A 144,179-nucleotide genomic window follows, 5' to 3' on the forward strand; every position below is an offset into this window, starting at 1 on the left:
TCAAAACCAAATCATATTGTATTGGTCAAATACACATGGTTAGCAGACGTTAATGCGAGTGTAGCGAAATGCTTGTGCTTCTAGTTCCGACAGTGCAGTATTATCTAACAAATACTCTAACAATTCCGGAAACAACTACCTAATATACACAAATCTAAAGGGATAGAATAAGAATATATACATATAAATATATGGCTGAGCGATGACCGAGCGGCATAGGCAAGATGCAATAGATAATATAAAATATAGTATAGACATATGAGATGAGTATGTAAGATATGTAAACATTATTAAAGTGACTAGTGATCCATTTATTAAAGTGGCCAATGATTTCGAGTCTGTATGTAGTCAGCAGCCTCTCTGTGTTAGTGATGGCTGTTTGACAGTTTGATGGCCTTGAGATAGAAGCTGTTTTTCAGTCTCTCGGTCCCAGCTTTGATGCACCTGTACTGACCTTGCCTTCTGGATTGTAGCGGGGTGAACAGGCAATGGCTCGGTTGGTTTTTGTCCTTGATTGTCTTTTTGGCCTTCCTGTGACATCGGGTGCTGTAGATGTCCTGGAGGTCAGGTAGTTTGCCCCCGGTGATGCATTGTGCAGACCGCACCACCCTCTGGAGATCCTTGTGGTTGTGGGCAGTGCAGTTGCCATACCAGGCGGTGATACAGCCCGACAGCATGCTCTCAATTGTGCATCTGTAAAAGTTTGTGAAGGTTTTAGGTGACAAGACACATTTCTTCAGCCTCCTGAGGTTGAAGAGGTGCTGTTGCGCCTTCTTCACCACACTGTCTGTTTGGGTAGACCATTTCAGTTTGTCTGTGATGTGTACCCAGAGGAACTTAAAACTTTCCACCTTCTCCACTGCTGTCCCATCGATGCAGATAGGGGGATGCTCCCTCTGCTGTTTCCTACTATATTATATATAGTAAAAAGCAATGGGTTAGAAGAAGCCTTCACAACCAACCAATAAAGTAAAATTTTACATCCATATATGGCTAGCTATGTAAACTTTAACATTGATTTATCCTGCAATAGGTGTCGTTCAATTGGTAACATATATTTTTGTCTTCTTCTAATGCCTCTTAAACTTGTTATGGCTGGGGGCAGTATTGAGTAGCTTGGATGAATAAGGTGCCCAGAGTAGAACTGTCTGCTACTCAGGCCCAGTTGCTAATATATGCATATTATTAGTAGATTTGGATAGAAAACACACCGAAGTTTCTAAAACTGTTTGAATGATGTCTGTGAGTATAACATAACTCATATGGCAGGCAAAAACCTGAGAAGAAATCCAACCAGGAAGTGGGAAATCTAAGGTATGAGCTGACCACGCATATTCACGTGATAGTTAGCTTGCGTTCCATTGCAATTCTACAGACATAGGAATTCTCCGGTTGGAAAATTATTGAAGATTTATGTTAAAAACATTCTAAAGATTGATTCTATACATCGTTTGACATGTTTCTACGGACTGTAACGGAACTTTTTGACTTTTCGTCTGCACCTAGTGATCGAGTGTCATGAATTTGGATTACTGGACTAAACACAACATGGCAGATAACTGTTTGGGTTGTTTTGGTCTCTGAGCGCTGTACTCAGATTATTGCATGGGGTGCTTTTGGGGTAAAACTTTTTTGAAATCTCACACAGCGGTTGCATTAAGGAGAAGTGGATCTATAATTTCATGCATAATAGTTGTATCTTTCATCAATGTTTATTATGAGTATTTCTGTAAATTGATGTGGCTCTCTGCAAAATCACCGGATGTTTTGGAACTACTGAACATAACACGCCAATGTATACTGAGATTTATATATAAATATATAAATACAAACTTTATCGAACAAAACATACATGTATTGTGTAACATGAAGTCCTATGAGTGTCATCTGATGAAGATCATCAAAGGTTAGTGATTAATTTATCTCTATTTCTGCTTTTTGTGACTCCTCTCTTTGGCTGGAAAAATGGCTGTGTTTTTCTGTGACGAGGCACTCACCTAGTACTTACCCTAGTAAAACTGACTATCCTACCGATCCTCGACTTCGGCGATGTCATCTACAAAATTGCTTCCAACACTCTACTCAGCAAACTGGATGCAGTTTATCACAGTGCCATCCGTTTTGTCACTAAAGCACCTTATACCACCCACCACTGCGACTTGTATGCTCTAGTCGGCTGGCCCTCGCTACATATTCGTCGCCAGACCCACTGGCTCCAGGTCATCTACAAGTCCATGCTAGGTAAAGCTCCGCCTTATCTCAGTTCACTGGTTACGATGGCAACACCCATCCGTAGCACGCGCTCCAGCAGGTGTATCTCACTGATCATCCCTAAAGCCAACACCTCATTTGGCCGCCTTTCGTTCCAGTTCTCTGCTGCCTGTGACTGGAACGAATTGCAAAAATCGCTGAAGTTGGAGACTTTTATCTCCCTCACCAACTTCAAACATCTGCTATCTGAGCAGCTAACCGATCGCTGCAGCTGTACATAGTCTATTGGTAAATAGCCCACCCATTTTCACCTACCTCATCCCCATACTGTTTTTATTTATTTATTTTTCTGCTCTTTTGCACACCAATATCTCTCTACCTGTACATAACCATCTGATCATTTATCACTCCAGTGTTAATCTGCATAATTGTAATTATTTGCCTACCTTCTCATGCCTTTTGCACACAATGTATATATAGACTCCCCTTTTTTCTACTGTGTTATTGACTTGTTAATTGTTTACTCCATGTGTAACTCTGTGTTGTCTGTTCACACTGCTATGCCTTATCTTGGCCAGGTCGCAGTTGCAAATGAGAACTTGTTCTCAACTAGCCTACCTGGTTAAATAAAGGTGAAATAAAAAAAATTTAAAAAAATAAACCTAACATAATCATTTGATTTGCTTTCGTCGTAAAGCCTTTTTGAAATCAGACACTGTGGTGGGATTAACAAGAAGTGTGTCTTTAAAATAGTGTTAAATACTTGTATGTTTGAGCAATTTCAATTTTGGGATTTCTGTTGTTTTGAATTTGGCACCCTGCACTTTCACTGGCTGTTGTCATATCGATCCCGTTAGCGGGACATCAGCCCAAAGAGGTTTTAAGGAGAAAGTAATCTAAAAGTAACGGAATGTAATCAGATTACGTTACTGAGTTTGGGTAATCCAAAAGTTATGTTACTGATTACAATTTTGGACAGGTAATTGTAGTGGATTACATTTTGAAAGTAACCTACCCAACCCTGGCTGTGTGTGAAAGTTAATGCAGCCCTTGTATTCCGATCATGGAATTCCAAATGCACCAGCGTGTATACACTTTTTTTATGTGCCAGTGAGCATTCTGGAAACCGTGGCAAAGCTAATATTACGATGACTCAAGAACTTATTGCAGTAGCTAACTACTGTAACTAGTTGGCTAACTAGTGTAGCTAGCCAGCAAGGCTGCTAGAAAAGCTAAATGCAATGGATTAGCAGAACCATCTGCATCCTTTTAACCCCCAAAAATGTTGTTCTTCAAAAATTAGCTGGCCAGCATTTTTGAGGCCATGCAAACACTTTCCTCACGTTAGGACGTATGTCTTTAACTCATGGAAAGGCGTCTCTCGCTCCCAAAGCACAGGTGGGTGGAATGGTGATGACGTCAGCCACTGTATATGCTTTTGGTAGCTACAATGTCATTTAAAAGCGAACTCTGTGCTCAGATGTCTCAGCACACGTAACTGTCAAGGGTAGATAGGGTCTATGAATCTCAGTGACCGTGTGGCTAGTGTCTGCCCTGAGATTGGAAGGTTGAGGGTTCAATCCCCAGTTGAGAAATACCAATGACTTCCTCTCTGCTTGGCTACTGCCAGAGTTTTTTGTAAAACAATTTGATATTGAGACAATGGTTTTGGAAATAATTGTCCATTGGCCTTTGTGTGCATGCAACTCATCCAAAAAAGTTTACTATAGTTCAACTTTTGACAGACAATGATGAATATGTATCTGTTTTCATGAGTCTCTGTATTGCCACAGACTAATGCCCTGCGACAAGCTAGCATCCTGTCTAGGGTGTGTAATTGTACAACAAGCTGCCTCATACTACAGAAACAGGAGATCCTGCCCTATGGACCATACTGGCTTGGACAAGGTTTAGTTAGGCCATACAAATGCAATAAAAAAAAATTATCTGAAAAAGTTTTACTGGAAAAATGTCACGATTATAGCAAAAATAATGTCCTTAGGTTTCCAGTAAAGAGATACACAACTTCCTCTATGCCTCTTTTAGCCTCCCGAGAGGCTAACATCTCTTGATTTGGTCGCTAGATGTTGAACTAAGGTTGCTACAGTATTTAAACAAAAGGGTCAACTATTTTATTTTTTATTTGCTTGCTTGCCTCACTTTCAAAAATTACATCTGGGTCCAATTTATTTGTATATTCCATGGCCTGTGACCTCAAAAGAAAATTCTGGATGGATTTTCCTCTGGTTTTTGCCTGTCGTATCGGATGGGGCCACATATCGAATGGGGCCACAGTGTCTCCTGACCCCTCCTGTCTCAGCCTCCAGTATTTATGCTGCAGTAGTTTATGTGTCGGGGGGCTAGGGTCAGTTTGTTATATCTGGAGTACTTCTCCTGTCCTATCCGGTGTCCTGTGTGAATTTAAGTATGCTCTCTCTAATTCTCTCTTTCTCTCTTTCTTTCTCTCTCTCGGAGGACCTAAGCCCTAGGACCATGCCTCAGGACTACCTGACATGATGACTCCTTGCTGTCCCCAGTCCACCTCCAGTTTCAACTGTTCTGACTGTGATTATTATTATTTGACCATGCTGGTCATTTATGAACATTTGAACATCTTGGCCATGTTCTGTTATAATCTCCACCTGGCACAGCCAGAAGAGGACTGGCAACCCCACGTAGCCTGGTTCCTCTCTAGGTTTCTTCCTAGGTTTTGGCCTTTCTAGGGAGTTTTTCCTAGCCACCGTGCTTCTACACCTGCATTGCTTGCTGTTTGGGGTTTTAGGCTGGGTTTCTGTACAGCACTTTGAGATATCAGCTGATGTATGAAGGGCTATATAAATAAAATTGATTTGATTTGATTTGATATCTGTTCTGTTATACTCAAAGACATTATTTTAACAGTTTTAGAAACTTCAGAGTGTTTTCTATCCAATGCTATTATATACATATCCTAGCTTCTGGGCCTGAGTAACAGTCAGTTTACTTTGGGCACGTCAGTCATCTGAACTTTCGAACACTGTCCCCTAGCCTTAAGAGGTTTAAATAAAATATGTTTGGCCCTACATACTTTATTGCCAAAATCAAATCAAATGTTATTTGTCACATGCACTGAATACAACGGGTGTAAACTTTACCATGCAATGCTTGCTTATGAGCCATTCCAAGCAATACAGTATAAAAAAAAATAATAATAAGTAACAAGAGGAATAAAATACATATAATACACATAATAAATCATTTAACTATATACAGGGAGTACCAGTACCAGATCAATGTGTATGAGCTATTTGAGGTAGATATGTACGTAAAGGCAGGGTAAAGTGACAAGGCATCAGGAAAGATAATAAGAGTAAGAATACAGAACAATAGCAGCAACATATGATGAGTGTGAAAGTGTGCGCGCCTATGTCTGTGTTGTGTTGGTATGCGCGTGTGTGTGTGTATGCAGTGTATGTGAATGTGTGTGGGTTTTCTGTGAGTGTCAATGTAGTGTGTGTGAGTGAGTGGGTATATACAGTACAGTGCTGTGAGTATTTGCCCCTTCATGATTAACTCTATTTTTGCATATTTTGGACACTGAATGTTATCAGATCTTCAATTAAACCTAATTTTAGATAAAGGGAACCTGAGTGAACAAATAACACAACATATTGATACTTATTTAATTTATATAATTAACAATGTTATGCAACCCTGAATGCCCCTGTGTGAAAAGGTTATTGCCCCCTTACACTCAATAACTGGTTTTGTATTTGTATTGGTGGTGGCTGCATCATGTTATGGGTATGCTTGTCATTGGCATGGACTAGGGATTTTTTTATGATAAAAATAAACAGAATAGAGCAAAGCAAAGGCAAAATCCTCAAGGAAAACCTGTTTCAATATGCTTTCCAAAAGACACTGAGAGAAAAATTCACCTTTTAGCAGGACAATAATCTAAAACATAAGGCCAAATATACACTGGAGTTGCCTACCAAGACAAAATGGAATGTTCCGAGTGGCCTTAGTTACAGTTTTTACTTAAATTGGCTTGAAAATCAAGACTTGAAAATGGCTGTCTAGCAATGATCAACAACCAACTTGACAGAGATTGAAGACTTTTCAAAAGAATAATTTGAAAATATCGTACAATCCAGGTGTGTAAAGCTCAGAGACCTGCCCAGAAAGACTCACAGCTGTAATCGCTGCCAAAGGTCATTCTAACATGTATTGTCTCTGGGGTTGAACACTTAACAAATCAAGATATAGTGTTTTATTTTTCATTACTTTTTTACAAATGATAGAATTTTTCATCCACTTAGACATTACAGAGTATTTTGTGTAGATTTTTGACAAAAAAATAATTGAATCCATGTTAAGACCATCTTGTAATACAAAATGTGTAAAAGGTAAATGGGTGTGAATTCTTTCTGAAAGCACTGCATGGAGAATTCATGTCTGAAAGGGAGACTTTTTTCATTAAATTAATGATTGCAAATAAACATGTGACTTGAAAGGCTTATTCCATGAAACACAATAGCTGCCTGTACTGTCAATTTGTATGTGCGGTTATTCATGCTTATACGGTGTACATTTAATTTAAAATCTGATTACATCTGCATTTAAAAGTATGGCCTTCTGTGCATTTTTTTTTAAATCGCTCTACAGTACCTGGTTATGCAGTGTAACTGTACATGTCCTGAACATTATGAAGACGTTATATTAATCTTGCTGTCTCAGAACAATACACAACTGTAATGTTCTCTCTGTGTGGTTGTTTTGGGCTGTCGTTCAAACTATCGTCCAATCACGACCAGCCTTACATGGTAAGGATATTTTCACTCTGCATGTACTGTACTGTGGGTTGCAAAAACTGTTCTGATCAAAGAAGCACACTAAGAGAGGGTGAATGAGGTGGACAACGGCTCAGTTGGAGCACCACCATTTACTTATTTAGCTTGCTTTACATTCTGGGTGGCCTGTTGCGGGTGAGTGCTGGCATACTTTTACTGTTACACTTTATTTTCCAAACACTCCGATCCCTACAGTAACGCAACACCCAGGAAGCTAATATTAAGTAGTCACACACGACTGAGACACAGGCATGGCTTTTTGCTTAAACAGTCATCAGTTTCTCTCCAGTCACATCTTTTCAGTGACCTGTTTCAAAAATGTTGCAAGAACAAAGTTTGTTTAAAATATGTGTGCTGTAAGGCCAGAATCTGAATAGTTTATGATGAAATGGCTAGGCCAGTCAGTACTGGCTATGAACATCATAGCCTACTGCACAAGGCTTCGCAAGAATACTTTGCGAACGGGGGAGGGTAGATTATACACGAGTATACATTTGTCAGAGGAAAACGAAAGTACTGCGACCTAATGTAAATGATAATTTATCTTATTTGTTGTGTTGAGCCTCGCGCTGACTGTAGCGTTCATCCGGTGAAGTGTTCCTATTTGTGTTATTGTACAGCCAGTGCCGAACTGTTATGTGTCAATAAGTTTTAAGAAGGACGCTGATGGGGATGAGAGGGCCCTTGTATTCGAGCTGGGTATCAGAGGTATGTTTTAATATGTATATGCCGTCATGACAGAGAACGTGCTGGTATTTTATCCCTTATAAATATCCCTGTCGTTTTCCCCAAAATGACTCAGTCATCCAGTGTGAGATCTGTGCTGGTTATCGCTGCTCTGGAAGTGGTCAGCGTGGTGCTTTTTTTGTTTTTCGTGAATTGTTTGTCAAATAGGGGATTTCATTTATAAAGTTGTTGTTTTAATCGTGAATTCCATTCATCGAATGCGTTTGGTGTACATTTTAAGTCACTGTTCTGTAAAAAATAAATAAATCGACCATGCAAAAGCCTGAGACAACATGTACGACATGGCTAAACTGGAGCACTTCCCCCATGAAATGCACGGCTACATTGTTACTAAGCGAATTATGGCAGTGTTCGAATGCGTGAAAACCATCAAATGAGTGAAGTTTGCTTACAATTCCATGGATGCTTGTCACTTAGTGGCTTTTGGACCCATTGCAGGTTTTGCATAATGACACATTCAGCGGACGGACTGGAGCCATTCGCGTTTGAGAGCTAGCAAGCTAACAAGCTACTTTTATTCCTAATAACTGGTAGGAAATGGGAGACCATGCACATCAAACGGTTTGCCGCAATTTTCTGGACAGAAAATCCATAGTTTAAGTAATGGAAGGTGACGATTTGTACATGTGGAATACCTTTTTCAATTAATGCATATGAGTTTGACAGGAGTGATATTTTCATTTTCACCAAAGCAAGATGGACTCTCATTCGCTTGTCTGTCATGTCAGACTTTAGATCGACATTTTGCACATTTGAGTTTAATATAAAGAACGTTGGGCTAGATCAACAAAATATAATTAGTATAAACTGATGTTCATAGAATGTTTACCGTGGGTACACTTTTATTGATTCCGTGACAGCTTAATCTGGTTTGCAGGCAGCACCGGTTTTACCTGAAAACAAACGCTGCAATACTGTAGTATATAATCTCTACTGATCTATATCTACCAGATATTGCATATTTTATTGTGTACTGAACGTTAATTACTCCATAGTTGTCAACGTTGCTGGAAGTGCATTTATGTCCGATAGGTTGCACGAATTTAGGATCGACACTACTTCATCAACAACAAATAATGTCCCACCATAGTTTTATCACATATCGAAGACTTGAAGCTTTATCACATATCGAAGACTTTACTATATACACGTTAAGTTATTGTGATGATTAATACAGTGATGATTAATACGCATGTTTACTATGCCTGCTGAAGAATAAAACTAGAATAAAAACTAGAATAAAACTAAAACGCTAGCCTCTGTCGTTGTTTGGTGCATTAACCAAGCATTGCAAATGAATCGCTTGACTGAGAGAAGTGTCTTGTATTTTATAGGTCATCATCATCGCATGAAACAGCCTGACTGACAGATTCATCTTCATCTTTCAGATACAACATTTCCATAGTCTGTGCCTAAGTAAGTATGCCTGCAATCCATCCCATATTTTCAAAGTCAAGGATTATTGTCTTTTGTTGACCAATTTTTGTTATTAATGGCCCATGGTATCCACTCATTGATATGCCATGAAGCCCCATGTTATTATATCCTTACATTAACAAGCATAGCTCTCATGATACACACATTACATCATTGATTGCCATCCTTGATTTGATAGCATCTAGCAAAAGCACAATAACAATTTCTATGGTACTATGTAGATATTTGTATCAGTGACTGACATGTACCCTTTTAATTAAAATGATTAGGATACGTTTCAAAATGAATTAATTACTTTATTTGAGTGATTCCTAGTTGCATAACCTGTGCACACTAGCTAGCTGTTTCACCAACTGGGAAACTGTGACTCTGTGTCAGGTGTGTATGCATGCTATGCATGCCTTCCCCATAGCACACCCCTCATAGAGCTCTGAGTTTTTCTTGACAAAGTTAAAGATGGTACATGTCACATTTTCTGCCTGCAAATAGAGACAAATGTCAATTACAGTATAATGGGGGATAATATTGCACATTTAGACAATTTTGTCTGTCTGGCTTACTAGCGCTCAAATCATTTTTGTTAATGGCAAATGTCATTTATTTGTTTATTTTATCACCTTGTTACACCACTCGCATCACGGTTCATGATGTCCGAGAAATGAATCAAGATGCTATCAAAGACCTGAGGGGTATACAACGACGCTAGCTAAATCTATGCAGGATTTTCTAAAGCTAGCCAGCTTTAGTTAGCTTCACATTCCAACTCAGGCTTCATCCATTTTAGGGAGGTGAATATTGATCCTGTACCTGCTGCTAACTCAAGCCAGGCTTGTAACTGTGTGCATAGGTGGATATCCTAGCGAACAACGAAATCTTCATTGAGTCAATGCTGAAACACCAATCCATTAATTTTTTTTGTTGAAATCAATGTGAAAGAAAGGTTATCCTGCAATTTCAGACTGGTGTGAATTAGGTTATTGGAAGTGCTTTCTTTTTCATTACTAGTATCGTTGTTTTTGTGTGAATTTTTTTCCACTCAAATCGCTAAAATAGTTGTAGTCATATGAACGTTTTACTGCACGTGAAGTTTCAAATGCATCCTGTCACTTCTAAATGTATAATGTGATAGGTATTTAAACATTAATGTTTAACACAAGAACATGTGATTAATAAAATATGTAAGGGCGGTGAGAAAATACAGTATAAAAGAAGGAGTTACATGTACAGTGCATTTGGAAACTATTCAGACCACTTCACTTTCTCCACATTTTGTTACGTTAGATGTATTCTAAAATGTATTAAATAAAACATTTCTCATCAATCTACACACGATACCCCATAATTGCAAAGCGAAAAAATGTTTTTAGAAATGTTTGCAAATGTATTAAAGAGAGAAAAAAAAGTATTCAGTCCCTTTGCTATGAAACTTGAAATTGAGCTCAGGTGCATTCTGTTTCCATTGATCATCCTTGATGTTTCTACAACTTGATTGGTGTCCACCTGTGGTAAATTCAATTGATTGAAAGTCACACACCTGTCTATATAAGGTCCCATAGTTGACCGTGCATATCAGCAAAAACCAAGCCATGAAGACGAAGGAATTGTCCATAGAGCGCCAAGACAGGATTGTGTCGAGGCACAGATCTGGGGAAGGGTACCAAAAAATGTCTGCAGCATTGAAGGTCCCCAAGAACACAGTGGCCTCCATCATTCTTAAATGGAAGAAGTGTGGAGCCTTGGAGCTAGCAGCCTGGCCAAACTGAGCAATCGGGGGAGAAGGGCCTTGGTCATGGAGGTGACCAAAAACCCGATGGTCACTCTGCCATAGCACCTGAGTTCCTCTGTGAAGATAGGAGAACTTTCCGGAAGGACAACCATCTCTACAGCACTCCATCAATCAGGACTTTGTGGCCAGATGAAAGCCACTCCTCAGTAAAAGGCACATGACAGCCTGCTTGAAGTTTGCAAAAGGCACCTAAAGGACTCTCAGACCATGAGAAACAAGATTCTCTGGTCTGATGAAACCAAGATTGAACACTTAGGCCTGAATGCCAAGCGTCATGTCTGGAGGAAACCTGGCACCATCCCAATCGTAAAGCATGGTGGTGGCAGCATCATGCTGTGGGGATGTTTTTCAGTGGCAGGGACTGGGAGAAGATGAATCGAGGGAATGATGAACAGAGAAAAGTACTGAGAGATCCTTGATGGTAACCTGCTCCAGAGCGCTCAGGACCTCGGACTGGGGCAAGATAATGCAGTAGTGGCTTCGGAACAAGTCTCTGAATGTCCTTGAGTGGCCCAGCCAGAGCCCGGACTTGAACATCTCTGGAGAGTCCTGTAAATATCTGTGCAGCGACCCTCGCCATCCAACCTGACAGAGCTTGAGAAGATCTGCAGAGAAGAATGGGAGAAGCCTGTAGCGTCATACCCAAGAAGACTCAAGGCTGTAATCGCTGCAAAAGGTGCTTCAACAAAGTACTGAACAAAGGATCTGAATACTTATGTTAATGTGATATCAATGTGATATCTGTTTTATATTCAAAACATTTGCAAACTTAAAAAAGAAAACTGTTCTTGCTTCATCATTCTGGTGGTATTGTGTGTAGATTGAGGGGGGGTAAAAAAACAAACAATTAAATACATTTTAGTATATGGCTGTAATATAACACTGTGGAAAAAGTGAAGGGGACTGAATACTTTCCAAAAGCACTTGATCTTTCAAATTTTTGAATTTTCTCAAACCGTTACAGGCCATGATATAAACAATTGGGGGATGCAAAAAGCCACCCTCCAGTTCGTAAGGCATGCCATTTTGATTCCCAGTTAAATTGTTTTTAAATTCTGTGCCAAATATAAATTATGTGAGCAATATAGAACCAAAGCATTGTTTAAGGAATATAGTGAAGACTTTGGCTGCATTCCAAACACTTAACAGACACACCCTCTCCCCGCAGCCCTCAAATTAAGTGGACACTTCTGATGACGTCTGACGAGTATACACTTGCAGGGCGAGGGAGGAAGGAACTTTTAAGGATTTTTAAACCGACTGCCCTTGGCTGGAAATTCGTCATCCCTCGATGATTGTGTTTTTACTCACCGTTAGCCTGTGGGTGCTTTATATGCTCTACAGTCAATTATGATTGCATGTCTACTTATATTAACTATATAATTATTAATATACGCCTACTGTATGATAGCTAGAAAATGAATTAGCTAACTAATGTTAGCCTGCCTAGCTGGAACTTCTGAAGAAGGAACGTGTTTTATTTTTTAGGAAAAATGTAGGGGAGTGGATCAGAAAACCAGACAGTATTTGGTGTGACCACAATTTGCATCATGCAGTGCAACACATCTCCTTCACAGAGTTGATCAGGCTGTTGATTGTGGCCTGTGGAATGCTGACCCACTCTTTTTCAATGGCTGTGCAAAGTTGTGGGAACTGGAACACGCTGTTATATACGTCGATCCAGAGCATCCCAAACATGCACATTGTCTAGTGAGTATGCAGGCCACAGAAGACTTGGGACATTTTCAGCTTCCAGGAATTATGTACAGATCCTTGTGACAAGGGGCCGTGCATTATTTTGCTGAAACATAAGGTGATGGTGGGGGATGAATGGCACGACAATGGGCCTCAGCATCTCGTCACAGTATCTCTGTGCATTTAAATTTCCATTGATAAAATACAATTGTGTTCGTTGTCCGTAGCTTATGCCTGCCCATACCATAACCCCACCGCCACCATGGTGCGCTCTGTTCACAACGTTGACATCAGCAAGCCGCTTGTCCACACGGAGCCATACATGCTGTTTGCCATCTGCCCAGTACAGTTGAAACCGGGATTCGTCTGTGATGAGCACACTTCTCCAGCATGCCAGTGGCCATCGAAGGTGAGCATTTGTCCACTGAAGTCAGTTACGACGCCAAACTGCAGTCAGGTCAAGATCCTGGTTAGGATGATGAGCACGCAGATGAGCTTCCTTGAGACTGTCTGACAGTTTGAGAAAGAGATTCTTCAGTTGTGCAAACCCACAGTTTCATCAGCTGTCCAGGTGGCTGGTCTCAGACAATCCCGCAGGTGAAGAAGCTGGATTTGTAGGTCCTGGGCTGGCGTGGTTACACGTGGTCTGCGGTTGTGGTCTGGACATTCCTGCAGTCAGCATGACAATTGCACGCTCCCTCAACTTGAGACATCTTTGGCATTGTATTGTGTGACAAAACTGCACATTTGAGTGGACTTGTATTGTCCCCAGCAGAAGGTGTGCCTGTGTAATTGATCATGCAGTTTCTTTATATACTTTTTCACTTTTTTTTCCTAAACCCAAAAATATACATTAGACAACAATATAACAAAGTGACATTAACCTTACAAGACAACAGACAAATTAAAATGAATTTAAAAAGATGAGACATTGGATAAGTGTGAAACATTACATGAGGATTATACAGAGATGCAATCAATGTGATGTGAGGGGAGATTCCCCATATAATCAATAAAGGAATTGAAGATATGGTATCGGATACCCCTTCCCAGAAACTGTGTAGTTTTGAACAAATGGAAATGAGGAAGGTTACTTCATCTGAGCCACATCTAAAACATAGGGAAGAGATACCAGGGTTGAACTTGTGTAAGGGCATGTTCTAATGGCTTCAGTCAATGGTTCGATGGCGAGGGTCTAAGAGGTAACAGGGCAACCCTGTCTGTTCCCCCTATAGAGAGGAGGAAGTAATCCTGTTGGTAGCAATCCTAGCTTCAGGACATTTTGCAGAGTGATTTTTATCAAGTTTACAAACATGGCTCCTATACCGAACTTTTCCAAAACGCGAAAGCGATATGGCCATTCAACCCTATCAAATGCCTTTTTGGGATTGAGGGAGATGGCGACATTAGGTATTTTGTTTTTGTTAGCAAGGTGAATTATATCGAAGAACCTTCTGAGATGAATTATGAAGCCAGTCTGATCTGGGTTGGCCAGCAGAGGGAGCAATGACTCCAGTCTTTTAGTTAGCTTCATGGTGATCAGTTTACAGTCTGTATTAAGGAGATTGAGTGGTCTATAGGAGGTGCACTTTAGCAGGTTTTTCCCTTTTTTGTGAATTACTGTAATCACAGCGTTTGAGACATACTCTGGAAAGCAGTTGTCCTCCCCAGCTTTTTTAAAGGGGGGGGGGGGGGGGGGGGGGGGGGCATTTCTGATAGATCATTGCTTGATTGGGCTGTATAGATGTCCTCATAGTATTTCTTAAAAGTATCATTAATTTCAGTAGGGTTGAAAGATATTAGAGTTTAGTAAGAGTTTCCATAGCATTATTTGTCCTCTTACTTTCCTTCGCTTTCAGTTGCTATGCCAATACTTGTGTATTGTGTGCTTCCTCCAAGTTTGTAGCAACGCTGTTTTGATTTAGTAATGACCCTCTCAGCTTTATACGTGTTCCAGGTATTATGTTTCAGTTTTTTTATTTACCAAGAGCCTGTGTGGAAGAAAAAAAATGTATAGTATTTTAAGATTCAAGGACATTTTAGTTCGGCCCCTTTTCTCCTCAACCCTTTAGTATAGGCAATGCTTTATCCCCTCGGATAGGCTTTCAATGCATCTCAAAGAACGAACCTGTCAGGAGCAGAGGGTTTGTTTGTCAAAGTAAGAATATTGATCTGCTCTTTGAATGTACAAAATTCAGGTTGTTTCAGGAGAGAAGAATTTAGTTTCCATCTATATGCTCCATTTACCTTGGTAGGGATGGAGATTGCTTTGTAACCATTCTCCTCTGGTATTATCAATCTGGGGAGGTAATTGGTATCTTTATGAAAAAGTTTTTGATTGCAAAAAAAGTTTATATGCATGTGTAGGTGTTAATGAAAAGAGTAGAGGGGTTATCAGAGTACCTATCAAGAACTGTATCTAAACAAACATTTACATCTCCTTCAGCCAGTAGCCAGCCTGGTGGTGCTTGAGCAATCTGAAGGAATACGTTCTGAATAAAGTTAGGAGCATAAATATTCAATTGGGTCCAAGAATCCAAATATATATGCTCCTACACCGAAACAAACCTGCTGATACAAAAGGATGTCTATTCATCAAAATTGAGAGGATGCAAAAAGTTGTCCCACCCATTTCCTCTTTAATTTCTAATGTTTACTTGCTATAAGTTGTGTTTCTTGTAAGGACACAATGTCAGCCTTTAATTTATTAAGGTATGTATAGACTCTTTTCCTCTTAACCAGGCCGTTAAGACCTTTTTTAAATTGAATGTGACATATTTTAGTGGATTAAGCGTGGGTTGGGTTTCGAATGTGTAACAGAATGGTAATCACTAATTACAAAAAAATTAGTGCAAGATGCGTCACTACAGTCCCTGGTTCGAATCCAGGCTGTATCACATCCGACCGGGATTGGGTGGCCCTTAGAGCGGCGCACAATTGGCCCAGCTTTGTCCAGGGTAGGCCGTCATTGTAAATAAGAATTTGTTTAACTGACTTGCCTAGTTAAATAAAGGTTACACACACACACCACACTGACCAAAAAGTTATTTTGTTGGCATTCACGCATGTCCCCATTACTAGTAAAACATAATCAAAACCTATTTCTTTCACTTACTTACTGTGCTGTTTCGTCGTTCAGTCGTTTCATTCTCAACCAGGATTTCTCATACTATGGAACACTGTTTGGGTTTTTGCGCGTCAAATAACACTATTTGACGTGTCAAATAAGCTTGTTGACCAATCAGGACCTGAATATGACTGCATGTCACATAATTTAACATGTTCAAATTTTTTTAACGTAGTTATTAGACATTGATTACACTATCACTCGTATTTCATATGTCACAACGATTAATTGATACGTATGCTATGATGCTGGTAAAGTTGTCTCACCGTACCTACAGTGCTGGTCATTAAAAAAAGCAAGCTAGCTCATGGTTGTTCTTCCCCCAAAAACATAGCAGAATGACAGTCTGTTTCAGAAGCTATAGTTAGCTAGCTAACTATATAGCTAGGTGTCATCATCTAAAATGACCCTAATTTATAAGACCGTTCTTATTTGATTAATGGTGGCCGGACCCATCTATGTGAAACTAGCCACAATAAGGATTAGTCACAATAGTGGACTTTGCGGTTAGCCTTCAAAATAAAAGTTTGTCGTTGACAGTGATGCAAATGAATACAAATAGTAGAATTATGCCATAATAGAATAGATCATTAATTTTCCAAAAATCTGTTGAAATCACACCGGATGTATTATACTTTAGAATTGCATTGGGGGCATAATTATTTCACTGTACAGCCTTACCTATGGATTGTGGATCAATGACATGGGGTATCAGTCTACTCAGTGACACCCAGAGAACATTAGCATCGTAGCTCTTATTGCAAAACTCTGGAAAAACTGAATTAAGCTACATTTATTGTCAACCTATGTTTATTGAACACTATTCCCAAGGACAAACAATACTACATGGATGTTTTCGAGTCTGATAACACTGAGGACATTGGGAAGAAATATCTTGGGTATTGAGTAAACTGATACCACATTTCATTGATCCCCAATCTTTAGGTAAAGCTGTACAAAGCAATATGAATGTCAATACATACAATAGGCTGACTGGGGAGGTGATTTCCCACCGTCACAGTCCCGCGATAAGAGCTACAATGCTAATATTTGCATAAACTCTAAACAGTTGTTCTGTCTTTGTGTGTCACCGAGTAGACTGATACCCCATTTCACTTCACATTCCAACCTTGTTTAACATTATCTAGTCTAAATATGGCATGATTTCACCAACTGTAACCTTCTGCATCACTTTCAAAGAGGTACTTTCATTTTGAAGGCTAACCACAAATTCCACTATTGTGGCTAGCTTCATATAACGTTAGCTTTGGGCAACAGGGTTAAGTAGCTGGCTAGCTATTTATTTTCATGAACTGAAGTTCAATTTCAATAGGCCAACAACAAGTAGTAGTTACCTAGCTAATACACTGCTCAAAAAAATAAAGGGAACACTAAAATAACACATCCTAGATCTGAATGAATGAAATAATCGTATTAAATACTTTTTTCTTTACATAGTTGAATGTGCTGACAACAAAATCAGACAAAAATTATCAATGGAAATCAAATTTATCAACCCATGGAGGTCTGGATTTGGAGTCACACTCAAAATTTAAATTGGAAAACCACACTACAGGCTGATCCAACTTTGATGTAATGTCCTTAAAACATGTCAAAATGAGGCTCAGTAGTGTGTGTGGCCTCCACGTGCCTGTATGACTTCCCTACAACGCATGGGCATGCTCCTGATGAGGTGGCGGATGGTCTCCTGAGGGATCTCCTCCCAGACCTGGACTAAAGCATCCGCCAACTCCTGGACAGTCTGTGGTGCAACTGTTGGTGGATGGAGCGAGACATGATGTCCCAGATGTGCTCAATTGGATTCAGGTCTGGGGAACGGGCGGGCCAGTCCAAAACATCAATGCCTTCCTCTTGCAGGAACTGCTGACACACTCCAGCCACATGAGGTCTAGCATTGTCTTGCATTAGGAGGAACCCAGGGCCAACCGCACCAGCATATGGTCTCACAAGGGGTCTGAGGATCTCATCTCGGTACCTAATGGCAGTCAGGCTACCTCTGGCGAGCACATGGAGGGCTGTGCGGCCCCCCAAAGAAATGCCACCATGACCGACCCACCACCAAACAGGTCATGCTGGAGGATGTTGCAGGCAGCAGAACGTTCTCCACGGCGTCTCCAGACTGTCACGTCTGTCACATGTGCTCAGTGTGAACCTGCTTTCATCTGTGAAGAGCACAGGGCGCCAGTGACAAATTTGCCAATCTTGGTTTTCTCTGGCAAATGAAAAACGTCCTGCACGGTGTTGGGCTTTATGCACAACCCCCACCTGTGGACGTCGGGCCCTCATACCACCCTCATGGAGTCTGTTTCTGAACGTTTGAGCAGACACATGCACATTTGTGGCCTGCTGGAGGTCATTTTGCAGGGCTCTGGCAGTGCTCATCCTGCTCCTCCTTACTCACAGACACTATTTTAATAGTTTTGGAAACTTTAGAGTGTTTTCTATCCAAATCTACCAATTATATGCATATCCTATCTTCTGGGCCTGAGTAGAAGGCAGTTTAATTTGGGCACGCTTTTCATCCAAAATTCCAAATGCTGCCCACTACCCTAGAGAATGTCTTTCAGGAAAAACTATTCACACTACAGTAAGTCAGAAAACGGAAGAGATGTTGCAAAGAGACTGCCTTATTTATATTAAGAGTGTAAAGGCATATTACTTTTCATGTATTCTTTTTTCTCATGAGCAAAGTAAACCATCACCCAGTTCTCCGAATATTAATGATGGCTATAAGATATCATCAGTGAAATGGAGGAGAATGTATGGCAAACTACCAGAGCTTGAACTGTTACTAGAAATTAAAACATCTGCAGCATACCATAACAACAGCTAGAGGTATAGACAGTCAGCTGCAGAAAGAAATCTAGTCAGAAAAGATGCAAACTATTACTCGGTTATATGTGATGCAACTCCAGACATTTCCCATACTGAGCAAAATGTATTATTGGTGAGACATGTACACAAAGATAAAGTTCAGGGAACAGGTAAATGGAAAATAATTGAGCATTTTCTTGAATTTGAAGACTTTGCTAGAAAGACAGGCAGTGAAATTTCTGAAATGATTTTGAGTGCATTGGAAGGGCCTGGTATTGACAGCCTTGACCATGGCAATCTGCTATGATAATTGTGCAAATATGTCAGGGAAAGTGAAGGGAGTTCAAGCACACATACTGCAAAATAATCCACTGGCCACATACTCACCTTGTGCCTCCCATACTCTTATTCTTGTGGGTGTACATGCAGCTCAGTCGTGCCCAGAAGTATCAACTTTTGTGAATCATCTTCACAATCTGTTCAGTGCCAGACCAGAGTGATGGGCCATTCTCAAGGAAAATACTGTCTGCTGTCTTAACCGCCTTTCAGATACGCAATGGAGTGCACATATTGCTGTGGTCCAACTAGTGGCAACTCATTACTGTCGATCATCAAGGCCCTAGACATGCTTCTTGCTGCCTGACAAACGAAGCAAAAGGTCTGAAAAGCTACTTCATGTCTTTCAAGGCAATCTTCCTGCTCACTTTCTGGGTAAAAGTTTTGCAGTGTATTGAGAATAGAAGCCTAATTCTTCAGTCAGGAAATATTTCTCTGGACACTGAAGCAGCTCACATTAAGGCACTACAGGAAGAAATACAGGCTCTGCATAATCAATGGGACACTGTTCTGGCAGAAGCCTCCATGGTGGCAAATGAAATGGGTGGATCTACTCAGTTTCACAGTGAACAGAGGAACCACCCGAAAAAAATTAAGTTTCCCTGATGAGACTGAAGATGACATAGCAAATGAACAGATGTCAGACACTGGATTTCGTAACACACTGTTTTATGTGGCTCTGGATAGTATAATCAGAAATTTGGACATGCGGCTCCACACAATTGCAGCTACATGCGAGGAGTTTCACCAATACTTACATTTAGGAAAATGTGTATCTTGCCACGAATTGAGAAACAAGTACTCCAAATATCTCACAGATGGATTTGAAAATGAAGTGTGACATCTAAAGACATTTATATGGTGCCACTTTTTCAGATGGTCTTTCTCCTGTAGAGCTCCTAAATGCCATCCACAAGATGCAGCTACAGAGCATTTTTTGGAGAAGTGTGCATTACACTGCGAATCTTCTGTACAATGCCTGTAACAGTTAATGGAGGTGAACGTGTCTTCAGTAAGCTGAAACTTATAAAGAACTATCTAAGATGTACAATGTGCCAAGACAGGTTGAACAGCCATGCCATCCTTTCAAATGAAAACCAGTTAGCTCGAAAATTAAACTTTAAAGACATTATAAATGAGTTTGCTCACAAGAAGGCTCGACGCTGGGCTCTTGGTGCAGTGCAACCTCTGAGTTTTTTGTTTACAGGGAATAAACACAAGGACAAATGCCTGTTCTACCCAAGCCTGCTCGGGGATGGGCAAAAGACTGTTTCAGAGTATTATCTTCTATAGTTTATCTGCTGTTGAACTCAGGAATTCCCACATAATGTCTTGACACTACAGTTGCAGTTTCACAGATGCTTGTTCTCCGTAGGTACCACATTTATTACTGCAGTCCACATAGTTCAGGATTTATTTTTATTTTGGTTATGTTATTTAGGCATATATTTAGGAATTATGCATAGTGCAGAAGAGGGTTAGCCTTGTTTAAGAATTGGTAATAAATTATTTAATCTGAAATATGGATCACTGGTCATTTCTAAATTAAAACTGACAAGAATACCATATATTAAAAAATAAGTCACCAATTGTGTAGTTATTTATAATAAAGCATCATACAAATCTCATGACACAGACAGCTTTTTGTTAACATTAGGAACCAAACAAGTTTGCAATACTGTTAGTATAGGCAAAGGATGAAGGTGGAAACTAGAATCTGCACAATTGTAGTATAGTGCAGCAGAAGCTTATAGTTAGTATATTTAATAACACATTGTTCAGTATGTTATTTTAATCTGAAACATTCTGATTTCTATGTTTCTGGGTAAATCTCTAAGAGCTTTGCACACCTGGATTGTACAATGTTTGCTCATTTATTCTTTAAAAAAAATCTTCCAACTCTGTCAAGGTGGTTGTTGATCATTGCTAGACAGCCATTTTCAAATCTTGCCATCGATTTTTCAAGCTTAATTAGGTCAAAACTGTAACTAGGCTACTGAGGAACATTCAGTGTCATCTTGGTAAGCAACTCCAGTGTATATTTGGCCTTGTGTTCTAGGTTATTGTCCTGCTGAAAGGTGAATTTGTCTTCCACTGTCTGTTGGAAAGCAGACTGAACCAGGCTTTCCTCTAGGATTTTCAGTTTATTTTTATCCTAAAAAACTCCCCAGTCCTTGCCGATGACAAGCATATCCATCATTGCATGATCCAGCCACCACCATGCTTGAAAATATGAAGTGATACTTAGTGATGTTTTATTTGCCACACAATGCTTTGTACGCTTTTTGCAGTTTTATCAACTACAATGTTGTTGATCCACCCTCCGTTATCTCCCATCACAGCCATTAAACTGTAACTGTTTTAATGTCACCATTGGCCTCATGGTGAAATCCCTGAGCGGTTTCCTTCCTCTCTGGCAATTGAGTTAGGAAGGACGCCTGTATATTTGTAGTGAATGGGTGTATTGATATAAAATGTAATTAATAATAACTTTACCATGCTCAAAAGGATATTCAATGTCTGCTTGCTTTTTTTCAACCCCCCCCTCCCCCCCCAGGTTAATTAGGTAATATTATATAATTAATGTTTCCAACCTCTGAGCATGTAAACCAATCATTCAAAAACACTACTTTTTTTTACTTATGAAGTTTGATCAATCTATTACTACAGACCTGCAGGAGGAATTGTTAAATATAGCACCTTCTAGTGAATACATTTTCATGCTTAGGTGAAGTTTTATTTCTACAGAATGTGAACCAAAATTCGATTCCCATGAGAATGCTACCGTTTACATACGGTAGCATTCTTTCATATTTGATGTCATTGGATTGATGTCTGAAATGGGTGTTTCAGGTAATTGGTTTCCCTCAACCAAGCAGATACACCAACTGCTGTCATAGTTCTCACAGTGCCACTTGGCAATGAAGTGCGTGTGTGCGTAAGTGGTGGTTCGGTCAGCTGTTTGTCCACCCGGTACCTGCCCGCAATTGCTATTAACCCATCCGCAACATATGTGATAAAATGAAAATCGGAGGTCAGCACTTGACCCTAACCTGCAAATATAGACCATGCACTGTAGGCTACAGTCATAGATGGAATCATGTAGTAACCAAAAAAGTGTTTAACAAATCAACATATTTTAGATCCTTCAAAGTAGCCACCCTTCGCCTTTGACAGCTTTGCACACTCTTGGCATTCTTTCAACCAGCTTCATGAGGTAGTCACCTGGATTGCTTTTCCAGCAGCCTTGAAGGACTTCCCACATATTCTGAGCACTTGCTGGCTGCTTTTCCTTCACTCTGCGGTCCAACTCATCCCAAACCATCCTCAATTGGGTTGAGGTTGGGTGATTGTGGAGGCCAGGTAATCTGATGCAGCACCCCATCGTTCTCCTTCTTGGTCAAATAGCCCCTACATAGCCTGGAGGTATGTTTTGGGTCTTTGTCCTGTTGAAAAACAATTGATAGTCCCACTAACCGCAAACCAGATGGGATGGAGCATTGCTGCAGAATGCTGTGGTAGCCATGCTGCTGGTTGTGTGCCTTGAATTCTAAATAAATCACAGACAGTGTCACCAGCAAAGCACCATCACACCACCTCCTTCATTCTTCACGATGGGAACAACACATGCGGAGATCATCCTTTCACCTACTCTGCGTCACAAAGACACGGTGGTTGGAACCAAAAATCTCCAATTTGGACTCATCAGACCGAAAGACAGATTTCCAACAGTCTTCTAATATCCATTGCTCATGTTTCTTGGCCCAAGTGAGTCTTTATTCTTATTGTTGTCCTAGTGGTTTCTTTGCAGCAATTTGACCATGAAGGCCTGATTCACGCAGTCTCCTCTGAACTGTTGATGTGTCTGTTACTTTAACTTTGTTAAGCATTTATTTGGGCTGCAATATGAGGTGCAGTTAATTGCCGATTTCTGAGGCTGTTAATTCTAATGAACTTATCCTCTGCAGCAGAGAACTCTGGGTCTTCCTTTCCTGTGGCGGTCCTCGTGAGAGCCAGTTTCGTCATAACGCTTGATGGGTTTTGCGACTACATTTGAAGAAACTCAAAGTTCTTGAAATGTTCCGGATTGACTAACCTTCATGTCTTAAAGTAATGATGGACTGTCATGTCTCTTTGCCTATTTGAACACATTTAAGGAAAGAAATTCCACAAATTAACTTTTAACAAGGCACACCTGTTAATTGAAATGCATTCCAGTTGACTCCCTTATGAAGCTGGTTGAGAGAATGCAAAGCTGTCATCAAGGCAAAGGGTGGCTACTATGAAGAATCTCAAATATAAAATATATTTCAATTTGTTGGTTACTACATGATTCCATGTGTTATTTCATAGTTTTGATGCCTTCACTATTATTCTACAATGGAAAAATGAGTAGGTTGAGGTTGGTCCTGTATGTTTCTGCTTATTTCTGACATTTTGGTAGGATATTTGTTTATCAATTTCCTATAATTAGATACATGCAGCTTCTTTTCTGTCATTTGATGCTCTAGAAGAAGTCCCGTGTGGCTAAGTTGGTAGAGCATTTTAGTCATTTAGCACACTCTTATCCAGAGTGACTTGCAGTAGAGAGTGCATACATTTTCATACTTTTTTCCATACATTTTCCAAATGACATCAGTTTGACCGGTTGTAAAGAAATAGAAAGCTGTGACCCAACATTCTGATAAGATGTCAGTTCGGCTTGCATGCATTGATGATGTGGTGGAAATAGGCTACTATCAGTTTTTATGATGCTGACGCATTCACATTATCTCAAGATCCTGAAAGAGAACTCAAATCTCCACTCCTCTAGTCAAAATGTACATTTTGGTGTAGAATTTTACTGCAAGAAATGCTTAATTCTGCAGGAGTTAATATTAATACTGTGAGAGGTTATAGACCTACAGTCAGTGTCCAGATTTCAGTTTCCATTTAACCCATCTGAACAGTATGCAACAGTACCCTTGACATGCCATAGGCTTATTTGAAGTCATCGCCTGGTGACTGTCGAATTTGTATAGCACCTCACAATCACACAAAACATATGCACTGCCATCATCCTCTTTCAACTCTCCATTTCGCAGCTATTTTCTTATTGAATTAAAATCAGACATTGTAATTTTTCCTTAGTGGATCTATTTTTTTCTGCCCGTTCCCAAAAGCGTTTCGCGGTTTTGGCGCGCGTAAAGTTTAGGCTTTACAGAAAGCTTTCGCACTAATGCCAGACAGCCTAAAAATAAATAAAGAAAAACCTCAATGTTAGCCTATCAATATAAATTGCACAAGAATTTGTTTAAATGTATTGTTTTCCTCTTTATTTAACCTGCCCAACCCGTGTATACAGTGGGGCAAAAAAGTATTTAGTCAGCCACCAATTGTGCAAGTTCTGCCACTTAAAAAGATGAGAGAGGCCTGTAATTGTCATCATAGGTACACTTCAACTATGACAGACGAAATGAGAAAACAAATCCAGAAAATCACATTGTAGGATTTTTAATGAATTTATTTGCAAATTATGGTGGAAAATAAGTATTTGGTCAATAACAAAAGTTTATCTCAATACTTTGTTATATACCCTTTGTTGGCAATGACAGAGGTCAAACGTTTTCTGTAAGTCTTCACAAGGTTTTCACACATTGTTGCTTGTATTTTGGCCCATTCCTCCATCCTCCTCTAGAGCAGTGATGTTTTGGGGCTGTTGCTGGGCAACACGGACTTTCAACTCCCTCCAAAGATTTTCTATGGGGTTGAGATCTGGAGACTGGCTAGGCTACTCCAGGACCTTGAAATGCTTCTTACGAAGCCACTCCTTCGTTGCCCGGGCAGTGTGTTTGGGATCATTGTCATGCTGAAAGACCCAGCCACGTTTCATCTTCAATGCCCTTGCTGATGGAAGGAGGTTTTCACTCAAAATCTCACGATACATGGCCCCATTCATTCTTTCCTTTACACGGATCAGTCGTCCTGGTCCCTTTGCAGAAAAACAGCCCCAAAGCATGATGTTTCCACCCCCATGCTTCACAGTAGGTATGGTGTTCTTTGGATGCAACTCAGCATTCTTTGTCCTCCAAACACGACGAGTTGAGTTTTTACCAAAAAGTTATATTTTGTTTTCATCTGACCATATGACATTCTCCCAATCTTCTTCTGGATCATCCAAATGCTCTCTAGCAAACTTCAGACGGGCCTGGACATGTACTGGCTTAAGCAGGGGTACACGTCTGGCACTGCAGGATTTGAGTCCCTGGCGGCGTAGTGTGTTACTGATGGTAGACTTTGTTACTTTGGGCCCAGCTCTCTGCAGGTCATTCACTAGGTCCCCCCGTGTGGTTCTGGGATTTTTGCTCACCGTTCTTGTGATCATTTTGACCCCACGGGGTGAGATCTTGCGTGGAGCACCAGATCGAGGGAGATTATCAGTGGTCTTGTATGTCTTCCATTTCCTAATAATTGCTCCCACAGTTGATTTCTTCAAACCAAGCTGCTTACCTATTGCAGATTCAGTCTTTCCAGCCTGGTGCAGGTCTACAATTTTGTTTCTGGTGTCCTTTGACAGCTCTTTGGTCTTGGCCATAGTGGAGTTTGGAGTGTGACTGTTTGAGGTTGTGGACAGGTGTCTTTTATACTCATAACAAGTTCAAGCAGGTGCCATTAATACAGGTAACTAGTGGAGGACAGAGGAGCCTCTTAAAGAAGAAGTTACAGGTCTGTGAGAGACAGAAATCTTGCTTGTTTGTAGGTGACCAAATACTTATTTTCCACCATAATTTGCAAATAAATTAATAAAAGATCCTACAATGTGATTTTCTGGATTTTTTTTTCCTCATTTTGTCTGTCATAGTTGAAGTGTACCTATGATGAAAATTACAGGCCTCTCTCATCTTTTTAACTGGGAGAACTTGCACAATTGGTGGCTAAGTAAATACTTTTTTGCCCCACTGTATAACCACGTGGACTGTGGGTTATGGGTGTGCATCACTAGTGTGTTTGTGTGTAACAACTAGTAATTCTTAGGTTATTGCTGAAACAATATTTTCTTAGTAATTACCTTGTCATTTAAAAATAGTGCTACTTAGTTTTCAGTGCTAGTAGGTATGCAACACTTCAGTGAGTCATCTGCTTCTGTAGAAGTACTTGAGGTTAGCTTCTATCTTGTATTCTAATCACTTTTCATGACCTTTAACCTTTATTCTCCACTACCACTATCCCTACCACCAACAGTTGCTCAAGAGACTAAAGAATTCAGTCAGTAATCAATCCAATGTATTTGTATAGTGCTGCTTACTTACAAAGTCATTGATCATAGTGCTTAACAAGACCTGAGAAGTTTCCCCTAGGTAAAGATCTAGGATCAGCTTACCCAATCCTATTAGTGGGGGAAAAGCAAAAAAGATCAGCGTCTAGATGTTTCTGAGTGAACTCCCTTTCTCCGCTCTCCAGGCTCGGCAGCGCCATGAAAGGTGGAGGAAGGGGTAAGGAGCCTCCGGTGGAGGTGAGCTGCAAGCGTCCCAAGCGCAAGTGTCTACAATGGCACCCGCTACTCTCCAAGAAGGCCCTGGACTTTTCGGAGGAGGAAGAGGAGGACGAAGAAGAACTAGAGAAGGTGACTCCTCTTTTGCAGGTGTTGCGTTCAGTATGTACGTTTTGAAATTAAAGAGCATTTCCTATTGGGCAAGTTCAGATGGATAGTTTCGGATCTACTGAACATAACTCTGGCTGCATTCCCACTTGCCTATTGCCCCATGAAACATTTACGACAGTCTATTGTTAGTTCACTGTATATTATGCAGTGACCTCTCACTCCAGTATAGAACCACCAGCCAAGGGCACTTTACCCCCTCTATGAAGTATCTCTCCCTGCCTGGCTGTGGGGGCAGAAATACCATGTCGAAAATATGATTTGAACATTTGAATTTCTAAAACACACATCATTTTGATAACTAAGTATGTAGTCTAGAAGTATTCACTTTCATTTTCTATGATATAAAAAAAATACACTGAACAAAAATATAAACACAACATGTAAAGTGTTGGTCCCATGTTTCATGAGCTGAAATAAAACCTCCAAGAAATGCTCCATATACACAAAAAGTTGTTTTTCTCAAATGTGTTTACATCCCTGACAGGTATGGCATATCAAGAAGCTGATTAAACCGCATGCTTATTACACAGGTGCACCTTGTGGTGGGGACAATGCACTATAAATGTGGAGTATGCCACACACACAATGCCACAGATGTCTCAAGTTTTGAGGGAGCGTGCGATTGGCATGCTGACTGCAGAAATGTCCACCAGAGCTGTTGCCAGAAAATGTAATGTTAATTTCTCTACCATAAGCTGCCTCCAGTGTGGTTTTAGAGTATTTGGCAGTACACCTAACCGGCCTAGCAACCGCAGACCACATGTAACCATGCCAGCCCAGGACCTCCACATCCGACTTGTTCACCTGTGGGATCGTCTGAGGGGGGGTTGGGGGGATGCTGAGGAGTATTTCTGTCTGTAATGATGCCCTTTTGTGGGGAAAAAAACTAATTCCGATTGGCTGGGCCTGGCTCCCCAGTGGGTGGGCCTATGCCCAGCTATGGCTGCACCCCTGCCCAGTCATGTGAAATCCATATGCCTTAATCTAATTGACTGACGTACTAATATGAACTGTAGCTCAGTAAAATGAAAAATGTTTTATATTTTTGTTCAGTATAAAACACATTTCTGAATTACTTCCAAATTGATATCAACTAAATCAGCACTATAAAATAGAGCCTATCCATTGTTATGATAATAATGGTGGTGGGGGTAGTGATGATGAAGATTAAAACATCTATCACTGATGCGTCTGTCCACAGGAGCCATTGTTGGTTAGGGAGACCCGGGGGCCGAAGGTGCCATGCGGGGGGCCCCCGGAGGGGGAAGAGGACTCTTCAGAGCAGCGGGCCCGCCGGCCCATGAATGCCTTCCTGCTTTTCTGCAAGCGCCACCGATCGCTGGTGAGGCAGGAACACCCTCGACTGGACAACCGCGGTGCCACCAAGATCTTGGCTGATTGGTGGGCCGTGCTGGAGCCCAAAGAGAAACAGAAGTACACTGACATGGCCAAGGAGGTGAGCATCACCAAAATCCCATTCTGGAATTGTCAAATGTCTCTTATTCTTCTAGGGGTGAATTCTAACCAATTCAGTAAAATGCTCAGTTAGTCTCCCCATGATATCAATGCATGATGACTAAGTGAACATTTTCTTAAGATGCATGCTGACCAGACCGCTCGCTCACCATTGCGCATATGTTGATTTTGTCCACCCACACCAGATGCGATCAGGACACACAACTATATTAATGTTGGAGACAAGTCGAAAAGCATTAAACATTTATGCCGATTTAGCTAGCTAGCTTGCTGTTGCTAGCTAGTTTTTCCTGGGATTTAAACATTGGGTTGTTATTTTACATTAAATAAACAAGGTCCTCCACTCTGACAATTAATCCACAGATAAAAGGGTAAACAGAGTTTGTTTCTAGATATATCTCCTTCAGGCTTCTTCTTCTTTGGACTTTATATGACGGTTGGCAACCAATTTTTTACTCCCCAATTTTGTGGTGTCCAATTGGTAGTAGTTACAGTCTTGTTTCATCGCTGCAACTCCCGTACGGACTCGGGAGAGGCGAAGGTCGAGAGCCACGCGTCCTCCGAAACACAACCCAACCAAGCCGCACTGCTTCTTGACACAATTCCCATCCAACCCAGAATCAAGCCGCACCAATGTGTCACACCTGGCGACCATGTCAGCGTGCACTACGCACGGCCCGCCACAGGAGTCGCTAGTGCGCGATGAGACAAGGGTATCTCCGTAACCCGGACGACGCTGGGCCAATTATGCGCCGCCCGTGGGCCTCCCGGTCGCGGTCGGCTGCGACAGAGCCTGGACTCGAACCCAGAATCTCTAGTGGCATAGCTAGAGCACTGCGCCACTCGGGAAGCCCTGCAACCAACTTTTGGGTGCATTACCACCACCAACTGAACTGGAGTGTGGACCTCAGTTCATCTTTCAATCACCCACGTGGGTATATGCTCCTAAAAACCAATGAGGAGAAGGGAGAGGCGGGACTTGCAGCTTGTAAAGCGTCACAAATAGAACCAAGTTCTATTTTAGCGCCTGTCTACGCAGATGTTCAGTGATGTGCGCAAGCAGTGTGGGTGCAATGATTGTACGTGTAAGCATATGTGTACATTTATTTTGCTGCGCACATGACACGAGCGGTGTGGTCAGCATGTTAGGGTTCACCCCTTACTGTTTCTCTAAGAAAACAATATAATTTGATTTAGAATTCAGATAGAATTAACCCTGAAGCTGATCAAGAGTTACAACACAGGATCACAAACTCATTTGAAACTGGAGTGTCGTAGCCATACTAAGACATGTAAGACATGCATTATCTATCTTTCTAGTACCTTTTATAGGTCATGAAACTAAAGCGACAATGTATGCACACTACTGAATGAGTCTACCGTAGCTTGTTTTGGATTGTCTCTATGCAAATGAAGTCCAGCCAAATATGAAGATTCTGTTATGTAACACTTCTTCAGCAGTGGCGGTCGGTAACTTTTAAGATTAGGGAGGACGATTGTTTTTTTTATGAGCATGATCTTATTTCTATTACAGCATATTGGATGACTGGCATTTATATTCCATTCACCCAGCTCAATGTAGCATTGATAGGTTTAGGCTACTACATGATACTCAAATTTGCCCTATACCCATCATGAGGTTGCTACAAACTAGCCTACAAAGGAACATTTATAACAGGTACACAAGTCGAGAGAAAAATTGAGAGTAATTAACGTGACAGACAGTGACACATTTAATACCACCTTTCATACTCTTGGCTGATCTGGGGTGTAATCGTTAGTACAACTAGTTACGTTTTGGAACTAAAACAAATTCAGGTAGGTCCCTCCACGTTTCATTCTATTTGCTTCCATATTTTTCAACAGAATCGTTAGAATGAATACACCCCTGATCACCTCCACACACAGTTCACTTTCATAGCAGCCACATACAGCATCATCACTTAGCTCATTGCATAGATGCGAAAAGAGATGATACACTCTTCTCTTACCTTTTCCCATTGCTTGTGGACTTCAGTGCACAACACAACAGCTGTCTGTGACCAGTCACAAAAACTTCCCCAAGCCAAACCTTCATACCATAACCGCTACACAGCCTATATTTTTGTCACCATAATGTTATAGTCAACAAAGTTTAACTATCGTGTTAGTAAACATCCAATCCATGTGCACAATCACACAGTACAGTGAGTGTACATTTAGTAGTTACACCGACGGGCCCGGTGGCAAAGCTTACATTGACTTGGAAGAGTTGCTGTGTTGGACAGTCTAAGCCAACTAGCTAACATAAATTATATTTATCTCTGTGTGAGTCAGGTTGTTGAGTAACATTAGGCTAAAGTAGCTGCTTTAACTCAGTAAATGAAAGGTAAAATATGAAGAAGAAAAATACAATGAAATTTAGCTAGCTCTCTCTCAGCTGCTTCAAATAGTTTTGAAGGAAGGGATATATTCAAAACTTTTCAATTATTATCTTTCTCTCTCTTTGAGTCCACTACCGAACCACCACATTTAGTCACGGCAATATGACTGGGAACATGGACGTGTACAGAGCAGCTATGACCTCTGTAAGGCAATCAAAGAGGCAAAACGACAATACAGGGTTGTCTCTATGCAAAAATTGAGTTGCTATTCAACAGCTCAGACAAGAGACATACAGTGGGGCAAAAAAGTATTTAGTCAGCCACCAATTGTGCAAGTTCTCCAAGTTAAAAATATGAGAGAGCCCTGTAATTTTCATCATAGGTACACCTATGACAGACAAAAAGAGAATAAAAAAATCCAAAAAATCACATTGTAGGATTTTTAATGAATTTATTTGCAAATTATGGTGGAAAATAAGTATTTGGTCACCTACAAACAAGCAATATTTCTGGCTCTCACAGACCTGTAACTTCTTCTTTAAGAGGCTCCTCTGTCCTCCACTAGTTACCTGTATTAATGGCACCTGCTTGAACTTGTTATGAGTATAAAAGACACCTGTCCACAACCTCAAACAGTCACACTCCAAACTCCACTATGGCCAAGACCAAAGAGCTGTCAAAGGACACCAGAAACAAAATTGTAGACCTGCACCAGGCTGGGAAGACTGAATCTGCAATCTGTAAGCAGCTTGGTTTGAAGAAATCAACTGTGGGAGCAATTATTAGGAAATGGAAGACATACAAGACCACTGATAATCTCCCTTGATCTGGGGCTCCACCCAAGATCTCACCCCGTGGGGTCAAAATGATCACAAGAACGGTGAGCAAAAATCCCAGAACCACACGGGGGGACCTAGTGAATAACCTGCAGAGAGCTGGGACCAAAGTAACAAAGCCTACCACCAGTAACACACTATGCCTCCAGGGACTCAAATCCTGCAGTGCCAGATGTGTCCCCCTGCTTAAGCCAGTACATGTCCAGGCCCGTCTGAAGTTTGATAGAGAGCATTTGGATGATCCAGAAGAAGATTGGAGAATGTCATATGGTCAGATGAAACCAAAATAGAACTTTTTGGTAAAAACTCAACTCGTCTTGTTTGGAGGACAAAGAATGCTGAGTTGCATCCAAAGAACACCATACCTACTGTGAAGCATGGGGGTGGAAACATCATGCTTTGGGGCTGTTTTTCTGCAAAGGGACCAGGACGACTGATCCGTGTAAAGGAAAGAATGAATGGGGCCATGTATCGTGAGATTTTGAGTGAAAACCTCCTTCCATCAGCAAGGGCATTGCAGATGAAACGTGGCTGGGTCTTCCAGCATGACAATGATCCCAAACACACCGCCCGGGCAACAAAGGAGTGGCTTCGTAAGAAGCATTTCAAGGTCCTGGAGTGGCCTAGCCAGTCTCCAGATCTCAACCCCATAGAAAATCTTTGGAGGGAGTTGAAAGTCCGTGTAGCCCAGCAACAGCCCCAAAACATCACTGCTCTAGAGGAGATCTGCATGGAGGAATGGGCCAAAATACAAGCAACAGTGTGTGAAAACCTTGTGAAGACTTACAGAAAACGTTTGACCTCTGTCATTGCCAACAAAGGGTATATAACAAAGTATTGAGATACACTTTTGTTATTGACCAAATACTTATTTTCCACCATAATTTGCAAATAAATTAATTAAAAATCCTACAATGTGATTTTTGCCCCAGTGTGTGTGTGTGTGTGTGTGTGTGTGTGTGTGTGTGTGTGTGTGTGTGTGTGTGTGTGTGTGTGTGTGTGTGTGTGTGTGTGTGTGTGTGTGTGTGTGTGTGTGTAATATATCTATATACACACACACACGCACACATTTTTACTATTTTCTACATTGCAGAATAATAGTGAAGACATCAAAACTATGAAATAACACATGGAATCATGTAGGAACCAAAAAAGTGTTAAACGATTCTTCAAAGTTATTTCTTTCTTTATTTTTATTTCACCTTTTATTTAACCAGGTAGGCAGGTTGAGAACAAGTTCTCATTTACATTTGCGACCTGGCCAAGATAAAGCAAAGCAGTTCGACACATACAACAACACAGAGTTACACATGGAGTAAAACAAACATGCAGTCAATAATACAATAGAAAAATAAGTATATTTACAATGTGAGGTAAGATAAGGGAGGTAAAGGCAACAAAAAAAAGGCCATGTTGGCGAAGTAAATACAATATAGCAAGTAACACACTGGAATGGTCGATTTGCAGTGGAAGAATGCAAAGTAGAAATAATGGGGTGCAAAGGAGAAAAATAAATAAATACAGTAGGGGAAGAGGTAGTTGTTTGGGCTAAATTATAGATGGGCTATGTACAGGTGCAGTAATCTGTGAGCAGCTCTGACAGCTGGTGCTTAAAGCCAGTGAGGGAGATTAGTGTTTCCAGTTTCAGAGATTTTTGTAGTTCGATCCAGTCATTGGCAGCAGAGAACTGGAAGGAGAGGCGCCAAAGGAGGAATTGGTTTTGGCGGTGACCAGAGAGATATACCTGCTGGAGCGTGTGCTACAAGTGGGTGCTGCTATGGTGACCAGCGAGCTGAGATAAGGGGGGACTTTATCTAGCAGGGTCTTGTAGATGACCTGGAGCCAGTGGGTTTGGCGACGAGTGTGAAGCGAGGGCCAGCCAACGAGAGCGTACAGGTCGCAGTGGTAGGTAGTATATGGGGCTTTGGTGACAAAACGGATGGCACTGTGATAGACTGCATCCAAATTATTGAGTAGGGTATTGGAGGCTATTATGTAAATGACATCGCCGAAGTCGAGGATCGGTAGGATGGTCAGTTTTACGAGGGTATGTTTGGAAGCATGAGTGAAGGATGCTTTGTTGCGAAATAGGAAGCCAATTCTAGATTTCACTTTGGATTGGAGATGTTTGATGTGAGTCTGGAAGGAGAGTTTAGTCTAGACACCTAGGTATTTGTAGTTGTCCACATATTCTAAGTCTGAACCGCCCAGAGTAGTGATGCTGGACGCGCGGGCAGGTGCAGGCAGTGATCGCTTGCAAAGCATGCATTTAGTTTTATTTGTATTTAAGAGCAGATGGAGGCCACAGAAGGAGAGTTGTAGGGCATTGAAGCTTGCCTGGAGGGTTATAAACACAGTGTCCTAAGACGGGCCAGAAGTATACAGAATAGTGTCGTCTGCGTAGAGGTGGATCAGATACTCACCAGTAGCAAGAGCGAAATCATTGATGTATACGGAGAAGAGAGTCGGCCCAAGAATTGAACCCTGTGGCACCCCCATAGAGACTGCCAGAGGCCCAGACAATAGGCCCTCCGATTTGACACACTGAACTCAGAGAAGTAGTTGGAGAAGTAGTTGGTGAACCAGGTGAGACAACCATTTGAGAAACCAAGGCTATTGAGTCTGCCGATGAGGATGTGGTGATTGACAGAGTCGAAAGCCTTGGCCAGGTCAATGAATACGGCTGCACAGTAATGTCTCTTATCGATGGCGGTTAGGATGTCGTTTAGGACCTTGAGCGTGGCTGTGGTGCACCCATGACCAGCTCTGAAACCAGATTGCATAGCGGAGAAGGTACGGTGGGATTCAAAATGGTGGGTAATCTGTTTGTTAACTTGGCTTTCGAATACTTTAGAAAGACAGGGTAGGATAGATATAGATCTGTAGCAGTTTGGGTCTAGAGTGTCACCCCCTTTGAAGAGGGGAATGACCGCGGCAGCTTTCCAATCTTTCGGAATCTCAGACGACACAAAAGAGGTTGAACAGGCTAGTAATAGGGGTTGCAACAATTTCTGCAGATAATTTTAGAAAGAAAGGGTCCAGATTGTCTAGCCCGGCTGATTTGTAGGGGTCCAGATTTTGCAGCTCTTTCAAAACATCAGCTGACTGGATTTGGGAGAAGGAGAAATGGGGAAGGCTTGGGCGAGTTGCTGTGGGGGGTGTACTGCTGTTGACCGGGGTAGGGGTAGCCAGGTGGAAAGCATGGCCAGCCGTAGAAAAATGCTCATTGAAATTCTCAATTATAGTGGATTTATCGGTGGTGACAGTTTCCTATCCTCAGTGCATTGGGCAGCTGTGAGGAGGTGTTCTTATTCTCCATGGACTTTACAGTGTCCCAGAACTTTTTTGAGTTTGTGTTGCAGGAAGCAAATGTCTGCTTGAAAAAGCTAGCCTTGGCTTTTCTAACTGCCTGTGTATATTGGTTTCTAACTTCCCTGAAAAGTTGCATATCATGGGGGCTGTTTGATGCTAATGCAGAACGCCATAGGATGTTTTTGTGTTGGTTAACCACTCTAGGGTATGTGGGACGCTAGCAGAGTGCCAAATTCAAATACAGAAATACTCATTGTAAAAATTCATAAAACAAAACACATTTTACATAGGTTTAAAGACTAACTTCTTGTGAATCCAACCACGGTGTCAGATTTAAAAAATGCTTTACGGCGAAAGCATACCTTACGATTATTTGAGAACATAACCCAGCAGACAAGTCATTACAAACAGTAACCAGCCAAGTAATAGAGTTACACATGTCAGAAATAAGAGAGAAAATTAATTCCTTACCTTTGATGATCTGGCAGGGTCCACTCATTCCGACTGCTCTTACTCCCTAATTTTTCAGAATACAAGACTGAAACAATTTCTAAAGACTGTTGACATCTAGTGGAAGGCATAGGAACTGCAATTTGAGTCCTAAGTCAATGGATACTGTAATGGCATTAAATTGAAAAATACAAAACCAAAAATAAACCTACTTCCTGAATGGATTTTTCTCAGGTTTTCGCCTGCCAAATCAGTTCTGTTATACTCACAGACACTATTTTAACAGTTTTGGAAACTTTAGTGTTTTCTATCCAAATCTACCAATTATATGCATATCATATCTTCTGGGCTCGAGTAGAAGGCAGTTTAATATGGGCATGCTTTTCATCCAAAATTCCGAATGCTGCCCCTTACCCTAGAGAAGTTAAGGGCAGTCAGGTCTGGAGAGAAACAAGGGCTATATCTGTTTGTGGTTCTAAATGTATTTAAGATGGTGAGGAAGGCATTAAGAAAAAATAACCAGGCATTCTCTACTGACGGGATGAGGTCAATATCCTTCCAGGATACCCGGGCCAGGTCGATTAGAAAGGCCTGCTCACTGAAGTGTTTCAGGGAGCGTTTGACAGTGATGAGTGGAGGTCGTTTGACCGCTGACCCATTACGGATGCAGTAGATTGCAACACCGCCCCCTTTGGTCGTTCTATCTTGTCTGAAAATGTTGTAGATAGGGATGGAGATTTCAGAGTTTTTGGTGGTCTTCCTAAGCCATGATTCAGACACGGCTAGGACATCCGAGTTGGCAGAGTGCGTTAAAGCAGTGAATAAAACAAACTTAGGGAGGAGGCTTCTAATGTTAATATGCATGAAACCAAGGCTATTACGGTTACAGAAGTCATCAAAAGAGAGCACATGGTGAATAGGAGTGGAGCTAGGCACTGCAGGGCCTGGATTCACCTCTACATCACCAGAGGAACAGAGGACGAGTAGGATAAAGGTACAGCTAAAAGCTATGAGAATTGGTCATCTAGGACGTCTGGAACAGAGAGTAGTCACCCTTTGCCTTGATGACAGCTTTGCACACTCTTGGAATTCTCTCAACCAGCTTCATGAGGAATGTACGTTTATGGGAGGGGGTGAGAACCATGAGCCTCCTAGGTTTTGTATTGGATTCAATGTACCCAGATGAGGTTGGAAAATCCCCTCCGGCTACCCTAGAAGGTGCTGTTAAGGCTACTGTAGACCTTCATTGCAAAACTGTTTTTTTTCATTGATTATTTGGTGACGTGTATACATGTATGTATGTGTGATGTATAATATTATTTCATATTTATAATTATAGTTTAATCTATGTTTCACTATTTTTATCAAATTCACTGTGTAGGAAGGTCCTCCCCATCCTCCTGAGCCTCCACTGTGTTTTTCAGTAAATGCTGCATTTTGCTATAGTATGTATTATTTCCTGTGTGCTTTTGCTGATAACCTTTCTGGCGTTGTCGTTTTCCAGTACAAGGATGCCTTCATGAAGGCTAACCCGGGCTACAAGTGGTGCCCTGCCACCAACAAGCCAGTCAAGAGCCCCTGCCACACTGTCAGCAACACCCGCAATAAAGTGTGGTCCTTCCCTTCCAACTCCCCTAAGGGCTGTGCCACTGCCAAGAAACTGCCCAAGACTGACAGCACACCACAGCTTAATTTCGCCATGGCAGGTGCGTCAAGTTTCCATTTCTGGTAAAAAGGCTAATAAAATATGTCATGTCTCGGCATAGCTGCCACTAAATGAATGTCAAATTTGTAAAAATATATCCTAACTAGCTTTTATTTTGTGCCTTCCCAGATCCCACGAAGATGGGTGGCCTAAGCATGCTACTGTTGGCTGGGGAGCATGCCCTTACTGCCAGAGAGGTATGTCATGTCATATCCACTATATCCTGGACTGTAGTGCAAAAATTAACAACCGGAGGACTTCAGAGGGTTATCTAAGGGTCTTTGAGACAATTTATGAAAAGGCCCAGTCTAGTGAGTTTATCCTTGTTGTTGTAGCACAATTTTAATCAAGAAATCATAGTTTTAGTGGAAATATATCTGAGGCACTTAAGTAATTCTCACGTGTTGTAAAAGCACTGTGAGATACAAATTTGAAGATGTGTGAATTGAACCTCCACAGATTTCCTCCAGCTCATCACAATCTGGAGCCACAGATGTCACTAAGTACCCTGATAAATCCTCCCTATTCCAACTTGCTGAGGTAAAACCACCTGAAATGGGAATGTTTTCTCTTTAACCTCTTGTAACTATTACATAGGGCTGTTACGGCAAATACGCTCTGATACAACAGTTTATAGATTTGCCTATATGCGCATGTGTATTGAAAATAGCCTAAATTAGATGTATTGTCTATTTGCATATAAATGGTTTGGTTTGCTCTTACAATACCCAACACATCACATAAAATTATACCATTCCCTAAAATGGTGGCACAAGGAAGTGAGGCTCATTCCTGTTTAAATGGGTCAGCCAACCCTCAATTGTGTCCCTTTTCAGATCTCTTCCAGCACGCGTCAGCCGAGTTTAATGGACACCGCTGGCAAAGGGAAGCCCTTGAGTTGGGGGGACCAGGCTGAAGTGGGTATTCTTAGGGAAAGGCTTGTCTACATATGATTTAGCTCAATGTTATTGGCCTGTAACATTTTTATTGGCGATCTGCCAACTGCTAAGCATACTTGCATATGTATGGACTTGAATCATTCTACATGCTATTGTAATGCACTCTTAAGTAGTTTGTTTTTAAACTGAGTGGGAAATCTTCCTGCTTACTGAAATCCACAACAACAAAATTCAAATACTGACACTATTGGCTATTCCCAGTGTGGGTATGCCTTAAGGGAGGGCACAAATGAAAGCATTTACTCTCTAATAACCATACTATACTGTTTAGTACAAATCTACAAGTCACAAATATGAACATGCATAAGCCCAGGATCTTATCCATTTTCTCATTCACCTTTTTCCTCAGATGTGGTCTGGAACCTCACAGCAGGGAAAGCCTGACGTACCCACTGCCAATGTCAAGTCCCCTCTTTTTCAACTGGCAGAGGTATAGTCATTACACTGTCTCAAGTCTGCCACTCCACACTACTACATACTCTATAATGCTGTTGTATTGTCTTTTATGATGTATTGTCAAATTCTCCTCTGTTGTGTATCAAAGCAGATCTCCTCTGATTCGAGCCAGTCGACTGCACCAGAGGGAAAGCAGTGTGGCCAGTCCGCTCTCTTCCAGCTTGCTGAGGTACTGCATGCCCTCCCTCATTAAGGTTCCATTTAAGTCCATTTTGATACTATTGAACTCTTGAAATACCCTACAGTCGAAATGATTCATAGTTAGCTCCAGCACTTTCACATCGATATGACTACTGAAATGTTAGTTTCATATCAAATTTTATTAGTCACATGTGTCGAATACAATGCGCCGAATTTCGCCTTACAGTGAAATGCTTACTTACGAGCCCCTAACCAACAATGCAGTTGTAAAAAATACGGATAAGAATAATAAATAAAAGTAACAAGTAATTAAAAAGCAGCAGTAAAATAACATTAGCAATACTATATACAGGGGTGTACTGATACAGAATCAATGTGCGAGGGCACCGGTTATTTGAGGTAGTATGTACATGTAGGTAGGGTTATTAAAGTGACTATGCATAGATGACAACAGAATAGCAGTGGTGTAAAGGGGGGGGGGGACTGAAAATAGTCTGTGTAGCCATTTGACTAGATGTTCAGGAGTCTTATGGCTTGGGGGTAGAAGACGTTTAGAAGCCTCTTGTTATTTTCCCTCTGGTTGCACATTTAACATGCTGATAGAAATGTGGTAAAACGTATTTAACGTTAAACGTATTTCCCTGTATTAAAGTCCCTGGCTACTAGGAGCGCCGCCTGGATGAGCGTTTTCTTATTTGCTTATGGCGGAATACAGCTCATTCAAATCTGTCTTAGTGCCAGCCTCTGACTGTGGTGGTATGTAAAGAGCTACAAAGAATACAGATGAAAACTCTCTCGGTAGGTAGTGTCGTCTACAGCTTATCATGAGATACTCTACCTCAGGCGAGCAATAGCTCAAGACTTCCTTAGATATTATGCACCAGCTGTTGTATACAAAAATACATAGACTTCCGCCCCTTGTCTTACCAGACACCGCTGTTCTATCCTGCCGGTACATCATATAACCAGCCAGCTGTATGCTGTCGTCGTTCGGTCACGACTCTGAAGCATAAGATGTTCGTTTTTAATGTCCCGTTGGTAGTTTAATCTTCCACGCAACTCTGCGATTTTATTGTCCAAAGATTGCATGTGAACTGTTTGTTTTGTGTAGATGTGCTTGGCCTCCGAGGCAGGGAAGATGGAGACACAGGACGATACCTGCACCCCACACATCAAAACTGAGACTGTGGTAGAGGAGGCTGGGGACAACACCCCTGATCTTCCTCTCTCCTTTCCCCCGTCTTCCTCCATGCCGACCGATGCTAGTCTCCTGCTACTCAGAGGCCAAGCAGCCATAATCAAAAGGAAGAAAGACGCCAGCACCAGAGAGGCGCCCAAAGTGGTGGACAAAGACAAGAGCCCTGGTCCCGGCTCACCCAAAAAGACCCTCAAGAAGCGACCTTCATCCGAGTCAGAGTTGGAGAGCCTCTTCTACACTATCGAAGCCGTGGCTAAAGGGGCCTGGGGCGATGCCGAGGAGGATATGCCCAAGAAGAAGGCTCGCACCGCCGCCGTTACCATTCTGGTAGAGTCCAGCTCACCCAAAAAGAGGGCCAAGCCCAAAGCCAAGAGGCCCCTGAAGGCTAAGGAAGATGAGAGAAATGTGAAGGACAAAGAGGACGACGGACGCACAGAGCTTCCATTGACAGTGGAGACGGTGTTGAATCCAGCAAGCCCCAAGATAGAGGATAAGGAGGCCAATATTAGCAGCAGCACGGAGGAGCCCACCTCCCCTCCCAGCCCCCCGCAGATCAAGCACAAAGTCGGGGAGAGGGAACTGGAGGCCAACGCAGAGGGGTGTGGCTCCAGAAAGTCTGAGAGAAGCTGCAAGGGGGCGCTGTACAAGACCCTGGTGTCGGAAGGGATGCTGACCTCACTGAGGGCCAACGTGGACAGAGGTACGCATTAGTAACCCCCCCTACCCTGTCTCCACAATTACTATCTTAATATGCTGCTGATTTATGCCCATTCCGAGCAAGACCCAGGGTTTTAACTTAATTTTACTGGTGGCTACTCTAAAGTAAGTGTGTGTATGTGTGTGCGTGTTAATTAGGCAAAAGAGGTTCTTTTCGAAGTGCATCTGATGAAGGAGGCTGGATTGACGAGACCTGGGCTTTCTCACAGATGGGACCCAGTAATTTCAAGAAGCTTAAGAAGTCCAAATCCAAAGACGAGACCGCGCCAGGGTGAGTTGTCTGTCCAAGACCAATTTACCCTAATTTACCCTTATCACTGAAAGATGACTAGTGGGAGCAGAATATTGAACAGACAATAAGTCTGTTCTATTAGTGAATTGTTGGATGATGACAAATACTGAAATAAAAATGTGTCTATTTCATCACTAGCTCCACTTTCTTTGTGGTGTGATAGAGTCCTCTGTGTCCAAGTTAACATCTTCCTGTGAGGAACCCCTGAAGAGAGAGCAAATAGCCGCTCAGTTTAAGTTATGGGCACCCCATAAGTGTTTGATATTTTTCATTTTGGCACCTCTATAAGCATTAAGAATATTAAGATTGGTTCAGCCCATTAATAGTTTTAGGGGTTCCCAAAAGTGAATGTTTAAATTCAAGCCCTTCTTGGATAATGAGCCAGTTCTTAGGCTGATGAACCAATCTTCGGTTTTTGTTTCCTCTTCGGTTTAAGAAATGTAATTGAAACATAGCAACAGTGGAGCTTACTTATCTGATCAAAGCACTCTTGAAACACGCAAGAGGGAACTTCGAAAAAAGTTATTATTGTGTTGGCATTTCTACAGAAATATAAAAATCAACGGGGACAAACAAATGGCACTGTGTTTCCGCATGATGAAGGCCTGGAAAATGGCTGTGGGCATGTTCCTCCTGTATCTAATCAACAACATGTATCACCTTTGCAGTTTGGGGAAACTAGAGGAGGAGTTTGAGAAGAAGTTCAACAGCCTGCCGCAGTACAGCCCTCTGACATTCGACAAAAAGAGCACCGTCGTCACCAAGAAAACTGACATTAACACCGCACCGGAGGAACAACCTCCGAAACCTGCCAAGGGTGAGCAGAAAATGTCACCGGAATGTTCACCAAAGGTTTCAATATGTTTTAACTCCCCATTCCCATCCATACCCCATACCGCTCATTTTGCTCCTCACTTTCAGAAACCTGACCACTTAGTCATGACAAAAAAAAAAAAAACCTTGTTACCATTTAACATTGCATGCCATTCTCTGGTCTCTTTTTTTGTTTCTTTTTTGTTATATCAGGTCAATCTCCATCTCAGAAAAATACTTTATTCCACAAGATTGTTAGCAATTACAAGGAGAAAAAGAAGAAGCCCAATACTTTGGATAAAGGTGAATTAGAGCATCATGTAATGTAATATGTGTGTGCACTATTTAATCCAGTTGTGAATGTTCTTGGCATGATATTTACAAATAGTTGGAGACAATGGATACATTACTCAATGTAAAATTGGACCATGTAAGTACCATACGCTTATATTGCATTATGACCCCTGCTACCATATGCTTACCTCATACCAAAGCCATTATTTTTAAAAGATCACTTGACACAGTAAATCTAGACACTTTGATTTTAGATACATTTAAAACATTCTCTCTTTAGTTGTTAGCGTAAATGAAAAAGTCATATCCTATGCATGCCATCTAGCAGAACAGGGTTTCGGACAAAACAATTTTTTCAGTCAATTCATGATTTACTTTGATGTTTGGTGCCCAGATCTCAAGTTAGAGTGGAAGAATTCTAAAATGGCTCTTTAAAAAAAGAATTGTGCCCCATGTTTCCCCTTTCTTCTCAGACATAGCGATGCGTAATGACTCCCCCATGTTAGACTCGGCTGCCAAGGACACCAAGGCAAAGCCGAGCCCAGCCCCCTGTGCCACTGCCACGCTGAACCCAGAAGCCATGGGAACTAGCCCTAGTGTGCCAGTGGGCAGCCAGAAAAGGAAGGCCAGGAAGAGCAAGATCACCCACTTGGTGCGCTCGGCCGACGGCAGGGTATCCCCAGCCGAAGGTGAATGGTCTTTCCTAATAGTTTATTCTGCACATTATCAAATACATTAGATTTAAGTAAATATGTGAGCTAGAAAATGCCAAATGTTTTTTTTAACCATTACAAATTACAGAAACCAGGTAGCAACGAGCGTTGTTCTGTCCATACCATTTTGAATTATCTTCTTTGGTCCATTTTAACACAGAGGACAAAGCCAGGGACCTGACCCCGGAGCAGGATGACAAGCCATTATCCCAAGATACTTTATGCAATGAAACAGGGTGTTACAACGCATCCAAGCAAGAGGAAGCGGACAGGAGCAGTGCACCTGAAGACCTGCCTGCCTTCTTTAGCCTGGCTGCCCTTGCAGAGGTGGCAGCCATGGAGAACATTCACAGGTAGGCAGACTTAAATATATGACATGGGATGCACCTTTGCTTCAAGGTTCTTATGCTTTTAAACTTTTTGAAACCCCCTGTGTTTAAAATTTTCTCTGTACACTTTGAATGTGCCATGTTTTATTAGGGCTCCCAAGTAGCGCAGCATCTCAGTGCTAGAGGCATCACTACAGACGTTGGTTCGATTCCAGGCTGTAGCACAACCGGCCGTGATTGGGAGTCCCATAGGGCTGCGCACAATTGGCCCAGCGTCATCCGGGTTAGGGTTTGGCCGGGGTAGGCCATCATTGTAAATAAGAATTTGTTCTTAACTGACTTGCCTAGTTAAATAAAGGTTAAATAAATACAATTATTACCTTTCAATTTGTGTGCAATTGTAACCAAGATAATCAGGTGCAGAGTTCCTAACTAATCAATTACCTTAATTTACCAATCAAGTACAACGGAGGAGCCAAAGCCTGAAGACACACGGGCCTCCAGGAATTGAGTTTGACATGTCTTCACTAACCAGACAACAAACAATTGGCCCAACACAAATGCCACACCACAAGTCTTTGCCAAGAACAAAAAGTACAGACCTTGATTTGTTAAAACGTCTTATGGCTGGGGGGCAGTATTGAGTAGCTTGGATGAATAAGGTGCCCAGAGTAAACTGCCTGCCTCAGGACCAGAAGCTAAGATACGCAAATTATAGATATGAAGTCTGTGAGTATAACAGAACTCATATGGCAGGCAAAAACCTGAGAAGAAATCCACCAGGAAGTGGGAAATCTGAGGTTTGTAGTTTTTCAACTCATTCCCTATCGAATACACAGTGTCTATGGGGTTATATTGCACTTCCTAAGGCTTCCACTAGATGTCAACAGTCTTTAGAACCTTGTTTCAGGCTTCTACTATGAAGGAGGAGGGAATGAGAGCTCTTTCAACCAGGTGTCTGGCATGAGCTGATCACGCACGCTCCCGTGTGAGTGACCTGCGTTCCATTGCATTTCTGAAGATAAAGGAATTCTCCAGTTGGAACATTATTGAAGATTTATGTTAAAAACATCCCAAAGATTGATTCTATACATCATTTGACATGTTTCTACGGACTGTAACGGAACGTTTTGCCTTTTCGTCTGGACCTAGTGATCGCGCCTCATGAATTTGGATTTGTGAACTAAATGCGTGAACAACAAAAAGGTATTTGGACATAAATTATGGACTTTATCAAACAAAACAAACATGTATTGTGGCACTGGGATTCCTGGGAGTGCATTCTGATGAAGATCATCAAAGGTAAGTGAATATTTATAATGCTATTTCTGACTTCTGTTGACTCCACAACATGGCGGATATTTGTATGGCTTGTTTTTGTGTCTGAGCGCTGTACTCAGATTATTGCATGGTTAGCTTTTTCCGTAAACATTTTTTTTAAATCTGACACAGCGGTTGCATTAACCTCTTTGATCTCTAGGGGCGCTATTTCATTTTTGGATAAAAAACGTTCCCGTTTTAAGCGCGATATTTTGTCACGAAAAGATGCTCGACTATGCATATTCTGTTTCAGTTTTTGAAAGAAAACACTCTGAAGTTTCAGAATCTGCAAAGATATTGTCTGTAAGTGCCCCAGAACTCATTCTACAGGCGAAACCAAGATGATGCGTCAACCAGGAAATGAGCAGAATTTCTGAAGCTCTGTTTTCCATTGTCTCCTTATATGGCTGTGATTGCGCAAGGAATGAGCCTACACTTTCTGTCGTTCCCCCAAGGTGTTAGCAGCATTGTGACGTATTTGTAGGCATATCATTGGAAGATTGACCATAAGAGACTACATTTTCCAAGTGTCCGCCTGGTGTCCTGCGTGGAATTCGGTGTGCCAGCTGCTTGTACTTTTCCATTTGATTGAGGGGAGAAACCATGCTTCCACGAACGATATATCATTGAAGAGATATGTGAAAAACACCTTGAGGATTGATTCTAAACAACGTTTGCCATGTTTTCAGTCGATATTATGGAGTTAATTTGGAAAAAAGTTCGCGTTTTGAGGACTGAATTTTCGTTTTTTTTTTGGTAGCCAAATGTGATGTGCAAAACGGAGCTATTTCTAATACACAAAGAATATTTTTGGGAAAAACTGAGCATCTGCTATCTAACTGAGAGTCTCCTCATTGAAAACATCCGAAGTTCTTCAAAGGTAAATTATTTTATTTTAAGGCTTTTATGTTTTTGTTGAAATCTTGCGTGCTGGATGCTAACGCTAATGCTAATGCTAAATGCTACGCTAGCTAGCCACTTTTACACAAATGATTGTTTTCCTATGGTTGAGAAGCATATTTTGAAAATCTGAGATGACAGTGTTGTTTACAAAAGGCTAAGCTTGAGAGATGGCATATTTATTTCATTTCATTTGCGATTTTCATGAATAGTTAACGTTGCGTTATGGTAATGAGCTTAGGTCTGTAAATAGAATCCCGGATCCGGGTTTGGTAGACGCAACAGGTTAAGGAGAAGTGGATCTATAATTCCATGATTAACACTTTTATCTTTTATTAATGTTTATTATGAGTATTTCTGTAAATTGATGTGGCTCTCTGCAAAATCACCGGATGTAAATATGAACTTTATTCGAACAAAACATACATGTATTGCGTAACATGAAGTCCTATGAGTGTCATCTGATGAAGATCATCAAAGGTTAGTGATTAATTTTCTCTATTTCTGCTTTTCTCTCTTTGGCTGGAAAAATGGCTTTGTTTTTCTGTGACTAGGCACTCACCTAACATAATCGTTTGGTGTGCTTTCGTCGTAAAGCCTTTTTGAAATCGGTGGGATTAACAACAAGTTTATCTTTTAAAATGGTGTAAAATACTTGTATGCTTGATACATGTATGTTTGAGGAATCAGAGATTTCTGTTTGAATTTGGCACCCTGCACTTTAACTGGCTGTTGTCATATCGATCCCGGTAGCGATATCTAAGCCATAAGAAGTTTTAACCTTTACCTTATTCTCTTCCTCCTATCTCAGAGGCCAGCATGTGATTGGTGACAGCCAGAAGAAAGACATGGCCAAGACCCCTTTGCTCATCTCCTGCGCTGACCAATGAAGTGGAGGAGCCTCTTGCCTCCGGCAAAACTAAATAGATGCTCGCTTGTTCGTTTAAACTTTTTAACCTCCAACTCCTCATCCTGTCCTGGAAGGAAGGAAAGAGACATAATGTGACTCGTTGATGGACCCCTATGTGGTGAAACTAGCTCTAGAGCTCTGGTCTGAGGGGGAAAGAGTGGGTGAACTGACCTTCTCAGTATTCTCCTGAACCCTTCCCTTGGCAGTAGGAGGTCATATCGCCCCTCATTCCCAGACACTCCTGCCTAGAGGACCCTGTGGAAGAGGAAGACCAGTCCCTGAGAGCATGGCTTCCTTCTCCGTTAGAGGTAGTTGTGTTAACGTGTAACCTTTGTCTGATATTACGCCATTTTAAAGGTCAAGTTTTGCTAACAAAAATTGCATTTAAAAAAAGAAAGGAAATTTACACATGTACGATAACATCTTCCATTTCAACCACACTGTTTCGCAAAGATTCCACCTAGCATACCTCGACGTAGGATGAGTCCGATATTGTGTTTTCCCGCACGCCTTCATGCTTGAACTTAAACTAACACAGCCTGAGTAGATAGTCCTCGTGACTGAAAGGGTTCCAAGATACACAGACCTTACTTGTGTACCTTAAAGACCTCTTAACCTTCCAGACCATTAGCTTTTAAGCCATGTAGCAGACACTCTTATCCAGAGCAATTGGGATTAAGTGCCTTGCTCAAGGGCACATCGATTTTTCACCTAGTCGGCTTGGGGATTTGAACCAGCAACCTTTCGGTTACTGGCCCAAAGCTCTTAACCGCTAGGCTACATGCCGCCCATGCACGTTGTAACCACTGTCAACCATTAAGATGCCATCGTCATGTATTCAATACTGATCTATCCCTAGCCTTCACGCCAGCTTAGCAACTGCTACTACGGTGGTCAGTTTGAACTCAACAGATTGAGGCTCTTGCATTTAAACTTATGCTTGCGTTTAAGTTTAGATGGGAGGCCTTTGGTTAGCATATTTTCAGTCTTAATCTGCCTGTTTACCTGGTGTTCAACCCTCTACAGTGGGGCTCAATGTGATGACAAGCAAAGTAACTAATAGAATGAATGGTTCTCCATGGCCTTAACTCTCTCATCGCGACCCTAACCGTACCACAACCTCTGCTCTTTATTTCTGACGACCATCCCATCCACTACGCAACCATTCACACAATTCTTACATCCGTTTGAATATACTTGAATGATGAAAATGCATTTTGTGTCAATACTTGATCTTATTGCAGTCTGCGTAGCATCTTCAAGGCTAATCCAAATGTGTGCTACTAGTTTCCTAAGAGTTTTTTAACAGACGCTGCACAAATTTTAGGAGTAGGAGACGCTTTTAAGATGTAACTTTTTCTTAGTAGGGTGATGTGTTTTCCCTCGTTTTGTTTTTCCTATTGGCCTTTTGATATTTTCTTATGCCAAGTAATGGTCCACTCTTAGGCAATCAGAATAATCAAGGTTTTGCTTTTGAACGCATTTCAATAACAAGACCATGGTCATTGCTTTTAACGCATTGTTTAAAAAATATAAATAATAATTATTGCATGTTCTAACCGAGGTAGAACAGGCTAGCATCCATTCCATATCCAGATAGCAGATCCTTGTGTCCGTTCTTCTGTTTAGTGTGTGAGCTGTAGTGGGGGACTCTTGACGTATGCTCTGGGTGTAAGCTAATCAGATGGAGAAAGTAGTGTATGACGAACTCACATTGCAAGTCCCCACCGACATGTCCTCCATGAAGTTACCATATTATTATTATTACTCTTTTGTTTCCAAGTTGACCAATGCTCCTTTTCTTAGGTTGTGCAGTAAATCACACTTCTCTCCTTGTCTTTTTCTTTTTGAGTTTCTCTTATTACATTGGAGCCTTCTCCTTCACTTAAGAGTTGTGTGCATTATGATGCTTTTGAACTAGATTTTGTATTTCTCCTTTATCTTGTGTTCCCAACCTCAGTGGTCTTTCCTGAGGCCTAGTTAACTGGATTAAGACTGTTGTGAAAAATCTCATACACAAAGTGATGCATCTATGCTTACTGTACCCGTTAAACAAATGTGCACTGAGATGAGGTGCGCTACTTCTAGAAAGGTAGTTTTCACCTTTTTGAGGTAGTATTCTTAAAGCAACTGCATTGCCATTTCTGGGCTATGTCTGAATAATGTGTTCTGTCGGCACAGCATGAACTTTAGAGGCTCTACCCTCTTATTGTCAATGGAGGTATTTCGTCTTGGCTAAGAGATTATAATGCCACAAAGTAGAATAAATGTAAAATATATGGAATAAATCCCTCCAGGATTGGGCTGACTTGTAGAGGGATATGCGCAATGCTGACTCTCTTCGCTGTATTTATTAATTCATCCCTAAAAGCTGACAAACGGACTGTGAACGAGCAGACCTAAAACATGACTTTTGAGCTCAAAAGAAACTTCAACAAACTTTGAAAAAAAAATGTAAGACTTTTCAGTTCTGAGAGAATAAATTCAAGGCTGACTAAAATCGTCCAAGCAGTAAACTACACATAGTTATTCCACTGATGGACATCAGTGGTGTTATTTCCCCAAAAAGAGCAGAGATGTACATGCTTATAACAAGTGGTTTTCAGACATTTGCCAAAGAAAGGGGAAAGTTGTCTTTTAATGACAAATCTATTGAAAACTAAGGTTAGCATTACAGTTGCACTGCATTTTCATGGTGTATAGATTTTCAGGTAACAAATGTATTATATCAGCACAACTAATCCTATATATCTCATGGGTTTCCTAAGACTTAAACCCCACGTGGGAATGATGTACACTGTACTGATACCTTTCAATGCCTCTTTAATAGACAATATTTGCACCTTATGACCCAAACCAAAATGATATCATGATGATCTTAAGATTTTAATTGATCCCCCATTTCACATAATTCTCCTTTTAAGAGTGTTTAGCCTTCCTCCATATCATGAGGTAAATGTAAACGATTACACAGGTATTCATGTCTATCTTATGAAATTATGCAGTGAAAACAAACCCTTTCAAAATCAGCCATTATGTATCACCCTCAGCCTTTTCTAACTAGTATTTAGTATTTTATTAGGATTCCCAGTAGCTACTGCTAAAGCAGCACCTACTCTTCCCTGGGGTCCACATCTAGAAGATGCCTCTATAAAATTCCTATATGATTAGTTATCAAAATAAATATAGACGATACCCCTTTGTGCTGGTACTGTCTCCTGAATGTAATCGATTTTGTACCTGTATTTTTATAATTCCAATTCAAGTCTTGACTCTACTGTGTATGTATGCGATGGTGGACTGTTTTCACAGGTGAATAGTTTGTTTCAACCTATGGGCCTCATGACGAGTCAGCTGCTGTGCTGTGAACTCTGTGGAGGTGTAATCAACCATGTATATAAACCCTGGATTGTTGATGTTATGGATTGGCCAATGAGAGGTTTTGAAGCCACCAGTCAGCCATATTGGCACTCCTCAGAAAAGCAGTACTCCATAGGAATTAATGGAATTCTACAATATTTAAAGTACACAATTACATGGCCTTTTGTTGTAGTGGGAACAGTAACATTAATACTTTCAAAGAATTGTACTTTAAGGATGTTTCTCACAATTTAATTTAAAAGTATGCATTCATGTGTCTGAATAGAATGAACGTGTCAAACGAATGTAGACATTAAATGCATTTCATTAGCTTACAAAATATTTTTTACAATGGTGAGGGAGAGCCATGATGGAGGCGCAGTGGCTTCAAAACAGTTCCTCGTGTCAATCATCTAGATTATATATACATCATTGGTTGTAAGTAATTATGACTTACCTGCAAATGTCTTTTAGTAATATGAGAGAGTTTGTTTTTATAATTGTGAGGGACAGTGTCACCCCAGATGGTTTTGTTTCTTCTCTGCAGTTCAATTAGGCTCTCACTTCAGGAAAGGGTGAAACCAGGGACACTCACGCAATTACAAAGAACAATTGCCAAATCCTCTGTATTCAAGTTTATTTATTACAATTTCCTTTTTATAGTTGTTCCTTTAGTTACAAAAATAGAAAAACTGAATATGCACCCAGATAAAAAAGACTATATAAATGTTCTCCCTTTACAGGAATGTAGATCACAGCTTCCCTTTTGTTCTTGTGAAGAGGTGACGCCAGATCTAAAGTATGTTTCCTCTGATAGTTTGTACAATGTGTGCTCGATCTTATTTATGTCAATAGTACTGTTTCATGACATGTATGGACTTGATTGTTACAGCCCAGTTGTTCAATGCAGCCTTGCCTTACTGAAGCACCTGCTTAGTGAGGGATCCCTTAGCCATCGCCCTCAGCCCCTTCCACTGAGTCGTATGTCATAACACTGTCTGCTGACGCAACTATTATTCCTTGAACACCTATTAAAGTAACCTGTATTAAACCTTTTGTACATCAGCAGTCTCTTCAACATCAAAATGTGATTTCTGGATTCTGTTGAACAATTCTTAAAGTAACCATAAGCATTCTATTGCAGCACGGCATCATCTATTTGAAAAAGCTTTGAACCCTATAGCACAGGCAACCCTGGTTCTGGTGTACAGCAGGCACTTTACCAGGTGTGTTGAATTTAAGCAATCACTGAACTGATCAATTGGCTAAGTAGCTCAGTGTGGTGCATAGTTGGGACAAAATCCGGTAGTAGCTGTGACACTCCAGGAACAGGGTTGCCTACCCCTGCTATAGCGTAATCTCTAACCTCAGTGCCATAAGTATTTGCCCCCTTTCTGATTCTCTATTTTTGCATATTTCTGACTCTGAATGTTCTCAGATCAAAACCTAATATTAGATAAAGGGAACATAACACAATGTTGATAATTCTTCATTGAATTGACAAAGTTATACAACGCACAATGCTCCTGTGTGAAAAAGGTATTTCCCCCTTACACTCAATGACTGCAACCAAACACTTCCTGTGTGTTAGTCTCTCACATCCCTGTGGAGGAATTTTTGCCCACTTTCATGTAGAACTGCTTTAACTCAGCGATCACCATGCTTGACCGTTGGTATGAGGTGTTTGGTTTTCGCCAGACATATCGGGACCCAATTCATCTAAAAAGTTGACTCAAGTTTGCCAAAAAGCAGCTGGATGATCATCAAGACTCTTGGAAGAATGTTCTATGGACAGATGAGTCAAAAGGGGAACTTTTTGGAAGACATGGGTCCTATTAGGTCTGATGAAAACCAAACTCTGCATTCCACAGTAAGAACCTCAAACCAACAGTCAAGCATGTTGGTGGTAGGTAGTGTGATGGTTTGGGGATGCTTTGCTGCCTCAAGACTTGGACCACTTGCCATCATTTTTATTTTTTATTTCACCTTTATTTAACCAGGTAGGCAAGTTGAGAACAAGTTCTCATTTACAATTGCGACCTGGCCAAGATAAAGCAAAGCAGTTCGACACATACAACGACACGGAGTTACACATGGAGTAAAACAAACATACAGTCAATAATACAGTATAAACAAGTCTATATACTATGTGAGCAAATGAGGTGAGATAAGGGAGGTAAAGGCAAAAAAAGGCCATGGTGGCAAAGTAAATACAATATAGCAAGTAAAACACTGGAATGGTAGATTTGCAGTGGAAGAATGTGCAAAGTAGAAATAAAAATAATGGGGTGCAAAGGAGCTAAATAAATACAGTAGTGAAAGAGGTAGTTGTTTGGGCTAAATTATAGGTGGGCTATGTACAGGTGCAGTAATCTGTGAGCTGCTCTGACAGCTGGTGCTTAAAGCTAGTGAGGGAGATTAGTGTTTCCAGTTTCTGAGAATTTTGTAGTTCGTTCCAGTCATTGGCAGCAGAGAACTGGAAGGAGAGGCGGCCAAAGAAAGAATTGGTTTTGGGGGTGACTAGAGAGATATACCTGCTGGAGTGTGTGCTACAGGTGGGAGATGCTATGGTGACTAGGGGGGACTTTACCTAGCAGGGTTCATTGAAGGAACCATGAATAATTCTCTGTTTTTAGATCATTCTAAAGGAGAATGTCAGGTCATCTGTCTGTGAGCTGAAGCACAGATAGGTCATTCAGCAAGACAAAGATCCAAAACACACACGAATGGCTGAAAGGCAACAAATGTAAAGTTCTGGAATGGCCTAGTCACAGTTCAGGCCTAAACTCAGGACCTGAAAGACCACAAATGCCGCTGAGTTAAAGCCAGTTCCAAAATCACTCCACAGGGATATGACTCCTCCACAACTACAGGAAGTGATTTGTTGCAGTCATTGCAGCTAAAGGTGGCACAACCAGTTATTGAGCGTGAAAGGGCAATTATACTGAACAAAAATATAAATGCAACAATTTGAAAGATTTTACTGAATTACAGTTCATATGAGGAAATCAGTCAATTGAAATACATTTATTCGTCCCTATTCTGGATTTCACATGACTATGAAGACAGATATGCATCTGTTGGTCACAGATACCTTAAAAAGAAGGGCCTCACAATGGGCATCAGGATCTCGTCTCTATTTTTGTGCATTCAAATTGCCATCGGCTTTTGGTAGAGAAATTAACATTAAATTCTCTGGCCACAGCTCTGGTGGACATTCCTGCAATCGGCATGCCAATTGCACGCTCCCTCAACTTGAGACATATGTGGCATTGTATGACAAAACTGCAGATTTTAGAGTGGCTTTTTTGTTGTCCCCAACACAAGGTGCACCTGTGTAATGATCATGCTGTTTAATCAGCTTCTTGGATGTATTATCTTGGCAAAGGAGAAATGCTCACGAACAGGAGGGATGTAAACAAATTTGGCACAAAATTAGATTAATAAGCTTTTTGTGAGTATTGGAACATTTCTGGCTAATTTTCTTTCAGCTCATGAAACATGGGACCAACACTTTACATGTTGCGTTTATATTTTTGTTCATTGTATTTTTTCACACAGGGGCATTTGGTGTTCCTTAACTTTGTTTATTAAATACATTGAAAAAAGTATGAATATGTTGTGTTACTTGTTCACTCTGGTTCCCTTTATCTAATACTAGGTTTTGGTTGAAGAGCTGATAACATTCAGTGTCTAAAATATACAAAAATAGAGAAAATCAGAAAAGTGGCAAATACTTCACAGCACTGTCTGGCAAATCTGACTCCTGATTAAAAGCAAAAATACTAACAAAGTAGTGTTCAATACAGAAGTGGTCCAATGAATTCTAAACTACAGGACTGATCCACTAGCACAGACTGGAATATGTTCCTGGATTCATCCGATGGCATTGAGGAGTTTACCACATCAGTCACTGGCTTCATTAATAAGAGCATCGATGACGTCATCCCCACAGTGACCGTACGTAGATATCCCAACCCAAATACATGGATTACAGGCAACATCCTCACTGAGCTAAAGGCCTGCGCTGCCACTTTCAAGGAGCGGGACACTAATCCAGACGCTTATAAAATATCCCCCTATGCCCTCCGACGGACCATCCAGCAGGCAAAGCGTCAATTCAGGACAAAGATTGAATCCTACTACACCGGCTGACTGTCGTCGGATGTGGCAGGGCTTGTAAACCCAGCCGTGAGCTGCCCAGTGACACAAGCCTACCAGACGAGCTAAATGCCTTCCATACTCGCTTTGAAGCTAGCAACACTGAACCATGCATGAGAGAGCCAACTGTTCTGGACGACTGCTCTTCTTAGCCGATGTGAGTCAGACCTTTAAAACAGGCTGCAGGGCCAGGCGTATTACCAGGTTGCGTACTCAAAGCATGACCAGCTGGCAAGTGTCTTCACAGACATTTTCAACCTCCCTGACCCAGTCTGTAATATCTACATAGCAGATCATCATAGTCCTGGTGCCCAAGAATGCCAACGTAACCTGTCTAAATGACTATTGCCTTGTAGCACTCACATCTGTAGCCATGAAATACTTTGAAAAGCTGGTCATAGCTCACATCAACACCATCATCCCAGACACCCTGGAGCCACTCCAATTTGCATACCACCCCAACAGATCCACAGATGACGCAATCTCTATTACACTCCTCACTGCCTTTTCCATGTATAAATTTTATATTCTTTAAGAATCAATGGATTTATAATCCAAAAATGGATGTAGCAACTACAGATAGACTTAAAGGAGCAATCAAAAGTGTGTGAGTTTGAGCATGTGTCCATTAGGGGTGGCAGGTAGCCTAGTGGTTAGAGCATTGGGCCAGTAACCGCTGACAAGGTAAAAATCTGCCGTTCTGCTCCTGAACAAGGAAGTTAACCCACTGTTCCTAGGCCGTCATTGTAAATAAGAATTTGTTCTTAACTGACTTGCCTTGGCTGTCCACTGGTTTCAAAAACAATGATCGATAGGCAGCTTAAGGCTTCCTGAGCAGACACTCTTTCACAATCTTCACATACGCTGCTACTACTCTGTGTATTATCTATCCTGATTCCCTAGTCACTTTTACCTCTACCTACATGTACATATTAACTCAAATACCTCTACCTCATACCCTTACACATTGACTCGGTACCGGTACTCCTTGGCTCATAACCAAGATGGCGTAGCAGTGAAGATGTTTTTTGTAATTTTTGTATATATATTTAAATTTATTTTCAATCTCTTCTCGATTTTTGATTCGATTATACCTTCCGGTAACCTGCCTCACCCAATGTGATACGGAATCGCTATTATTTTCAATTTTAGAACACATTCAAGAACCTCCAGAAGCTAACCAGCTAATTATTTAGTCATTGTTAGCCACTGCTAGCGGCTTTTACCTTCTGCACAGATACCAGCCCTGTTTTTAGCCTGGATAATACTCGCTAGTCTACCAGTATCGGACTGTCTCTCCACAACAACGCCGGATTTCTGCCGTAATCCCTGGACCACTACTTCTGATCTTCACAGCTAGCTCGCAGCTAGCTAGCTAGCTAGCTCACAGCTATCTTGCACTCACCGTGGCACCCAGTAACGAAGCTATCCCTGAGGCCCACCTCCTGGCCTACTCAGCTGTTCACCCGAACCCCACTCATACACGGCTAGAGCCCAATACTCCACCGGATCCTTGCTGTAAACTCTGGACCTTGGCACCGGATCACCGCTGCTACCGATTGTCTATAGTGGCTAACGCCACTGCCACGAAGCTAGCACCAGTTAGCCGTGAGCCAGGCACATCTCCCGGCTAGCAAACTAAATTCTACAATACCTCTTTCGCCATCTGGCTTGGATTCTCTGTCGACACGGCACCCCGCCACACCACCACCGACGAATACTCCATCCGCTGTGCCTTCAACCGGCCTCCGTCGGAGCAGACGCTCCTACTAGCCCCGGGCTACTAACTTTAAACACCGTATCGCCCGCGTGCTAGCGTAGTGGCGGCTTCCCTGTTCCATCAACTGCTGCCCCCTGGACACTATGATCACTTGGCTACATAGCTGATGCCTGCTGGAATGTCCATGAATCATGGTACTCCATTCTGTTGATTTATTTTTTATCTGTCGGCGAACTCAGGCTCTGTGTGTAGTTAATCCGACCCTCTCTGCCTAGTCATCGCCATTTTACCTGCTGTTGTTGTGTTAGATGATTAGCTGTTGTTGTCTCACCTGTTGTTTTAGCTAGCTCTCCCAATCAACACCTGCGATTACTTTATGCCTCGCTGTATGTCTCTCTCAAATGTCAATATGCCTTGTACACTGTTGTTCAGGTTAGTTACCATTGTTTTAGTTTACAATGGAGCCCCTAGTTCCACTCTTCATACCTCTGATACCTCCTTTGTCCCACCTCCCACACATGCGGTGACCTCACCCATTACAACCAGCATGTCCAGAGATACAATCTCTCTTATCATCACCCAGTGCCTGGGCTTACCTCCGCTGTACCCACATCCCAACATACCCGTCTGTGCATTATGCCCTGAATATATTCTACCACGCCCAGAAATCTGCTCCTTTTATTCTTTGTCCCCAATGCTCTAGGCGACCAGTTTTGATAGCCTTTAGCCGCACCCTCATCCTACTCCTCCTCTGTTCCGCGGGTGATATGGAGATAAACCCAGGCCTTGCATGTCCCCAGGCACCCTCATTTGTTGACTTCTGTGATTGAAAAAGCCTTGGTTTCATGCATGTCAACATCAGATGCCTCCTCCCTAAATGTGTTTTACTCACTGCTTTAGCACACTCTGCCAACCCTGATGTCCTTGCCGTGTCTGAATCCTGGATTAGGAAGGCCACCAAATATTCAGAGATTTCCATCCCCAACTATAACATTTTCCATCAAGATAGAACTGCCAAAGGGGGAGGAGTTGCAGTCTACTGCAGAGATAGCCTGCAAAGTAATGTCATACTTTCCAGGTCCATACCCAAACAGTTCGAACTACTAATAAAAAAAATTAATCTCTCCATAAATAAGTCTCTCACTGTTGCCGCCTGCTACCGACCCCCCTCAGTTCCCAGCTGTGCCCTGGACACCATTTGTGAATTGATCGCCCCCCATCTAGCTTCAGAGTTTGTTCTGTTAGGTGACCTAAACTGGGATATGCTTAACACCCCGGCAGTCCTACAATCTAAGCTAGATGCCCTCAATCTCACACAAATCATCAAGGATCCCACCAGGTACAACCCTAAATCTGTAAACAAGGGCACCCTCAGACATTATCCTGACCAACTGCCCTCCAAATACACCTCCGCTGTCTTCAATCAGGATCTCAGCGATCACTGCCTCATTGCCTGTATCCGCTACGGGTCTGCGGTCAAACGACCACGCCTCATCTCTGTCAAATGCTCCTTAAAACACTTATGCGAGCAGGCCTTACTAATCGACCTGGCCCAGGCATCCTGGAAGGATATTGACCTCATCCCGTCAGTTGAGGATGCCTGGTCATTCTTTAAAAGTAACTTCCTCACCATCTTCGATAAGCATGCTCCGTTCAAAAAATGCAGAACTAAGAACAGATATAGCCCTTGGTTCACTCCAGAACTGACTGCCCTCGATCAGCACAAAAACATCCTGTGGCGGACTGCAATAGCATCGAATAGTCCCCGCGATATGCAACTGTTCAGGGAAGTCAGGAACCAATACACGCAGTCAGTCAGGAAAGCAAAGGCCAGCTTTTTCAAGCAGAAATTTGCATCCTGTAGCTCTAACTCCAAAAAGTTATGGGACACTGTAAAGTCCATGGAGAACAAGAGCACCTCCTCCCAACTGCCCACTGCACTGAGGCTAGGTAACACAGTCACCACAGATAAAACCATGATAATCGAAAACTTCAACAAGCATTTTTCAATGGCTGGCCATGCCTTTCTCCTGGCTACTCCAACCTCGTCCAACAGCTCCAATCTAAAATCAAATCTAGAATCGTCTTTCTATTTCGCAACAAAGCCTCCTTCACTCACGCCGCCAAACTTACCCTAGTAAAACTGACTATCCTACCGATCCTAGACTTTGGCGATGTCATCTACAAAATAGCTTCCAATACTCTACTCAGAAAACTGGATGCAGTTTGTCACAGTGCCATCTGTTTTGTTACAAAGCACCTTATACCACCCACCACTGTGACCTGTATGCTCTAGTCGGCTGGCCCTCGCTACATATTCGTCGCCAGACCCACTGGCTCCAGGTCATCTACAAGTCTATGCTAGGTAAAGCTCCGCCTTATCTCAGTTCACTGTTCACGATGGCAACAACCTCCCGTAGCACGCGCTCCAGCAGGTGTATCTCACTGATCATCCCTAAAGCCAACACCTCATTTGGCCGCCTTTCCTTCCAGTTCTCTGCTGCCTGTGACTGGAACGAATTGCAAAAATGGCTGAAGTGAGACTTTTATCTCCTTCACCAACTTTAAACATCTGCTATCTGAGCAGCTAACCGATCGCTGCAGCTGTACATAGTCCATCGGTAAATAGCCCACCCAATTTACCTACCTCATCCCCATACTGTTTTTATTTATTTAATTTTCTGCTCTTTTGCACACCAGTATCTCTACCTGCACATTACCATCTGATCATTTATCACTCCAGTGTTAATCTGCTAAATTGTAATTATTTGCCTACCTCCTCATGCCTTTTGCACACAATGTATATATACTTTTTTTCTACTGTGTTATTGACTTGTTTATTGTTTACTCCATGTGTAACTCTGTGTTGTTGTCTGTTCACACTGCTATGCTTTATCTTGGTCAGGTCTGTCACGTGGAGATAAGGAGTAACAAAATATATATTTATTAAATAAAGCAACTAAGGAAAATATACTATGGTGTGTGTGTAATCAGTAGTGTAAGTGAGTGTTTTGCATGCATGAATGTGATAATGCAGGGTGTTGAAAGGTGCTAGAAACACAACAAAAACTATCAAAGTATCTGCATGGAGAGAGTCTCTTCCATGAATGGGGAAGTGGTGTATTTATCCTGGGAGACACCGGGCCCAGGTGTTTCCCATGTAGCTGACGACCCTCCCAACTCCGCCCACCAGCATCCTTATAAGGAAACAAGAACAAAGAGAGAATACGGCAGACAGAGTGGGAGGGTCGTCACAGGTCGCAGTTGTAAATGAGATCTTGTTCTCAACTGGCCTACCTGGTTAAATAAAGTTGAAATAAAAATAAAATTGAGTCTTTATTTTGTTACTATTTACTTTTTTTAGCAGATTTTTCTTACGTTTTTAACTCTGCATTGTTGGGAAAGGGCTCGTAACTAAGCATCCCAAGGTAAAGTCTACACCTATTGTAGTCGGCGCATGTGACAAATACAATTTTATTAGATATTTTTAGTATGCTACGCTGTCTCCACTTGGAACCTACATTCAAGACCTTGTTCGCTTGCCTCGATCACTGCGACTCCGCTTAGGCTAGCTGGCCCAATGGTGGAGTACCCAAAGTCCTTTAGGGGCTCTGCTTGTTTTCTGTTTGGAAGGAAGTCTGTGTAGACGCATGGCAATGGGATCACCACCTCTTGTTCAAGCTGCTCCTAGAGATGACACACATACGCAAGAATGCACTGAGCTAAGGCATTTTAACAATGGTCCACACTGCTTAATTGAGTGACCAAGTAATAACCCTTTGTTAATGTTATTGTATTTTTTTTACCTCTTCATCTCCAATCTCATCATACACATGATTTTCGGACACAGGGGTGTCTCTCCTTCCTAAAAACAATTTATCGGTTTTAATCTAACATTAGGCCCTTAATTAATTCTGCATTTTTTATTTTGCCATTATTACAATAGTAGTATAATATAGTGATGATATTTGATCATTCCTAAAACAGATGCTTTCTTTAAGTTATGCTGTTTGTACCTCTCCTGTTTCTGACAGGATGCTGCTCCTTGTTGCAAAGTCCTGTCCAAATACAATATGACAGGAAAATTAAATAACAGAATGGATGGTCTTTTATCCATAGATGTGTGTATAGAAGTATAAAAACAATGGATAACACTTTTCAGGTATAATACATTGTACAATACATTGTCATAAAATGCATGACCCTGATTAATAAACAGCCATTTGAGATAGATACATAGACATCACATTATAAGCCTATTTGTATGACATTATAATGGCTCATATTACATATTATAAAAGGATTATATGTGCAGGCTTAATAAAGTGTTACCAAACGATCTTGAGAAAGGGGCTAAAACCATACCTGCCAGATGCTTCCGTATTTCTACCTTGCCAAAAAACAGAAATATTGTTTTTAATTTCATGAAACCACCATAACAGCCATTACTAAACAGACTTATAATTACTGCGGTAAATGACACTATTTACCCTGGTGATATCTCCTGATGCAGGCAATGATGATGAGCAGGCCGAATATGCAGATGCCCAATATTACCATGATTAGAACTTCTCTCTGGCCTATTGGCAGTGTGGCTCGGACAATTCCATCCTTACACACAAAGGATTGGTTATCTGCCCACAAATAGAACAGATAATTTAGAACAAACTGCCATTTGGATACTGATCATCCACAATTAGTAATGACAATATGAATTATTATTATGTGTAATTTTGTTCCTTTGCTGGACAGAGGTTTGGTTTCAGTTTAGGGTTATGTTTAGGTTATGTTCCAGACCGACTATATTGCAGTTGGGTTGCACGTATCAACCAATGGCTGCGTGCACCACCATCGACTTCGCAGTCAGGCATCAGATTGCTATATCATACAAAGTGGTTGGCTGACATGTGTAACACCTATCTAGGCATTGTAAGATCTGGCAGGCGACTGCAACGTGGTCAGCTTGGAACACTGCCAGTATGTTCCTATGATGGACATAGGCAAAGGTTAAGTTTAGGGGATATTTTTATGTTGTTCTCACCTGTGAGTTGGAAGTGGCCCTGTGACAGGCCTGCCTTGTTGGCCACCAAGCAGGTGTATTTCCCACAGTCAGCCTTGGTTAGGTTGTTCACCTGTAAGGTTTGGTTTCTCTCACCCAATAACAATCTGGAATCCGTGAGGAAGGGCTGGTCATCCTTCAGCCACCAATAGGAGAGGTTTGACCCCTTGACCTCACAGGTCATTGTTAGCAGCGCGTGGGATAAGTTTACGCTGATGTGCAGGGTGGAGGGAGGAGCTAAAGAGACCAAAACATTCATCAGTTGTGAATCTGAATTTGAATCCAATAGGTAATGTGTCTGACTTTTTTTACTCTGGCAAACTTTTATGACTTCCATTATATGGACATGTGCTCCCCATGAATACAATCTTGGATTTATCTATTAGTGATTTCCATATATCTATGTATGGATTTCCACTGAATCTGAAGCACAGTTGGCATTACTGTGTAGAAAGACAGACAGATACAAATGGGTTAGGGTAATATGCTGTACTTACAAATGATTGACAGTGATATATTTAATGAGACCATAGTGTTATTCTTATAAATCACTCTTTCTTCATAGACACCTTCATCCTCTGCCCTCACTGAGTATAGAACAAAGGTTTTATTGTGGGAAAGGAAGTGTGCAGTGCCATTGCATGCAGGGAATATGTTGGTGATGTTCCCATCCATTTTATGGAGAAGACAGAATGTCTGGGAGTTTCCACTTTTGTGACGCCATTCCACTGTTTTGATTAGTTTCAAAGGTATACTGGATCCAGAAAACTGTATGGGTTTGTTTAATATAGCCCATATACCTTCTCCTGGGACTTCAGGACTGCCTGTAAGAGAGGAAGAGTGAGAGACTTACATCATGGCCATGTTAGCACAGCCTAGCTATAGAGCAATACAAAATCTACTTTACATATTTCTGAGCACCTCCAAGAAGTATGATACCTACTAATGGTCTAGTTACTTGAGACAGAAACAACCTTGGGGAGGTTTGTCGGGAAGGATGGGAGTACGTAATCCGCTATAGTCTAGCAATCCAAAATGTGCATGTTCTGGTCATGTCGGGGACAACTGTAGCATTTTTGCAAACTCTAACCTCTAACCTTGTTCTAAACTTAACTCAATTCACCTAACCTTTGTCTTTAAAAAAAAAAAGTTTTTTAGGGGTGGATCAGCTTTAATATTGTGGAAAGATTGTTGCTTCCATCAATGTAATTGTCTGCATCATTTCCAATCCCCCACATATTTTGGGGGTAAATATACAGTATATCACAAAAGTGAGTACACCCCTCACATTTTTGTAAATATTTGAGTATATATTTTCATGTAACAATACTGAAGAAATGACACTTTGCTACAATGTAAAATAGTGAGTGTACAGCTTGTATAACAGTGTAAATTTGCTGTCCCCTCAAAAATAACTCAACACACAGCCATTAATGTCTAAACCACTGGCCACAAAAGTGAGTACACCCCTAAGTGAAAATGTACAAATTGGGCCCAATTAGCCATTTTCCCTCCCCGGTGTCATGTGACTCGTTAGTGTTAAGGTCTCAGGTGTGAATGGGAAGCAGGTGTGTTAAATTAATTTACAAAATGTTCCTTTTTTATAATGTTATCCAAAAAAAAAAGTTTTTTAAATTAATTAGTATATTTGAGTTTAACCACAATATTTGTTGTATTATTTGTTCTGTCTCTTCAGGTGGATTAAACTGAAATTGCAACCAACTTTCTAAAGCTTGTTTAAAAAATAAAGATATTTTGGAGATTATTTTGTTTTCAAACAACCGAAAGTGAGCAGTTGTAATCTGAATAAAGGGAAAAGGGCCATTCTTGAATCAAATTTATCAACCCATGGAGGTCTGGATTTGGAGTCACACTCAAAATTAATGTGGAAAACCACACTACAGGCTGATCCAACTTTGATGTAATGTCCTTAAAACAAGTCAAAATGAGGCTCAGTAGTGTGTGTGGCCTCCACGTGCCTGTATGACCTCCCTACAACGCCTGGGCATGCTCCTGATGACGTGGCGGATGGTCTCCTGAGGGATCTCCTCCCAGACCTGGACTAAAGCATCCGCCAACTCGTGGACAGTCTGTGGTTTAACGTGGCGTTGGTGGATGGAGCGAGACATGATGTCCCAGATGTGCTCAATTGGATTCAGGTCTGGGGAACGGACGGGCCAGTCCATAGTATCAATGCCTTCCTCTTGCAGGAACTGCTGACACACTCCAGCCACATGAGGTCTAGCATTGTCTTGCATTAGGAGGAACCCAGGGCCAACCGCACCAGAATATGGTCTCACAAGGGGTCTGAGGATCTCATCTCGGTACCTAAAGGCAGTCAGGCTACCTCTGGCAAGCACATGGAGGGCTGTACGGCCTCCCCAAAGAAATGCCACCCCACACCATGACTGACACACCGCCAAACCGGTCATGCTGGAGGATGTTGCAGGCAGCAGAACGTTCTCCACGGCGTCTCCAGACTCTGTCACGTCTGTCACATGTGCTCAGTGTGAACCTGCTTTCATCTGTGAAGAGCACAGGGCACCAGTGGCGAATTTGCCAATCTTGGTGTTCTCTGGCAAATGCCAAACATCCTGCACGGTGTTGGGCTGTAAGCACAATCCCCACCTGTGGACGTCAGGCCCTCATACCACCCTCATGGAGTCTGTTTCTGACCGTTTGAGCAGACACATGCACATTTGTGGCCTGCTGGAGGTCATTTTGCAGGGATCTGGCAGTGCTCCTCCTGCTCCTCCTTGCACAAAGGTGGAGGTAGCGGTCCTGCTGCTGTGTTGTTGCCCTCCTACGGCCTCCTCCACGTCTCCTGATGCACTGGCCTGTCTCCTGGTAGCGCCTCCATGCTCTGGACACTACGCTGACAGACACAGCAAACCTTCTTGCCACAGCTCGCATTGATGTGCCATCCTGGATGAGCTGCACTACCTGAGCCACCTGTGTGGGTTGTAGACTCTGTCTCATGCTACCACTAGAGTGAAAGCACCACCAGCATTCAAAAGTGACCAAAACATCAGCCAGGAAGCATAGGAACTGAGAAGTGGTCTGTGGTCACCACCTGCAGAACCACTCCTTTATTGGGGATGTCTTGCTAATTGCCTATAATTTCCACCTGTTGTCTATTCCATTTGCACAACAGCATGTGACATTTATTGTCAATCAGTGTTGCTTCCTAAGTGGACAGTTTGATTTCACAGAAGTGTGATTGACTTGGAGTTACATTGTGTTGTTTAAGTGTTCCCTTTATTTTTTTGAGCAGTGTATAATTAGGCCCTTTTAATTTTGTCTGGCTTGCCATTCCAAATAAAATTTGAATATTTTTTGTTCATATAGTTTAAAAAGCAGGTCACTAGGTTTAAGCAAAACCATAAGCAAATAGGTCAACTGTGATATGACTAAAGATCAGGGTGATTTTTCCACAAATAGACAGGTATTTTCCTTTTCATGGTAGCAAGATCTATGTTTGCTAACTTTTTCTAAAAATATATTGGAGTAAGATCATTTCTTTCTTTCGGGATTTGTATACAGAGTATGTCCACATCCCCGTCAGAACATTTAATTGGCAAACGACACGGTAATGTAAAAGTGGCATTTTTTGTGATCCAATACATAATATACTACACTTATCATAATTTGGTTTTAATCCAGAGAGGTTAGCAAAAGTATATAGATCCACTATGAGGCTGTGGAGGGATTCTAATTGTGGTTTAAAAAGAAAACATGAATCAGTGTAAACAGCATTGTTTTTAAGCCACGGATTTCTAATCCCTTAATATTATTGTTGGATCTAATTTTAACAGCTAACATTTCGATGGCAATAATAAATAGATATGCCAATAGTGGACAACCTTGTTTTACTCCTCTTGACAGTTTAAAACTTTCTGAGATGTAGCCATTACTTACTATTTTACACCTAGGGTGACCTATGCATAACTTGAACCCATTGTATAAGAGATTCTCCAAAATTGAAATATTCTAGGCATTTATAAATAAACTCCAGTCGTACTTTATCAAAAGCCTTTTCAAAATCAGCTATGAAAACATGGCCTGGTGTCCCTGATATTTCATAGTATTCTATTGTTTCCAGTACTTGTCTTATATTATCTCCAATGTATCGTCCGTGTAAAAAGCCTGAATAATACAGTGCCTTGCGAAAGTATTCGCCCCCCTTGAACTTTGCAACCTTTGGCACATTTCAGGCTTCAAACATAAAGATATAAAACTGTATTTTTTTGTGAAGAATCAACAACAAGTGGGACACAATCATGAAGTGGAACGACATTTATTGGATATTTCAAACTTTTTTAACAAATCAAAAACTGAAAAATTGGGCGTGCAAAATTATTCAGCCCCCTTAAGTTAATACTTTGTAGCGCCACCTTTTGCTGCGATTACAGCTGTAAGTCGCTTGGGGTATGTCTCTATCAGTTTTGCACATCGAGAGACTGACATTTTTTCCCATTCCTCCTTGCAAAACAGCTCGAGCTCAGTGAGGTTGGATGGAGAGCATTTGTGAACAGCAGTTTTCAGTGCTTTCCACAGATTCTCGATTGGATTCAGGTCTGGACTTTGACTTGGCCATTCTAACGCCTGGATATGTTTATTTTTGAACCATTCCATTGTAGATTTTGCTTTATGTTTTGGATCATTGTCTTGTTGGAAGACAAATCTCCGTCCCAGTCTCAGGTCTTTTGCAGACTCCATCAGGTTTTCTTCCAGAATGGTCCTGTATTTGGCTCCATCCATCTTCCCATCAATTTTAACCATCCTCCCTGTCCCTGCTGAAGAAAAGCAGGCCCAAACCATGATGCCACCATGTTTGACAGTGGGGATGGTGTGTTCAGTGTGATGAGCTGTGTTGCTTTTACGCCAAACATAACGTTTTGCATTGTTGCCAAAAAGTTCAATTTTGGTTTCATCTGACCAGAGCACCTTCTTCCACATGTTTGGTGTGTCTCCCAGGTAGCTTGTGGCAAACTTTAAACAACACCTTTTATGGATATCTTTAAGAAATGGCTTTCTTCTTGCCACTCTTCCATAAAGGCCAGATTTGTGCAATATACGACTGATTGTTGTCCTATGGACAGAGTCTCCCACCTCAGCTGTAGATCTCTGCAGTTCATCCAGAGTGATCATGGGCCTCTTGGCTGCATCTCTGATCAGTCTTCTCCTTGTATGAGCTGAAAGTTTAGAGGGACGGCCAGGTCTTGGTAGATTTGCAGTGGTCTGATACTCCTTCCATTTCAATATTATCGCTTGCACAGTGCTCCTTGGGATGTTTAAAGCTTGGGAAATCTTTTTGTATCCAAATCCGGCTTTAAACTTCTTCACAACAGTATCTCGGACCTGCCTGGTGTGCTCCTTGTTCTTCATGATGCTCTCTGCGCTTTTAACGGACCTCTGAGACTATCACAGTGCAGGTGCATTTATACGGAGACTTGATTACACACAGGTGGATTGTATTTATCATCATTAGTCATTTAGGTCAACATTGGATCATTCAGAGATCCTCACTGAACTTCTGGAGAGAGTTTGCTGCACTGAAAGTAAAGGGGCTGAATAATTTTGCACACCCAATTTTTCAGTTTTTGATTTGTTAAAAAAGTTTGAAATATCCAATAAATGTCGTTCCACTTCATCATTGTGTCCCACTTGTTGTTGATTCTTCACAAAAAAAATACAGTTTTATATCTTTATGTTTGAGGCCTGAAATGTGGCAAAAGGTCGCAAAGTTCAAGGGGGCCGAATACTTTCGCAAGGCACTGTATCTAACAACACCTTTTTAATCATATGCTCCTGCCAAGATGTTGTAACATGGCCGAATGTTCCTGGACGCACTCCTCGACTCCTCTAACCGGGTACCTGCTCCTGCTGACTCCATTGAAGGTGTGTAATTCTGTCAGGATGGTGTATTGTAGACGAAGTCAAGTGCAGGAGAGCAGATTAAAATGAACAGGCACACTTTTATAATAGTTCCAAGAAACGAGAGCACTACATGAAACAAACGCGCTCAAAAAACGGAACATAAAAGTAGAGCGCGTAAACTAACACCACCTAACATGAAAACAATTACACACAAAACATGATGGGAAACAGAGGGTTAAATACAATTGGGGAAATGAAAACCAGGTGTGTATGGAAACAAGACAAATGTATATACGAAAAATGGAGCGGCGATGGCTAGAAAGCCGGTGACGTCGATCGCCGAACGCCGCCGGAACAAGGAGAGGGGCTGATTTCGGCAGAAGTCGTGACAGATCCAAGCATTTAGCTAGAATTTTTGCATCACAACACTGAAGTGTAAGAGGCCTCCAATTTTTTTAAATGGACTTGATCTTTATATGTACCACTTGGATCCGGTTTCAGTAATACTGAAATCAGACCTTCTTGTTGCGTGTCCAATAATCTACCATTTATATAGGAGTGGCTAAAACATGATAATAATGGTCCTCTGAGTACATCAAAAGTTTGGTATACTTCCACTGCTATGCCATCAAGCCCTGGAGTTTTCCCAGCCTTTAAGGCTTTAATTGCATTTGGGAGAATGTCAAAATATAACTTTTTGGTAAAAACTCAACTCGTTGTGTTTGGAGGACAAAGAATGCTGAGTTGCATCCAAAGAACACCATACCTACTGTGAAGCATGAGGGTGGAAACATCATGATTTGGGGCTGTTTTTCTGCAAAGGGACCAGGACGACTGATCCGTGTAAAGGAAATAATTAATGGGGCCATGTATCGTGAGATTTTGAGTGAAAACCTCCTTCCATCAGCAAGGGCAATGAAGATTAAACGTGGCTGGGTCTTTCAGCATGACCATGATCCCAAACACACCACCCGGGCAATGAAGGAGTGGCTTCATAAGAAGCATTTCAAGGTCCTGGAGTGGCCTAGCCGGTCTCCAAATCTCAACCCCATAGAAAATCTTTGGAGGGAGTTGAAAGTCCTTGTGAAGACTTACAGAAAACTTTGACCTCTGTCATTGCCAACAATGGGTATATAACAAAGTATTGAGATAAACTTTTGTTATTGACCAAATACTTATTTTCCACCATAATTTGCAAATAAATGCATAAAAAATCCTACAATGTGATTTTCTGGATTTTTTTTTCTCATTTTGTCTGTCATAGTTGAAGTGTACCTATGAAGAAAATTACAGGCCTCTCTCATCTTTTTAAGTGGGAGAACTTGCACAATTGGTGGCTGACTAAATACTTTTTTGCCCCACTGTATATCCTCAGTAAAATGAGTCCTATATCGACATAACCTGAAAGGCCGCTCAGCAAGGAAGAAGCCACTGCTCCAAAACCGCCATCAAAAAGCCAGACTACGGTTTGCAACTGTACATGGGGACAAAGATCGTACTTTTTGGAGAAATGTCCTCTGGTCTGATGAAACAAAAATAGAACTGTTTGGCCATAATGACTATTGTTATGTTTAGAGAAAAAAAGAGGGAGGCTTGCAAGTTGAAGAACACCATCCCAACCGTGAGGCACGGGGGTGGCAGTATCAGGTTGTGGGGGTGCTTTGCTGCAGGAGGGACTGGTGCACTTCACAAAATAGATGGCATCATGAGGTAGGAAAATTATGTGGATATATTGAAGCAACATCTAGACATCACTCAGGAAGTTAAAGCTTGGTCGCAAATGGGTCGCCAAATGGACAATTACCCCAAGCATACTTCCAAAGTTGTGGCAAAATGGCTGAAGGATAACAAAGTCAAGGTATTGGAGTGGCCATCACAAAGCCCTGACCTCAATCCTATAGAAAATGTGTGGGCAGAACTGAAAAAGCGTGTGGGAGCTTGGAGGCCTACAAACCTGACTCCGTTACACCAGCTCTGTCAGGAAGAATGGGACAAAATTCACCCAACTTATTGTGGGAAGCTTGTGGAAGGCTACCCAAAATGTTTGACCCAAGTTCAACAATTTAAAGGCAATGCTACCAAATACAAATTAGTGTATGTAAACTTCTGACCCACTGGGAATGTGATGAAAAAAATAAAAGCTTAAATAAATCACACTCCTATTATTCTGACATTTCACATTCTTAAAATAAAGTGGTGATCCTAACAGACCTAAGACAGGGAATTTTTACTAGGGTTAAATGTCTGGAATTGTGAAAAACTGAATTTAAATGTATTTGGCTAAGGTGTATGTAAACTTCCGACTTCAACTGTATATATATATTTTTAAATCCTGTTTCTTATTTTCCAAAATTAGCTATTGATATTTGTAGTAATGTTGGCAATTTATGCTAAGGATTTTTACCTCTGACCAGTCTCGCCATTACCAAAATTACATTATGGCAAGCAATTATTATATTAGCAAACAATTATTTTGAATCATCCTATATTGTCCCTAACATCTTTTACTCCCTCGCAACAGTTGTGGGATACACACACACACCCACACACACTCAACCCCTTTCCCACACAACAACCATAGACTCAGATTCTCAACATTTGCACCATCCCAGAGCCCAACTCAAGAAAGGTCTTGATTTACGAACGCATATACAGTTGCAGCTGTATGAGAAGGCCTGTAAAACTGTGCAAAAAAAAAATGGGCATTTGATTTACCATTGTCATGTCCCAGATGATGGAGATCAGATATACCCCCTTCACATGAAACACCCACAACATGGTCCCCCGTAGTGACCATATTCCCAAGCATCTCCGTGCAGTCAGACCTTTGATTTTGTGCCACCAGGGCTACAATAATATTCCCCCTCTCTGAATGTCCGAGTGTGACCCCCTCCCCATGGGTTACTGCAGCTAGTGTTGCCAGCACTGCCACTGCCTGGGTGCGGGCAGCCCACCGGGATCCCCATGATAGGACAATAAATAAATATGATGTATAATTCATTATAAAATGTATGTCCCTCATCTGAACAACATTGAAAGCTCCCTCACAACCCCTGCTCACAGCAATACATTGGTTCTGGGATATGCAACCATTTCCTTTCTCACTCAACGCCACACTTTCCCAAACACCAAAAAACACACACCACACCATCCATACATACTGTGCCTTCTGTTTACTGAGTTTTTATCTCCACCATGTTGAATTAGTGCTTTAGTGTTCCAATTAGTTATATTTGAAGATAGATAGAAAAGCTATATTTTTTGTTGTATTATTACAATCCATAACCGGGCTAGAATTGTGTGTTTCCTTATTTGCCTCCTTTATGAGAACTTTGTAATTTTGAAAATAGCCATGGAGTAGTCTTTGTGTCTCTGAACAACTGGTTATCAATATACAGTTTATCCGTGACGAGAGTTACGCATTTCCCTTGAATCTATTTTCCTTGACAGTTGGAAACAAAATTTACGCCGTTCTGGAATTTCCTTCGGGAACTGGTCATGCGTGCCTATTTTCGTGCAAGCAAGTCTTTCACCCAGGCTTTTAACCATTATTTTATCTTAAGGAAAGCACATTTTGCAACGATTGGGTGTTCATACCTCTGCCCTCTCTGTATGAAGGAGTGTACATGTTCGAGTTGGATTTTGTCGATAGCTTTGGTTGGAATCTGAAGCGCTGAATGGAGGAACTCTCTAACTACAGAGTCAGGAACCTCTCCTTCTTTCTCTTGGATACCTGTAAGTACCAGATTCTCTCTATACCAGGCGGTGTCAGAGGAAGGCCCTAAAAATGGTCAAAGAGTCCAGCCACTCTAGTCATAGACTGTTCTCTCTTTTACCGCATGGCAAGCGGTACCGGAGTGCCAAGTCTAGGTCCAAGAGGCTTCCAAACAGCTTCTTCCCCCAAGCCATAATACTCTTTATCTCTTATTCTTATCTGTATTTTTTTTAACTGCATTGTTGGTTAGAGGCTTGTAAGTAAGCATTTCACTGTAAGGTCTACACCTGTTGTATTCGGCGCATGTAACTGATAAAATTAGATTTTTTTGTGTCTTTTACAGTAAAAACTCAGTGTCCTACAATTAATGAATGTAATGGGGTGTTATTTGTTAGACAGAAAATATGGTAGTAGCTACACCATCCTTAGAAAGCCAGTATGAGGGTTTGCGCTCAGGCTAGAATGAAATGGACTGGTGCGTAGAAAAGAAAATATCTGTAGAGTTCAAAAGGTACTCACACTCAAAACCATAGAAAATAAATAACCCAAGGAGGGCAAGATGCAAAAATAATATCATTAATTGAATCCATGTACTTTGCACTTTCACTTGTTCTATTATTTCGAGCATGGATTAAATGAATTATTTTTGCATCTCGGCCTCCTTGGGTTATTTATTTTTCATGGCTTGGAGTATGAGTACCTTTTGAACTCTACAGTACACAACCCTTGAAATATATGAAAAAAATTGCCAATATACTTTGCCATGCTGTATGAAGCGATGCAGTGCCATTTAGTTTAAATCTCAACTCATATCCTAGACCTAGTGAATCAGAGTTTATATGCAGAACCTCTAAAAGTCTAAGCCGTTGAGGGGTGGGGCAAGTTCTATGAAGCTAATATATGGAATTGTTTTAAGATGATCATACCATTTAGCAATTTGATGTATTGATTTATACATTTTTGAACCCCTTTAGGTTTAAAAAAAATATTTCAAATGATTTGATAAAATATTTAATTTGGCCTTTACTACTATAGAAATGTATTTAATAACACATAAATGGCAAAGGAGACAGTCAAACAATGAATCATGAAGAATAAGGTTCTGAAGTGTCTGTCCTATATCTAGGAGATATAAGAAAGCTCAGGAAATATGTGTGTTTTTTTTGGACACATTGTTAACCCCGATTACTTCGTAGGCCAAACCATTTGGATGCCATAGACGTTTTCGTGAGAAGACTGATTTTCGAAATTTCTCATGGTCTGACAAACACTGCTGTAGCTCGGTCACCTTCCACCTTCCTCTACTTTAAACTCTTGGATTTTGATGCAGATTTTTAATTTTATGTTACTTATATCGTCAATACTCTTAAGGATTACAGAAAATCAAATACAATGTAATGAATTACATGTTCACCAATACCCAATAAACGGACAGACTGATAGGATGAGTTGCAGACAGAAAAAGGGGACCAAATGCTGATGATTGAGATTTACCCATTATAATAATCTACATAAAACAATTTGATCAACAAAAATCACTGCCTTCTGTATTTTTCAAATTAGACGCAGCCCAATTTTTTGGTAAGTAACTTACCTGAATGTGTTGTGGTGCTCAAGGTCAATAGGAGAATAACCAGTTGGAGGGGACATCTTGAGAATAACAGTTTTTCTGTGGAATTTCTCTTAAAAATCAGCCAGTTTACCATCATGCCATAGCTTGCCAGACCGATCAAAAGTTAAACTGTCATACACATGAGAGCTAGCTCAAAAAAGATGCATGATGTGCTTCTTCCACCCACAAACCACAGAGAGATTGGAGTTGGCTTCTGAGTACAGCAAGACGCATCACACTTTTTAAAGCAGCGATACAGTGTGTACAGAATGTATTCACACCCCTCAACTTTTTCCACATTTTCTTGTTCAAGTGTGATTAAAATGGATTTAATTGTCATTTTTGGTCAACAATCTAGACAAAATACTATAATTTCAAAGTGGAAGCAACAACAAAACAACAAATTATTGAAAAATAAAACAAACATATTTTAGCGGGGACAGCCTACTAGAGGATCTGGAGGTGTGGCTTGTTGCAGGCGTGGCCTTGGGTTAGCTCTGCTTGGTTGTCATACTCTGTTAAAACTGTAATATGTAATTTTTTGGGGAGACCTGACCAAATTAAAATAGAAATGGTGTTATAGATATTTAATTCTCATTGAAAGCAAGTCTAAGAAACTGTAGATTGTCAAGAATATGTGGAGTCAGGGGCAGGAGAAACAAGTTCAGAATGAAAAGGGTGTTTAATAAACCAGTTAAAAAATCACAGGACACCTGAGTCACCTAGTCATGAAACCCACTCAGACACAGTCCAGGGAAAAACCACCTGTAAAACATAAACTAGCAAAAAACGCAACCCAAAGGAAATGTTGAGATAAATACCCCCCCCCCCCCCTAATTAACCAAAATGAAACCAGGTGAAAACACAAAACAGGTTAATCGCACAATCCCCTCGTCGATGTGGTGGTAATTGGGTCGCTCTCTTTTTACAGAAGGCAATTGCCAAATCGACATATTGGGGAGAAATGCGCATGGTGGAGACTTGGTCTGGACTCTCCACCGTCGTTGCACCGATGGAAACTCCCACACACCTACCTGAGCACTCCTCTGACCAACCCTTAAGAGCCCCCTGTTTCCACGAAATTTTAAGATTGTAATAAGCCAACCAGGGAATACCCAGCACCACTGGAAATGCAGTAGAATCACTGAGGAAGAGACTAATCCGCTCCTCATGACCCCCCTGCGTTACCATGTCCAGTGGAACCGTGGCCTTCCTGATCAGCCCTGACTCTAACGGTTGACTATCTAGGGCGTGCACGGGGAAGGGTTGGTCTATCTGAACCAAGGGAATCCCTAACTTACGCGCGGAACCGCGGTCCATAAAACTCCCTGCTGCGCCTGAATCGACTAGCGCCTTATGCTGGGAATGAGGGGAAAAATCAGGAAAGGAAATCAACACATACATATGACCAACAGGGGGCTCTGGGTGAGCCAGGTGCTGACTCACCTGAGGTGTTCGAGTCGTGCTCTGCCTGCCCTCTCGACTCCCAGACGAGCTCCTCCAGCACCGGTCAGCAGTGTATCCTCTCCGACCACAACTGGTGCAGGAGGAGGCTCCTCCTCCGGTGGCCCTAGCAGCAGCACCCCCTACCTCCATGGGTGTCGGAGCAGGAGCGCTGGGGGGTGGAACGAACAGACCCTGATCAGAACGCCCGCGAGCAGCCAGCAAGTTGTCCAGCCTGATGGACATGTCTATTAGCTGGTCCAGAGTGAGAGTAGTGTCACGACAGGCTAGCTCCCTGCGGACGTCCTCCCGCAGGCTACACCTATAATGGTCCATCAGGGCCCTGTCATTTCAACCAGCGCCAGCGGCCAGGGTCCGGAACTCCTGCTCGAAATCCTGTGCGCTCCTCGTCTCCTGCCTTAAGTGAAACAGCCGTTCACCCGCCGCTCTGCCCTCGGATGGGTGATCGAACACCGCCCGGAAGCAGCGGGTGAACTCTGGGTAATGGTCCCTCACCAACACCTGATCCATAGCTGTCCCCAAACAGTGTAATATGTTGTTGCACACGCTCCTCCATGGACGGGGTGGGCGCGTCAGCTCCTGCTGACTCCATGATATGAGGTGCGGGATTCTGTCAAAACTCCCCAAGGAGATGTGGGTGTAGAGTCAGGCGCTGGAGAAACAAGTTCAGAATGAAAAGGGCGTTTAATAAACCAACTCAAAAATCACAGGACACCTGACTACAGCAGTAGCCATGAAACCCACCCAGACACAGTCCAGGGAAAAACCACCTGTAAAACAAGAACTAGCGAAAAACGCAACCCAAACTAACAGTACACGAAAACAATCCCCCCCCTAATTAACCAAAATGAAACCAGGTGAAAACACAAAACAGACATAACCAAAATAAAAGGAAAAAGGATCGGTGGCAGCTAGGAGACCGGCGACGACGACTGCCGAGCACCGCCAGAACAGGGAGAGGAGCCACCTTCAGTGAAAGTCGTGACAGTAGATATGTTATATGTGCACTATTTCTATGCTTCCCGTTCTTCCGTTTTGTTGTTGCATCTATTCCTTTCGGTTTTTGCAGAAAACAATATTTTTGGTTATGGAAAATATATTTCACAGCGGTTTAGATGGTACAATGATTCTCTACACTATATTTGCTTGTTTTATTTTTTTTACATAATGAGACGTTGGGGCTCCCGAGTTGCGCAGCGATCTAAATCAAATCAAACTTTATTTGTCACATGCGCCGAATAGAACAAGTGTAGACCTTACCGTGAAATGCTTACTTACAAGCCCTTAACCAACAGTGCAGTTCAAGACGAGTAAAGAAAATATTTACCAAACTAAAGTAAAAAAATAAATAAAAAAGTAACACAATAACATAACAATAAGGAGGCTATATGGGGGTACCAGTACCGAGTCAGTGTGCAGTGATACAGGTTAGAGGTAATTGGTACATGTAGGTAGGGGTGAAGTGACTATGCATAGATAATAAACAGTGAGTAGCAGCAGTGTACAATACAAATGGGGGGGGGGGGGTCAATGTAATAGTCCGGTGGCCATTTGATTAATTGTTCAGCAGTCTTATGGCTTGGGGGTAGAAGCTGTTAAGGAGCCTTTTGGTCTCAGACTTGGCACTCCGGTACCGCTTGCCGTGCAAACTTGGGTGACTGGAGTCTGACAATTTTATGGGCTTTATATAAGTCCTGGATTGCAGGAAGCAGTGATGTACTGGGTCGTACGCACTACCCTCTGTAGCGCCTTATGGTCAGATGACGAGCAGTTGCCATACCAGGCGGTGATGCAACCGGTCAGGATGCTCTCAAATGTGTAGCTGTGTAACTTTTTGAGGATCTAGGGACCCATGCCAAATCTTTTCAGCCTCCAGAGTGGGAAAAGGTTTTGTCGTGCCCTCTTCATAACTGTCTTGGTGTGTTAGGACCACGATAGATCGTTGGTGATGTGGACACCAAGGAACTTGAAACTCTCGACATGCTTCGCTACAGCCCCGTTGATGTTAATGGGGGCCTGTTCGGCCCGCCTTTTCCTGTAGTCAGCAATCAACTCCTTTGTTTTGCTGTCATTGAGAGAGAGGTTGTTGTCCTGGCACCACACTGCCAGTTCTCTAACCTCCTCCCAAAAGGCTGTCTCATCGTTGTCGGTGATCAGGCCTACCACTGTTAAGAAAACTGAATGATGGTGTTGGAATCGTGTTTGACCACGCAGTCGTGGGTGAACAGGGAATACAGGAGGGGACACATCCCTAAGGGGCCCCAGTGTTGAGGATCAGCGTGGTAGACGTGTTGTTGCCTACCCTTACCACCTGGGGGTGGCCCGTCAGGAAGTCCAGGACCAGTTGCAGAGGGAGGTGTTTAGTCCCAGGGTCCTTAGCTTAGTGATAAGCTTCGTGGGCACTATGGTGTTGAACACTGAGCTGTAGTCAATGAACAGCATTCTCACATAGGTGTTCCTTTTGTCCAGGTGAGAAAGGGCAGTGTGAGTGCGATTGAGATCTGTGGATCGGTTGGGGCAGTATGCGAATTGGAGTGGGTCTAGGGTATCCAGCAGGATGCTGTTGATGTGAGCCATGACCAGCCTTTGAAAGCACTTCATGGCTACCGACGTGAGTGCTACGGGGGGTAATCATTTAGGCAGGTTACCTTCGCTTCCTTGGGCACAGGGACTATGGTGGTCTGCTTGAAACATGTAGGTATTACAGACTCAGTCAGGGAGAGGTTGAAAATGTCAGTAAAGAAGCTTGCCAGTTGGTCCACGCAGTTTGAGTACACGTCCTGGTAATCCATCTGGCCCCGCGACTTTGTGAATGTTGACCTGTTTAAAGGTCTTGCTCACATCAACTACGAGAGCGTTATCACACAGTCATCCAGAACAGCTGGTGCTCTCGTGCATGCTTCAGTGTTGCTTGCCTCGAAGCGAGCACAAATGGCATTTAGCTCATCTGGTAGGCTTGTGTCGCTGGGCAGCTTGCGTCTGGGTTTCCCTTTGTAGTCCGTAACAGTTTTCAAGCCCTGCCACATCTGACGAACGTAGTAGGATTCAATCTTAATCCTGTATTGACGCTTTGCCTGTTTGATGGTTCGTCTGAGGGCATATCGATATTTCTTATAGGTGACCAGATTAGTGTCCCGCTCCTTGAAAGTGGCAGCTCTAGCCTTTATCTTGATGCGGATGTTGCCTGTAATCCATGGCATCTGGTTGGGATAAATACGTACAGACACTGTGGGGACGACGTCGTCGATGCACTTATTGATGAAGCCGATGACTGAGGTTGTATACTCCTCAATGCCATTGGAGGAATTGCGGAACATATTCCAGTCTGTGATAGCAAAACAGTCCTGTAGCGTAGCATCCGCGCCATCTGACCACTTCCGTATTGAGCGAGTCACTGGTACTTCCTGCTTTAGTTTTTGCTTGTAAGCAGGAATCAGGAGAATAGAATGATGGTCAGATTTGCCAAATGGAGGGCGGGGGAGAGCTTTGTATGTATCTCTGTGTGTGGAGTAAAGGTGGTCTAGAGTTTTTTGGTTGCACATGTGACATGCTGGTAAAATTGTGGTAAAACTGATTTAAGTTTGCCTGCATTAAAGTCCCCAGCCACTAGGAGCCCCGTTTCTGGGTGAGCATTTTCTTGTTTGCTTATGGCCTTATAGTGTTGGTTGAGTGCGGTCTTAGTGCCAGCATCAGTCTGTGGTGGTAAATAGATGGCTATGAATAATAGAGATGAGAACTCTCTTGTTATATAGTGTGGTCTACAGCTTATCATAAGGTACCCTATCTCAGGCGAGCAATACCTCAAGACTTCTTTAATATTAGACATCGCGCACCAGCTATTATTGACAAAAATACACACACTCCCCACCCCACGTCTTATCAGGTGTAGCTTCACTGTTCTGCCGATGCATTGAAAATCCCTCCAGCTCTATATTGTCCGTGTCATCGTTCATCCACGACTGTGAACCATAGAATATTACAGTTCTTAATGTCCTGTTGGGTAGGATAATCATAGGTCATCCATTTTATTTTCCAATGATTGCATGTTAGCAGGTAGAACGGATGGCAGTAGGAGTTTATTCGCTCGCCTACAGATTCTTAAAAGGCAGCCTGATCTGCGTCCTCTTTTCCTCCGTCTTTTCTTCATGCAAATGACGTGGATCTGGGCCTGTTCCCGGGAGAGTAGTATATCTTTCTCGTCCGACTCGTTAAAGGAAAAAGCTTCTTCCAGTCCATGGTGAGTAATCCCAGTTCTGATGTCCAGAAAAAAATGTGGTCATAAGGGATGGTAGCAGCAACATTATGTACAAAAGAAGTATTAAAAAACTTTACAAACATGCAAAAAAATTAACAAACGGCACAATTGATTACGGGCATGTAAAACATCAGCCAACCTCTTTGACACCATAAGGCACTGCATCGCAGTGTTAGAGACGTCACTACAGACCCTGGTTCGATTCCAGGCTGTATCACAAACGGCCTTGATTGGGAGTCCCACAGGGTGGCGCACATTTGGCCCAGCATCATCCGGGTTAGGGTTTAGCCCGGGTAGGCCATCACTGTAAATAAGAATTTGTTATTAACTGCCTTTCCTAGTTAAATAAAAAATAAATAAAAGTGCAAGTGATACCAAAGAGCCTACTAGAGTTCCATTGTTAAGACTGTCACCATTTCGTTACACTGGTGTCAGAAGTGTGATGGAGCAAGGGCGGCCATTGGAGTGGCATGCACACGTTAGGGACTTGGTATAGAGAAGCGTGGGGTCATGCTCTCCCGAAGTAAGGGGGTAATGTAGCGACCTTGTCAAGCGGACATTGTGTTATCATATCTTTGTACTCCCTGACGAATGCCAGGCAGCCGAAACGTGTCAGAGTTTAACACTTTGTTTCCATTGAACAATGCCATACAAATAAAGGCATTTTAATTAATTATATTAAGAGTACCTTGGTCCTCTTTTCTTTCTGATGACCTTGTCATGTCGTTCAGACCCCTTGGTGTAACAGTTGACTTGACAGTCACTGGATATGACTTGAGTCTTGGTCAGGACTACCCCCTGAATTCACTATAATATCTTGATTAGTTAAGTAAACACTGCTGTGAGTCTTTATGTTGTTGTCATGTTTCTACCATGCTGTGTTGTCATGTGTTGCTGCCAAGAAATCCCGCTATGCCCTGCGACGAACCATCAAACAGGCAAAGACTCAATACAGGACTAAGATTGAATCATACTACACCGGCTCCGACGCTCGTCGGATGTGGAAGGGCTTGCAAACTATTACAGACTACAAAGGGAAGCACAGCCGCGAGCTTCCCAGTGACACGAGCCTACCAGGCAAGCTAAATCCCTTCTATGCTCGCTTCGAGGCAAGCAACACTGAGGCATGCATGAGAGCATCAGCTGTTCTGGACGACTGTGTGATCACGCTCTCCGTAGCCGACGTGAGTAAGACCTTTAAACAGGTCAACATACTCAAGGCTGCGGGGTTAGACAGATTACCAGAACGTGTGCTCCGGGCATGTGCTGACCAACTGGCAGGTGTCTTCACTTACATTTTCAACATGTCCCTGATTGAGTCTGTAATACCAACATGCTTCAAGCAGACCACCATTGTCCCTGTGCCCAAGAACACAAAGGCAACCTGCCTAAATGACTACAGACCCGTAGCACTCACGTCCGTAGCCATGAAGTGCTTTGAAAGGCTGGGAATGGCTCACATCAACAACATTATCCCAGAAACCCTAGACCCACTCCAATTTGCATACCGCCCAAACGGATCCACAGATGATGCAATCTCTATTGCACTCCACACTGCCCTTTCCCACCTGGACAAAAGGAACACCTATGTGAGAATGCTGTTCATTGACTACAGCTCAGCGTTCAACACCATAGTACCCTCAAAGCTCATCACCAAGCTAAGGATTCTGGGACTAAACACCTCCCTCTGCAACTGGATCATGGACTTCCTGACAGGCCGCCCCCAGGTTGTGAGGGTAGGTAGCAACACATCTGCCACGCTGATCCTCAACACTGGAGCCCCCCAGGGTTGCATGCTCAGTCCCCTCCTGTACTCCCTGTTCACCCACGACTGCATGGCCAGGCACGACTCCAACACCATCATTAAGTTTGCCGACGACACAACAGTGGTAGGCCTGATCACCGACAACGACGAGACAGCCTGTAGGGAGGAGGTCAGAGATTTGGCCGGGTGGTGGCAGAATAATTATGATGTATCCCTCAACGTAACCAAGACTAAGGAGATGATTGTGGACTACAGGAAAAGGAGCACCGAGCACGCCCCCATTCTCATCGACGGGGCTGTCGTGGAGCAGGTTGAGAGCTTCAAGCTCCTTGGTGTCCACATCAACAACAAACTAGAATGGTCCAAACACAACAAGACAGTCATGAAGAGGGCACGACAAAGCCTATTCCCCCTCAGGAAACAAAAAAGATTTGGCATGGGTCCTGAGATCCTCAAAAGGTTCTACAACTGCAACATCAAGAGCATCCTGACCGGTTGCATCACTGCCTGGTACGGCAATTGCTTGGTCTCCGACCACAAGGCACTTCAGAGGGTAGTGCGTACGGCCCAGTACTGTACATCACTGGGGAAAAGCTGCCTGCCATCCAGGACCTCTACACCAGGCGGTGTCAGAGGAAGGCCCTAAAAATTGTCAAAGACCCCAGCCACCCCAGTCATAGACTGTTCTCTTTACTACCGCATGGCAAGTGGTACTGGAGTGCCAAGTCTAGGACAAAAAGGCTTCTCAACAGTTTTTACCCCCAAGCCATAAGACTCCTGAACAGGTAACCAAATGCTTACCCGGACTATTTGCATTGTGTGCCCCCCCAGCCCCTCTTTTACGCTGCTGCTACTCTCTGTTTATCTTATATGCATAGTCACTTTAACTATACATTCATGTACATACTACCTAAATGGCCCGACCAACCAGTGCTCCCGCACATTGTCTATGGTGCATTGTGTCCCACCACCCGCCAACCCCTCTTTTTACGCTTCTGCTACTCTCTGTTCATCATATATGCATAGTCACTTTAACGATACCTACATGTACATACTACCTCAATAAGCCTGACTAACAGTGTCTGGATATAGCTTGCTACTCTTTTTTCAAATGTCTTTTTACTGTTGTTTTATTTCTTTACTTAACTACACACACACACACACACACACACATATACCTTTTTCCCCCGCACCATTGGTTAGTGCCTGTAAGTAAGCATTTCACTGTAAGGTCTACACCTGTTGTATTCGGCGCACGTGACAAATACATTTTGATTTGATATAATTCACAGCAGTATCTGCTGTAAAAACAGTCATATTTGTGTACAGACCAGGGTCAGGCCCTGGGGTCATCTCTCCCTGGTACCATATAGAACAGAAACATTAAATCATACTCTGGAATGTGGTCTCTAGGTTTTATCACCCAAAAGACATCGTAAATCTCCTGTCAGTGTTATCTCCCAGAGGCCCATCCTCAGTAGAACACACACACAATAGTTATAAGAATACTCTATCTGTTGCATAAAAACAACCATTTGATGCAATAAAGGTATTATAACATAACCTTGCAATTTTCCACCATAGTGTATAATCTAGCACTCTGGGACCCTGCAAACCATGTTTTCTACAGAAGTCAAATGTAATGGAGTCCACTGCCCATGTTGTGAATGATTGCTGTCCATACAATGATTTGTACATTGCTAGACATGACCGCCTTGTCAACCTGATAGCCAGCGAGGTGAGACAGGTAGTCTCACCAACAGCACAAATCCATAAACATTCTTGTGTAAGAGGACGCTGGTTAGATGTTGTTGATGAAGTTTTTTCCTATGTGCCAAATACAAAAACATGGAGCAGGCCTTTGCCGACAAGCTTCTTAAATACCAGCCCCTCATGGCATGCTTGGACAACCTCAGGTGTAGGTGCAAGCTGGTGCCGTTGATATTTGACAGTCTCGGCCATGTACACAGGCTTGCAGTGCGTGGCCTCCAGATTACGGCAAAGCAGTTGGCTAGGTACTGTACTGTTTCAGCTGTCGTGGACAGCCTAGCTGTTTGGAGAAGGAGGTGCTTTCTGTACCCTTGAGTGCCCTGCATACAGAGACCTTTGAAATGTTTGGATCCTTTTTTAATGTAAATTTGATTGGTGATTTAAATAGTTAAACATTTAAATATTTAAATGCGTGTGTGTTCCACCTGTCTGGTGAAGTGGTCATGTAGGTCTCGCTTCTGGTCCTGGGCATGCAGCATTTCCATGACCTTGCGGTTTTCCGGTGTACAAGTGGAACACTCTACCTCACTCTCTGCATAGCTTTCAAAGCAGTGCTGGTGGAAAGAATGACTGCACAGGAAGTGAACAGAGGACAGCTCGAGGGGGCTGTTACACATGCTGCATTTGGTCTTCTGGAAAATCTTTGCACTTGTGAGAAAAGAGGTGGTAAGAGAAACAAAAAAATACTTCGAAATCAGTATAGTTTCAATAAATGGTCTTTGGGAGGTTAATTCAAGCTTTAAAAATACAGTACTAAAAACACATTCAGAATGTAGTTAAATTTGCTTCGAAGTTCAGCCATCAAACAAATGTAGAATGTGCTTGTGTATCTTAGTGCGGAGGACTAAAACTGCCCTTAGCCTTCACTCCACATAGATGTCAAAGAACTGGATGGACTATGGAGGAAACTCCAGTTGTGAACATGACCCAGCTCTAGAGGATAGGGTTTGTTTTTGGACTGGACTTTGGCTATGATTTTCCTCTCCCTCACCTGCTTCTGAGCTCCTGGATCTCGGTGCGGAGGTGGGCCGTCTCCTCAAGGTACTGGCGGATCTTGCGCTCGTCATCCTCGATCTGCTGTGTCTCCCTCTGCAGCTTGTTGATGAGGTAGTCCTTGATGACCGACAGCGTGGCTGTGGAGTTGTGTGCCAGCATCTGCACCACTGTGGACCAACACGTGCATAGACAAGCACACAAGCACATACATACACACAAAACTTAGCAACAGTGCCCAATAAAATTCTCAAACTCTGTTATAATGCTCCGATTACTTTTCCTATTAACTTATAAAGCCCTATAGATTACGTAACCCAGCAACTGGCACGTTTATCATGAATGTACGCATATGACAGAAATAAATCAGTAATCGTTTTTCATATATTGATTTGAGGTTAGCCACGCGGTCAAAACAGAACAGAAACACTCTAGCTAGTGAGACATTCAATAACAGGAAGGAAGTGGAGGCAGAAAACTGCAAAGAACACTTGAGTTTATTTTAAGTTGGTGAGGTCTGAAAGAATTCAGACAGTGACTACTAGGGAAATCTCTACAGAAAGCCCCAGAGTCTTCATCTACAGAGAAGGAGAAAAACTGAGAAAAATGGCCACCAGCTTACCCAATAAGGGAGGAATCAGATTGTTCTGGTCGATGTACTGCAGGACTTGGTTGATGTAGGCCTTGCAGTTCTCCTCTTTGCGGGCAAAGTAGCCCAGCGCCTGCTCCCACAGGCACACTTCCTGGTCACCGTAGCGCTGGGAGCAGGCCTCCACCACTTTGCCGTACTCCTCATTCTGCATGTGGTAGTGCATGATCTGCTGGTACCTAGAGAGAGAATGACATCATTCAAATGACATCATTGATAATTATATCAGTACATACCAATGAATTCCCCATAGTCTGCACTTGTTCACTCTCCATCACAGATTTTAATGCATTGGATCTGGGTGTTAAATGGTAGACAATCCGGCTACACCAATCCCATGGTTTTAAATCCACGAGGTGGAGTCAACGAATGCACACACAAATATTGGAATTTGAAGTGTTTCTGACTGCAAAGGTTTAGAGACAGGAAGACTCACAGCTTTCCCTTCTCATAGAGGTACAGGACCCCTTCTTTGAAGTTGTGCATCTTGCACAGGACGAGGGCCTTGTCAAATACGGTGTTGTCGCTCCTCAGCAAGGACAGTGCTGCCCCCTGCAGGACCTTCTTCCTCTGCCAGCGAAAATAGAAAGACAGTCAGACAGACCGGATCAAAATAAAACGTTTGATACTCAAGACAAAACACATAAATAGTTTAACATGAACTGGTGACACTACAAGTTGAGGAAATGTGTTTATTCTGAAATCTTAATTCAAAGTAATTTAGGCTGCAGATACATCATCTAATATTTCATTTGTAACATTTTGCACATTTTGTATATCTATACAAGTTTAGGTTGTTTGCGTGAACACATGGCGGTTTACAGTACATGTGTGTGTGTTTCCATCACCTCAGGGACTTGTTCATGTGCCCAGTCCTGCAGCCGTAGCACTAGCAGCGTGTCGTACACCCCCTGAGAGAAGAAGGGCTCCACCTCGATGATGTGCTCCAGGAAGGCCCTTAGCTCCTGCGGGTTATTAGCAAACACAGGGATGAACTCCTTTGAGTTGGCCTGGGAGATAAAGGTACAAGTTCCATGTCATTTCAGCAAGCCATGACAACCACCATCTCAGATTGTTTTGAAATAATTTATGTAGTTAGAAGTTGATCAGATTAGCATTTCTGCAACATAATTTTGTTGAAATATAATTAGATCTTTTTTTTGTTCTTTCTTTTTTGTCATAAGCCACCCACGGACTCCCCCACACCAGCAACGAGTATACAATATCAGTTCTTTGTGGCAGACAAGCAGTATAGAGCTGCGGCTCGGAGTATTGTGTCTTCATCCTCTGTAATGTATTCTCAGTGAATTTGGTGATGGTATATTTCCCCTGTTCAGAGAAATTAATCATTGAAGTTGTTAGGTTTATGTCCCATCCTGCATCCTGGTATCACCAGGTTCTGACCACTACAATGAGTAGTGTTATCACTATTACCATGAAATATGCATTTTACCATAACTTGATCATTATAACCATTATAAATAGTACCATCCTTATCAATATAAGCTGTATTACTTGTCTTATACTAAATTGATAAAGCCATTTTAATTAGGGAAAGGATCTCAAAGACTAATCGGCTGCCCGGGGGATGTAGCTGAGCCTCTGTCCAGGCTGTCTCTGTCCGTGGTGTCCCAGCTGGGCTGGTAGTCGGTACACAGGCCCTTGAGGTGCAGCGTGGTGCCGTCGGGGACGTGGTGGATCAGGGTCTTGCCGTAGCGCTTCATGTTGCTCTCTGACTGCTCAAAGGGAAGTCTCCCAATGTAGCACAAGGCCTCCACGTAGTTTTGTAAGACAAAGGGGTTAGAATTTCGGTAAAGGGTCGTTCAAATCGGATTGACTTTACCCAAGAGTAGGGGAAGAGGCTCTTTGTCCAATTATAATCAGAAATTGTCATTTGAAAATGGGTTTTGTGATCCAACAATGGGAGTAGAGAAGCTGCCTAAAATATGTACTGACTGTGGACAGAAGGCAGCACCAAAAGCCTGTGTCATTGAAAACGCAACTTCTCTGCCCTCTCTCCCTCAGCACGATCGGGAAGCTCGAGCCCTCTTACGAGATACGTCCCTTTCTGGATGCTCAAGGATGTTAAAACTATCCTTAATGTAGATTTTGACTCTGAGTTTCAATAATGCAACATCCTGTTCCTATCTATATACCATCAAATTACATTTATTTTACCTTTATATAACTAGGCAAGTCAGTTTTAAGAACAAATTCTTATTTCAATGATGGCCTAGGAACAGTGGGTTAACTGCCTTGTTCAGGGACAGAACGACAGATTTTTACCTTGTCCGCTCGGGGATTCGATCTTACAACCTTTCGGTTAATAGTCCAATGCTCTAACCACTAGGCTACCTCCCCCTTTGCTGCTCATTTCAACATTGTCCAACAGCCTGAGACGGTCTCAAAGCGGTCTGAAAGCTCACCTAGCGTATTTTATCAGGGACAAGCTTAAGAGATCTGTCAGATAGGCCATGTAAGCTAGGGGGGACCTGATGTCTATATATCTAACCCAGAAGGCTGATCTTAACAGTACTACATCCTCTACTATTTTCTAATCTCTATTACCTTCAGGTCCTCCAGCTGGATCTTCAGGTACCACTCGTGGTCCTGGTGCCTCTCGGCCAGGAAGACTGCGTGACTGTGGTAGCCTGCCTGGCGCAGCACCTTGATGGCAATCTCTACGTCGAACTGGACCTCGCTCTTGCTGCTCTGAAGGGGGTCGAAGGGGAAATTAAATTGGGTGTGTATGCTTTTGTTCCAAGCCATCACTAACACACCTGCTTCAACTACTCAACTAATCCCAGACTTTAGTCTGGACCATGATTATCTGAAGGCCCGGAACGAAAACCTTCACACACAGTGTTTAAACCCTTTACAATGAAGATCTGTGAAATTATTTGGATTTTTAGTAATTATCTTTGAAAGACAGTTTCTTTTTTGCTGTGTTTATGTACAATATACATTTCCTTATTGATGTTATACAATCCCAACTCTATGGGATTACTTTTCTGTAAAATCCCAGGTTTAATATTAACTATATCAGCATCTATGACATGAGCTTAAAGCGACCTAACTCCTGCATATAAATCTTATTTATCATTATTAACTATGTATTATGAAGTTGAAGTTAGATACATCGACCCCTGGGATGTACTGTTGGATGGCGCCATCAAGGTCCCCCTTCACGTAGAGGTGGTCACCGTACTACCTGAAGATCTCAAGTGTTGACTCTTAGCTAAGTTTATGGCCATCACAAACAGATTCTTCTTGAATAGCATCTAAAGACAGATTGAAGAGTTAAGTGCCTTACTCAATGGCACAACGGCAGTAAACGATACCTGGGATCTAAAACCTGTTGCCCTCCAGTTTCCAGTTCAATCCGATACAGAGTTTAACATAATACGTTTGAGACGAAAAGAAGGCATGACGTCAGTCAGTGCACTTTGGCCTCACCTCTAGCTTGGTCTGAGTGTCTTTCTCCTGCAGCACAAACATATTTTTGTCCCGAGTCAGGTTGTAGAAGGAGCCCCATTCGGCCAGAACTTCGATGATGTCGTCAAAGGAAGCGCTGTAGGCGATGAACTTGTTGTTCAGGTCGTAGATGGTCAAGGTTTGCTTCTCCGACGGAGACATAACTCTGCTCCCAAATTCAGACCTGAGTACAGAAGTTACATTCAATACATTGTCATAAGAGTTAATATAGTTATATCACCTGCAAATATGCATATATGGTTTGGTTGAAAATACAACCTTCTGCGTTTGTCCACATCCATATAAATTGATTTAGAATAAAATGAATTATTGTGTTTCATTGTTGCAATAAATAAAGACTGACCCTGGCCGTGAACTGAGTCACTGGCTTACTAGGGCTCTTTAATACCGTCCCTAGGAGGGGTGCGTCACTTGAGTGGGTTGAGTCACTGATGTGATCTTCCTGTCTGGGTTGTGCCGTGGCAGAGATCTTTGTGGGCTATACTCAGCCTTGTCTCAGGATGGTAAGTTGGTGGTTGAAGATATCCCTCTAGTGGTGTGGGGGCTGTGCTTTGGCAAAGTGGGTGGGGTTATATCCTTCCTGTTTGGCCCTGTCCGGGGGTGTTATTGGATGGGGCCACAGTGTCTCCTGACCCCTCCTGTCTCAGCCTCCAGTATTTATGCTGCAGTAGTTTATGTGTCGGGGGGCTAGGGTCAGTTTGTTATATCTGGAGTACTTCTCCTGTCCTATCTGGTGTCCTGTGTAAATTTAAGTATGCTCTCTATAATTCTCTCTTTCTCTCTTTCTTTCTCTCTCTCGGAGGACCTGAGCCCTAGGACCATGCCTCAGGACTACCTGACATGATGACTCCTTGCTGTCCCCAGTCCACCTGGCCGTGCTGCTGCTCCAGTTTCAACTGTTCTGCCTGTGATTATTATTATTTGACCATGCTGGTAATTCATGAACATTTGAACATCTTGGCCATGTTCTGTTATAATCTCCACCCGGCACAGCCAGAAGAGGACTGGCCACCCCACATGGCCTGGTTCCTCTCTAGGTTTCTTCCTAGGTTTTGGCCACAGTGTTTTTCCTAGCCACCGTGCTTCTACACCTGCATTTTTGGGGTTTTAGGCTGGGTTTCTGTACAGCACTTTGAGATATCAGCTGATGTACGAAGGGCTATATAAATACATTTGATTTTATTTGAACCTTAGGGGACCCGCTCAATAGAAATGGTTGCTGTGCCATCATCTGAGGGAGTTGTTCTTACTTGTTGGGAGACTTGATGTTCATGGTGAGCAGCAGGAGGTATCCCCGGTGCCAGTAGGCCAACAGCTTGTGCCCATCGAATGCGAAACAGGAACCCCGTTCGTCGGGCTGGTAAAGGTACACACACTCGTCCCCCGGGACGATGAACTGGGAGTCCTGGCAGGGGTCTGTGAGCGCAGAGCAATGCAGCGCACAACCGTGAGTGTCCAGCTCCAGTTTAGGGTACTCTTTCACCGTCAAAGTGTAGCACGAGTCATGGGGGGAAGACAACACCAAATGAAACATAAGTAAGTTAGTGCGTATGCTCCAAGGTGGTGGCAGGCTTGGGGTCAATGCCATTTCCAATCTGTCAATTCAAATCATTACTAAAAATATGTGGCACCTTTATTGTAATTTACATTAATATCCTGAATTGAAATTGATCTCAAAAGCGATTGTAAGGACTTCACTTGGAGTGGCATTGGAAGACTCTAATTACCTACATGGACTTTTTCCAGAGTGTCAACAAATAGATGAGTGACCTTGCCCTGCTGACGGAAAGCGAGGCCTGTGATTGAATAGGTGCCCTCATGCCAGGGTTTTACTGTGCCTGTCCCGAGTGATGTCATCCTTTGTTAACACCATATTGCCATCTGTGAAGCCTGAAAGGACATAGGGATTATAGATTTATGACAGGGAGCAAAAACAAATGTCAAACCCAAACTATAGCCAATGTTTTTTATTTTACTAGGCAAGTCAGTTAAGAACAAATTCTTATTTTCAATGACGGCCTAGGAACAGTGGGTTAACTGCCTGTTCAGGGGCAGAATGACAGATTTGTACCTTGTCAGCTCGGGGGTTCAGAGCTAACCTTCCGGTTACCAGACCAATGCTCTAACCACTAGGCTACCCTGCCGCCCCAGGTAGCGCAGAAATGCCGCTTACCAATGGCCATAAAGTTGAGGTTCTCGTGTACAGTGAGGCAGGACACCTCTGGTGGCTTGTTCCCAGGAATAGCTGGGAATATTCTGGTACGCAGAGGATTCCCGCTGTCTCGCTTGTCTAGATTCCATACCTTCGCCTGGGAAACAGCTAGGTTTTAATAACAGTTCACAAATAACCAAGAAAACGAACACACTCTTTTTTTGATAGTCTGTATTAAATACATCCTACCAATGTTCTTACAAGGGGGTTAACTGTAGTGAGCGTGTCAAAAACCATATCTGACCATCCATATGTAATTTATTCTGGGTCAAGGAAGCATCAATATAGATCAGGAGAGACAAATGGCCATTTGCATGGAGTTAGGGATAGAGGAGACAATTACAAAGGCAATACCCTGTTCGAATACTCTCAATGTATATCATTAGCCATAGGACTAAGAAGAGTAATGTTCAAGCAATGTAAATACGTACTCTTCTTAGTCTTATGGCTAGCACATAATATATTGTGACATGACTGGACTGGTGTAAGCAAGCCTTCCACGGCATTACTGTACATCAAATAAAATGTTATTTGTCACATACTTTGTAAACAACAGGTGTAGACAAATAGTGAAATGCTTACTTACAGGCCCTTCCCAACAATGCAGAGGAAAAAATATATATAAATAATTGAAAAATAATAACACACGGAATAAATACACAATGAGTAACGATAAATTGGCTATATAAGCGGGGGCCCGAGTTAATTGAGGTAGCTATGTACATACAGTTGAAGTCGGATGTTTACATACATTTAGGTTGGAGTCATTAAAACTAGTTTTTCAACCACTCCACACATTTCTTGTTAACAAACTATAGTGCTTCTGCTTCTGATATGCTAATTGACATCATTTGAGTCAATTGGGGGTGTACATGTGGGTGTATTTCAAGGCCTAACTTCAAACTCAGTGCCTCTTTGATTGACATCATGGAAAAATCTAAAGAAATCAGCCACGACCTCAGAAAAAAATTGTAGACCTCCACAAGTCTGGTTCATCCTTGGGAGCAATTTCCAAACGCCTGAAGGTACCACGTTCATCTGTACAAACAATAGTACGCAAGTATAAACACCATGGGACAACGCAGAAGTCATACCACTCAGAAAGGAGATGCGTTCTGTCTCCTAGAGATGAACGTACTTTAGTGCGAAAATTGCAAATCAATCCCAGAACAACAGCAAAGGACCTTCTGAAGATGCTGGAGGAAACAGGTACAAAAGTATCTATATCCACCGTAAAACGAGTCCTATACCGACATAACTTGAAAGGCCGCTCAGCAAGGAAGAAGCCACTGCTCCAACATGGGGACAAAAATCATACTTTTTGGAGAAATGTCCTCTGTTCTGATGAAACAAAAATAGAACTGTTTGGCCATAATGACCATAGTTATGCTTGGAGGAAAAAAGGGGGAGGCTTGCAAGCCGAAGAACCGCATCCCAACCGTGAAGAACGGGGGTGGCAGCATCATGTTGTGGGGGTGCTTTGCTGAAGGGACTGGTGCAATTCACATAATAGATGGCATCATGAAGTAGGAAAATTATGTGGATATATTGAAGCAACAACTCAAGACATCAGTCAGGAAGTTAAAGCTTGGTCGCAAATGGGTCGCCAAATGGACAATGACCCCGAGCATACTTCCAAAGTTGTGGCAAAATGGCTTAATGGCTTAAGGACAACAAAGTCAAGTATTGGAGTGGCCTGACCTCAATCCTATAGAAATGTGTGGACAGAACTGAAAAAATTTGTGCTAGCAAGGAGGCATACAAACCTGACTCCGTTACAACAGCTCTGTCGGGAGGAATGGGACAAAATTCACCCAACTTTTTGTGGGAAGCTTGTGGAAGGCTATCCGAAACATTTGACCCAAGTTAACCAATTTAAAGGCAATGCTACCAAATACTAATTGAGTGTATGTAAACTTCTGACCCACTGGGTATGTGATGGAAGAAATAAAAGCTGAAATAAATCCTTCTCTCTACTACTATTCTGACATTTCACATTTTTAAAATAAAGTAGTGATCCTAACTGACCTAAGACAGGGAATTTTTACTAGGATTAAATGTTAGGAATTGTGAAGAATTGTGAAGACTGTGTATTTAAATGTATTTGGCTGTGGTGTATGTAAACTTCTGACTTCAACTGTATACAGTGCCTTCAGAAAGTATTATTCCACATTTTGTTGTTACAGGTTGAATTCAAAATTGACTAAATATATGTTTTTTTCTCAACGATCTACCTACACACAATACCCCATAATGACAAAGTGAAAATATGTTTTGAGAAATGTTTGCAAATGTATTGATAATGAAATACAGAAATATCTAATTTACATAAGTATTCACACTCCTGAGTCAATACATATTAGAACCACCTTTGGCAGCAATTACAGCTGTGCGTCTTTCTGGGTAAGTCTCTAAGAGCTTTGCACATCTGGATTGTACAATATTTGTCCATTATTCTTTTCAAAAGTCTTCAAGCTTTGTCAAATTGGTTGTTAGTCATTACTAGACAACCATTTTAAAGTCCTGCCATAGATTTTGTTGTATTATTGACTGTATGTTTGTTTTACTCCATGTGTAACTCTGTGTCGTTGTATGTGTCGAACTGCTTTGCCTTATCTTGGTCAGGTCGCAATTGTAAATGAGAACTTATTCTCAACTTGCCTACCTGGTTAAATAAAGGTGAAATAAATAAAATAAAATAAATAAACATTTTCAAGCAGATTTAGTAAAAACTGTTACTCGGCCCCTCAGGAACATTCACTGTCTTTTTGGAAAGCAACTCCAGTGTAGATTTGCCCTTGTGTTCTAAGTTATTGTCTTGCTGAAAGGTGAATTCATTACAGCTATTAAACTGTAACTGTTTTAAAGTCACCATTGGCTTCATGGTGAAATCCCGGAGTGGTTTTCTTCCTCTCCGGCAACTGAGTTAGGAAGGAAACGTGGATCTTTGTAGTGACTGGTTGTATTGATACACCATCCAAAGTATAGTTAATAACTTCACCATGCTCAAACTGATATTTTTTTTTTACCCATCTACCAATAGGTGCCCTTCTTTGCGAGGCATTGGAAAACCTCCCTGGTCTCTGTTGTTGAATCTGTGTTTGAAAGTCACTGCTCAACTGAGGGACCTTTGATAATTGTACCTATTATTGCACAAAGAGTTAGTCCATGCAACTTATTATGTGACTTGCAAAGCAAATGTTAACTCCTGAACTTATTTTGTCTTGCCATAACAAAGGGTTGAGTACTTATTGACTCAAGACATTCCAGATTTTAATTTTTAATTAATTTGTAACAATTTCTAAAAACATAATTCCACTTTGACATTATGGGGTATTGTGTATAAGCCAGTAAAAAAAACATTATATATAATTTCCACTAATTTTTTATCTGACGTTTAGTCCAATCAAATGTATTTATATAGCCCTTCATACATCAGCTGATATCTCAAAGTGCTGTACAGAAACCCAGCCTAAAACCCCAAATAGCAAGCAATGCAGGTGTAGAAGCACGGTGGCAAGGAAAAACTCCCTAGAAAGGCCAAAACCTAGGAAGAAACCTAGAGAGGAACCAGGCCATGTGGGGTGGCCAGTCCTCTTCTGGCTGTGCCGGGTGGAGATTATAACAGAACATGGCCAAGATGTTCAAATGTTCATAAATGACCAGCATGGTCCAATAATAATAAGGCAGAACAGTTGAAACTGGAGCAGCAGCACGGCCAGGTGGACTGGGGACAGCAAGGAGTCATCATGTCAGGTAGTCCTGAGGCATGGTCCTAGGGCTCAGGTCCAGAGAAAGAAAGAGAGAGAGAGAGAATTAGAGAGAGCACACTTAAATTCACACAGGACACCGAATAGGACAGGAGAAGTACTCCAGATATAACAAACTGACCCTAGCCCCCCGACACATAAACTACTGCAGCATAAATACTGGAGGCTGAGACAGGAGGGGTCAGGAGACACTGTGGCCCCATCCGATGACACCCCCGGACAGGGCAAAACAGGAAGGATATAACCCCACCCACTTTGCCAAAGCACAGCCACCAACTTACCATCCTGAGACAAGGCCAAGTATAGCCCACAAAGATCTCCGCCACGGCACAACCCAAGGGGGGGGGCGCCAACCCAGACAGGATGACCACATCAGTGACTCAACCCACTCAGGTGACGCACCCCTCCCAGGGACGGTATGAGAGAGCCCCAGTAAGCCAGTGACTCAGCCCCTGTAATATGGTTAGAGGCAGAGAATCCCAGTGGAAAGAGGCGAACCGGCCAGGCAGAGACAGCAAGGGCTGTTCGTTGCTCCAGAGCCTTTCCGTTCACCTTCCCACTCCTGGGCCAGACTACACTCAATCATATGACCCACTGAAGAGATGAGTCTTCAGTAAAGACTTAAAGGTTGAGACCGAGTTTGCGTCTCTGACATGGGTAGGCAGACCGTTCCATAAAAATGGAGCTCTATAGGAGAAAGCCCTGCCTCCAGCTGTTTGCTTAGAAATTCTAGGGACAATTAGGAGGCCTGCGTCTTGTGACCGTAGCGTACGTGTAGGTATGTACGGCAGGACCAAATCAGAGAGATAGGTAGGAGCAAGCCCATGTAATGCTTTGTAGGTTAGCAGTAAAACCTTGAAATCAGCCCTTGCTTTGACAGGAAGCCAGTGTAGGGAGGCTAGCACTGGAGTAATATGATCAAATTTTTTGGTTCTAGTCAGGATTCTAGCAGCCGTATTTAGCACTAACTGAAGTTTATTTAGTGCTTTATCCGGGTAGCCGGAAAGTAGAGCATTGCAGTAGTCTAACCTAGAAGTGACAAAAGCATGGATTAATTTTTCTGCATCATTTTTGAACAGAAAGTTTCTGATTTTTGCAATGTTACGTAGATGGAAAAAAGCTGTCCTTGAAATGGTCTTGATATGTTCTTCAAAAGAGAGATCAGGGTCCAGAGTAATGCCGAGGTCCTTCACAGTTTTATTTGAGACGACTGTACAACCATTAAGATTAATTGTCAGATTCAACAGAACATCTCTTTGTTTCTTGGGACCTAGAACAAGCATCTCTGTTTTGTCCGAGTTTAAAAGTAAAAAGTTTGCAGCCATCCACTTCCTTATGTCTGAAACACATGCTTCTAGCGAGGGCAATTTTGGGGCTTCACCATGTTTCATTGAAATGTACAGCTGTGTGTCATCCGCATAGCAGTGAAAGTTAACATTATGTTTTCGAATGACATCCCCAAGAGGTAAAATATATAGTGAAAACAATAGTGGTCCTAAAACGGAACCTTGAGGAACACCGAAATTTACAGTTGATTTGTCAGAGGACAAACCATTCACAGCGACAATTTGATATCTTTCCGACAGATAAGATCTAAACCAGGCCAGAACTTGTCCGTGTAGACCAATTTGGGTTTCCAATCTCTCCAAAAGAATGTGGTGATCGATGGTATCAAGAGCAGCACTAAGGTCTAGGAGCACAAGGACAGATGCAGAGCCTCGGTCTGATGCCATTAAAAGGTAATTTACCACCTTCACAAGTGCAGTCTCAGTGCTATGATGGGGTCTAAAACCAGACTGAAGCATTTCGTATACATTGTTTGTCTTCAGGAAGGCAGTGAGTTGCTGCGCAGCAGCCTTTTCTAAAACTTTTGAGAGGAATGGAAGATTCGATATAGGCCGATAGTTTTTTATATTTTCTGGGTCAAGGTTTGGCTTTTTCAAGAGAGGCTTTATTACTGCCACTTTTAGTGAGTTTGGTATACATCCGGTGGATAGAGAGCCGTTTATTATGTTCAACATAGGAGGGCCAAGCACAGGAAGCAGCTCTTTCAGTAGTTTAGTTGGAATAGGGTCCAGTATGCAGCTTGAAGGTTTAGAGGCCATGATTATTTTCATAATTGTGTCAAGAGATATAGTACTAAAACACTTGAGCTCACTTGTCACACTTGTCTCTCTTGATCCTAGGTCCTGGCAGAGTTGTGCAGACTCAGGACAACTGAGCTTTGAAGGAATACGCAGATTTAAAGAGGAGTCCGTAATTTGCTTTCTAATAATCATGATAATAATCATTTAGTATCATTTAATAATCATTTAGTGCCAAAAGGAGCCCTCATTCAATATTCTCCAATGGGATAATCGGTTTTCCTGTAGTCACACCCATTAAGTGCTGCCAATCAATGGTAGATTTCTATTAAACTGGCCCGGGTTGAACTGTCCTGTCACGTAACTGGGCGAAGTTGGTGAGGGAGGAGCGCCTGCTCAAATTGAACAGCATTCTGCGTCGCTTTGTTATGTTGTCAACAAGCCAGCATGATCCAGCATTCATAAAATGTATGTTCACATTTTCAAACTAGTTTCCATTGGGAAGGCATATTATCAAAAGCAATCACTTTTTGCATGTGAAAACACGGAATCCTACTCATAGTCTACGTGCTAACCTATGTCACTTTTTATTTGAGCCGACGAATGTAATCAACTTTAAGCCGGTGCAACACACGCCTAAACGGGTGCTCGGGCAAGATTAATCGAATCCCCTCTATATCACCCAGTTACAGCCAATCCGAGTTGTTTAAAGGGGTACAGGGTATGTCTACCCGCCTATCAGCTCTTTTAAAGAAGATGAGATCACTACACTGCCTGATACACCCGTGTGCTTTGCGCTTAACTCAGCGGTGAGTTGACACCATGGAGTTATGGATTTCATAAACTTTATCCAATCATCATCTAGCCTGCAACATCGCTTGTTTCGTAGTCTGCTGAGCATCATGATCTAGCCTACTTTTACATTAGGACGTGCAATGGCTATGCAAAGGTAATAAACCTCTTAAGAGAGCATGCCATGTGAGGTTAGGGAGGAGATAGTTGCTTTTCTCTGCAATTGCCACGACAAGAAAGACAAAACATATCTAGCGAAAAAGCTTGCTGTGGAGTTCAGATGTTTCAGATGTTTGTTATTTAGTAACATCTTCAATCAATTGAATGGATTTTAAATAATGTGGGACTACATGGGAGGCAAGGTGCGAATTATGGGGGGAGCCAGGGGGGACTCAGATCCCCTGAATGAGACGTTAGCTCCCCTAAATCCAAAACATTCCAACTTGAGGGGGGGAGCTTTAAATAATGCTAATTTAGTAATTATCCTATTTGTCTAAAATGTAGTGGTAAATATGCTTTACCGTGATAAATATGGAAATAAAAGCATCCTAATGAAACAAACACACCCACATCTATGTCATGGTTTAAACTACAGGTGTCAAACTTATTCCACAGAGGGCCGAGTGGCTGCGTGCTTTTGCTGCACCTTTGTACTTGATTGATGAATTAAGGTCACTAATAAGTAAGGAACTCCACACAGGGCTTGATTTGAAAGGAAAAATCAAAAACTTGCAGACACTAGGCCCTCCATGGAATGAGTTTGACATCCCTTGTTAAACCATTTATTTCTGTGGCGGCACTGAATTTAGGCCTCAGCTAAGCTCCTTTACATATAGATGTTACTTTGTACCTCCTCATTTTCTCCATTTGTTTGCCATTGCATCCTTGATAAAAATAGCATATGCCTTTATTCTAACGCATTACACTTATCCATTGGGTATTTGATTAAGGATCCCATTAGCTGTTGCAAAAGCAGCAGCTACTCTTCATGGAGTCCACACAAAACATGAAATAATACAGAATATTAATAGGACAGACAAGGACAGACATTTTGCTTTAGTCAGTCAGCTGTTTAGGGTGCTCATTGCTTTGCTTTTCAGTTGCACGCCAGTACTGGTGTTCTCTGTGCCCAGAAGTAGTCAACCATTTATTTTGCTTTATTATTAAATGACAATAGGCCTATAAGGTGACTATTTCAGTTAGAAGAGCTTAACATTCGGTTAGAAGCTTTCAATTTTGTAATGGCATAGGCCTACATTATTTTGGATTTGTGTGCCCAAGAGAACTGTTTTCACAGTGAAACATCATGAACTGTTACATAGGCATAGTTGCACTTACAGTGCATCTTCAGAGATCTCCACGATCCAGGATTCGTACTGGGTTTAAGTTCAATGTTCTTATTCAATTGTTAAATGCTTAACAATGATAAATAGCCTAAAACTGTCATAAATGTAATTAATGTAAGGAAAAAAAGGTAGTGTTTTATTTCACAGGATCTGTGAAGACTCCAAGCATTAACTCATGAATTATGGAGAACTCATGAACTAGGGTGTAAAACACGTTTTGATTCAACTCATGTATTACATTGAATGTAGGCCACATGTTCTGCGTGTGGTCATGTGGGTAAAATTGCCTCGGCTGAGAGGGTTGACTACCGGCAGTGGTGTAGGCCTAGTGGAAGGTAATGCCTTTTACCCATCTTTTTCATAAAAATGCATTGAAGGTCTTTTTTCAGAGTTACCTACCTATTTTTTACCACTACATGACTGGCTACCGCTAGGCCTATTTGAAGTTCATGGTAATACACAGTGGCCTAGTCTAGTAAATTGACCGTGAGTGTTAAGGTGACCATCCCATTTTCCCAGGACACTTTCAGTCCCATTTCAGTGTCCCGACTTTTCAGGCTGAATGTCATTAGGCACATGGTTTGGTGTTTTGTAACAGATGTCCATTTCCATTCATCAAATGGCAAGAGTATACATGCAGTTTGGATGCGGGGCTTATTTTGGAGTGGAAGAACATGCACAGCCTACTTTTTGAAGTAATTTGTTTGACAACTAGATTAAAATATGATGTCTGGTTGTCTTCATGCCACATTAAAAGGTAATGAATTTTTACAGTTTAAATGACATATTTATTATCAGTCTCATAAAACGCAAGAGACCACGCCGAATGTCATAGTGCAATTCGCACACTGAGGGGAGGGATAAAACGATTATTGACGTGATTTAAAAACATTTTCAAAATGAGTGTTATTTTCTCCTCTGATTTGAGCCCAAACAAAACAGTAAATTTCCCTACGCTGCACAACTATATTCAGTCATCATCAGTACAGATCTCTCCCATGATGCCTGAGTTTTTAGATAAACTGAAAGTTAACATCGCAATGAGATTAAGTCCCCACAGAGGTGGTGCAGTTTGTTATAGGGACCCGTAAGAGAGAGACTTCTCCACAAAAGATAGTCAACTGAGATACGCCTTGCATAAAAGGTTTCTATGTGTAAAAAAAACAGAACAAGACAGAGAAAATAATGAAATGATAAAGAAATAGAAAATGGAGCTGAATGTGATGCTGGTCAACTGAGATATGCCATGCATAAAAGGTCTCCTATGTGTGAATAAATACTAAATTGTCAAGCTATGTATGTAAAACAGACAGGAAAGTAGAAATGCCTTAATGTGATGCAGGTCAACTGTGTTAAAAGTACAAATGTGTTACATTATTTAAACAATTTGATGCACTGAATTAGGCTAATCTTAAGCACTTAAAATGAATTTTAACATTTCATTTTAATAAATGCTTTATGAAATTATAATTGTTTGTACATTGTTTTTTACACCGGTCCTAGGAAGAGTAATCCCATGTAGAAAATGTCTGGCCTGCCTGCCGAGTGGCACAGTGGTCTGTGCCACTAGAGATCCTGGTTCAAGACCAGCCGCGACCGGGAGACCCATGGGGCGGTGCACAATTGGCCCAGCATCGTCTGGGTTAGGGGAGGGTTTGGCCGGCAGGGATGTTCTTGGTTGCGATCCAAATACTTAAAAGACATCCCCTCAGCACTCAAATTAAGTGGACACTTCTGATGACGTATCATGAAGTCTGACGAGTATACATTTTCAGGGCAAGGGATGACCACCCTTGGACGGAAATTCATCACTCATTCATCCTGTGATGATTGTGTTTTCAGCCACCAGTAGCATATGGGTGCATTATATGCACTACAGTCAATTATGAGTGCATGTCTACTTATATTAAATATATCATTATTAATATAAGCTTACTGTATGATAACTAGCAAATGAATTAGCTAACTAACATTAGCCTGCTTAGCTGGAATTTCTGAAGAAGGAAAATGTTCTCAAATCTACAATTTCCAAAAGATAAGCAAACAAAAACAAATTTACTTTTTACGAGACGTGTTTGTGCAGTCGTGCATTAGGAGCACAATTTCTAATTTATTTGCACTTGTATGTTGACTTCTCCATTGATGTTGTTTTTAAGTTTTTGCAGACTTTTTTTAGCGGATGTATAATCATCGCAAATTTAATTTTGGGGAGTTTCAGGAGCCGGAGTGAACATAATTGTACACTCACAAACTCAACTAAAAACGAGGGCTGAGGGGCTTATGTTGCAAACTTCCCTTGCTTGGCTAATAATTTGGACCCCCCTCCAAGATGGCGATGGGGATTTCCACAAGGGCATAAGGCGAGGGTAAGTGTCTTTTATGAGTTTGAACAGCAGCCCTTGTCCCATCGTGCACTAGCGACTCCTGTGATGGGCCGGGCGCAATGCACGCTGACATGGTCGCCTGGTGTACGGTGTTTCCTCCGACACATTGGTGTGGCTGGCTTCCGGGTTAAGTGGGCATTGTGTTTCGGAGGACGCACGGCTCTCGACCTTCGCCTCTCCCGAGTCTGTACGGGAGTTGCAGCAATGGGACAAGACTGTAACTACCAATTGGATCCCACAAAATTGGGGATAAAGGGGTAAAAAATAAATAAACATATATATTTTTAATTATAACAAAGCACACACCAAAGAAAAGTTATATATATATATACAGTATATATAATATTTGAATAATGTCTGCCCCCCCGTAAATAACCTTTTTCAAATCTGGCCCCTTAAGAATATAGTTGAACAGCCCTAGTATAGAGTCAAAATAATTTGTGCAAAAAGGGTCAAAGCAGACAGTCCAGGTAGCTATGGTAAACTTTTTAATGAACTATTTAGCAGTCTTATGGCTTGGGAGTAGAAGATTCAGGGTCCTGTTGGTTCCAGACTTGGTGCATCAGTACTTTTCAAGGGGCTATTTGAACAGGGCCATTGATTCAGTTGATTGTGCCTTTGAAAGCCAGTCTAATATTTGATTCACTCCCTTCAAGCTAATTTCTCAGATTGGCACCTAGGCTAACTTCTTACCTAGTTAACTAAAAAAGGCTCATGTCCTGGCTGTTTGCTAACGTCAGCTAGCATACTAGCCAACTCAAATGTTGCTATTTAACTAGCTAAATCATTATTCATAATTTCCTTACTTGGAACTAGCTAGGAAGCATTATTAGCTCACTTGCTTAGACAGACTGCTCGCAGGGAGGGGTGTCTGTGCATCAAGTTAGCGAGCAATAGCTAGCTAGGCTGTTCACATCATGGAAAACACTGAAAGAATATCTCCAAGAATGATGTGACTCCGGCCCGAGTCACAAGCGAATATGCCGATGGGGAGAATTACGTTTTTCCCATTATCTCCAACGTCCTTCACTGTCTCTTTATCAAAAAATACAAATCGTCTCCACTGTAAGAATGCAGCCATTCTCTTCGCGCTGTATCCTCACAGTGAATAAATCATGTGATACCCACCCACAAGTCATGTGAGAGAGAGGAATGAGAGCGATAAATGTAAATTATACAAATAAAATGAAAATTCAATCAACACACGATATAATATGAATATCAATGTAGACGGCAGGCTGTAAGTGTGAAGGTCAGAAAATAAAGTTGTTCAGTGTTCGTCATGTTAGTTTTGACATACCACCCATGAAATCGTTTTTTTTTACTTGCATAAAATAAAGATAGGAACTCATTAAAATGAAACATATGTACCAATAAGTCATGGATAGTCAGCTCAATCAATCAATCAATCAATCAGGAATCAATTAAATGGACTACAACAGTGTTTTGACTACAACTACTAGTAGTCGCCGATAAAGTAGGTCACCTCAAGAAAATGTCGTTATAGAATTTCCCCCCCCCCGTCAATTGAACGTGGACCAATCACACATCGACAAACATTTCTTCTCGCCAGCCATCACAGCACGTGGACCTATCACTCTGCAGTACTTGGAACGTAGAAGGCAGGCTCTATGTGTCAGCGCGCTCTTAGCGGAACAACGACTCGAGTGGATCCAATGAGATCACGCCGCGTTCTGGGCCCTATGGTGAGAACAAGCCGGTGATATAGCAAGGGAAAACCAATAAACCGTTATTAGTGTGGCTATGAAGAGATTTTCAGTCAATACATATAGCCGACAGTAAGAAACATACAACGCAAATAATACGAGATTGGAAGTTTTAGCTTGTTGCAAGTCGTGCTCTCATTTTGATATTTTTGTGTAAATCAGCCTGCTTTAAAAAAACTAAACTGCTGCCGGCTCGAGAAGGTAAGGGTCTGCTCTGTCACTCCTCTCATAAATTTGCCTAGCTAGCTAAGTCATTGTTTTTCCATTCTTTATCTACCTGCAAATACCGTTGTTCATAGGTTAATTGAAGCAGTAACTAGCGGTTATTTCCTAACAGCCTCATTTCAAATAAACTTACTAGGCTGGTTGAGATTTTTATTTAAGGTGTATAGTATTCTAGTTAACTATATGGCTTTTTTACCTAACCTAAGTTAGCTCGTTGAACCCGTTTCCAGAACCAAAGACTGCTTAGTTTTTTTAATGCTCAAGGCATCACCTGTTCTGGGCGTCCATAGTAGTACGTCAGTACTCTGATGGGACTAGAAGTTTCTACGCTCGTGTATTTGAATAACTGCATGCTATATAGGCAATCAACATTGCCACTTGAAACCTTTGCTAGGCTATATCCTTCATTCCGTGAAGTGCCCTAGTCCGCAGCTAGAAAAAGCATTACTTCAATATGTCACCATGCTTCCTGACTCCATCAGCACTTCAATTGACAGTCACAGAACTAATCTACTCTGATTTGCTAAGTAGAATACTTTAAAGGTACTGTACAATTCATGCCACGTGTCAAAGAAGTTCGTCGGTGGGATCAGGCCAATTAGATTGCGCGTTCAAGATCAAAGGGCATGCTACTGTACCTTGACTGCACCTGGACAAGCTGGCACCTAGAGTTTGGAACTGTGATGTCTAAAGAACCCTATGAGGTGCTGAAGAGTAATGGCAGATAATTGTAATATTCTAAACTGTTCTTCCTACATCTGCACTGGTGTTGAAAGAGGCTATTATAGGGGAAAGCAATATGGTGTATGCCCACCAGGCATTTGCTTTTACCTCTCCTCCTGTTCAACAGTGCAGGTGAAGGAATGGACACTCGGACCGGAGGGATCTTGAGATGCAATCGATTGTGCATTCAGATCCCTTTTTTTCCCCCCACATTTTACTTTACAGCCTTATTCTAAAATTGAATATTGTTTCGCCTCTCAATCTACACACAATACCCCATAATGACATGGCAAAAACAGATTTAGAAATGTTGGCAAATGTATTAAACTGATATCACATTTTACATAAGTATTCACACCCTTCACTCTGTACTTTGTCAAAGCACTTTTGGCAGCAATTACAGCCTCGAGTCTTGTTGGGGAGCGTCGCTGCACAGCTATTTTCAGGTCTCTCCAGAGATGTTCTATCGGGTTCAAGTATGGGCTCTGGCTAGGCCACTCAAGGACATTGAGACTTGTCCCGAAGTCACTCCTGCCTTGTCTTGGCTGTGCGCTTAGGGTCGTTGGAAGTTGTATCTTTGCCCCTCTTTGAGGTCTTGAGCTCTCTGGAGCAGGTTATCAATGATCTCTGTACTTTGCTTTGTTCATCTTTCCCTTGATCCTGACTAGTCCCCCAGTCCTTGCTGCTGATAAACATCGACACAGCATGATGCTGCTACCACCACGCTTCACCGTAGGGATGGTGCCAGTTTTCCTCCAGACGTGACGCTTGGCATTCAGGCCAAAGAGTTCAATCTTGGTTTTATCCGAACCAGAGAATCTTATTTCTCATGGTCTGAGAGTCATTTAGGTGCCTTTGACAGCCCATTCGGAGTTTGCCTAATGTGCCTTTTACTGAGTGGCTTCTGTCTGGCCACTCTACCAGAAAGCCCTGATTGGTGTTGTGCTGCAGAGATTGTTGTCCTTCTGGAAGGTTCTCCCATCACCGCAGAGGAACTCTAGAGTGCTGTCAGTGACCATTGAGTGCTTGGTCACATCCCTGACCAAGGCCCTTCTCCCCCCGATTGCTCAGTTTGGCAGCCAGCTTTAGGAAGAGTCTTGGTGGTTCCAAACTTATTCCATTTAAGAATGATGGAGGCCACTGTTTGTTGACTTTCGATGTTAAAAGTTTTTGGTACCCTTCCAGATCTGTGCCTCGACACAATCCTGTCTCAGAGCTCTACGGACAATTCCTTCGACCTCATCATGGCTTTGTTTTTGCTGTGGCATGCACTGTCAACTGTGAGACCTTATTTAGACAGGTGTGTGGCTTTCCAAATAATGTCCAATCATTTGAATTTACCACAGGTGGACTCCAATCATCAAGTTGTTAAACATCTCAAGGATAATCAATGGAAAAAGGATGCACCTGAGCTCAATTTCAAGTCTCATAGCAAAGGGTTTGAATAGTTATGTAAATAAGATATTATTGTTTTTTAATTATAGGGTGTTGTGTAGATTAAGGGGGGAAAATGTATTTAATATATTTTAGAATAAGGCTGTAATGTGGAAAAAGTAAAGGGCTCTGAATACTTTCACAAAGCACTGCATTTGCTTTGCTGCTTCTAGAGCATGCAGCTGTGCTCACTATTTCCTTCCTGAAACAGCACACTTGTTTCCTATTTGCTTATATGCATTCAATAAAAAAAATCTAACTTCTTGAGCATGTGTGACTGCACAGACTGGAAGGTTGTAGTAAAAAAAAATATTTGATTCCCAAAGTTGACTTTTAAAACCAAGGACATTTGTAGTAAAGGGCTTTGTACATATAGAAGAGAATGTATCTTTGATAGATTCCTGAGTCGCCAAGAATTTTGCTCCTTATGAGGTCTCACAATAGTGAACCAATTATTTATTCAGCACAGTTACCATGTCACCAGGGAGGCTGCTATTAGTGTTTGAAAATCAATGTCTTTGTTCTGCTTTGTGTGTACAGGTCACCATGAGGAGGAAGATGTTATGGGCTCTCTTCTGCCTTGTCCTGGCTCTGCTGCCTTCACAAACCGGTACTAACGCTACACATGGTTATTCCATCCAAGACACCTGCCTGCATCAAGCACTGGCAGATTTGCCTAACACCAAATGCAAATTTCAACACATCTGAATGCCTCCATTTTGAGTGTGAGAAGAAAATGGACACATGCAGAGATTTTAGTTAATCTACTCTACTGTGTCACTTCACAATATGATGCGCAGTCCATATTTGTACCTATTTACACAAGTTAATTTACTGATGCACGGGTGAACAATGATTTCATTTCAACTGACGCGAAGGACTTGCTCACATTGCCACCACACCACTGTAGCCAGTGAGAAACTATTGAAGCTAATCCTCTTTAGTATTGTCTCACCTGAAATATGTAATCACTTTATTACAAAAGTACAGGTAATACAATAACCATACCCATTATTTTGTCCATACAGCCTCTGTAGCAGTCATGTCAGTTGACCTAGGCAGTGAGTGGATGAAAGTAGCGATAGTAAAACCTGGCGTGCCAATGGAGATTGCTTTAAACAAGTGAGTATTGCCTTTATTTCTAACCATATCACCATGGATTATTGACTTTGTGCTTTTAGATGGAAATCCCTACTCCATTTCATGTTTGTTTTTTTATGTATTCACAACTATTAACATCCATTATTGCTGATGTTTAATAAGATAACATACATTGTAAGGAACAATAGCTAACTTGGAAATAACTAAATTGGTCTGTGCCATCTTAACACATGCATGCCTCTGAAAAGTGTGGTAAATGAAATTGGGTAACTGAACAGTTGGGAGAGGGAATGAAGTGCCAGTTAATGATACAATGAATTCTCAAAGCTTCATCATGTTTCAATGGACTCTCTTTTCCTTTGTGTGGCACAGGGAGTCCAGGAGGAAAACTCCAATAGCCGTGTGTTTGAAAGAAAATGAGCGACTTTTTGGAGACGGTGCATTAGGAGTGGTAAGGCACTTTGCCCTGGTGGAAAAAGTACCCAATTGTCATACTTGAGTAAAATACTTCTTGAGTAAAAGTATTTGGTTTTAAATGTACTTAAGTATCAAAGTTAATGTAATTGCAAAAATATACTTAAGTACAAAGTAAAAGTAGAAATCGTTTCAAATTCCTTATATTAAGCAAACCAGACTGCACCATTTTTGGGGTATTTTTTTGTTTGTTTTTATTTCTGGATAGCCAGGGCTACTCTCCAACACTCAGACATAATTTACAAAGGTAGCGTGTGTGTGTAGTGAGGCCGCCTGATCAGAGGCAGTAGGGATGACGAGAGATCTTCTCTTGATAAGTGCGTGAATCGGACCATTTTCCTGTCCTGCTAAGCATTCAAAAGTACTTATGGGTTTAGAGTTTGGAATAAAAGTACATTTTATTTTTTAAAGAATGTAGTAAAGTAAAAGTTGGCAAAAATATAGTAGTAAAAATCTAATAATAAAGTACATATAACCTCCCCAAAAAATTAAGTAATACTTTAAAGTATGTTTTATTAAGTACATTTCACCACTGGCCCTTTGTCATAGGAACCTACCAGGTCACACATTTTAAAATGTATATCATACAGTTAGTACTCTGTATTCCCCTCTGGGGATCAATACAGTTAATTAATTCATATCTACACTGACTTTGATTTGGATTTCTCTTTCATCCGCAGTCTGTGAAGAACCCCAAATTTGTCTATAGGTATCTTCAGAGCCTCCTAGGCAAGAAGCACGACAATCCACAGGTGGCGTTCTACCAGAAACGTTTCTCCGAGCACCAACTGGTGAAAGATGCGAGTCGGGGCACAGTTGTCTTTAGAAACTCGGAGTAAGTCTTATCTGATTTCCTATCATTGGTTCCCTTTTTCTTTCGTTTTAGCAGCAGATTGAGCCAAGTGATTCATTGTTGAAGTACTTTTGAAGAGTACAAATAATACTCAAGTCTATGAGCCATTGGTGATGAGGGGCAAAATGCTTACCCGAACACTTATCAGTTATTAGTGTATGACGTTCCTTTGCATACTGCCTAAATGACACATTACACAGCCTGTGACAATGTTATTGATCCAGTATGTCTTATGCTGTAGTTGTGGAATAGATTGCTTGGTTCTAATGCCCGCTCTGTTTTCCTACAGAGTAATGCAGTACTCTCCAGAGGAGCTCCTGGGCATGGTTTTGAACTATTCACGTGGACTGGCTCAGGACTTTGCAGGTTTGTATGTTCACTAGTAGTATTGGGAAAAGGTTTTCTCATTCAACATTTTATGTGTTGTATAATTATTTTGAAGCCCCGTCTGACAATGTATTTTACTCTCGCTTACAGAGCAGCCCATCAAAGATGCAGTGATCACTGTCCCAGCCTTTTTCAATCAGGCAGAGCGTAGGGCGGTCCTGCAGGCCGCACAGATGGCAGGTGTTAAGGTTCTTCAGCTCATCAACGACAACACGGCGGTGGCGCTCAACTACGGTGTCTTCAGGAGGAAAGACATCAACAGCACAGCTCAGGTGCACTATCTAGGCTGCTTTTACATTTGTATTTTTTTTAAATATTGAACTAGGTTGTTATATTCAGAACCAACTGGTAACTTTTTGAGCTTCATAAGTTGCTTCATGTGTAAGCAAAGTTGCTAAAGATGTCGCTTTCAACCTGTAACCTGTAATTGCATTAAAGTTGCTTTGTGTAACCCTAGTCTTATAGTCATGCCTGTTGTCTCCCTCTACAGAACATGATGTTCTATGACATGGGTTCAGGCAGCACAACGGCAACCATCGTCACATACCAGACGGTCAAGACCAAAGATTCTGGCACCCAGCCACAGCTCCAGATCCGAGGAGTAGGGTGAGACGAAAGGGCCTGTATACACACACACACAGGATGTTGGGGAAAGCACACACCTTAACCTCTACTCTGATCAATATGAAGTAATAGTTTTTGTTTTAAATGATGGTGGAGCTATGGCAAGCACATTTCTCAAATGTTCCTAACCTAGCAGATGTTTTCCATCTCTGGCCAGGTTTGACCGCTCTCTTGGGGGCTTTGAGATGGATCTGCGGCTGCGGGACCACCTAGCCAAGCTGTTCAACGAGCAGAAGAAGACCAAGAAGGACGTGAGGGAGAACCACCGCGCCATGGCCAAGCTCCTCAAGGAGGCCCAGAGACTCAAGACAGTGCTGAGCGCCAACGCCGAATTCATGGCTCAGGTGAAGGGACATGCTGCTCTGTCAGTTTCGTTGTCACCATAGCGCTGTACTGTAGTTGTGTAATACTGTACATATAAACTAAATGTTCTCACTCTTGCTGTATGATGTTCAGGTGGAGGGGCTTCTAGATGAAATGGACTTCAAGGCCAAGGTGACCCGTGTGGAGTTTGAGGCCCTGTGTGCTGACCTGTTTGAGAGAGTGCCTGGACCCGTACAGGAGGCCCTTAGCTCTGCAGAGATGTCCCTGGTGAGTCACCATAGTTTGTGTTATTCATTATTAACTAAATGGGGAAAAAATGGACTGAAACAGGAAGGGACTCCTGTTGCAAAATGAACATTTGATCTTATTGATCAGTCACTATATCTACCTCTTGGGGGAAACTGTCTTTTATGCATAAACAATGACGTAGACAAAAGCATCATTTGACCCACAAAAAGACACAGGAAAATTGGCAGTATCAAAAAGCTCATTGTAGTTTCCCAATCCCCTGGGTCTGTGGAATGGCTACGCTCCTTTAGGATTTTAAGAGAATACATTATCCTATCACAATTGCATACCAGGGTCCAGGGCTCCAGACTGCAACCCTTTGACTTGGCTGTGCCAGTTAAATAATTCTTGGTTACACTGGTGTGATCTGCACATGGTCACCTCAATCAAAACATCTTATTTTGGGGGGCAGATAAAACCATGAATTTGTTCAACAGTAAAGGGCATTATCCTCATGATTTCTGTAATAGAAGTGGCTGTGCTGCCGCTGTGCCTGCCTGTTTCGCTGAGGCCGGCTGCTGTAAGTTTCAAGCATCTCAAACTTTCTCTTCCGCCTCGTGTGCCCCTCCGTGAATGTAACATTCCGAAATGAAATTGCGTGGACCAAACACAACTTTGGAAGCAACTTGTTGTCCATATTAAAGAGAGGAGGGTCTCTGCTTTCTATAGAATAATGTATTCCTTAACAATCACTATTGAGCTCAAAGCACACGGTTTTACAATCACGATATCTCATATGGCTTTGAAATATGGAGCCTGCGAAATTGCGCATCAGCTACCACGAGTGCACTAGTCCTTTTTAGGACATTACATTTACTGTTATATGAATACCTACAAGCAGTAGGTGTTATATTTAGTTAGAGATCTAGCTGTGTTTTTAGTTTAGTTGAATGAGGCCTATATATAATATTGATGCACATAAAAAGGAAGGACAATTCATCTCTATTGAACTGAAAAATTCTGGCACCCTATTTTGACTATTTTACTCTCAAGTCTACCTAAAATTCATGACAATCACAGGAAAGGGGGATACCTAGTCAGTTGTACAACTGAAATGTATCTTCTGCATTTAACCCAACCCCTCTGATTGAGGTGTGGGGGGCTGGATTAGGTTGCATATCAATGTATTTATTTCCTGCTTGGACATGTTAGCTATAACAACTTATTTGTATATCTCAGTAGTCTAGTACACTAAGGCATTGTGAATGAATTTATATTGACTTTATAAGATGACTCAAGTGTCTTTTTTATTGTGTGAAGCTGCTGAAAAAAATGTTTTGTTCCTCAATCATGGGCTGGTGCCACGAACTAAAAAAGTGCCGCCAGGGAGAAATGTTAGTCTGGAGCCCTTAGAATCAAAAACTGAAGTAGGATAGTTGATGTCTGTGCGACTAAAAAGTTGCACTTTGATATCGGTTTGATATGAAATTCCTATTTAATGTGGTAGAATGTTCAATGGAACAATATGTTCAACTCTGACATGTTTCAGCATGACAAGCCTTCAGGGATTTATAGATTGAACAAACACGTGTTATGTTAATGTTTGTTATTTGCAAATACTGTTTGTATATCTTCCAACATTGTCTTCTAACAGGACGAGATTGAGCAGGTGATCCTGGTGGGCGGCTCCACCCGAGTGCCTAAGGTGCAGGAGGTGCTGCTCAAATCCGTTGGGAAGTAAGTATGTCTAGTGTTGTTGCGGTGACCGTATTACCACCACACAGGCAGTTAAATTCCACATGACTGTTTAGTCACGGTAATTAGGCTTCTCCAAGCTCTGATGCTGCTGCTGGTTATTAGTAGCCTACCAAACTTGCAAACTACCTGGTACTCATGCACAAAGTAGATGTTCTAACCGACTTTCCAAAACTATAGTTTGTTAACAAGAAATTTGTGGAGTGGTTGAAAAACTAGTTTTAATGACTCCAACCTAAGTGTATGTAAACTTCCTACTTCAACTGTATGTGCATATATGACATGTATTTTTTCCCCTCTGCCCCTATTTCGATGCAGGTGCATAATGGTCCATTCTAAATCAAAACAAGTATATGAAAGTCTGATGGGTTACAATAATGATGGTATACAGTTGAAGTCGGAAGTTTACATACACTTAGGTTAGTCATTAAAACTAGTTTTTCAACCACTCCACAAATTTCTTGTAAACAAACTATAGTTTTGGCAAGTCGTTTAGGACATCTACTTTGTGCATGACACAAGCAGGCTAATTGGCATTTGACTCAATTGGAGGAGTACCTGTGGATGTATTTCAGGGCCTACCTTCAAACTCGGTGCCTTTGCTTGACATCATGGGAAAATCAAAAGAAATCAGCCAAGACCTAAGAAAATAAATTGTAGACCTCCACAAGTCTGGTTCATCCTTGGGAGCTACTTCCAAATGCCTGAAGGTACCATGTTCATAAATACAAACAATAGTACACAAGTATAAACACCATGGGACCACTCAGCCGTCATCCCGCTCAGGAAGGAGACGCGTTCTGTCTCCTCGAGATGACCGTACTTTGGTGCGAAAAGTGCAAATAAATCCCAGAACAACAGCAAAGGACCTTGTGAAGATGCTGGAGGAAACCGGTACAAAAGTATCTATATCCACAGTAAAACAAGTCCTGTATCGACATAACCTGAAAGGCCGCTCAGCAAGGAAGAAGCCACTGCTCCAAACGCCATAAAAAAAGCCAGAATACGGTTTGCAACTGCACATGGGGACAAAGATCGTACTTTTTGGAGAAATGTCCTCTGGTCTGATGAAACAAAAATAGAACTGTTTGGCCATAATGACCATCGTTATGTTTGGAGGAAAAAGGGGGATGATTGCAAGCCGAAGAACACCATCCCAACCGTGAAGCACGGTGAACCATGGCATCATGTTGTGGGGGTTCTTTGCTGCAGGAGCGACTGGTGGACTTCACAAAATAGATGCCATCATGTGAAAGGGAAATTATGTGGATATATTGAAGCAACATAAGACATCACTCAGGAAGTTAAAGCTTGATCGCAAATGGGTCTTCCAAATGGACAATAACCCCAAGCATACTTCCAAAGTTGTGGCAAAATGGCTTAAGTATAACAAAGTCAAGGTATTGGAGTGGCCATCACAAAGCCCTGACCTCAATCCTAAGAAAATTTGTGGGCAGAACTGAAAAGGCATGTACGAGTAAGGAGGCCTACTACAATCCTGACTCAGTTACACCAGCTCTGTCAGGAGGAATGGGCCAAAATTCACCCAGCTTTTTGTGGGACGCTTGTGGAAGGCTACCCAAAACGTTTGACCCAAGTTAAACAATTTAAAGGCAATGCTACCAAATACTAATTGAGTATATGTGAACTTCTGACCGACTGGGAATGTGATGGAAGAAAGTAAAAGCTGAAATAAATCATTCTCTACTATCATTCTGACATTTCACATTCTTAAAATAAAGTGGTGATCCTAACTGACCTAAAACAGGGAATTTTTACTAGGATTAAATGTCAGGAATTGTGGAAAAACTTAGTTTAAATGTATTTGGCAAGGTGTATGTAAACTTCAACTATGTACATCTCTGTTGCTAGGCAGGAAATGAAGTGGCGCGGGAAATAAACTGTTCCTCCCTTCGATCCCCCCTTCATCACTAATCCACGGCTCTCTCCCCTTATCAGTGCTGCCACGTGATAGTTTTCCCTGCTCTCAACACATTCCAAGTTTAATTGCATCCACCATATACCTTCCTCCTACAGATTTTTTTTATTTTACCTTTATTTAACTAGGCAAGTCAGTTAAGAACAAATTCTTATTTTCAATGACGGCCTAGGAACAGTGGGCTTAACTGCCTGTTCAGGGGCAGAACGACAGATTTGTACCTTGTCAGCTCGGGGTTCCGAGCTAACCTTCCAGTTACCAGTCCAATGCTCTAACCACTAGGCTACCCTGCCGCCCCAGGTAGCGCAGAAATGCCGCTTACCAATGGCCATAAAGTTGAGGTTCTCGTGTACAGTGAGGCAGGACACCTCTGGTGGCTTGTTCCCAGGAATAGCTGGGAATATTCTGGTACGCAGAGGATTCCCGCTGTCTCGCTTGTCTAGATTCCATACCTTTGCCTGGGAAACAGCTAGGTTTTAATAACAGTTCACAAATAACCAAGAAAACTAACACTCTTTTTTTGATAGTCTGTATTAAATACATCCTACCAATGTTCAAGGAAGCATCTATATAGATCAGGAGAGACAAATGGCCATTTGCATGGAGTTAGGGATAGAGGAGACAATTACAAAGGCAATACCCTGTTCGAATACTCTCAAAATGTATATCATTAGCCATAGGACTAACAAGAGTAATGTTCAAGCAATGTAAATACGTACTCTTCTTAGTCTTATGGCTAGCACGTAATATATTGTGACATGACTGGACTGGTGTAAGCAAGCCTTCCACGGCATTACTGTACATCAAATAAAATGTTATTTGTCACATACTTTGTAAACAACGGGTGTAGACCAATAGTGAAATGCTTACTTACAGGCCCTTCCCAACAATGCAGAGGAAAAAATAACCATCAACTTCTAGTGTTGACCCTCTAAACAGAAGCACTCAATATTTCAATAGGATACCTGATAATTAACCCTATCCCAAGTTCAGGAGTTAGAATCCATAGTCCATCAATAGTCACACACCTCGCGGAGCCTAGCCCATAGGCCTGTATGTTTTAATACGGTTTGTATCACAACTAAAGTGGCCAAATAACATCTTAAAATTAAGCACAATCTGCTTTGCAAGGGGTGTAGAGCCTAACTGGCATATATAAGCATTGCATACGTTTCAAGTTTGGGGAAGATCATTTTCACCATAAAAATGCACCTTTACAATAAAAGCATTACTTGCATAATTGCATTTGCGGTCACTTTTGATAATGGTGTGTTCCAGTAATGGAGCATTCCTGCTTATAGCCTACTACCATGTGTGCATTGCTGTGCTTATTATGTGAAGAAATGACCTAATAGTTCATCAACATTTTAAGCTCAATGTTCTGATCTGATGCGTCAGCCACATTGCATAAAAAAGGTTTTTAGATGCTAGTGGTTGTATTACTCTATCATATCCAACAACTGTCCAAGACTATGTTTGGAATATTTATTTCTCACGCAGAATAGAATAGGTTGACTTTTGTACTATGGAGGATAGTATAGTCATGGCGAAAAGTTTTGAATGACACGCATCCATTTTCAAAGTCTGCTGCCTCAGTTTGTATGATGGCAATTTGCATATACTCCAGAATGTTATGAAGAGTGATCAGATGAATTGCAATTAATTGCAAAGTCCCTCTTTGCCATGCAAATGAACTGAATCCCCAAAAAACATTTCCACTGCATTTCAGCCCTGCCACCAAAGGACCGGCTGACATGTCAGTGATTCTCTCGTTAACACAGGTGTGAGTTGACGAGGACAAGGCTGGAGATCACTCTGTTATGCTGCTTGAAGCTTCCAGTCTGTTATTTGAACTCAAAAGGAGGGTGGAGCTTGGAGTCATTGTTCTTCCTCTGTCAACCATGGTTACCTGCAAGGAAACATGTGCCGTCATCATTGCTTTGCACAAAAAGGGCTTCACAGGCAAGGATATTGCTGCCAGTAAGATTGCACCTAAATCAACCATTTATCAGATCATCAAGCACTTCAAGGAGAGCGTTTCAATTGTTGTGAAGAAGGCTTCAGGGCGCCCAAGAAAGTCCAGCAAGCGCCAGGACCGTCTCCTAAAGTTGATTCAGCTGCAGGATCGGGGCACCACCAGTACAGAGCTTGCTCAGGAATGGCAGCAGGCAGGTGTTCGTGCATCTGCACGCACAGTGAGGCAAAGACTTTTGGAGGATGGCCTATTGTCAAGACGGGCAGCAAAGAAGCCACTTCTCTCCAGGAAAAACATCAGGGACAGACTGATATTCTGCAAAAGGTACAGGGATTGGACTGCTGAGGACTGGGGTAAAGTCCTTTTCTCCGATGAATCCCCTGTCCGTTTGTTTGAAGCATCCGGAAAAAAGCTTGTCCAGAGAAGACAAGGTGAGCGCTACCATCAGTCCTGTGTCATGCCAACAGTAAAGCGTCCTGAGACCATTCATGTGTGGGGTTGCTTCTCAGCCAAGGGAGTGGGCTCACTCACAATTTTGCCTAAGAACACAGCCATGAATAAAGCATGGTACCAACACATCCTCCGAGAGCAACTTCTCCCAACCATACAGGAACAGTTTGGTGATGAACAATGCCTTTTCAGCATGATGGAGCACCTTGCCATAAGGCAAAAGTGATAACTAAGTGGCTTGGGGAACAAAACATCAATATTTTGGGTCCATGGCCAGGAAACTCCCCAGACCTTAATCCCATTGAGAACTTGTGGTCAATCCTCAAGAGGTGGGTGTAAAAACAAAAACCCACAAATTCTGACACACTCCAAGCATTGATTATGCAAGAATGGGCTGACATCAGTCAGGATGTGGCCCAGAAGTTAATTGACAGCATGCCATGGCGGATTGCAGAGGTCCTGAAAAAGAAGGGTCAACACTGCAAATATTGACTTCTTTGCATCAACTTCATGTAATTGTCAAAAGCCTTTGACCCTTATGAAATGCTTGTAATTATACTTCAGTATTCCATAGTAACAACATCTGACAAAAATATCTAAAGACACTGAAACGGCAAACTTTGGAAGTTAATATTTGTGTCACTCAACTTTTGGCCACGACTGTAGATTGACATACATAGGCTAGTGCTTTTGCTGTTCGTTAGGCCTACTCTTGTTAGCTGACAAAATCAATGTGGACAATTTCTTCCAGTATCTTCAATATGCACCTCGGAATTGGATAAGGACACACGCAGTTGCGTGCCCTAGGTGTCTGTTTTAATTTGTAGCCTGTGAGGAAAAACCTGATCACGTGACAGAGCCATGTGAGTGAGAGGGCTTCCGATCGGACGTAATCATCATTAGAATCTCATCATGCAGCCTCACAAAGTATTAAAAATCTAAACATACAGCCCAACGTTTGTAAAACAACTAAAGTTACTCTAAATTAAGCATGTAGGAGTACCTATTTCTTTGTTAACCGCTCAACACAGAATAGCCACATGTGCCCACTCCCTCAAATCAAATTTTATTCAGCAATTGTATTCTTCATACTATAAAATAATGCCACGGCATTATAAGCAAATCTTGTCTGCTAAATGAACTAATGTAGCCCACAGCCATTTGGCATGGCCACATAAGGACAACTCAGAGTATTCTATTTTCTTCTGAAATAGACTACTTTTTCTTCATATGTTTCTTTAGACCTGTCTAAAATAATTAATGGAATTATTGTGGTGTAGGCTATATTACATGGATTTATTAGACTGAAGATGAGTTCCCGTACGCTTGATATGCCTTACATCCACAGAATTTGACTGCTTTTGAGGTATGACAATGTCTCTGGCCAACCTTTTTTTTTGGAGTGAACTATCACTTTGAATAAACAAGATATCTGCATGACATTGACCTGTGTGTGTGTGTGTGTGTGTGTGTGTAGAGAGGAGCTGGGAAAGAACATCAATGCAGACGAGGCTGCAGCTATGGGTGCTGTGTACCAGGCCGCTGCCCTCAGCAAGGCCTTTAAAGTTAAACCCTTCCTGGTCAGGGAGGCAGCTGTTTTCCCCATCCAGGTAACACAGCTCATTCTTTAACATTGAACCCCACCCCTTTTTAAAAATAATTCCATTACCATCCATCCATTCCTTTTAGAGGAGACGAAACCCCAAAAGTTGTCTATTGTCAAGCCTCCCAAGTGGCACAGCGGTCTAAGCCACTGCATCACTGTGCTAGCTGTGTCACTACAGATCCTGGTTTAATACCAGGCTGCGTTGTATGCGACCGGGAGACCCATGAGGCAACGCAATTTGGCCCAGCCCTGTCCGGGATAGGGGAGGGTTTGGCCGGTTGGGATGTCCTTGTCCCATCGCGCTCTAGCGGCGACTCCTTGTGGCGGCCGGGCGCATTCAATCAGACTTTGGTCGCCAGCTGTACGCCGTTTCCTCCAACCCATTGGTGTGGCTGGATTTCAGGTTAAGCATGCATTGTGTCAAGAAGCAGTGCGGCTTGGCGGGGTCGTGTTTCGGAAGACGCACGGTTCTCGACCTTCGCCTCTCCCGAGTGCATATGGGAGTTGCAGCGATGGGACAAGACAGTAACTCCCACTTGGATATTGCAAAATTGGGGAGTAAAAGGGGTTAAAAAAAATATTTAAAAATGGTTAAGATGGGTCCACATCCCACGCCATCAGTTATGTAAGTTCAGCTATACACCTCAACCCAAAATGAATGGAAAAGCTTAGCACCACAACTCTATCATACGGTGCTCATCTTTTCATTCATCGCTCTCATTCTCCAGGTGGAGTTCACCAGGGAGACGGAGGATGAAGATGGCTCCAGGAGCCTGAAACACAACAAGCGTATCCTGTTCCAGAGGATGGCCCCCTACCCCCAGCGCAAGGTCATCACCTTCAACCGCTACACTGATGACTTTGCCTTTGACATCAACTATGGAGACCTCAGCTTCTTGGGCCAAAATGACCTCAGGTGAGCACCTCTCCAATAAAGATGGATTTAATTGGTAGGAATTTAGGGCTGGTTTCCTGGGCACAGATTAAGCCTAGCCCTGGACTTAAATAGGTTCTCCATTGAGCATGGTTTTATTTTCCCAGGACTTGGTTTAATCTGTGTCCAGGAAACTGGCACATAGACTTAGCCCAGTCTGTGTGAAACAACACGGCAAAACAGTAGAGATGTAACGATTCACCGACGCGTATCAGAATCGGGTTTAAATGTTAAGATATGAGTGCATTGGTCCACAGGAGCACAAACCGATCCAAATGTAGCATGAATCGGTCCGAAAATCTATTGTTTAAGCCTCCCTCAGTGCCTTCTGTGGTGGAGGGTCAGACAGAGAAAGCACAGAGCGCAGGTGCCGTTGATTTTCTCTGGTTGCGCATGATTGGATCAGGGTGATGTCAGTCACAACACTGCAGCACCTCTCCCAAGGAAAATTCTGGAAAATTAAGGATATACTGTAACAGCATTAGTTTGCCATTGGCTATAGGCCAATTCTATTAGGGCTAAGGGGACAAATACAGTTTTGAATTGTAACAGAAATCAAATAAACAGCCATAACACAACCTTATGTTGCATCTGATTTTAAATGTCCACCTCACTTTCTTTTCTCTTCCTTTCCTCCGCCAGTGTGTTTGGCTCTCTCAACCTGACCACAGTGCAGCTGTCTGGGGTGAGCAGCAGCTTCCAGAAGCACATGGATGCTGAGTCCAAGGGCATCAAGGCCCACTTCAACATGGATGAGAGTGGCATGCTCCTCCTGGACCGGGTCAGTACCATAGAATTACTTATAGAATGTGAATGATGTGATCTCTATGGTCAGTGCACCCCTCTGATGCTTATGGAGCTCCTCTCTGGAAGTACAATAAAATCTCAGATACAGAATTTATCAGACATTTAACTTTTTTAAAGATCGTTGCAAAATACATGTAAATAATTTTATTTTGGTGACCTATTGCTTTAAGTTATTTTTTATTTTTTAGGTGGAGTCTGTCTTTGAGACCATTGTAGAGGAGAAGGATGAGGAATCAACTCTGACAAGTGGGTTTTATGTAATCAATTGACATCTGATTTCCCCCCATTAGTCAGTCATAGTCTCTTCCATGTCTGAATTCTGGCTCTTTTGATTTGTCAGAACTAGGAAATACCATTTCCAGCCTGTTTGGAGGGGGATCCTCAGAGCCCAATGCAAATGTGACGGAACCAGTTCAGGTAATCATCTCCTCAGTCCCCATCCTAATGTAACATGCTCCAGAGTTCCTCTCCTTCACACTAGTTCATTGCTGTCTAACACTCCCTGCCTCTCCCCTATTGTTTCTGTGCCCAGGATGAGGAGGAGGTTCCTTCAGAGTCTGGGAAGGAGCAGAGCAAGAAGGAGGAGGCTGCTCCCCAGGAAGAGAAGCAGGAGCCTGGGGAGAAACAGGAGGAGGAGGTCCCAACCCAAGAGAAGACTAAGGGAGAGGCATTAGACAGCAAGGCTTACCCTCAGGTAAGTACTCTGCTCAGTTGGAGTCCACATGAACACCCGGGACGCTCAGCCCTGGGGTGTATTCAGTGCTTTCGTGTTTAATGAACATTTCGAAACTTAACGTTTTGTATGAAGCATTTGGTTACAGGATGTTGTCAGTAAAGCATACACCTCACATGAATGAGTTTTACCTCGTTTTACGTTTGAATTGGACATTAAATAACTAAGTGTCATTACCATTATGTAAATGAATCATCTTTCTCTGAAAAGGAGGGAGGAAAAAATGGAGTGGAGGAGGAGGCGGAGAAGGAGGCGGCGGAGGAGAAGGAGGCGGCGGAGGAGAAGGAGGCGGCGGAGGAGAAGGCGGCGGCGGAGGAGAAGGAGGTGGCGGAGGAGGAGGCGGCGGGGAAGGAGGAGAAGGACGCAGCGGCGGCGAAGAAAGCCAAGCCTCAGAAGAGAACCAAGTTCTCTGAAGATGTCTCAGTGGAGCTCCAAGTGAACGACATCCTGAACCCTAGCTTGGAAGCTATCGCCTCCTCAAACAAGAAGTATGTTGTGAACTATCTTTCCTTCTGACATTTTTGGAGGCTTCAAATGTGCAGGGTGGGGAAGTTAAACGTAGATTTTTTTCAATCTATAATGATATTCATGTAGCATCCTGACTTGGTTCAAAACCTAGCAACTTCGCCAGAGGTTTTGAATCTCTTGGTGTAATGGTTAAGTTGTTTGACAGACTCATAGACCCAGGTTCGAGCCCCAGCAACCTCCAACCTCCAAATTCGCTGCAATAAGGTTTTTGATTTCCTCTTGACCTGACAGGCTCCAAGACCTGACTGATAGAGACCTGGAGAAGCAGGAGAGGGAGAAGACCCTGAACAGCCTTGAGGCATTCATTTTTGAGACCCAGGTTAGAACAGCACAACACCAGTATGCCCCCCCCCCCATAGGTGTGTGTGTGTATATAACCTACATCTTGCAGCTGTCTAATTTCCTCCCCCCCCCTTTTCCTCTCCTTCCTCCTAAGGACAAGATGTACCAGGAGGAGTACCAGGCGGTGGTGTCAGAGGAGGAGAAGGAGACCATCACGACGAAGCTGAGCGAGGCGTCGGCCTGGATGGATGAGGATGGCTACTCTGCAGTCACCAAGGAGCTGCGGGAAAAGCTGCAGGAGCTCAGGAAACTGTGCAAGGCCATGTTCTTCCGTGTGGAGGAGCGCAGGAAGTGGCCCGACCACCTGGCCGCCCTGGAGAGCATGCTCAACCACTCCAGCTTCTTCCTCAGGTGGGTCCCGACAGCTCTAGGATCAGCTTCCCTAACCTTAACCATTAGTAGGGAAAATGCTAAATGGATTTTACCAGTTAAGTTGACTGGGAACACATTCTCTTTTACAGAAAAGACATGGGGGGGGGGAAGAGTTACAAGGGGAGGGGATGAATGAGCCAATTGGAAGTTGTAGATTATGTGGCCATGATGGTATGAGGGCCAGATTGGGAATTTACCCAGTACACTGGGGTTAACACCCCTACTCTTACGATACGTGCCATTGGATCTTTAGTGACCCCAAAGAATCGGGACACCGTTTTAACATCCCATCCTAAAGATGGCACCCGTCCCTTTCACGGCCCTGGGGCATTGGGATCTCCTTAGAACCCCCCCACTGGCCCTCTAACGCCATTTCCAGCAGCATCGAGTTTCCCATCCAGGGAGCGACCAGAACCAACCCTGCTTAGCTTCAGAGGTGACATTTACAATGCATCCATTTGACATGTTTTTTTCCTCAAGGAGCGTCAAACTAACACCAGAGGACGACCAAATCTTCACCGAAGTGGAGCTGAAGACGTTAGACAGAGTCATCAACGAGACCATTGTATGTGTGATTCATAAACTTCGATTTGTTTTACTCATTGATACCTTTGCCAAGATTTTGTTTTGATGGACCATTACCTCAAGAATTCAAAATTACTCAAATATGAGATGACGTGTTTCACATGGTTATTGTCCCTCGTTTGTCATCAATGTGGAACAAAGAAACAACCTTTTTATTATTAATATTATTATAATTATTTGTTCATTTTTACCCCCCAACACGTCCCCCTCTTCTACAGACGTGGAAGAACGACACGGTGGCCGAGCAGGAGAAGCGTTCTCCCACAGAGCGGCCCGTGCTGCTGTCCAAAGACATAGAGTCCAAGCTGTCTCTGCTGGACCGCGAGGTCCACTACCTGCTGAACAAGGCCAAGTTTGCCAAGCCCAGGGCCAAGGCCAAGGCCAACAGCACCACCTCAGAGAGCAGCAGCAAGGCCAACAGCACTGTCTCGGAGAGCAGCAGCAAGGCCAACAGCAGCAAAACAGAAGAGAAAGTCATACCTCCCAAGGAGGAGACTAAAGACAAAGGTCAGAGAGAGTGGGGAAAACCCAACACATTTCTGTTATGGCTTTATATATATAGGGAGGGTCATGTTCAACAGGCCACACCTTAGCAAAATGCTTTGAAACAGGAAATCATGTAATCACGTGTGCAATAACTTGTCAAAGATCCCTTTTCGACAAAAATGTAATCACCGATCAGACCCATCTTTTCATTGGTGGGATTTGTTTTCATTTGACAGAAGCCACTAAGGTGGTGCAGCCAGGAGAGGAACCGCCCACCAAAGAGCCCGCTGGACAGAACACCGATTCGTCCAGCCAATCGCAGCCTAAAGATGAAACTGCAAGTACAGGTACGTCTGCCAAAGCAACTATCCTTTTGCATGTGCAAATTGGCACCCAGGTGTCTTACAATTTCTCGTTACACAAGTGGGAATCTAATGGAAAGGAATAGAATTTGGCATTTCATTCAAGGTGGTGCAACTATGATGGTATAAAACCTTTTCAAAGTAATATGCTGTACTGTTATATACTAGAGTATAATATTGTATTCCTCTCCATTTTCAGAATCAACAGAGAAAGACAAGTCAGAAAAGCATGTAGGGGATGAGTTATAACAGCTGGAACTGAGAAGATTTAATTGTATTTATTGACGATGTTTAATTGTTCCAGTTTCCTCCATTTTCTTTTTCTTTTTTTTTAGGGGGGGGGGGTTGTTTTTCCACCCATATGTTGAAAACCAGAAAGACACTGAATCAGCTCAGACACCTTAATTCCCCCCATTCCTTTCTCAATTTCTGTTGATCTTTATGCCCCTTGTTGATCTTTATACATCTCTCCTGTCTCTAACATGGTGAGCAAGGAGCACTTACGAAGTCTGGAATAACCAGTGAATGAATTGAACCCAAGACCTCAAGTTTCTATTCTACCCTTAAGGTTTAGGCATACTTTCCTGCATGCAAACAACCTTATTTTGACCACTGTATAATTTCGCTGCATAGAACAGAACAAATACCAGACACAAAATGTTTTGTTTTGGAAGGACCAACAATAACAGGACTCAATGTTTCCTCTCCTGCAAAATTCAGCTTTTGTCGTATTCTGTAATCAAAAAAGGTTGTGACTTTTCCTCTCAAGCACGGTTATCCTCATCTGTGTTTTCTTTGGGAAAATCTTGCTTTCATTCACTTTTAATGTGTTTTCTGTTTGAGAAAGATCTCATTGGGATTGAACTAGCTAATGTATACACCTCTTGGCAAATGGAATGGCGTTTCAGTTGTCTTTTTGAATATTGAATTCCTCGCTTAATGCCTTGTCTTGTCGCTGAGAAAATGCAAAACAATCGTGGTGTGTATTCCATACACCATGAGGGAAATTATCATCAAAATATGATTGACATTGACAACCATCCACTGTGTTCATGTGTAAAATCCATTTTTGTTTTTCAGAACCCTCTCCTTGTTCTAATTAGCATTGTTCTTTCTGAAAATTCATAACTGACTTAGGATGAGGGGGAAAAAACATGTTACATTGAATGACAGTTATCTTTTGATATGCAATACTTATGTGCAGTCTATAAATTGCACTCGATACAGATAGTTCAGTAAACTTCAATCACCAAGGGGCTGTCATGGGCAATAGTGTGAAAACATTGTTGCAATGGAGTAAAATGGCACATGATCGTATTCTGTTGCATAACGTTTTGTTACGATGTGCCCTACTGAACACTACCCTGGTGTTTGTGTATGGATGCCAGTATGAATTTGAGGACTGCTCGACTGTGTTGCACTGCCTGAAAAATAAGCAGATATTGTCCATGTTTCAAGCTGCTTGAACCTCTAGCAGAGGAGTTTCACTGGGTAAATCAACGTTTCCCCTTAATTTCAATGAAATTATGTTGAACCAATGTGGAATAGATGTTGAATTGACGTTTGTACCCAGTGGGATGATTTCTGCTCTTTGTGTCACTTCGGATGGTTTGTGGGGGCAGGGGAATAAACGGGAAGGGAGATGCCAACGTTTTTGTTTCTAAACTTTTAATTAATGTTTTTTAAGACTGGTTTTTTTTTACTGAAATGATGGATGGATGAACAGTGGCATGTGTATTTATTCCCTCATCCATGTCTTTAAAAAAATAAAGTGTCTACAAATACACATTCAACGGTAACTTTGGGCTAGGGTCCATTCTGTAATCAGGTAATGTGGTTTCGCTCTAATTCATTGAGTTTAAATTCCAGAACGGCCTGTTTGAATGTGTAATTGTCTGGTAGTCTGAGGCTAGAGAACTTCAAGGGCAGCAGGACAGATTATGAAACATCATGGGAAAAACAGGCCATTTATTATATTTTACTTTTAAAAACTTTATCGAGTGGTTTTATACACCAGTATTTGTAAAGACTGGGAAATTGAAAGAGACAGGTTATAGAAAATGTGCATTTAAATATGATTTGATGGACAGCATCGAAGAAGCCCTTGAAACTAATACATCAAAATAGTCATGTTTGATTTGACATTTTGGATTATGATAATAGATATGGAATAGCATCCATTTATACTTGACCTTACCCCCAGACAAAGAAGATGGCCCTTAATACCAGACTTTACATGCCTTTTCAAATGGAAATAAACAATTTAAACATGCAGTGCTATATGTGCAGGTTACAGATATATTCATTAAGTTATTGCACTGTCACTGACCCACCTACTTAAGTCAGTGATCATAACAACTAGGACATAGAAGAAACCACCTTAAGAGTAACAGGGCAAAGCCTTCCCCTAAACTGTCACTCTTTTGTAGTGAAGAGCATTCTCTTCTCTGTGGCCCCAATGGTCCTTGGCACAATGATCCAGTACGCAATGAAGGCTACCATGGAGATACAGAGCGCGCCAACAATCCCTGCTGCTATGGCAACACCTTGCAAGGATCTGTGTTTTCCACCCAACTGCTCGGAAACTGCAAAGAGGACACGGGTTCAGAGAAAATACTTCACAAAGATTGTTTCTAGACAACTTTTGTATTATGATATCTTTTGAAATTCAAATATAGGGTACTCTGACAGTGTCACCATCACACCACCTCCATGCTTCACGGTGGGAACCACCAATGGGGAGATCATCTGTTTCCCCTATTCTGCGTCTCACAAAGACATAGCGGTTGGAACCAAAAATCTCAAATTTGGACTCATCAGACCAAAGGACAAATTTCTGCCGATCTAATGTCCATTGCTCATGTTTCTTGGCCTAAGCAAGTCTCTTATTATTGGTGTCATTTAGTAGTGGTTTCTTTGCAGCAATTTGACCATGAAGGCATGATTCACGCAGTCTTCTGAACAGCTGATGTTGAGATGTGTATCTTTCTTGAACTCTGTGAAGCATTTTTGGGCTGCAATTTCTTCCTTTCCTGTGGCGGTCCTCATGAGAGGCAGTTTCATCAAAGCGCTTGATGGTTTTTGCGACTGCGCTTGAAGAAACTTAATGTTCCGCATGGACTGTCGCTTCTCTTGCCATAATATGGACTTAGCCCTGTCTTCTGTATACCACCCCTACCTTGTCACAACACAACTGAATGTCTCAAACGCATTAAGAAAGAAAGAAATTCCACAAATTAACAAGGCACACCTCTTAATTGAAATGCATTCCAGGTGACTATTTCATGAAGCTGGTTGAGAGAATGCCAAGAGTGCAAAGTTGTCATCAAGGCAAAGGTCGGCTACTTTTAAGAATCTCAATGTAGAAAATAGTACAAATAAAGAAAAACCCTTGAATGAGTGGGTGTTTTTTGGTTGCTACATGATTCCATATGTGTTATTGCATAATTTTGATGTCTTCACTATTATTCTAAAATGTAGGAAATAGTCAAAATAAAGAAAAACCCTGGAATAGGTAGGTGCGTCCAAACTTTTGACTGGTACTGTAGCTATATCAATAGTTGTGATGAAAAGTAGATGCATACCTTCAGATACAATTCCGACAGTATCACCTGCATAAGAAATAAAAGGAAATTATGCGTTCATAACATGAAAACCCCCTCAACCAAAATGGCATTACTGGTATATGAACGTGCAGTAAGTACATGTGATCAGTGTTACTGTGCCTTCAATATATTTTAGTAATTCTTGCTGATGGTTTATTGAATGCTGAAGCACAGATGAATGCTGATGTGAATGATGGTCATGAACGGTCAGTGGTTGTTGCTCACCGTTGTCCACTTGGGTGCGGATGGGGCCGGAGCTGACTGTGGCTGTGTCGGACACAGACGTGTCCTGGACCTCCCGCTTCCTCCTTGAGCTGATGTCCGTGCAGTTCTGAGGAGAAAAAGGGTGGTTGGAATAGCTTTCTTACACAAGGTCATAGGTCATTGCTAGCATCTACTGTATGTTGCTCCATTGTTTGTCTTGTGGTGGCCCCATTCATTGGTATGAAGTTATGCACATCTAAGTCCCGTTTATACCTGCCCCTAACATGCAACCGTCATCCTGATCTTGACCTAATCTTGTCTATTTACACTTATAAGATCTGATCACAATCAGATCACAATGCAACTTTTAATTTTAGTTTTTGTCATTGTTGTTCTGAACCCACTGCCAGCAAGTTGTCTTTAAATTTGCGTTAAATACAGTGGGGCAAAAAAGTATTTAGTCAGCCACCAATTGTGCAAGCTCTCCCACTTAAAAAGATGAGAGAAGCCTGTAATTTCCATCATAGGAACACTTAAACTATGACAGACAAAATGAGAAAAAAAATTCCAGAAAATCACATCACAGATTTTTAATGAATTTATTTGCAAATTATGGTGGAAAATAAGTATTTGGTCACCTACAAACAAGCAAGATTTCTGTCTCTCACAGACCTGTAACTTCTGCTTTAAGAGGCTCCACTGTCCTCCACTCATTACCTGTATTAATGGCACCTGTTTGAACTTGTTATCAGTATAAAAGACACCTGTCCACAACCTCAAACAGTCACACTCCAAACTCCACTATGGCCAAGACCAAAGAGCTGTCAAAGGACACCAGAAACAAAATTGTAGACCTGCACCAGGCTGGGAAGACTGAATCTGCAATAGGTAAGCAGCTTGGTTTGAAGAAATCAACTGTGGGAGCAATTATTAGGAAATGGAAGACATACAAGACCACTGATAATCTCCCTCGATCTGGGGCTCCACGCAAGATCTCACCCCGTGGGGTCAAAATGATCACAAGAACGGTGAGCAAAAATCCCAGAACCACACGGGGGAACCTAGTGAATGACCTGCAGAGAGCTGGGACCAAAGTAACAAAGCCTACCATCAGCAAGGGCATTGAAGATGAAATGTGGCTGCATCTTTCAGCATGACAATGATCCCAAACACACCGCCCGGGCAACGAAGGAGTGGCTTCGTAAGAAGTATTTCAAGGTCCTGGAGTGGCCTAGCCAGTCTCCAGATCTCAACCCCATAGAAAATCTTTGGAGGGAGTTGAAAGTCCGTGTTGCCCAGCAACAGCCCCAAAACATCACTGCTCTAGAGGAGATATGCATGGAGGAATGGGCCAAAATACCAGCAAGAGTGTGTGAAAACCTTGTGAAGACTTACAGAAAACATTTGACCTCTGTCATTGCCAACAAAGGGTATATAACAAAGTATTGAGATAAACTTTTGTTATTGACCAAATACTTATTTTCCACCATCATTGGCAAATAAATTCATTAAAAATCCTACAATGTGATTTTCTGGAATTTTTTTTCTTCTCATTTTGTCTGTCATAGTTGAAGTGTACCTATGATGAAAATTACAGGCCTCATCTTTTTAAGTGGGAGAACTTGCACAATTGGTGGCTGACTAAATACTTTTTTGCCCCACTGTATGTGTCATTTAATTAGCCATGAAGATGTGGCCATTTATTTTTATGTAACTAAATAATCAAATTCATAATTGCTCAATGAGTCTGTGACCGTGGTTGCGAAAAAAAATGTAATGTTTGGTGTGCTCTTGTTTTGTTTAAGCACCTGTACCCCAAAATAACTATGGCCCTGTACATAGTGCCCCAAATCTCACAATGCCAGGATAGGTGTTTAAAGTGGCAGTAACCACATTTGATCATGCAATCTAATGCCCAACTGCAATGACCTGGCATTCAATTGTTGGTTAATTGGTGCATCACAACTACTTTGCAGATAGGCTGGAATGTGGCTACAACATCCGCACAGGAGAAGTGACTGACCTGTTGCAGGGAGGTGCAGACGGACCTCTCACAGAGTCTGGTAGAGCAGTGCAGGTAGAAAGTGGACAACGTCCTGTTCTTGTGCTGGACGAAGCGGAAGGCCTCAAACGAGAAACGAGCTTCCTGCTGTTGCCCATTCACCCCCATCACCGTCTGGCCATCCCGGTTACACCTGAGCGAGGCAAGGCACTAAGTTATGTCAAGGAAAAAACTAGGTGATCTTGATAACATGATAATTAATCAATAGCTAGAATGTAGCTGCAACTGAGTTTCTAGTATTTTCCCCATCTACTGTTTGTACATGTTTTGTCCTATTGGATGTCTGAATATCTTAGTAATCTAATTATTCCCTAAAAGTTAAGCTTTGTGTGACTGACAACGTGTCCCAAAGGAGTAAGCTCGCACAGTTTCGTCTGGGTTGTCTCACTTACCCAACAAAGAGGTCATAATAAGTGCTGTTGACGGGGTAAGGACTGGTTGTGGCATAGCATCGGTCCAACAACACGTTGAACCTAGAAATTATGGAGAAGAAAATAATTGTTGGCGAAAATGTATTTTCTTTCATGTGAAATATTTGGCAATATTCTAAATGGGACCATTGACATAGTTTCTTTAAAACGTTGATAATGAGGTTTGATAGGAAATGACATAATCCATCACAATATAGTCTACTACAGTCAGTAAATAACTACCAGTATTTTTTTTCACTTTCATGAAACAGATAGTTCCGGCCACGGATTGAACGAGATGCCTTAGCCGCTCCGCATTGGCCCGAACAACACCCTTTAACTGTGACTATATTCACCATATAGCATGGCCTCTTGTGCCTTATTGCTTAAAATGCTTAAAACTCCATGTTTTCTTCAATCCAGATTTACTATACCCGTACCTTCCAGTGAGATTGGTGGCCTTGACCTCCACAAAGATGCGTGTCTTCAACGTCAAGCCTCCCTCAGGGACCTTGAGCTGGGTTGTGTAGAACCTGTCCTTGGAGCCAATCGGAACAAGTCGGTGAAGACTGTCATTTGGGATCATTCAAGCATTCACAAGCACATTGGTCCTCTCAATATAGTTTAATTAAATTATGAACATTCATACCAGAAATACTGGAGGAAATCAGAATGTAAAAAATAATACAAACATTTTGTGTGTTATTGCACCCAGATCAATTTGGAAACTGCTAACACAGTTTTTTCCATGTGTACACGAAATATTTTTTACAATTAGTGATTACACCTCACTTTCTTCTCCTCGTCATAGAAAATGGATCATAGAAACACATTCTTACCGAGTAGAGCATCATACTCAGGGTACTGATGAAACTCCCATTGCTGTCTTTGACTGCTAGGCTCACCCCAGACCTGTTTGTAAAAAAAAAAAAAAAATGTCTGCCTGTTAGCTACTATCAATTGCTTGAGAAAAACTGCAGCGTATCACCATTCAGGTCACCATATAATACACCGTATGATTTAACCTATAATACAAAACTCAAAAGCATTAGTTCACCCGCCATAACCAGCTACTTGCAAACACCATGTCACTGCCTCAGGTTTGAGGTTGTTTTTACTTAAACTCGGTTCAGTCCCAGTTCGCATAAAACAATACTCCAATATCAATGTTATTGCAATCTTGTTATTTCTATTTGTTTTAGCATGAATCTGCCTCCATTTGATAATTTCCCATTGAGGGTTTTACTATTGAGGAAGTCCTTCCCTGAATTGACTTAGTTCAGATGAAGTGAACCTAAGAGAATAGGTGGCCTGGGTTACTCACACGGTCATCTCAGTGTTGTTGACCAAGTACTGGAGTGGATAGCGGCAGGAGAATTTGTAAATCATTTCCTGGCGGTAGGTGATCGTTCCCGCACTGGGGTCCAGAGAGTTGATCATGCCCGAGATGTTGACAAACTGAACGCTGGAGAAATCCGCAAAGAGCCCAGAACCCACTTCCTGAGTGATCTGTGTCAGAGAGAGAGAGACTCACATGTTACTAGGTTCAGGGTCAAATCCATCTACCCAGAGTTGAAGCGACATCTTCTAGTGTCAACCACCAAATGTCTCCTCCACGGTCAGTGTGATACCATAGAAATATAACTACTCAAACAAACTAGAATTACCTTTATTTTGTTGTTGCAGGCGGACACCGCCTCCTCTGTGATGGAGAAGTTGTATTTCAGAATAGGCGGGTCAACCGTCCAATCGGGTGTCCCCCGGCACTCTCCCTTGAAGTACTGAGCGTTGAGGGACATCAGTGTTTCATTGTATCCACCAAAGTAGACGGGACATAGCAAGATATGGAGCTCCATGCGATTTGTGCCACAGTAGACGTTAATGTCAGTGTTGGCTGTGGGGACACCAGGCCAAATATTACCACAGCAGACATTAATGTCAGTGTTGACTGAGGGGACACCAGGTCACACATTACCACAGTAGACTGTCCACTACTGTTCTGTCCACTTAACTCCTACAGTAGCTATAGGCACTCTGTTTACTACAAGAAAGGCAAGCATTTCCAAAGGGGCATTTGAGTGCAATATTTTACATTTCTACAGTACATTTGTCTGCCCAGTACCTCATGAGTGCGCATGACCACATTTCCATTGCCTTTAAACCACGCAAACATGTTTACCTGACACCTGCGACCATGACACACATCTAACCCGTTCATACACTGCAAAGATGCATGACATCACATCTGGCCTTTATCTATTTCCCATTGCCCACATATGGACCTCACTCAAAAAAACAAAGACTCCACAAACTGTTGGGTGGCCCCAACTGACAAACGTGGTAAAGAAGGTAAGGTGAGAAAGTGGAAGGGGGACAGAAAAGGAAAGGTGTGAGACAGGAAGGGAGGAAGTGGAATTTGGGCTGCAGCTCCACTGACCTGGCTCCCTGAATGTACGGTGTGTTCTGCAGTAGTCATTTTGAGCCTGGACGAGAGGAATCAGAGCAAGCTGATACATGAGGGCCCGCCACATTGTCTTCAAACCAAAGGAGGGGGAAACCCAGATATCAGGATCTCTCTCAGAACTGCTTTTGCAAGGCCAATCTGACAGGTGAAATGCAAAATACTTTAATGTTCATATATATATGTTTTTCTCTTTGTGAAAAGAATTTGACAAATGTAATTAATCCCGGTAGGAAATATAAATGTAAAAGATTTCTTCACAAAATGAAGAAGAGCAAAGGTACATTTATAGTGAATGGAGTAGTGTGATAACTACGTACATGTAAGCACCCTGTTTTCTGTTATTATTCATCCTTAAATTAACCAGGTGAGTCCAATTAATCTTTTAATGTATTTTTCAATGGCGACCTAATTTTCCTTCCCATTCCTCCCTGTTGCATTGTTAACAATCATAATTGAGAAGATGTGAAATTACCTTGTGTGATATATCTTCCTTCTCCTCTCTTTCAGTCTCTCTTTCTTATTCTCTGTCTCCCTTCATGAATCACAGCTATTTATACTGGCCTCCTTTGCAGTGAATGGGTGTGAAAGAGGGCAACCGACAAAAAACAGGTGGCTGGGAGAAGAAAAGGGAATGCCAAGAGAGCAATGCGAGAAGCTTAAACACCACTGGTGACTGCTTTGTCTTCAGGATCATCTGACACATCTCTGGAACACAATAACCTTTTATGTTTAGTGGAAGTCTCTATGTTCTCCAGCTCTACACCACCGGTCTAAGGGTTTTTCTTTATTTGTATTATATTATACATTGAGATTCTTCAAATAGCCACCCTTTGTCTTGATGACAGCTTTGCACACACTTGGCATTCTCTCAACCAGCTTCATGAGGTAGTCACCTGGAATGCATTTCAATTAACAGGTGTGCCTTCTTAAAACTTCATTTGAAGAATTTCTTTCCTTCTTAATGCATTCGAGCCAATCAGTTGTGTTGTGACAAGGTAGGGGTGGTATACAGAAGATACCCCTATTTGGTAAAAGACCAAGTACATATTATGGCAAAAACAGCTCAAATTAGCAATGAGAACCAACAGTCCATCATTAAGAAGTTAAGACATGGTCAGTTATTATGGAAAATTTCAAGAACTTTTAAAGTTTCTTCAAGTGCAGTCGCAAAAACCATCAAGCGCTATGATGAAACTGGCTCTCATGAGGACCGCCACAAGAATGGAAGACCTAGAGTTACCTCTGCTGGAGAGAATAAGTTCATTAGAGTTACCAGCCTCAGAAATTGCAGCCCAAATAAATTCTTCACAGAGTTCAAGTAACAGACACATCTCAACATCAACTTGTCACGCCCTGACCTGAGTATTCTTTGCTTTCTTTATTGTTTTGGTTAGGTCAGGGTGTGACATGGGTGATGTACAGTGCCTTGCGAAAGTATTCGGCCCCCTTGAACTTTACGACCTTTTGCCACATTTCAGGCTTCAAACATAAAGATATAAAACTGTATTTTTTTGTGAAGGATCAACAACAAGTGGGACACAATCATGAAGTGGAACGACATTTATTGGATATTTCAAACTTTTTTAACAAATCAAAAACTGAAGAATTAGGCGTGCAAAATTATTCAGCCCCTTTACTTTCAGTGCAGCAAACTCTCTTCAGAAGTTCAGTGAGGATCTCTGAATGATCCAATGTTGACCTAAATGACTAATGATGATAAATAACCTGTGTGTAATCAAGTCTCCGTATAAATGCACCTGCACTGTGATAGTCTCAGAGGTCCGTTAAAAGCGCAGAGAGCATCATGAAGAACAAGGAACACACCAGGCAGGTCCGAGATATTGTTGTGAAGAAGTTTAAAGCCGGATTTGGATACAAAAAGATTTCCCAAGCTTTAAACATCCCAAGGAGCACTGTGCAAGCAATAATATTGAAATGGAAGGAGTATCAGACCACTGCAAATCTACCAAGACCTGGCCGTCCCTCTAAACTTCCAGCTCATACAAGGAGAAGACTGATCAGAGATGCAGCCAAGATGCCCATGATCACTCTGGATGAACTGCAGAGATCTACAGCTGAGGTGGGAGACTCTGTCCATAGGACAACAATCAGTCGTATATTGCACAAATCTGGCCTTTATGGAAGAGTGGCAAGAAGAAAGCCATTTCTTAAAGATATCCATAAAAAGTGTCGTTTAAAGTTTGCCACAATTCACTTGGGAGACACACCAAACATGTGGAAGAAGGTGCTCTGGTCAGATGAAACCAAAATTGAACTTTTTGGCAACAATGCAAAACGTTATGTTTGGCGTAAAAGCAACACAGCTCATCACCCTGAACACCCTATCCCCACTGTCAAACATGGTGGTGGCAGCATCATGGTTTGGGCCTGCTTTTCTTCAGCAGGGACAGGGAAGATGGTTAAAATTGATGGGAAGATGGATGGAGCCAAATACATGACCATTCTGGAAGAAAACCTGATGGAGTCTGCAAAAGACCTGAGACTGGGACGGAGATTTGTCTTCCAACAAGACAATGATCCAAAACATAAAGCAAAATCTACAATGGAATGGTTCAAAAATAAACATATCCAGGTGTTAGAATGGCCAAGTCAAAGTCCAGACCTGAATCAAATCGAGAATCTGTGGAAAGAACTGAAAACTGCTGTTCACAAATGCTCTCCATCCAACCTCACTGAGCTCGAGCTGTTTTGCAAGGAGGAATGGGAAAAAAATTCAGTCTCTCGATGTGCAAAACTGATAGAGACATACCCCAAGCGACTTACAGCTGTAATCGCAGCAAAAGGTGGCGCTACAAAGTATTAACTTAAGGGGGCTGAATAATTTTGCACGCCCAATTTTTCCGTTTTTGATTTGTTAAAAAAGTTTGAAATATCCAATAAATGTCGTTCCACTTCATGATTGTGTCCCACTTGTTGTTGATTCTTCACAAAAAAATACAGTTTTATATCTTTATGTTTGAAGCCTGAAATGTGGCACTTGGAGCAGTCGGCGAAGTTGAGGGGTGAGTCTGAGATTGTTGAGGAGTTATGGACAGATTGGAGGAGAGTGAACGGAAGGGAGGGTTCTAAAACTTTTGACCGGTAGTGTACATTGAGACGTGATTTATTGTGATGATGATGACATCGGCTGGTTAAAAAGGTTTGTCATCCCCCAAATTCAAATGTGAAATACTGTACAGTATTATGCATGAGTCTAAATACTTAGCCTATAGAATAATTTATAACGCAATATGAGCTACGCATAATGCATTATTCACAACATCAGCGCTATAACGCAATATGCCTTGCCTTTCTAAGGTCTTCGAAAGCCAAGTTAACAAACATATCACCGACAATTTCGAATCCAACCGTACCTTCTCCACTATTCAATCTGGTTTCCGAGCTGGTCATGGGTGCACCTCAGCCACGCTCAAGTTCCTAAACAATATCATAACCGCCATCGATAAGAGACAATACTGTGCAGCTGTATTCATCGACCTGGCCAAGGCTTGCGACTCTGTCAATCACCACATTCTTATCGGCAGACTCAACAGCCTTGGTTTCTCAAATGACTGCCTCGCCTGGTTCACCAACTACTTCGCTGACAGAGTTCAGTGTGTCAAATCGGAGAGCCTGTTGTCCGGTCCTCTGGCAGTCTCTATGGGGGTACCACAGGATTCAATTCTCGGGCTGACTCTTTTCTCTGTATATATCAACAATGTCGCTCTTGCTGCGGGTGATTCCCTGATCCACCTCTACACAGATGACACTATTCTGTATACATCTGGCTCTTCTTTGGACACTGTTAACTAACCTCCAAACGAGCTTCAACGCCATACAACACTCCTTCCGTGGCCTCCAACTGCTCTTAAACGCTAGTATAACTAAATGCATGCTTTTCAACCGTTTGCTGTCTGCACCCGCCCGCCCGACTAGCATCACTACTCTGGATGGTTCTGACCTAGAATACGAGGACAACTACAAATACCTAGGTGTCTGGCTAGACTGTAAACTCTCCTTGCAGACTCATATCAAACATCTCCAATCCAAAATCAAATCTAGAATCGACTTTGTATTTCGCAACAAAGCCTCGTTCACTCACGCCGCCACACGTACCCTAGTAAAACTGAGTATCCTACCGATTCTCAACTTCGGCGATGTCATCTACAAAATAGCTTCCAATACTCTACTCAGCTGGATGCAGTCTATCACAGTGCCATCTGTTTTGTCACCAAAGCCCCTTATACCACCCACCACTGTGACCTGCATGCTCTAGTCGGCTGGTCCTCGCTACATATTCGTCGCCAGGCCCACTGGCTCCAGGTCATCTATAAGTGTATGCTAGGTAAAGCTCCGCCTTATCTCAGCTCACTGGTCACGATAACAACACCCACCCGTAGCACGCTCTCCAGCAGGTATATCTCACAGGTCATCTCCAAAGCCAACACCTCATTTGGCCGCCTTTCCTTCCAGTTCTCTGCTGCCAGTGACTGGAACGAATTGCAAAAATCACTGAAGCTCGAGACTTACATTTCCCTCACTAACTTTAAACATCAGCTATCTGAGCAGCTAACCAATCACTGCAGCTGTACATAGTCCATATGTAAATAGCCCACCCAATTTACCTACCTCATCCCCCATATTGTTTTTATTTACTTTGCTGCTCTTTTGCACACCAGTATCACTACTTACACACCATCATCTGATCATCATCATCTGCTCATCTATCACTCCAGTGTTAATCTGCTAAATTGTAATTACTTTGCTACTATGGCCTATTTATTGCCTTACCTCCTCACACCATTTGCACACACTGTATATAGACTTAATTTTTTTCTATTGTGTTATTGACTGTACGCTTGTTTATTCCATGTGTAACTCTGTGCTGTTGTTTGTGTCGCACTGCTTTGCTTTATCTTGGCCAAGTCGCAGTTGTAAATGAGAAGTTGTTCTCAACTAGCTTACCTGGTTAAATAAAGGTGAAATTAAAAAAAAATATAATAATAATAAAATTAAAGGTGAAATAAAAAATAAATAAAAAATAAACTTCTCATAAACATTTGACTACAAATATAGTGCATTATGAACAAGGCTGTGGCTACATTGAGCGTTATAAAGCCCTATATTAAGCACTTTTCCTGCTCATAATGTTTTATGAATGTAGTTACACCTATGTAATGCATTATAGTAGATTATGTAAAGCCCATAAGGCATTATAAATTTGCTTATAATGCATCATAAAGAAGGTATTCATAGTATCATCTTTGCCTTGTGAAAATTGTCATGAATTCACAAGTTGTTCAGTCTTTGAGTTGCATGCTTCTGGTCTGGTCTGCTTCTGGTCTGCTTCTGGTCTGGTCTGCTTCTGGTCTGCTTCTGGTCTGCTTCTGGTCTGGTCTGCTTCTGGTCTGCTTCTTGTCTGGTCTGCTTCTGGTCTGGTCTGCTTCTGGTCTGCTTCTGGTCTGCTTCTGGTCTGGTCTGCTTCTGGTCTGCTTCTGGTCTGGTCTGCTTCTGGTCTGGTCTGCTTCTGGTCTGCTTCTGGTCTGCTTCTGGTCTGCTTCTGGTCTGTGTGTAACGGACGTCACGCTGCTTCTTACTGATTTGGCCGAGGCTCGGACCCAGCACAAAGTTAACAATTCTGCAGTGAAAGTGGCAAAACTTCATCTAAAGAGGCCTGTGTTTTGCTAAATGTCCCTATTGTGAGCCAACTTGTGATGAAATCATTAAGACAGCGGCCATATGACAACAAATTCCTCCCTCTGGAGATCCACAGTGGTAGAAATGTCCAGGAGTCCTACTCTACATTAGTTGCCTAACCTTATTGACAGTTCCAATATATGTTGAAGAAAACCTGCCACCTGGTTGGAGGCGGTGAATGGAGGTGCCAGGAAAATAACCTCTTCCTTAACGTCAACAAAACGAAGGACCTGATCGTGTACTTCAGGAGACAGAGGGAACACACCCCCATCCACATCGACAGGGCCGCAGTGGAGAATTTGAAAAGCTTAAAGTTCCTTGGTATACATATCACTGACAATCTGAAATGGTTCAACCTCAGGAGGCTGAAGACATTCTGCTTGACCTCTAAGACCCTCACAAACCTTTACAGGTGCACCACTGAGAGCATCTGGTCGGCTGTATCACTGCCTGGTACAGCAACTGCATCGCCCGCAACCGCAGGGCTCTCCAGAGGGTGGTGCGGTCTGCCCAATGCATCACCAGGGACCAACTGCCTGTCCTCCAGGACATCTACAGCACCCAATGTCACAGGAAGGCCAAGAAGATCATCATGGACCTCATCCACCCGACCTCTGGTTGTTCACACCGCTATCATCCAGAAGGCGAGTTCAGTACAGGTGCATCAAAGCTGGGACCGAGACGATTAAAATGGCCATCACCAGCCAGCCTCGACCCAGCGCCCTACTCTGAACTTAGTCAGTCACTAGCCGGCTACCACCCGGTTACTCAACCCTGCACCTTAGAGGCTGCTGCCCTATGTACACAGACATGGAACACTCGTCACTTAAAAAATTGAATTATGGTCACTTTAATAATGTTTACATGCTGTTTTACCCATTTTATATGTATATACTATATTCTAGTCAAGGCTCATCCTATGCTGTACATATATAGTGCCTTCGGAAAGTATTCAGACCCCTTCATTTTCCCACATTATTACTTTACAGCCTTATTCTAAAATTGATTAAATAATACCCCATAATGACAAAGCATAAACAAGTTTAAAGAAATTATTGCAAATGTATAAAAATAACTTTTTTTTAATGAAATATCACATTTACATAACTATTCACATCCTTTACTTAGTACTTTGTTGAAGCACCTTTGGCAGCGATTACAGCCTCAAGTCTTCTTGGGTATGACGCAACAAGCTTTGGCACACACGTATTTGGGGAGTTTCTCCCATTATTCTCTGCAGATCCTCTCAAGCTCTGTCTGGTTGGATGGGGAGCGTCGCTGCACAGCCATTTTCAGGTCTCTCTAAGGATGTTAGATCGGGTATGTCCGGACTCTGACTGGGCCACTCAAAGACATTCAGAGACTTTTCCCGAAGCCACTCTTGCGTTGTCTTGACTGTGTGCTTAGGGTCGTAGTACTGTTGGAAGGTGAACCTTCACCCCAGTCTGAGGTCTTGAGCAGGTTTTCATCAAGGATCTCGCTGTACTTTGCTCTGTTCATCTTTCCCTCAATCCTGGCTAGTCTTCCAGTCACTGTTGCTGAAAAATATCCCCACAGCATGATGCAGACACCACCATGCTTCACCTTAGGGATGGTGCCAGGTTTCCTCCAGACATGACGCTTGGCATTCAGGCCAACAAGTACAATTTTGGTTTCATCAGACCAGAGAATCCGACCATCACCACTGGTGAGACAAAACCGCGACTCGTCAGTGAAGAGCACTTTTTGCCAGTCCTGTCTGGTCCGGCGACTGTGGGTTTGTGCTGCCGGTGATGTCTGGTGAGGACCTGCCTCACAACAGGCCTACAAGCCTTCAGTCCAGCCTTTCTCTGCCTATTGCGGACAATCTGAGCACTGATGGAGGGATTGTGCGTACCTGAAACTCAGGCAGTTGTTGTTGCCATCCTGTACCTGTCCCGCAGGTGTGATATTCGGATCTACCAATCCTGTGCAAATGCTGTTACGTGGTCTGCCACTGCGAGGACAATCAGCTGTCCATCCTGTTTCTCTGTAGCTCTGTCTTAGGCGTCCCACAGTACGGACATTGTAATTTATTGCCCTGCCCACATCTGCAGTCCTCATGCCTCCTTGCAGCATGCCTAGGGCATATCCACGCAGATGAGCAGGGACCCTGTGCACCTTTCTTTTGGTGTTTTTCAGAGTCAGTAGAAAGGCCTCTTTATAGTGTCCTAAGTTTTCATAACTGTGAACTTAATTACCTACCGTCTGTAAGCTGTTAGTGTCTTAACGACCGTTCCACAGGTGCATGTTCATTAATTGTTTATGGTTCATTGAACAAGCATGGGAAACAGTGTTAAAACCATTTACAATGAAGATCTGTGAAGTTATTTGGATTTTTACGAATTATCTTTGAAAGACAGGGTGCTGAAATTAACATTTGCAAAAATGTCTAAAAACCTGTTTTCATTTTGTCATTATGGGGTAGTATATGTAGATTGATGAGGAAATAAAAATAATTTTATCCATTTTAGAATAAGGCTGTTATGTAACAAAATGTGGAAAAAGGAATCCTACGTATTCTTCAGATAGACAGTATGTATATAGAATATATATTCTATGCATCCCATCACATATATAGATATATTTATGCTCTGGACTCTGACATTGCTCATACTAATATTTCTAAATGACATTTTTACTTTTAGATGTGTGTATTGTTAAATATTACTCCACTGTTGGAGCTAGGAAGACAAGCATTTCACTACTCAATACCATCTGCTAAATATGTGTTTGCAACCAATACAATTTGATTTGGTTCACAGTATGGATGGCACTTTTTATGGGAGCCTGCAGTGCCTTCAGAAAGTATTCACACTGACTTTTTCTCAGTTTTGTTGTGTTACAGTCTGAATTTAAAATTGATTAAATTGACATTTTGTGTCACTGGCCTACACAATATACCCCATATTGTCAAAGTGGAATTATGTTTTTAGACATTTTTACAAATTAAAAAAGAATGTAAAGCTGAAATGTCTTGTCTTAAGTCAATAAGTATTCAACCCCTTTGTTATGATAAGCCTAAATAAGTTCAGGAGTAAAAATACGCTTAATAAGGGACATAATAAGTTGCATGGACTCACTGAGTGCAATAATAATGTTTGACATGATTTTAGAATGACCACCTCATCTCTGTACCCCACACATACAATTACCTTTAAGGTCCCTCAGTTGACCAGTGAATTTCAAACACAGATTCAACCACAAAGACCAGGTTGATTTTCAAATGCTTCGCAAAGAAAAGCACCTATTGGTACACTCTTCAAAAAAAACGTGCAATCTAGAACCAAAAAGGGTTCTTCGGCTGTCCACATAGGAAAACCCTTTGAAGAACTCCTTTTGGTTCCAGGTAGAACCTTTTTTGGTTCAATGTAGAACTCTTTCCACAGAGGGTTCTACATGTATTCCAAAAATAGTTCTACCTGGAACCAAAAAGGAGTTCCTGGAAATTAACTTTATATCCTGAATACAAAGCATTATGTTTGGGGCAAATCCAATACATCCCTGAGTACCACTCTTCATATTTTCAAGCATGGTGGTGACTGCATCATGTTATGGGTATGCCTTTCATCGGCAAGAACTAGAGAGGTTTCTTTTGTTGATAAAAAGAAACGGAAGAGAGCTAAGCACAGGCAAAATATAGGAGGAAAACCTGGTTCAGTATGCTTTTCAACAGACAATGGGAGACAAATTCACTTTTCAGCAGACAATAACGTGGAACACAAGGCCAAATCTACACTAGAGTTGCTTACCAAGACGACATTGAATGTTCCTGAGTGGTCTAGTTACAGTTTTGACTTAAATTGGCTTGAAAATCTATGGCAAGACATGAAAATAGCTGTCTAGTAATGATCAACAATCCCCTTGACAGACTGTGAAGAATTTTTAAAAGAAGAATGTGCAAATATTGTACATTCCAGGTGTGCAAAGCTCTTAGAGACTTACCCCAACAAATATAACCGCTGCCAAAGGTGATTCTAATATGTATTGATTCAGGGGGTTGAATAATTATGTAATTTTTTACAAATGTATTTTGTGTAGATCGTTGATAAAAATAACAAAAAAGTTTTTTTATCCTATCCCATCCCACCTTGTAACACAATAAAATGTGGAAAAAGTTAGAGGGTGTGTATACTTTCTGAAGGCAATGTATGTGAAAACCTATGTGTCTGTTGTTTGATATATAGACCAAATCACCTCTTTTTCCTTCTTCTCTCTTTTAGCTTTAGGCTATAACTGTTTGCTTGAAATTAGGTCTCTGACACAATCACTGCCTTTTAGAATGAGGGACACACCCAACGAGACAAAACAAAAGTGGTAATGTCAGCGTCGCCTGAACAATTGAGCTGGACCGGTTCCTTGTTAAATACAGGAGACTGAATGGAGCTAACAATGTCCTGCAGATGATCTTACAGAGAGTTTTTCTAAACATGTGTCTCTGAGAGCTACATAAGAGCTGTATAAGCCTGGAATTGAGGCTATCGCATTATTATTGGATCCCTCTATTAAGTGCCAATGCCGGTGTCAATTAACGTGAAAAAGTCCACATAGACAAGGTTCTCCATTCATATAAAATGGTTTCTATGTAGTCCATTTTTAGCTACTTTGCTGCTATTTACAACTAAGAAACTATATTCAATGGTACTCAGAAAAGTGTAACTACTATGCAGTTATTAGGTAATTACTTTTTTTTGTGCCATTTATAGGTAATTTCTAAGGAACTACCTGGTAAACAACGGGCTGTAAAAATCTAAAAAAAAGTTCTTAACAGAACTTGGCCATACAATGTAACAATGGATGCCTCATTACTCCCATCATTTTGGTCAATAAGGATGATGTTAGAAGTTGGTGGCAGTGGCTAAATTAACAAACTATGGATTACTACTCTCAAAGTAAGGAAGCATTTCAGTCATTTTTTAAATTGTGGTGGACTATCCCACTAGAAAAGCCTGGTCTCGCGCCATCCCGTTTGTCATTTTGACTTCAACATTCTAACAGTCTAAGCTGCCATGGTGGACATTCCTGCAATCAGCATGCCAATTGCACACTCTCTCAAAACTTGAGACATCTATGGCATTGTGTTGTGTGACAAAACTGCACATTTTAGAGTGGCCTTTTATTGTTCCCATCACAAGGTGCACCTGTGTAATGTTCATGCTGCTTAATCAGCATATGGATATGCCACACCTATCAGGTGGATGGATTATCTTGGCAGGGATGTAAACACATTTGTGCACAAAATTTGAGAGAAATAAGCTTTTGGTGCGTCCGGAACATTTCTGGGATCTTCTATTTAAACAAATGAACATGGGACCAACACTTCACATGTTGAGTTGATATTTTTCTTAATTGTAAATCTAGACGTATGCATGAACCTCTATAGGATTATTTGAAAAAGTATGTCTATCACACACGCTGCGCTGTTCATCATATTTCTTAATTCACTATTGACAATATGGTCACCCACCAGACTACTGTCAATTGAATCTTGTCTTTAGGCTACATCTATGTGTGCAATTCATTCTGATATACTATGTGGCCAGTTTATTAGGTACACCCATCTAGTACTCGACCGGACTCACCTTTGCCTCCAGAACACCTTGAATTATTCGGGGCATGGAAACATTGCTCAAATTGTTAGGAGACCTAGCGTTTGCCAGGAAAACATTCCTCACACCATTACACCATCACAACCAGCCTGTACAGTTGACACCTGGCAGGATGGGGCCAGGATGGGGCTTACGCCAAACCCTGACTCTGCCATCAGCATGACGCAACAGGAAACGGGATTCGTTAGACCAGGCAATGTTTTTCCACTCCTCAATTGTCCAGTGTTTGTGATCGCTTGCCCAGTGGAGCCGCTTCTTCTTTTTTTTAGATAAGAGTGGAACCTGATATACTCGTCTGCTTCAATAGCCCATCCGTGACAAGGACAGACGAGCTGTGCATTGCGAGATGCCGTTCTGCACACCACTGTTGTACTGTGCCGTTATCTGATTGTTTCAGGGATGGAAACTGGTAAGGGCCCAAAAAGGTGACACTGAAACATGCAAAAAAAGCCCTGCTAAACTCACAGCTAAAAAAAATTAAGAAAGCAATACAATGTTATTTGTTGCCTAGACTTTACTGCAAATGACACTCATCTTGAGAAAATCAACACACTAATATTGCAGTTAGCCATGACAGCCTTTATAATAGAACACTTGTGACCACACACACACACACACACATCTAAATATTGCACATGGGGAAAAAAACATCTTAAGTAGAAATAGAATGAAACAAACAGGCATTCTATTTTTGTTCTATTATAGTGGCCACCGATCAAGTGCACAAGGCTACATGTGTGCAAAAATAACGTTCACGGAGTAAAAACTTTAATAATTCCCCCTCACTCACACACGTGTTACTGTCAAATTCAACACAACAAAAGCAATATATTTGGGCTACACTGCACATTACTACATTGTACACTTTCTGCCTGTGGACATCTCTTCTACAATGTGCCAGCAGAGCAAGGTACCCTTTGTTGGCATAATTTCTCTCTTTCAGGCAGAGAGTACACCTTTTTATCAGAGGGAAAGTGTGTGGTGTTCCTTTCACCTCTATATTGGCATCCAGTGTAAGCCAGGCCCAGCTCCAGCTACACTTGATCCCTGAATCCACTTGTTTAACAAGCAACGCCTTATTTTCACCTAATTCTCTCATTCTGAAAATAAACCACATACTATAGAGGGAAAACAGTTCACAAATAGTAGTTAGTTGGTTAACTAGTTAACATTTCACACAGATTGCCAGAGTCCAGTAAGTAACTAACAGTAACGCGTTACATCTTGAGGAATGGCAAGGAGTTGTATAACGTTACCAGTTAATACTATAGCGAATTGGTTAGGTTACTAACGTTAGCTAGCTAACATTACAACATCAGATGAGCTAACATTAGCAGTCTGAATTTATTAGCCAGCTAATTTTCACACCATAAACTCAATTATTTGATCAGTTAAGTTGGCTAATGTTGCTCAGCATTTCTCTGGCTAGCTAACGGAAAATCCGGTCCAGCTAGCAAGATACTTGACAATGCTAACAACACTTGTTCCACCACACTTTCTCCCTCACCTCAAACTTTATATAATTGATATTATAGAGCTTTATATTTTATTTATGTTTAGCTTTTTTAACTAGGGAAGTCAGTTAAGAACAAATTCTTATTTACAATGACGGCCTAGGAACAGTGAGTTAACTGCCTCGTTCAGGGGCAGAACGACAGATTTTTACATTGTCAACTCTGGGATTCGATCTAGCAACCTTTCAGTTACTGGCTCAATGCTCTTACCACTAGGCTACCTGCCTATAGCACCAAGGTTCATCAGAGTAACCATACAGTATCACCTTCCAGGTTATTAGACTTCAAATATATATATGTAGCCTACTTGCCAAGATATGCTATTCTACTTAAAAAGGTGTATGACACTCCGAAATATAAACCTGTGTTTGTCCCTAATGAACCTCAGTATGTCAGACATCAGTGCTCCTTTTTCTTTTCCTAGGATAGTGTCCTGGGGTAAGATGTTTTTTGTATTCTACAGTTGGAACCAAGAGTTTTGTTAACTTATTTAGCAAAAACAGAATACACTTTGGGGTCAAATATACTGTAAAAACAGTCCACATAATAACACTGTATAGTATTCCATGTCCACAACCTCTATGAATTTACCTTTGGTTTCATTTTCACCAGCTGCGGGCAACACCCTCAATAAGCACATAATACATGATTAAATCTGGTCTTGCATTGTTTACTGTAGTATCCTGTATCGTTTTAGATTTCATGAGTATTTGAGCTCATAAAATGTTGTACATTCAGATGATCTGCTTGTATTCGTATGGACATGAGTAACTGCCTTGGCGTATAATATGCGTATAATATGGTTGTATCCTAATATTCCTTTCCTCTACTCTTTTTCCTCATTATTACCACTGATAAATGAAAGCGCAGAATAGATTGTCACCAAACTGCTTTCAGTTTCAGTGTTCTACTTCCTCCAGATTAGTGTTCATGAACTGAAGGAAAAGAGATGAGAGGAAGATTTTTGGGACTATTAGCCTGCATCCCAATTCTCCACACTTCTCCCAAAGTTTGCATGTGCATTGAGCACACTCCCTCTTATGGATTTAAAAGCATTGGATAGGTGAAATCATTGTCTGGAAGGAGTTTTCACCATTGTTAATGGGAGTGTGCAAGTGCACTCTTTGGGAGATGGGTGGAGAATTGGGGCCCAGTCATGGACCACAGTCAAAAAAGCATTCGACGAAGAGACACCACATATAGGAGACAGTGTTGCAACAAGATTCAAATAGTGTCATCTTTACTTTGAACAGATCACCTGTACATAAAATAGACATTTGAGTCTTGGCATCTATTGCCATATGTTGGTATCAGTGGAGGCTGTTCAGGGGAGGACAGATAATAATAATGGCTGGAATGGAGCAAATGGAATGGCATCAAACCATGTGTAGGATTTATTTGATACCATTCCACTGTTCTATATCGTGGAGCTCCACCCCATAGGGGAGAGCTGCTCCTAGTGGTTTACCCTGCTGCCTAGGCAGCGAATAGCCTGAGAGAAAATTATGCACACACCTGCAGCCAATAGGAGTACAGGTGTCCCTATACAAGGGGACGTTTTCCCTCAATCAGCCTCCCATTATCTTCAGCGACAGGACTGGAATGAAGAAGCCGAGAAGAAATCTCAGGACGAACCCGCAGTCGATATCCTGTTCTCGACGTCGTCCTTCAGGAGCACGCCTTTCCCACCCCCAAAGGCTCTTTTAAAAGCTCAGTGTCGCTGCTCCTCTATGGCGGCTTCAGACCCACACAACTTATGTTTTGTGAGCTTGGGTCATCAGGAATGCCCTAGCTGCACCCACCTTTCTTTAAAGGAGAGGAAGCATCGGTGGGCATTTTCAGGGAGGATACCCATCTAGAGGACGTCATTGTCTATGTTAGCCTCAGGTTCTGAGGCGTCAGACGACGACTGCACCTCTGGAGATGACGAGGATTTTGGGAAGTGTCTGGGTTTTTCTCTGGAAAAACCAAGGCTGAAATGACCCCCTTCCCTAGTGAGAGTGAGGGGAATTTCACATCCTTGTGCAAGGAAGAGACAGGCTCTGAATTCTCAGCAGCCCCCTCCTATGCAACGGCCTCTCTGCACTCTGACTTTACAGGGCCCTGGAGATTACGCTGTCCCCCATTCCCTCTGAACCAGAAGTGGATATGATGGTGGGCGGCCCCTAATCCAGAGCAGGATGGGTGGCTTTGCCTTTGGCACCGACTATGCCCTCGCTCGCTAAATATGTGGAGGGTGCATCAGAACGCAGGCGAAGGCGTACACCCCATTCACCAGAGTGGACGGACACACTAGCTGAGTACCTCACCCCAGGTTTGAGCTCCTGGCCATTGTCCAAGAAACCTACACTACCTATGACCAAGGACTGGCTCACAGCACAGCACACCCTCTAGGTGTACAAGCTGTAGCGGCAGCTAACAATATTGCCCTACTGGCAGCCTCTCTATCCCGTCTCACCAAGGGTAGAACTGAGCTGTCGGGAGAGGAGATAGAGGAAGGGTCAAAGATTTACGGCGCCATCCTCCATCTCTTACAGGCATCGGCTATATGTGCTGGGAGGTCCACAGCCACTTCGGTGGTCGTGGAGCGACACCTCTGGCTGTCTGACGGCTATGAAGTAAACCGACAAAGCCACCCTATTGAACGCAGTCTCTTCGGAACCGCCGTCAAAACACGACGGTGAGTTTCGGGAAGCTTGAGGAGAAGAAGCAGCTGTCTAGACACCTGCCATTGGCTTCAAAAGGAACCCTCTCGCTCCACCGTGTCCAGTGGACCCAGGTCTACAGCCAGACGGAGAGCCCGTCGAGCAGCAGCACCTGGTGTACCAAGAGCGGGCCCCGCCCCTCCTGCAACACCAGAGAAGCGGCTCAACCGACGAGAGAGGTTTTCATTTCATTGCCCTGGCTGCCGAGAGGCAGTCAGAAGAGATGACGACTATGACGGGACGAGGGGTAGAGAACGGAAGAGAGCGCAGCACTTCTTGTGACAGCACCCACTGTTCATCCCCCGCCCTTGCAAAGGGATGCAGGAGCAAATGTGTCCTTTGTTAATAAAGAATGTGTTCCATCTGACTGTCACAAGAGAACCTATTTTCCATAACAAAACTGAGACCGATCAGGTTCCTTTTCTATCTCTCTCTTCCTCTCACCACTCTGCATGTAGCACAGCCCACTATGAGTGCCTAGCTGTGTAGCTCAGACCCGTGCTAAATTCACGGAGGGCTGGAACCACAAGGTTACACATATAACTGAAGTGTCGGCGCCCCTGCTTCTCAAAGAAAGCATCAATATTCCCTCCCCCTTT

The 144,179-nt window shown here is 42.1% G+C and overlaps 4 protein-coding genes and 1 pseudogene across 15 annotated transcripts; 2 read left to right on the forward strand and 3 right to left on the reverse strand.

Moving 5' to 3' along the window:
* The first annotated feature begins 7,025 nt into the window (after positions 1–7,025).
* LOC139418138 (HMG box transcription factor BBX-like) lies at positions 7,026–50,243 on the forward strand. Of its 9 annotated transcripts, none has more exons than XM_071167353.1 (17): positions 7,026–7,178; positions 9,125–9,206; positions 26,447–26,609; positions 27,850–28,104; positions 36,590–36,791; positions 36,920–36,987; positions 37,250–37,330; positions 37,627–37,707; positions 38,099–38,179; positions 38,297–38,374; positions 39,458–40,244; positions 40,400–40,532; positions 41,222–41,370; positions 41,580–41,669; positions 42,134–42,349; positions 42,534–42,726; positions 45,734–50,243. In XM_071167353.1, the coding sequence occupies exons 3-17, from the start codon at positions 26,460–26,462 to the stop codon at positions 45,810–45,812; spliced, it is 2,643 nt and encodes an 880-aa protein (XP_071023454.1). In that variant the 5' UTR covers positions 7,026–7,178; positions 9,125–9,206; positions 26,447–26,459; the 3' UTR covers positions 45,813–50,243. The 9 variants fall into 9 exon arrangements, with proteins under 9 accessions (XP_071023454.1, XP_071023452.1, XP_071023458.1 ...); XM_071167351.1 differs by having other exon boundaries at positions 7,056–7,178; positions 38,294–38,374; XM_071167357.1 differs by having other exon boundaries at positions 7,056–7,178; positions 38,120–38,179.
* A 7,945-nt stretch (positions 50,244–58,188) lies between these two features.
* LOC139419466 (cell adhesion molecule CEACAM7) lies at positions 58,189–71,597 on the reverse strand. 3 transcript variants are annotated; one of them, XM_071169414.1, is made up of 9 exons: positions 71,322–71,597; positions 60,630–60,956; positions 60,115–60,369; positions 59,564–59,707; positions 59,439–59,459; positions 59,090–59,131; positions 58,880–58,938; positions 58,595–58,760; positions 58,189–58,270 (listed from the first exon to the last, which is right to left on the reverse strand). In XM_071169414.1, coding segments are annotated over exons 1-9 (1,131 nt in total). In that variant the 5' UTR covers positions 71,437–71,597; the 3' UTR covers positions 58,189–58,268. The 3 variants fall into 3 exon arrangements, with proteins under 3 accessions (XP_071025515.1, XP_071025514.1, XP_071025516.1); XM_071169413.1 differs by having other exon boundaries at positions 58,192–58,760; XM_071169415.1 differs by lacking the exon at positions 58,189–58,270 and having other exon boundaries at positions 58,640–59,131; positions 59,439–59,463.
* Positions 71,598–80,997: 9,400 nt separating this feature from the next.
* On the reverse strand, positions 80,998–88,179 carry LOC139419191 (vacuolar protein sorting-associated protein 11 homolog; annotated as a pseudogene).
* An 11,735-nt stretch (positions 88,180–99,914) lies between these two features.
* On the forward strand, positions 99,915–121,091 carry LOC139418140 (hypoxia up-regulated 1). Of its 2 annotated transcripts, none has more exons than XM_071167362.1 (24): positions 99,915–100,246; positions 102,968–103,037; positions 103,456–103,549; positions 103,901–103,979; positions 104,683–104,837; positions 105,145–105,221; positions 105,333–105,514; positions 105,733–105,848; positions 106,024–106,210; positions 106,323–106,457; positions 108,073–108,155; positions 114,015–114,147; positions 114,872–115,059; positions 115,720–115,858; positions 116,073–116,130; positions 116,225–116,301; positions 116,417–116,578; positions 116,828–117,105; positions 117,377–117,464; positions 117,582–117,838; positions 118,340–118,424; positions 118,663–118,951; positions 119,167–119,277; positions 119,492–121,091. In XM_071167362.1, exons 2-24 carry the CDS (start codon positions 102,974–102,976, stop codon positions 119,539–119,541), a joined length of 3,087 nt encoding a protein of 1,028 aa, XP_071023463.1. In that variant the 5' UTR covers positions 99,915–100,246; positions 102,968–102,973; the 3' UTR covers positions 119,542–121,091. The 2 variants fall into 2 exon arrangements, with proteins under 2 accessions (XP_071023463.1, XP_071023462.1); XM_071167361.1 differs by having other exon boundaries at positions 99,915–100,024.
* A 491-nt stretch (positions 121,092–121,582) lies between these two features.
* Positions 121,583–128,104, reverse strand: LOC139418141 (zona pellucida-like domain-containing protein 1). Its single transcript, XM_071167363.1, has 10 exons — positions 128,011–128,104; positions 127,241–127,467; positions 126,898–127,082; positions 126,413–126,485; positions 126,014–126,111; positions 125,556–125,636; positions 125,125–125,296; positions 123,123–123,228; positions 122,877–122,903; positions 121,583–121,877 (listed from the first exon to the last, which is right to left on the reverse strand). The coding sequence occupies exons 1-10, from the start codon at positions 128,102–128,104 to the stop codon at positions 121,708–121,710; spliced, it is 1,233 nt and encodes a 410-aa protein (XP_071023464.1). The 3' UTR covers positions 121,583–121,707.
* Positions 128,105–144,179: the final 16,075 nt, after the last annotated feature.

Source organism: Oncorhynchus clarkii, chromosome 10, assembly GCF_045791955.1.
Source record: "Oncorhynchus clarkii lewisi isolate Uvic-CL-2024 chromosome 10, UVic_Ocla_1.0, whole genome shotgun sequence".
NCBI classification, from domain to species: domain Eukaryota; kingdom Metazoa; phylum Chordata; class Actinopteri; order Salmoniformes; family Salmonidae; genus Oncorhynchus; species Oncorhynchus clarkii.

Excerpts from the sequence above, each read along its gene's own strand:
- LOC139418138 (XM_071167351.1), top strand. The coding sequence starts at position 26,460 with ATGAAAGGTGGAGGAAGGGGTAAGGAGCCTCCGGTGGAGGTGAGCTGC. Across the intron at positions 37,331-37,626 it reads CCCTATTCCAACTTGCTGAG|ATCTCTTCCAGCACGCGTCA; the intron begins GTAAAACCACCT and ends GTCCCTTTTCAG. Across the intron at positions 40,533-41,221 it reads AAAGACGAGACCGCGCCAGG|TTTGGGGAAACTAGAGGAGG; the intron begins GTGAGTTGTCTG and ends TCACCTTTGCAG.
- LOC139418140 (XM_071167361.1), top strand. The coding sequence starts at position 99,950 with ATGTGTCAGCGCGCTCTTAGCGGAACAACGACTCGAGTGGATCCAATG. Across the intron at positions 106,211-106,322 it reads ACGCCGAATTCATGGCTCAG|GTGGAGGGGCTTCTAGATGA; the intron begins GTGAAGGGACAT and ends TATGATGTTCAG. Across the intron at positions 114,148-114,871 it reads CAGCTGTTTTCCCCATCCAG|GTGGAGTTCACCAGGGAGAC; the intron begins GTAACACAGCTC and ends CTCATTCTCCAG.
- LOC139418141 (XM_071167363.1), bottom strand. The coding sequence starts at position 128,104 with ATGTGGCGGGCCCTCATGTATCAGCTTGCTCTGATTCCTCTCGTCCAG. Across the intron at positions 126,486-126,897 it reads AACAACACTGAGATGACCGT|GTCTGGGGTGAGCCTAGCAG; the intron begins GTGAGTAACCCA and ends TTTTACAAACAG. Across the intron at positions 126,112-126,412 it reads TGAGTATGATGCTCTACTCG|GACAGGTTCTACACAACCCA; the intron begins GTAAGAATGTGT and ends ATTGGCTCCAAG.
- LOC139419466 (XM_071169413.1), bottom strand. The coding sequence starts at position 71,436 with ATGATGGTAAACTGGCTGATTTTTAAGAGAAATTCCACAGAAAAACTG. Across the intron at positions 60,957-71,321 it reads GAGCACCACAACACATTCAG|GCAGTCCTGAAGTCCCAGGA; the intron begins GTAAGTTACTTA and ends CCTCTCTTACAG. Across the intron at positions 59,460-59,563 it reads CATCAGGAGATATCACCAGG|AAATACGGAAGCATCTGGCA; the intron begins GTAAATAGTGTC and ends TTGGCAAGGTAG.